At 33.6% G+C, this 141,472-nt stretch overlaps 17 protein-coding genes and 1 long non-coding RNA gene across 22 annotated transcripts; 6 read left to right on the top strand and 12 right to left on the bottom strand.

Annotated features, from left to right (window-relative positions):
- Positions 1-16,294: 16,294 nt before the first annotated feature.
- Positions 16,295-20,859, top strand: LOC141706644 (uncharacterized). The gene is made up of 7 exons (XM_074509426.1): positions 16,295-17,356; positions 18,527-18,643; positions 19,604-19,782; positions 19,862-19,955; positions 20,077-20,154; positions 20,263-20,364; positions 20,448-20,859. The coding sequence occupies exons 1-7, from the start codon at positions 16,883-16,885 to the stop codon at positions 20,568-20,570; spliced, it is 1,167 nt and encodes a 388-aa protein (XP_074365527.1). The 5' UTR covers positions 16,295-16,882; the 3' UTR covers positions 20,571-20,859.
- A 315-nt stretch (positions 20,860-21,174) lies between these two features.
- On the bottom strand, positions 21,175-30,502 carry LOC141706642 (protein ENHANCED DOWNY MILDEW 2-like). Its single transcript, XM_074509424.1, has 20 exons — positions 30,303-30,502; positions 30,161-30,192; positions 28,685-29,101; positions 28,496-28,592; positions 27,944-27,982; positions 27,713-27,846; positions 26,830-26,926; positions 26,587-26,685; positions 25,939-26,186; positions 25,622-25,705; positions 25,090-25,494; positions 24,849-24,993; positions 24,657-24,758; positions 24,319-24,411; positions 23,008-23,049; positions 22,678-22,788; positions 22,387-22,458; positions 22,163-22,281; positions 22,001-22,067; positions 21,175-21,920 (listed from the first exon to the last, which is right to left on the bottom strand). The coding sequence occupies exons 3-20, from the start codon at positions 29,089-29,091 to the stop codon at positions 21,429-21,431; spliced, it is 2,853 nt and encodes a 950-aa protein (XP_074365525.1). The 5' UTR covers positions 29,092-29,101; positions 30,161-30,192; positions 30,303-30,502; the 3' UTR covers positions 21,175-21,428.
- Positions 30,503-31,988: 1,486 nt separating this feature from the next.
- Positions 31,989-41,873, bottom strand: LOC141706643 (protein ENHANCED DOWNY MILDEW 2-like). The gene is made up of 20 exons (XM_074509425.1): positions 41,805-41,873; positions 41,664-41,693; positions 40,378-40,794; positions 40,189-40,285; positions 39,581-39,616; positions 39,344-39,483; positions 38,450-38,546; positions 38,210-38,308; positions 37,813-38,060; positions 37,538-37,621; positions 37,022-37,411; positions 36,781-36,928; positions 36,596-36,697; positions 36,377-36,469; positions 33,597-33,638; positions 33,280-33,390; positions 33,040-33,111; positions 32,817-32,935; positions 32,662-32,728; positions 31,989-32,579 (listed from the first exon to the last, which is right to left on the bottom strand). Exons 3-20 carry the CDS (start codon positions 40,782-40,784, stop codon positions 32,145-32,147), a joined length of 2,787 nt encoding a protein of 928 aa, XP_074365526.1. The 5' UTR covers positions 40,785-40,794; positions 41,664-41,693; positions 41,805-41,873; the 3' UTR covers positions 31,989-32,144.
- Positions 41,874-51,517: 9,644 nt separating this feature from the next.
- On the bottom strand, positions 51,518-58,079 carry LOC141706641 (uncharacterized). 2 transcript variants are annotated; one of them, XM_074509423.1, is made up of 13 exons: positions 58,032-58,079; positions 57,900-57,931; positions 56,431-56,845; positions 56,240-56,336; positions 55,896-55,934; positions 55,731-55,799; positions 55,038-55,130; positions 53,501-53,542; positions 53,213-53,323; positions 52,899-52,970; positions 52,679-52,797; positions 52,508-52,574; positions 51,518-52,427 (listed from the first exon to the last, which is right to left on the bottom strand). In XM_074509423.1, exons 3-13 carry the CDS (start codon positions 56,835-56,837, stop codon positions 51,714-51,716), a joined length of 1,830 nt encoding a protein of 609 aa, XP_074365524.1. In that variant the 5' UTR covers positions 56,838-56,845; positions 57,900-57,931; positions 58,032-58,079; the 3' UTR covers positions 51,518-51,713. The 2 variants fall into 2 exon arrangements, with proteins under 2 accessions (XP_074365524.1, XP_074365523.1); XM_074509422.1 differs by having other exon boundaries at positions 57,900-58,036.
- A 5,445-nt stretch (positions 58,080-63,524) lies between these two features.
- On the top strand, positions 63,525-67,897 carry LOC141706639 (BTB/POZ domain-containing protein At2g04740). The gene is made up of 5 exons (XM_074509421.1): positions 63,525-64,112; positions 65,471-66,227; positions 66,437-66,473; positions 66,567-66,700; positions 67,362-67,897. The coding sequence occupies exons 1-5, from the start codon at positions 63,671-63,673 to the stop codon at positions 67,696-67,698; spliced, it is 1,707 nt and encodes a 568-aa protein (XP_074365522.1). The 5' UTR covers positions 63,525-63,670; the 3' UTR covers positions 67,699-67,897.
- A 132-nt stretch (positions 67,898-68,029) lies between these two features.
- On the bottom strand, positions 68,030-72,456 carry LOC141706638 (fimbrin-5-like). The gene is made up of 15 exons (XM_074509420.1): positions 72,326-72,456; positions 71,943-72,094; positions 71,648-71,818; positions 71,288-71,532; positions 71,021-71,198; positions 70,860-70,898; positions 70,696-70,764; positions 70,462-70,578; positions 70,015-70,226; positions 69,719-69,889; positions 69,444-69,643; positions 69,149-69,306; positions 68,972-69,068; positions 68,803-68,894; positions 68,030-68,576 (listed from the first exon to the last, which is right to left on the bottom strand). Exons 2-15 carry the CDS (start codon positions 72,027-72,029, stop codon positions 68,358-68,360), a joined length of 2,055 nt encoding a protein of 684 aa, XP_074365521.1. The 5' UTR covers positions 72,030-72,094; positions 72,326-72,456; the 3' UTR covers positions 68,030-68,357.
- LOC141706640 (uncharacterized) lies at positions 70,386-72,551 on the top strand. 2 transcript variants are annotated; one of them, XR_012568869.1, is made up of 5 exons: positions 70,386-70,483; positions 71,032-71,175; positions 71,273-71,468; positions 71,584-72,006; positions 72,428-72,551. It is a non-coding gene; the product is annotated as an uncharacterized LOC141706640 (long non-coding RNA). The 2 variants fall into 2 exon arrangements; XR_012568868.1 differs by lacking the exon at positions 72,428-72,551 and having other exon boundaries at positions 71,584-72,310.
- A 1,073-nt stretch (positions 72,552-73,624) lies between these two features.
- On the bottom strand, positions 73,625-75,552 carry LOC141706637 (fasciclin-like arabinogalactan protein 7). The gene is made up of 2 exons (XM_074509419.1): positions 75,399-75,552; positions 73,625-74,583 (listed from the first exon to the last, which is right to left on the bottom strand). The coding sequence occupies exon 2, from the start codon at positions 74,562-74,564 to the stop codon at positions 73,767-73,769; it is 798 nt and encodes a 265-aa protein (XP_074365520.1). The 5' UTR covers positions 74,565-74,583; positions 75,399-75,552; the 3' UTR covers positions 73,625-73,766.
- Positions 75,553-77,749: 2,197 nt separating this feature from the next.
- Positions 77,750-80,174, bottom strand: LOC141705406 (rho GDP-dissociation inhibitor 1-like). The gene is made up of 5 exons (XM_074508383.1): positions 80,003-80,174; positions 79,281-79,347; positions 78,803-79,021; positions 78,598-78,722; positions 77,750-77,827 (listed from the first exon to the last, which is right to left on the bottom strand). The coding sequence occupies exons 1-5, from the start codon at positions 80,165-80,167 to the stop codon at positions 77,750-77,752; spliced, it is 654 nt and encodes a 217-aa protein (XP_074364484.1). The 5' UTR covers positions 80,168-80,174.
- Positions 80,175-94,515: 14,341 nt separating this feature from the next.
- Positions 94,516-95,316, top strand: LOC141707103 (putative nucleoredoxin 1). The gene is made up of 2 exons (XM_074510094.1): positions 94,516-94,804; positions 95,000-95,316. The coding sequence occupies exons 1-2, from the start codon at positions 94,516-94,518 to the stop codon at positions 95,314-95,316; spliced, it is 606 nt and encodes a 201-aa protein (XP_074366195.1).
- A 1,335-nt stretch (positions 95,317-96,651) lies between these two features.
- Positions 96,652-101,674, bottom strand: LOC141707079 (CO(2)-response secreted protease-like). Its single transcript, XM_074510060.1, has 6 exons — positions 101,485-101,674; positions 101,368-101,403; positions 98,604-98,987; positions 98,339-98,432; positions 98,065-98,260; positions 96,652-96,714 (listed from the first exon to the last, which is right to left on the bottom strand). Exons 1-6 carry the CDS (start codon positions 101,672-101,674, stop codon positions 96,652-96,654), a joined length of 963 nt encoding a protein of 320 aa, XP_074366161.1.
- A 7,857-nt stretch (positions 101,675-109,531) lies between these two features.
- LOC141706636 (uncharacterized) lies at positions 109,532-111,200 on the top strand. Of its 2 annotated transcripts, none has more exons than XM_074509418.1 (4): positions 109,532-109,877; positions 110,008-110,089; positions 110,416-110,517; positions 110,689-111,200. In XM_074509418.1, exons 1-4 carry the CDS (start codon positions 109,689-109,691, stop codon positions 110,757-110,759), a joined length of 444 nt encoding a protein of 147 aa, XP_074365519.1. In that variant the 5' UTR covers positions 109,532-109,688; the 3' UTR covers positions 110,760-111,200. The 2 variants fall into 2 exon arrangements, with proteins under 2 accessions (XP_074365519.1, XP_074365518.1); XM_074509417.1 differs by having other exon boundaries at positions 109,547-109,877; positions 110,359-110,517.
- Positions 111,201-112,340: 1,140 nt separating this feature from the next.
- LOC141705391 (uncharacterized) lies at positions 112,341-112,988 on the bottom strand. The gene has a single exon (XM_074508382.1). The coding sequence runs from the start codon at positions 112,684-112,686 to the stop codon at positions 112,369-112,371; it is 318 nt and encodes a 105-aa protein (XP_074364483.1). The 5' UTR covers positions 112,687-112,988; the 3' UTR covers positions 112,341-112,368.
- A 2,663-nt stretch (positions 112,989-115,651) lies between these two features.
- On the bottom strand, positions 115,652-117,685 carry LOC141705386 (putative pectinesterase 8). The gene is made up of 5 exons (XM_074508377.1): positions 117,250-117,685; positions 116,980-117,151; positions 116,585-116,791; positions 116,084-116,343; positions 115,652-115,954 (listed from the first exon to the last, which is right to left on the bottom strand). The coding sequence occupies exons 1-5, from the start codon at positions 117,651-117,653 to the stop codon at positions 115,798-115,800; spliced, it is 1,200 nt and encodes a 399-aa protein (XP_074364478.1). The 5' UTR covers positions 117,654-117,685; the 3' UTR covers positions 115,652-115,797.
- Positions 117,686-119,179: 1,494 nt separating this feature from the next.
- LOC141705375 (putative MO25-like protein At5g47540) lies at positions 119,180-122,963 on the top strand. The gene is made up of 11 exons (XM_074508369.1): positions 119,180-119,399; positions 120,041-120,202; positions 120,559-120,677; positions 121,033-121,107; positions 121,181-121,274; positions 121,421-121,480; positions 121,854-121,919; positions 122,087-122,185; positions 122,278-122,322; positions 122,437-122,539; positions 122,635-122,963. The coding sequence occupies exons 1-11, from the start codon at positions 119,277-119,279 to the stop codon at positions 122,739-122,741; spliced, it is 1,053 nt and encodes a 350-aa protein (XP_074364470.1). The 5' UTR covers positions 119,180-119,276; the 3' UTR covers positions 122,742-122,963.
- Positions 122,964-123,298: 335 nt separating this feature from the next.
- Positions 123,299-127,028, bottom strand: LOC141706635 (BTB/POZ domain-containing protein At5g48130-like). The gene is made up of 4 exons (XM_074509416.1): positions 126,102-127,028; positions 125,910-125,979; positions 124,637-125,764; positions 123,299-124,525 (listed from the first exon to the last, which is right to left on the bottom strand). The coding sequence occupies exons 1-4, from the start codon at positions 126,197-126,199 to the stop codon at positions 123,851-123,853; spliced, it is 1,971 nt and encodes a 656-aa protein (XP_074365517.1). The 5' UTR covers positions 126,200-127,028; the 3' UTR covers positions 123,299-123,850.
- A 131-nt stretch (positions 127,029-127,159) lies between these two features.
- LOC141706634 (putative serine/threonine-protein kinase WNK11) lies at positions 127,160-130,276 on the bottom strand. Of its 2 annotated transcripts, none has more exons than XM_074509415.1 (3): positions 130,118-130,269; positions 128,012-128,565; positions 127,160-127,748 (listed from the first exon to the last, which is right to left on the bottom strand). In XM_074509415.1, exons 2-3 carry the CDS (start codon positions 128,525-128,527, stop codon positions 127,359-127,361), a joined length of 906 nt encoding a protein of 301 aa, XP_074365516.1. In that variant the 5' UTR covers positions 128,528-128,565; positions 130,118-130,269; the 3' UTR covers positions 127,160-127,358. The 2 variants fall into 2 exon arrangements, with proteins under 2 accessions (XP_074365516.1, XP_074365515.1); XM_074509414.1 differs by having other exon boundaries at positions 127,162-127,748; positions 128,012-128,562; positions 130,118-130,276.
- A 5,186-nt stretch (positions 130,277-135,462) lies between these two features.
- On the bottom strand, positions 135,463-137,311 carry LOC141706633 (uncharacterized). The gene has a single exon (XM_074509413.1). The coding sequence runs from the start codon at positions 137,214-137,216 to the stop codon at positions 135,681-135,683; it is 1,536 nt and encodes a 511-aa protein (XP_074365514.1). The 5' UTR covers positions 137,217-137,311; the 3' UTR covers positions 135,463-135,680.
- Between the last annotated feature and the right edge of the window lie 4,161 nt (positions 137,312-141,472).

The following is a 141,472-nucleotide window of genomic DNA, read 5'->3' as shown; positions in this document are numbered from 1 at the left end:
AATTGTAGGAGGAGGGAGACAATGACATTAATATTCCCTGTAACAACTCTCGTCCTGCTCTCTCCTACGTTGGGATCAGAGACATGTTTTGTTTTTAAAATTATGTGTGTTGTATAAACAAAATATTGTAGATGCGTCCTAACCGGCTTTGACCGGCCGCTGCCTGTGGATTTATGTTTGTAATGTGACCTCGTTTAGGAATCATGTCGGGACTTGTTAACCACCCCCCACAACTCTTTCAACTTTGTCTACATTTCGGTTCTTTGATCCTTTCCGTTCTTTTTTGTAGTCTTGCCATGTTTCGTTTGTTATTCCGAGTTGGTTCCAAAAAATATAAATGTTTTTTGATATTTTATGTATATTTTAAGAAAAATAAAAAATAATTTTACAAATCATGTTTTTAATTTTCATTTTTTGTTAGAATAATATAAGATCCTGGAAATGGTCATTCTTTAACACCTTCAGATTTTAGAGTAACTGGTTTCGTGACATGGTATCAGAGTTCAGGTTGGCAGAGGACTCACGTTCGATCTCTGCCACCCCCAATATTTCTCACAATTTATGAGGGACACGAAATGCAAATTTAGTAAAAAAAGATTACTAATTTCTTGTAATAGATAATTATATTAACTTTCTTATTTGTCAAACTAGTTATTTGTCATGCTCTTACGCTGTGTTCCAGAGTTTGAAAATGGCGAGAAGCGAAGAGAAAAATAAAAGATAATTTTAAAATTTTCTTTTATAGACATTCTCCCAAGTTTTTTGGCGAGAGAAGAGAAATAATCGGGAGATAAAATTTCCTAATAATTTCCCCCAAAAACTATCTTCCCAAAAATGGGAAGATTTGGAAAGATCTCTCACATTATTTTCTTTTTCATTCTCTCATTTTTTACACAAACTAGGGAGCACATGACTGATTTATTTTCTTTTACTATTTTTCTTTCTCTTTTTTTTTTCTTCTCCTCTCATTTCTTTTGTTCTCTTATCTCCTAAAAAATCTCTGTAGCACAGCGTTACATGGCAAATCATATGAGTCGAAAAACTGGTAATTTAACATACTAACTATTGGTTTTTCTCTTACGGTGACACATCATTTTTTGAAAAAAAATAGGGAAAAAGTTGATGAATAGGATCACTTGATACAGGGGAAACTTTAACAAAAAATACTAAAAATACTAAATTTTGTAGGGTTTTCTACAATTTTACTATTTTCTGTTTTTTTTGCAAAAATACAAAATCAACCAAAATTAAGCAGACATGTCACTAGTTAAATCGAGTTTTTTTGATTATATTTGAGATTGTACGAGATTGCATAAAATTGCAAAAACTCGTCGAAGGTTGCATATAATTTAATCAAGTTGCAGAAAACCGTATTTTTATAAACAAAAATTTAAAAAATAGTATTTTGGCAATTTTTTTATTGAAAATGAGAGTATTTTTACAAAAATATTTTCGAACTTGGATATTTTACAAAAAAACTCAAACTTTAATTAATTTTCGTTACTCTATACTATACTCATTTTGGTTATCCCTTTCTATCACGACTGTCGGATCTTCTTCATCAAATAATCAGAGCCGTTAGATCTACATACTAAAAAAATACACTCCACAAGTTCTCAGGTTCGAATCATGTCAACAACAAACATTTATATTATTATTTATAAAAATACATATAAGTTCTCAGGTTCGAATCCCATTAATAACAAACATTTATATTATTTATAAAGATACATATAAGTTTTCATATTCGAATCTCACTCACCAACAATAAACATTTACATTGTTATATACGAATAAGATCTCATCCATAATATACTATTTGAACCTAACTTGAAAATATAACTATATAATCATTATATATTATTTAATTATTTATATTAAATTTTAATAAAATTATATAAAAAAATTAAAATATATAAATACTAACCAAGACCCGTGCATCGCACGGGCAGTAAACAATAATACTTCTCTTTACGTAATAATGTTGTTACACATCATTTTTGGGAACGAAGATTTTAATAGCGGATTTCGACTCTATCATATCAACGTTGTTATTCAATCTAACAATCGATTGCTTTTGATCAAATTTAGGGTTGATCAAGCTGGTTTTTTTTTATCGTAGATAATCCGCAGCCGCTACCTTTCAGATGCGTACTGGGTAAACCCTACGGGTTCACGCAATAGCCTGCAAACCACGTGAACCAAGTTAAACCGCATTTAAGCGACAGGTTCTGCCTCAGGAGCCATAATCATAAATTCTCCTCCCATGGGATTTGAACATGTGACCAAAAGAATAGTTTTCCTCTCTTTAACCAACTGAGTCAACCCTTGTTTCAGTCTTGTCTTGATAATAATGCTTTCTCATTGCATCATACTACACCAAAACATTTACCAACTGCAGAATCCCTGAATTACTCCAATCAAAAGATGCTCACGAACAACAAAGATTAACAATTCAAACACGTGTGATGAATTTAATTGCATTTAATTTGGTTCTAAGTCAACATTTACGGACCATTCGCAGCGCGACGCAGTTAAATAATTTAACGTGACAGTCATAAAGATTGTTTAATTAAATAAACCTGATCAAACACGCTTGCACGATTGTGAATGTTTCTCACCTGCCTAATTTTCTCTATTCTATGTAAATCATGTTGATCATGTCGTCGTTAACTAAGTCTATCTTCTTTTAAATGGAGTATTAGTCATGTAGTTTTTGGATTTTTTACATGATTATTATCTAATTAATTATCAAACTCATGCGCTAAAATTACAATGTAGCATGGCTTGACTGAAGCAAAAAATGTTATATATACATGCATAATCTCATCCCCTCGTTTGGGAGAAAAAACCTAAAAGAATTTTATACTCCATCCGTCCCTCCCAAATGTTTACATTTGGATTGGGCACGGAGTTGAACAAAAATAATAAAGTAGTGGAGGATAGTTAAAAAAATGAGTAAAGTGGTGTGATCGATTAATATTGTATGTATAAAGTGGGTATATTGGAGAGAAGCACTGGATGTAGTTATTTTAAAGATTATACAAAACTTTACTATTTTTGGAAATTTTTGAAATATAAACAATTGGAAGGGACATCCCAAAAAGGAAAGTGTAAACAAATGGGGGACAGAGGGAGTACAATTTAATATTCTCTTCTATAATTCAATAATACTGTCTAAATTTCAAAAAAAGAACTCAAAATTTATCTAAAATACGGTAAAAAAAATATCACATTAATACCTCCTAAAGTAATAACTTATTTAAGGGGAGGGTCACTGGCAATGGTTATTCAGGTAACCCTTATACAACAAACAAGTTTTTGTTCGTTGGATTAACCATCCGACGGATGTGATTAAAAAAAATACTTATATGTGTTAAATTAATATAAGATCCTGAAAAAATACAGAAGTAAATCCACAGTATTTTTCAGTGCCAATGTCATTCAATATAATAAAGAAGCAGTGTGCAGAGCTCTTCAAATAATGGAAGCAGATGACAAAACTAAGTACCTGGGACTTCCTAATGTTCTAGGTAGGAAGAAAACTGCAATTTTTGGCTATCTCAGAGATAGAGTCAATGCGTGCGTCCAGAAGTGGAATGAGAAGTGTGTCTCAAGACCAGCAAAAGAGATTCTAATCAGGTCGGTTGCTCAAACGTTGCCATCATATGCTATGAATGTCTTTCTTTTGCCGTTGGAATTGACTAGGGACATGGAGAGAATAATGGCAAAGTTTTTCTGGAATGGCTCAAAGAAATCTAAATCTAATATCACTTGGATGTCCTGGGATAGAATGTCAAGGCACAAACATGCGGGGGGTTTAGGTTTCAAATGTCTAAGGGATGTCAATCTTTCTATACTGGGGAAGCAATGTTGGCGGCTTATTACGAATCCTGAGAGCCTGGTGGCTCGAGTTTATAAAGCCAGGTACTATGCTACTACAAACTTTATGGATGCAAAACTAGGCAATAGCCCTAGCTTTATTTGGAGAAGCATTGCTGAAGCCAGAAGAGTTATATCCTCAGGGTCAAACTGGAGAATTGGTACAGGAAAGGAAATTTCTATTATGGGGCAACCATGGCTGAATGATAAAGAGAACCCATATATTTCTACCATTACACCATCCCTGTCAAATCAGAAGGTCTTCTCTTTGATGCGCACAGGCACTAAGGAATGGGATATGGATGTAATTAATGACATTTTTGTGGATAGAGATAAACAGTGCATTGTGAACACACGGATAGAGCAGGATCTGGATGAAGATGTATTATATTGGAGGTTGGAGAACTCTGGGCAGTACTCGGTTAAAAGCGCTTATAAGATCATTCAAGAACAGAAAGGGACCTGGAATGCTAGTTTTGAAGGTCTTTTCTGGAAGAAAATGTGGAAAATCAGGGCACCTCCAAAAGTCTTACATGTAATGTGGCGTGCTGTATCCAGTTGTCTGCCTACTAAAATAGTGTTGCAGACAAAGCACATTACAGTTAATAACATTTGCCCGGTCTGCAATGAGGAGAGTGAAACCATTTTTCATATTCTGGTTCACTGCAGAACAACTTCCTCCTGTTGGCAGATATACAACACTGAAATTAGCACAAATGTCACTATGGAGTTCTCAGATTGGTTGGAAAGCAACTTGTCGGCTAGGATGGATCAAACTAATGCAAGAATTTTTACCTTATGCTGGTCCATTTGGCGAGCCAGGAATGATCTAGTATGGAGAAATAAAAGGTGGAAACCTATGCAAATTGTAGCTAAGGCTTGGGAGTATCTTTCACAGTGGAATCAAACCCAGAGTAGGTTCTATGTGGCACCTCTGCAGCAGTTAATGAATGGGGATGGTGCTTTATTCTGGGTTAAGCCACAACACAATGAAGTGAAGATTACAGCTGACGCAGCAATTTTTGAGGACCATGGAGCTTCAGGTATAGGATTAATTGCGCGGGATCAGGGTGGTCATCTTCTACAGGCGAGAACAAGGTGCTTTGGGGAAGTTCTGAACCCAACCTTGGTGGAAGCGATAGCAGTTAAAGAAGCTCTAAGCTGGGCACAGGAGTGGTCGAACAACATAATCACTATTGAATCAGACTGTTTGTTGGTAGTTCAGTTGATTCGAAGTGCCACTCCAATGCGTTCTAGGCTTGGTCAGGTGGTAATGGAGTGTAGAGAGTTGATCGGACAGTTAAACAACGTTAAGTTGTATTTCATTAAACGGTCTGCGAATATGTCTGCACATGAATTAGCTCGTGTTGCTCATATGTATCCTGATCGTGTTTTCGATTGGAGTTCTGTTCCAATTGCCGTTAAGAATTGTATCTTGCATGATTTATTGGAGTAATAAAATTTGCATTTTGTCAAAAAAAAAATATAAGATCCTGAAAAAGGTCATTCTCTAACACCTTAAGGTTTTAGATGAGCTGGTTACCCCCAATATTCTCACAATTTATTGTGGACACTAAAGGTAATTAATGTCCCAAAGATTATTGTGGACACTAAAGGCAATTAATGCCCCAAAGATGTATATGATCCTAAGATTTTAGATGGACTGATTACTTAACATGGTATCAGAGTTCAGATATAATATAAGATCCTGGAAAGGGTCTTGCTCTAACAACTTGAGGTTTTAGAGTAACTGGTTCCTTAACAACTAACATTGTCGGCGGTAGGGAAAAATTAACTTTCACGGATCGCGGACAACGTATACGGTTGAGACCTAAAATAAATTTCTATTTACTTATTGAAAATGGACCTCCTTACATTAACATCAAGTACCAATCATATACAATTTTCGCGGTCGGTGACAAGGGGGCAAAACTATTTTTTTAATTACAGCCGTTATATAGTATCCAACGAGTTAAAAGTTGGTTGTTGTATAAGGGCTTTCCGGCAAATCGTTACCCGGGACCGTCCCATTTATTTAAATTGATAAAAATCTCATTACCAAATCCGGATTAGTGTTATTTTTCCAGAAAATTATAGTGTCAAATATTAGTCCCAGTTTTCGAATATAACTATACCTGAATATAATTTTAACTAATCAATATATTCAAAAATTTAAAATATTTACAAAAGTCCATTGTATAATCTTATATTATTCAACAATACCGTTAAGATTAAAAGAAAACTCGAAATTTATCCCGACATCACAAATATACATTTTATAGGTGTAAAAAATGCATCTAAGCGTGTGCATTATGTAAATTTCACGAATAATCCAAAGTACTTAGCAAATTAACATTCTAGTGTTTAACCCTACTTCATATTGCCTCGGACTCATTCGACTAATTTTTAATGGGCAGCATTGGATCCGGACCGTTAACGGTTGACAGATGTCTACCGGAAAGACAATCACCGTACATCTCCCGGCGCTGAGTATGTGTACATATACCAATGTCCAGTAAATAAATCAAGATATAAACCGCAAAAATCCCGCTGATAGATCAATTAATGTAGTATAATTTTTTTAAAGAAAATTTGGACTTTTATTGTTCCTCAGACTCGAGGATATGTATGTTTACTTCGTTGCTCAAACACACGCGTTAACAAGAAGGGCAAATTGTAAGAGTCTTTGTATTTTTTGCTAATTATAATACACGCACACGTCAGAGATCGAACTCCTGACCTCCCGCAAGGGTTATAAAAGCTCAACCACTGCATCAACACTTCGTTGTCTGTAAGACTCCTAGTTACTTCCTCTGTCCCAAAATATAAGTCATTTGACTTTTTAGGCGTACTTTAAGGTGAATAAAAAAGGTAATTTTATAAATTATTTTTCAAATTTTCTATTTCTGAATAAGAGTATACATATTAAACTTTAATTCAGGAATAGAAATTTTAGAAAAATATATGCGGAGTTATAACTTTTAAATACTTTAAAGTACGTGTAAAAATCAAAATGACTTGTATTTTAAGACGTAGAGAGTAATTTGTTTAAATAATTAAAGGGTGCATCGTAAATTTATATAAAAAATGAGCAATGCTAGAGCAAATAAGGGCCCTCATAATTTTGTTTTAGTACATTTTTTAACTCAAATAAAATTGTACTTGTATTTGAAATAAAACTTAATTTAATATCAAATTCAAGCTTGAATCCTATATGTTATTTAATATAAGTTTTAAAGTATTAAAAATAATCAAACCCCGACGGAAAGAATAAATTGTAAATCCGATAATTATAATGATTTACACTCTTTAGCAAAAAAAAACTACTCTATTTATCAAACAGTACTATTCGAAACAACTAAATTCAGTTAACAATTAACTAGTTAAAACAGTTAAATGAACTGTTATAGATACATGAATTGTTATAGATACTCCATCCGTTTCAACTTTTAAAAAAATTACGCATATTAAGAAATTGTAAAATTGTTAAAAAAGCTACTACCATATTAGTTATCATATTTATTGCATTGACTACATTAACTACACCATTGTGGTAGTGGGTTAGCGTTGGAAATAGACACTAGTGATACAATAATTGTGTGTGGTGTAAAATTCATCTTGAAAATATAAACTAAATTTGAAAGTGTAAGTGGACAATTATTTTGAAACAAATTTTTTCTTCAAAGTTGGACAGTTATTTTGAAACGGAGGGAGTAATAATTAAGGTTTAATGATCATGTGGGTCACTGAAGTCGGCTTGATGTATCAAGTTGGTCACTGAACTGAAAATGATATCAAGAGAGTCACTAAATTAATCGACATGTACACTCTGTTAATCTTTTTCAATATTTAACACCAGAAAATGTTGAAAAGAGATGTTAGTGTTACCTGTTAATTATGAGTCTAATTTTGAAAGTAACGAACTGAAGTTCAGTGACTAACTTGATATATTAAACTTTTCAGTGACCTACTAAATAATTCACCTTAACAGTTAATTACCACACCGGATAATATATTTTTCTGTATCTATCCTAATAAATCTCAGGGATGAGCGAGAATCAAACCTAGGAACGACAAGAGATAAACTGTTAATCACTTGAGTTATCTTATCACGCTTACTAGAAGAAAATATTAAAGCTACTACTACACTCAAAATGTACGTGGGATTTGGGAAGACAAAGAGAAGAGACCCAACGTGTGAAACAAAAGCGCCTGTTTATGGCCCCTAGTCCCCTTTAAACTACACTTAATTTAACACTACGCCCCTTTGAAAACAACATTAACGGGAAACGCTCGTATTCATCTTCTTGGGAACACCCTTTCTCCTCCCCCCATCTTCACTTCCCCCTCTATATAAATATTCATCTTCTTACTTAGTTTTTTTCATTAGCTTAAATATTCATCTCTCTAGCTAGCTAGCTTGGATATTAAAGCATGAAGCATGAGCATCAATATGAAGTTGGTGTAAGAGAAGAAGAAGCAGGGTTTCATCATCAACATCCTGCAGCTGCAGCAGATTGTAGTGATATTGGGTTGGGTTTTCCGAGACGTTCCGGCGAATGATTTCTGAGAAAACAACTTGTTTCCGGTGAAGAATTCATCGGTTAGGAGGATAGGCGTACATGGGAAAGCCAGGCATTGTTTTTATTAATTGTTCCTTCATATTATTTCTTCAATAATATATACTACAATATTTTTATTGCCTCTCTTTAAATTTTATGCCTTCTATATTCCGTGTGCCCTATTGGAAATATTTTTTACAGCTACAGGGAAGGCTCTTTAGTATACTCGTTAGTACAAGAACCTTTCATCAAAGTTAATTTTATATAGCTGTTGTTTGGTTTTCCGGTACTCTAATTTGAATGCTGAATCTGTGCTATTAATGAAAGTAACATATTTATCAGTTTACATATTCGTATTACCGTTTTTCTAATGTGTGCACAAGGATACACAATAAACACTAACTCCCGTGATTTTAGTAGATTTTGATTGGTCCTCTAATCATAACTCCCGTGATTTTAGTATATTTTGATTGATCCTCTAATCATAAATCTTGATGCAGGAAGTGTAGTGTAAATATGATTTCATAGATATGTTCATAACTTCATTTTGTTTATGTTAGTCACCAGATTGATGACTTAATTTGTAAAATAAAAAAATATATTTGTGCTAGCTAATTAATTTGTGGAAATGATCCCTCAGTCATTTTCATTTCTCAGAACCCTTAACAACCAACATAATTAAACTTATCTAGGATGTGATGGAATCATATTATTTGCATAATATACAATGCATATGAGAAAATTATTATGTTTATGTCATCTTAAGTTGTTTGATAGTGTTTGATTTCTTCTTATCTCCATAATCATGTCTGATTAATTGGCTATAGTTAATTAAGGATTTAGCTGATAATTATATACAAGTAGACCGTACACATTTTTTTCAATTGTTTTTCTTTTAAATTACCAAACATGGGCACCTGCATGTACTTGAAAAACAATAATCTAACAAGAAAAATATAAGCAGTAGGTAGAAAAACAAGCTGGCTATATTTTGACTTTTATATAAAATATAGGCAGTGGTTTTCACGAAATAAGATATAATTATATGATGAAAAAATAAATTCCGCGCTTATTATGTTCCGAAAAAAAATCGTAAATATGCGTGTTTATCTTGTGAATGCACAGTTTATGAAGTACATTTTAAAAAACATCTAATCTCGTGACCCTCTGAAATGAAGTTCAAATTTAATACAAGAAAATATTTTCAAATAATTTAATTAGAACTTAATTTGATATCTCCATTTCAAATTATTTACTCATTATTACTTTTTACACCTAATTTAGTTAATTTTTGTTTATAAAATTATCTAAAATAATTTATTAAAAGTTTGTTTAACTTATTTGAAAATAAATATACAAAATCAAAATGGACAGATAATTAAAACAAAAAGATAAATATTATTGAAATAAAACAAACAAATAATCGGAAAATATAACTTCTTTGACGTGCTCGAAGTCTCCGACATGGAACTCTGCAATCTGTATTAAAGGTATGAGTAGAACACGTGAGGATTTGACAAATTAGGTTTAATTGTTTTTGGGGTTGGAGAGTGAAGAAGACACTCTTTCAACCTTACACGCCTGGCATTGCGCCCTAGGTTTCAATTTTGTTGACTTTGTCAACTGTCTCCTTTTAATTTTTTCTTAATCTTTTGCGTTTTGGCAGAATAATGCATGGTCTTCGGATATGCAAAATCTCTGCAAACTACTGGGGTTATTAATAATATTAGGTTAAAGGGTATGTTTGGTATTATGTTGCTAACACTAACAACAATTTTTCGCTGAAAAACAGTTAAAAAAATATTTAATAAAATTCAATAACTGTTTTTCGGAAAAGTGTTTTTGACCTAAAAACTGCTGTTATAGAAAGCAGGTCCCCATATTTTTAGAAAAAGCTGTTTTTCAGCTTTTGCGGGAAACAGATGCTGATTTCACCATCAAACCTTACCAAAAACATTATTATTTTTGAATTTTTGTATCAAAATATATAAATATCAAAAAAATTACCAAACAGTCATCTAATTTTTACAAAAATACTTTTTTCAGCTGCACTTTTTCTAACAGCGCAATATTTTTTAAGAGCAATCTCAAACACTGCCTAAATCCGGTTGAATTGAAAATTTTAGTTTTAAACATTTATAAAATTCATAATTTTAGTTATAAATCAGTAAAAACTACTCCCTCCGCAAATTAATTTATAATTTGATTTATTATACGTATTTTAAGATGTATTGACAATATGATTACGATAATTATATAAAAATTAAAATCTTAAATTGTTATTCACAAAAAAATATTTGATCAATGAAGTTAATCGGTTCATCTTAAATTACGTGCAAAAGTCAAACTATGCGAGTAAACTGGGAGTATAATTTAATCTTTGACTGGCTTACAGATGCACGGATCTTGGTTAATATTTATATATTTTTAATTTTAATTTTATATAATTTTATTAAAATTCTATATAAATAATTAAATACTAAATAATGATTATATAATTATAATTTCAAGTTAGGTTCAAATAGTATAAATAGTATATGACTGAAAAGATCTTATTTATAAATAATAATTTAAATGTTTGTTGTGGTTGACTGAGATTCGAATCTGAAAACTTATATGTATCTTTATAAATAATATAAATATTTGTTGTTAAGGGGATTCGAACCTGAGAACTTATATATATTTTTATAAATAATAATATAAATGTTTGTTGTTGACGGGATTCGAACCTGGGAACTTGTGGAATGTATTTTTTTAGTATTTGTATCTAACGGCTCTGATTATTTGATAAAGAGGATCTGACGGTCGTGATGTAAAGGGGTAATCAAAATGAAGGGTCAACCAAATTACAAATTATACCTCATTCCGGTTATTATAATATAGTATAGATTAGCAGTTAAAGAGTAAAACTAATAATAATCCATTTTACGGGAAACAAAAGCAATTGTGATGCGCACCTCAACGGGAAATTTGTTAGAAAAATATAATATTTTTTAATTAAAAATAATAAAATATCTTGTGAGAGTTGTTTGATTTAATATTAAATTCACATTATTAAAAGAATATTATATTTTTGTGTTTATATATATATTGGTTCACAATCCTATTAGAATGAATGGGTGTATAGTTTTGATTTTGGGTTGATAAGAGTTGTATGAAAGAGTTGTTATTGGTGATTTCATTGGATTTTTGAAAGTGTCGTTTGGTAAAATATTGATATGTAATTTTTAATTTTTTTTATAAGTACTTTATGATCAGTTTGCTAATTTAATTATATTGAATTTTTATTTCCCAATAATTTTAGTACGGATTGCGATGCCTTTTTCTAATAATTTTGGTTTTGAACTTAGTACCCCGCCTAAAAAGTAACAGACGTATATGAACTGATTTTATGCGTCTGTTTACAATGTACTCCCTCCGTCCCTCCCAAATGTTTATATTTGGGTGGAGCGCGGAGTTTAAGAAAAATGATAAAGTAATGGAGAAAAATTAAAAAAATGAGTAAAGTAGTGAAACCGATTAATATTATATGTATAAAGTGGATATAATGGAGGAAAGTAGTGGATATAGTTAATTTAAAAATTATAAAAACTTTACTATTTTTGGAAAATTTTGAAATGTAAATAATTGGAAGGGACATCCCAAAAAGGAAAGTATAAACAAATGGGAGGGTCTGTTCTGATCAGATGTTTAAAACAATATGCGTTCTTCCTATAACATACATATATAATTCAGATATTATACAACTCCTTCATATGCATGTAGCAAACTCAGACACATATAAACTTTGTTACAAGACATATATGAAATTTTTTGTACTAGTTATCACTATATTTTAATAATGCTATAGAAAATTGACAAAATACTAATAATCAAATCTGAACCTAACGTTAGTGACTAAAAAAAATCCGAACCTAAAATCAGTGAGTAAAATAAAAAAAATTATAATTGAGGGATAAATTTCTAAATACACAATAAGTTCGGTGACGAAAAAATTCATTTTCCCTAAAACAAATATGCAATTCACCAATGGTTATTCAAACGGATAAAATTCGTCACTACAATTAAAGACGAGTGTTTGACTATCCACTTAAAAATAGATATTTAGCCCTTTTACATTTTACCCTCGACGTACATGTCAACAATCAAGAAGAAAAAAGGCTTAACGCTATAAATGAAAGTAAAAAAGGTTGATTTGGGCCCCGGCCCATCGTAAAACAAAATGATACTTTAAGAATTAATTGAGTTGTGGCCCATTTAGCCACCAAACAAACCAGAATGAAGCCCAGAGTGATCGTAGTTCAGATCCATAACAGTCCAGATGCGTGTCACCAAACTGGTTCGGGAAAAAACTCCAATTTTATTTTGACTTTCAAGTTTCAAATATTAATACTATTATTTATTATTTTTGTCAACTTCGTAAAATTTGCCATCACATTCATAAAATACTAATTAGTAAATTACCATGCCAAACCAAGAAATAGAAATGGTAAAATATGATAAATTGTGACAATTTTGTAAAAATAATAGCAGGAACTATAGACTAACTCGACTAGAATACGTATTGATGCGTATTGCATTAAAAACATAAAAAGGATACACATATATAGAACGCGTGTTCTTTAATAAAATTTTAAAACATGAATAAGCATTCTCCTAATACGTAGTTTGTGGATATTTTGGACGCGGGTCCCCAACCACCTAGTTTTGATTGCTTCTTCCTTACTGTATACTTGATTTTAAATTATTTAGCCGTTTTTCTGATTTATTTGTTTCGGGGATTTATGGATGATGAATGTGTTCGGCTAGAAATCTCATTCTCTTTTAACTATTAAGTGAGCAAGGGCTTCATGATTAATGTTTGTTATGTGATCGCATTTGAATTTCATTTTATTTATGTTGTGCTTTCAATATTTTTCGAAAGAGAAGAGGAGGAAAGATATACGAGGAAAAGAGAATAGAAATAGTAGAAGAAAATAAATTGGTATTGTGCTCCCGAGTTTGTGTAAAAATGGAGAGAAAGTGATAAAAAAAAGGTAGTGTGAGATAATTTTTCCAAATCTTCCCAGTTTTAGTAAAAGAGTTTTGGAAAAAAATCGTTTCTCTTTTTTTATCAGGAAACACGGGAACACGCCTCGAAAGAAAAATTTTAAAATTATATTTTCTCTTCCTTACTCTTCATTTTTAAACTCTAGAGTACAGTCTAACGCTCTAATTAACTATATAAAATTCATTATTTATGTGTCAAATGGCTCGGATTTTTAATTTTAAACGGAGTTTCAAAAATATTTAAACTTCACTAAGCAAGTAAAATTTTCAAATTCTATTAGCAAGAATTCGAATTCTCACAAACAGGCTATAGCTTTTGCACCAAAAAACAAATAAGCCATAGCCGGATAATTTTAATTTTTTTAATATCTGTTTTAGGGTGTGTTTGGTATTGCTGTTACAGACAACAACAACAACAACATGTTTTCGCTGAATAATAGTTAAAAATTTGTTTAGAAAAATTTAAAAACTATTTTCCAAAAAAATGATTTTGACCTAAAAACTGCTGTTTCAGAAAGTAATTCCCCCTATTCTTTTAGATTTCAAAATTTGCGGAAAGCAGATACTGATTTTATCATCAAAACTTATCAAAAATATTATTATTTTTAACTTTTTGCATCAAAATATATACATATCAAAAAAAATATCAAACAATCATCTAATTTTTACAACAACACTTTTTTCAGCACTATTTTTTCAAACAACACGGTAATTTTTAATAACAATTCTAAACAGAATCTTAGGGTCTGTTTGGCCACCACTAAATAAGTGGCTTATTGGCTTATAAGTCTGTAAGTACTTATCGATGAGTGTTTGTGGACCCAACTTATAAGTCTAAGCTGATAAGTTCAATATTAGTGACGACGTATTTTTTCTCAACTTATCTTGATTTTTCACTTTTTTTTTTAGTTTTAGTTTTGAAATTTATGTTTTTAAATGTTAAGTTAATTTAAAAGTCATGAATTAAAATAATCATAGTTAAAAATTATTTATTTTAGTTCATTTAAGTTAAACAAAATTATGACTTATAAGTAAAATTAATCAAACACTTAACTAACTTATAAGTATTATATATTTATCATTTTTAAGTCACTTATTAATATTAAGTTATAAAAGCCGGGTCAGGGTCACGAATATTGAAAAATAACAAAGTATGAATGGTATACCACTACTCCTACGAAAAATGGCCTCAAAACGCGTTTAATTTAAATTGATTATAATTTTGAGTCTCGAGATTGTATGTTATCACATCCACGATTCCATCCACCGATTTCTTTTCGATTACAATGATTTTGTCAATTTTATTTCTTGTTTTATAACAATAATTTTAAGAAGCGCGAATATCATCCAATTTTTAGAGAATCCCCGTATGTCTTCGATCAAATCATCGATTTGTTGCTCACATGTTTACCTAACTTGATTATAAATAAATCATTTTCTGTTTAAGAATTAGATTTATATATTTTATAATTGGTCAAAATTCATGAAAGCCACGGTTATCGTCGCAATCAACCCAATATGAGTGCGGTAAGTTTGAGTAGACATGACGGCTACAACCCGAGATGGATCGTGACACCCACAGCCCAAAATCAGCTACCTTGTAGATCCGCCGAGTTGATCTGATGACAGGGCTATTGCAACGCCAAAAACATTGTCCAACGTGTAAATAGACTCGTAAAATTTACTGTTTAGATGAGTTATACTTATCATCTAAGTTTACAACTTATTTACCAAGTCTCCGAACCTAATCTAACCATAAACTCAACATTTATATAAAGGGGTTTATCCTCGACTTAAAATTACGTTTTTGGCTTGATTTACCGCAATACAGATATATGTAAGCATCTTGTGAGAACCGTTAGTCTCGAACACAAACACAGTCCTTAAAGTTCAAAACTCAATGACCCTAACATTAAATACAAACAAAATACGCCCACAAGTGTTGACTCAGCTGTTTCGAATCCCACGGGAAGATAATTTATGATTATACCTTCTTAGCCAGAGCAAATCGGTTAAATGCACTTTATCTTGATTCACGTAGTTTGCAGGTTATTACGTGAACCTGTATGGTTTAATCAGTATGCACCTGAAGAATAATGATTGCGGGTTATCTACAGGAAAAAACAAAATACTAATTTTTATTTCACGAACTTTAAGTTCTCAAAAATCTTTTCAATTTTTTTTATTAAATAATGTGTCTAACACATGACAGTTTTGTTTACGGGTGCATACTTTTTAGCGGGAGATCCCGTAATAAATTTAGAAAAGTTGCTATATATTATTTGACACATTGAAGAAAAAATTAAAAAAATATAATATTTCTCAAATATGTTTTAACAAATGTTGGGATTAACGAGAATCGAAAATAAAATCTCGTGACCCAAACCTAAAACGAAATCAAATAAGCTCTTATTACGCATTTCATCTTTTATTTTAATATACATATAAAGGTAAAGAGTAATTAAATTTTCTTAAAAATATTTTGGGTAATAGATAATTTAATGATAAAAAATTATCATTAGTCAACTCTCTGTTTGCATTCAATCCCTTCTAAAAATTTGTTTAAATAATTAGTACTACTATCCATAATTTATCTTTTCTAAAATATATCTGAACATATTAGCCTCGGTGGCCCAAACCAAACCCACCAAAAATTTCATTATTAACGTTGTAAAATTTCAAATCTTGACGTGGTCCCATGTGTATAATGCATAATTAACGATCAAGATTTAGAAAGTAAAATTTTCAAGCAATCCATTTCAGACAAATCAACCTATATTTTCTGATCTCCATTTTATTCTCTCTGTTCTTTTTATTTTTATTTATTTATTTTTAATTAAATCTTAAATTTCTTAGATCAAAACTCAAAGTGAAGTACCCTCTTGCCTCCTATCTTCTTGTCCACTGTATCTGCAGAACCAGCATCAACATACATATATATTTTTAATTTTTTAATTTTTTTGCAGACTTGTGATTATTTTGGGTTTGATTTTCTTGTCTTTTCTTGTGTTGTCATCATATTGTAATTTGCAATATTTTAACTTCTTTTTTAAATTTACTTAAAGCCCACTTTTCTTAAGCACCCATTTGGAGAAAGATTCAATTTTTCACATAATTTTATCAAGATTTTAAAACCCATCTGGTCAAAATAAATACAAATTTCTTCAGCTAATTCAAGATTCTCACTTTCAAGAACAACCCTTGTTCTCAAATGTTATGTAATCTTCATATTTTTTATAAAGATTCAATCTTGATTTTTGATTCTTGATTCTTGAAACAACCCTTGTTCTTAAATGTTATGAAATAATCATATTTTGAAAAAAGATTGAATCTTGATTTTTGATTCTTGATTTTTGGTTATTGATTCTTGATTGTTGGTTGTTGATAAGATGTTGGGTACTCAAAGAAGAGACTTGAATTTTGATTCTCAAGCTCAAGTTTCGATTTTGAGGCCAAGCATTCATTCAAGAAGGGCTAATATAGTTGTGAAGTTTCAAGATCTTTATGGATTTACAGTTGAAGGCAATGTAGATGATGTTAATATATTGAATGAAGTTAGGGAGAAAGTGAGAGAACAAGGGAAAGTTTGGTGGGCATTAGAAGCTAGTAAAGGTGCAAATTGGTATTTGCAGAATTATGTGTCTTCTACAATTAAGTCTTCACTTAATTTCTCGAATTTAGTTAATGCGATTTCGCTTAAGAAGTTGATTAGGAAGGGGATTCCTCCGGTTTTAAGGCCAAAGGTGTGGTTTGCATTGTCTGGTGCAGCTAAGAAGAAATCGACTGTGCCTAATAGTTATTATAATGATTTGATTGTTGCGGTGGAAGGAAAAGTTACGCCTGCGACTAAGCAGATTGATCATGTGAGTCGTGTCTTGATTGTTGGCAAATTTCGGTAGATAATGATCTGTTTTGTTTTTTTAATGCTTTTGGTATTGCATTTTGTAGTGAATTGTGATTGCTTGTTTCTGATTTGGTAATTGAAGTAGGAATGTGTTCGTATTGACTGCTACTTTTAAAGGGAGAGATTTAGGCTTAAAAATACCTGCATTCGTAATTTTTTTAATGTAGATAAGTGAGGTATCAGATCATCATGTAGGCTTTGTGTGAAGCTTGTGATTTAATTTGGATGTCTAAAATATGAAGTGGTTAGAGCATCTGATGATCTGAATATCAATTGATAAGATAACAGGTGGAAATTATTAGGCTATGAGATTAGGATTGCGAATATATGAACTAATACGTATAGGTGTTTAAGGCTTCTAAGATGCATAGAATTTTGAGATGTTCAATATATTATTTGTCGTAGAACTTGTCTCTGTATGTCTGTAGTATCCTCTTTTTTTATTAGTAGGTATACCTACAGCGGTAGTAACTAGTAATGTTGAGGGAAAAAATTGACAACTGATAGTATACTAATCGTCATTTGTATATAGTTGTAATCTGAATTTGTGTGCATCTGATATGCAGTTTAGCACAGTAGGTTTGCGTCTTTACTTGTGTGGTATATATTCATAGGGGGCAGCATATATCATTGTGCAATCTTTGGGTATTGCCTTGGAGAAGAGGTGCAAAGGATGTGTTATTCATTTGCACAGCCATTCTTGCTAAAAGATACATGATAGTTATGTACTTGTGTACCACACCACCTTGCATTGTTAGGCACTGTTTTGGATATTACAGACTATTAAGCAGCAATTTTATATAAAACACTTTCGATGTAAGACCAAATGAATGGTGTCAAGTGAAATTCCCTTTATTGTAGCCGCTGCAATATTCCTCCATCCCTAAAATCATGAATTCATGCCTTAATATGCCAGCTATTTGATATTGCCATGGGCAGCTGAACATTCTGAGATATATGTAGCCAGACTAAAGTTTCATTGTTTTCATTGTTTTTGTCTGTACTTCATTGCAAGTTATTTTACGTTTCTGAAATTGTATTATTTTATTTTTGAGCAAGCAAGCTAGCAATTAAATTTTTAGTACTCATCATTCTAATACTCGGCATATATTTCATATGAGATATGCAGGACCTGCCACGAACATTTCCTGGTCACCCATGGCTGGACACTAAAGAGGGTCATGCAGCTCTTAGACGGGTTCTTGTTGGGTATTCTTTTCGTGATTCTGATGTTGGCTACTGTCAGGTACTTCTGCTTGTTAAATATCCAAAAGCATGCATGCATGCTACCTTTGTCTGAGTGATTTGCAACATATATTATGATTAAAAAATTTTTTCCTCTCTAACCTAGATAATCGACAAAGATTTGGATCACACAACTCAGATTCATATTTCTAATCTACTAAGACATTAACAACTCACTTCGAACTTATAAACATTTTCCAATATATGGATGTTTCCACTCACATCATTCCCATACAGGACATTGGTTCAAATGCAATGGAGAAAAGAACACTTAATAAGTTAATATTACTATTGCAACCAACTGTTGCCAATGAAGCAGGATAATTATGCCTGTGATCAGCGAAATATTGCTTCACTAAATACCTATTGATGTTTTCCCTGACTCTTGGAGTTAATTAATTTTAGATGTGGGCTCAGGGATCATACTTCTAGCAAACATAGATGAAACTGTTGTTGTGTATTATCCTATAAAATATATATAAAAATATACTCTATCAGAAACACTCCAACCAACTCTCATAGAAAACAGCCGTACTTTCTATTAAGTTTTATGACAGTAGATTTTAATTCGTGTCTATCAACTTTAGCTTTTGCATGGTTCATAGTTCCTGCATTTTGGTCCATCATAACTGACATTATTAAATTTCCATTCTTTAGGCAAGACTTCGGTTAATCCAACAACTCATTTCTTGTTGAGCGAAAGTCCATCATTACCTATCACTGACTTTAATTAAAATATGAACACAAATAAATATTCACATGTTATCCTACGCTGCCCACTGTATTGTTCTGAAATTTTTATTTCTCAACTCTTTAGAGCAACTCTTAGTTTCCTCATTTCTTATTGATAATTTGGTTCTGGCTTTTGACAATCAAGCTTAAGATAACAGATTGTTAGGTAAATGTTGTCAAGTTTTTGAGTTCAAAAACTTTTAACTGCATTATAATGATTTTGATGCAGGGGTTAAATTATGTTGGAGCATTATTGTTGCTTGTAATGAAAACTGAAGAAGATGCTTTCTGGATGCTAGCTGTCCTCCTGGAGAATGTACTAGTTAATGATTGTTACACGACAAACTTATCAGGATGCCATGTTGAACAAAGGGTGTTCAAAGATATACTGGTTAAAAAATGTCCAAGGTAATTCCTTCTCAGTTCTTTGACGATTCATCTTACATGTTGGATATTAGTGGATTTTAAATTTCGAAAAAGAATGCAGACTAGCTGCTCATCTGGAAGCTCTGGAATTTGATGTCTCCCTTGTTGCCACCGAGTGGTTTTTGTGTGTCTTTTCAAAGAGCTTGCCTTCAGAGGTTAGACTTCTTTATCACACCATGCACATTCCACCGGGTGCAGATACAACCATGCACACATGTAAATTGCTTTCAGTTTCATGACCGGTTTTATTAACTTCTGTCATGTGTACTTGTCTAGACAACTCTGCGGGTTTGGGATGTCCTCTTTTATGAGGGTGCAAAGGTTCTTTTCCATGTAGCTCTGGCTATCTTCAAGGTGAGGGTTTTTCTCCTTTAAGTCCACAAAAAGCTGTTATTCACCCCGTGCGTCATTCTTACGAATACTGAGCATCGGATTATGAATGTCACTGATCACCAATTGCAGATGAAAGAAGAGGAGCTGCTCGTGGCACAACATGTTGGAGACGTAATCAACATATTGCAGATAACCACCCATCATCTATTTGATCCTGATGAATTACTAACGGTGAATCCTCTCATTTGATCTTTACTGTCCTCGATGCCTGATCATTTTCCTTGTAGCACATCTGCTTACTATTTCAAATGCAGGTTGCATTCGATAAGATTGGCTCGTTAACAATCACCAACATATCAAAGCAACGCAAAAAGCAGGAACCCGCAGTTATGGCAGAGATTGATCAGAGGGTGAGACGTCTAAATTCGATTACTTAATCAGACCGTAAAAAAATCATGTAGTATCGAACGGCCGGTAATCATCTGAGGAATGTTGGTGCAACTTTATGTTTAGAAAATGTAGTTTCTTACAATGTAAATTTGAATTGTTACAACACTTGGAGTCTACTGCAAAGTGGACTAATCTGAATCAGTGCCTTTGAACTAAATTTTAGTTCATTTATAAGCAAGGCACTCGAATTTTCCTGTAATTTCTTGTCTACAGTCTTTAAATGATTATTAATATATACTCAAACTTGGCTTATTATTATTAAATCATTTATAATTACTTTTTCTCAGTAAGTATTAATATATAGTTTCAATTTGACTGGCAAAGCAATTAAAGTTAACCATTGTACACATAATCCACTGTACCTTAATATTTAATTTTTATATACAAGACAAATTAACATCTGATTGTAACATCTGATTGTAATTATGCTTTTAAAATATTAGTTAATAAATTTTTTTATATTATTAACTTATCAACAGTCCATGGACTCAGTACTCTGCATGGATTACGTATTATATGTTTTTTCTTAATCATCTTCTTATAACATGTTCATATAATACCAACGGGAAATTAATTAGTGAACACAAAATATGAGATTAACCAGGATAATTAACAAAAACTAGTTTAGTAAAATCATGCATACAAGTAGCTAACAGTAAAAACTGAATACACAATGCAACCAAAGGAAACATATATACAGCTGTTACTGTTAGTCTGTTACTGTTGATATGCTTAGTGGTTTGGGATCATAGATGAGCTGATTAGTATATGTACTAGAAAGGTTTTTCAAAAGGCATTAGTAGTTTCTCAGTCATTCCATAACATAGAGAGGACACACCGGAAGGTTAGAAACCAGGCCATTGTGGATGGAAGTAAGGCTGTGGTGGATATTGGCGAGACGGGGGAAGAGGTCCTTGGGGTACACCCCCGAGATCTTCGTGGTAGACACCCTGCATAGCATCCGGAACAACATAAGGATGCTGCATTCCCATTGCAGCAATATCAGAAACACCAGAGTGCTGCATTCCGGTCGTGTATTGACTCGGAAAAAAGCCATTTGAATTCCATTCATGTGAGTTTTTCTGGTCTGCGCTGGTACTCGGTATATAGGTAGGCGGATCGACTTCCATATCCTCATACATCCCGTCATGGTTTTCTCCTGTATCCATTTTTCCCATCTGCTCATTTGTGACTGTGCTATGGCCACATGTCTTGGCTATTGTTTTGTGCTTGGCAGTCCAATCCGGACGGCTCCAAAGATACAGCGGTGGTGCCACATTGTTATGCTGCTCTAATTGCTTCCCGCTCATATCAACTGATCCAGGTAGGTAAAATGCCTGAAAGGAGAAATGCACATTTGAAGATTATCTTAATGAATCTAATTATTAGTGATGGAATCATCATTTTGCTACCGTACCATCCCCGATAGTAAACATTGATCCTCCCAAATAATATCATATGGGAATTTCTTCTTTCTGTCAAGTCTGTAGTAGCAGCAAGATTAAAAAAAAATTAAGTGAGAAGCCATATAGATTGTTTACTTTTTTCCTATAAATATTTAGCCAGACAAGAAACAGACCTTTCAGTTTCTATGGGTACTATAAGAATTAGTAGCTTTGGTTTAAACGTGAGTGCCTTGTTAATGAATTTGTTTGCCAAGCATCCATTGACACCAAAAGGAGGATTCAGGCCCATAATCTATAAAGAGAGGACGGCAAAAAATATATCACAGGTCCCTTTCCAATAACATTTATATATTAAATTATTTAAAGTACTAGAGAGCAACTTATTAGCATCTCTGACCAGATTAGAACCAGCAGGGAGTTCTTCTGAAGTGACAGTCATCCAATCTTTCTGCTCAAAATTGAAGTCATTCTAAGGAAAAAGAAACATTAGAAGTAAAACTAGCTTGAGTCGGCAAAAATGGTTATGAATACCAAAAATTTGATATGAACTTCAACTTGAAAAAGAAAGGACAGAACAGTGCAGAATACAAAAGCAGAAACACTGTGTAGACAGCGTGCTACATTTGACACAACCAATTGATGTGCTTATTCCTAGCAAAGCTGCATGAGCCGAGTCAAAAAGACGTACCTTGGGTGTAAAAAGATCATAATTTTTGAAGGAGCAGCTCTTTCCCATTTCGTGGAGCCTTTCTCTCATCAAGCAACTAAAGTCATTTGCACCACAACAGAAATCTACTATCTGACCATGTGTTTTTGGTTATTAACAATATTCGACAGAACAAGAGCAATAAACTCAGTGACAACGATGTAATTTGCACAATACATCTAGTCTCAAGGATTCAATAAATTCTTATCATATTCCCACCACTTAAGTCAATTCAAAGGTATAATTATAGAGGCAACTTGAGACAAGCTATTCAAGCAATTTGCAGAATCAAAGAGATGTATGCAGTCTTACCGTGTCACCATCTTGCACGTACCATTTAAGCTTATCCACAATCTGCGCAGCAAAGCAAATGTGCTATGAGCTTTATGAACATATTGTAGAAACGATCGATTATGCTATAACTTGGGGTACCCCAATGGTTTCCCAGCCGCAGGGAGAAGATATGTGGGGGTTACATCACTTGTACAGATAATGAAACCTTAAAACCAAAACTAATGGACTAGGGTCAGTTAAAAGTTGGGCTAATTAAAAATAACCTAATATATATATATATATATGATAAAATTTTAAGCCTGCATATAGAACATATTGATGAATAGACTATTTCTCTTTGCAGTAAACATATATACACTTATAAATAACATATATGTTCATTCTTTATTTCTGTTCCTCAACACCAGGGGCAGATTTGCAGTTAGATACTGCTGTAACTATCCAGGCCAAGTCATAGATGCACAATAAATTGATAATCTTCAGAGCAAGTCCGATGCAATGCTATCTTTGGTGCCGTTTCTATAATTTGAAACCAAATGTCAAAAATTTCAACTCCAAAGGGGTTCTTTACTTGGATGCAAATATGTATATACGCATCCTTGCTTCTAAAATTGAAACCAAAGATGCATTTATAATCATCAAACAACTACAAATGAGATACATGAGAAAGTAACAAAATTTAGTTAAATTTGAAAATATTTGGTTTCAAAATGCATCTAGTAATATATTAATCATAACTTGTGAATGTTCCACAACCACTTCACATTGTTTAGTAATATACTAATATGATGAAAGAATCCACGATCATTTTTTTAAAAATAATATGATGTGGTTGTGTTGAATATACATAGATATGGTAATGGAGCACACGTTTTGCTTGTTAGGAAGCAATGTAGCAAGTTATTACCCCCCACACTGTCAGACCACAGAAGTTCGTTAACTGCAAGCTCCCTATACATCGGTATTAGAGTAAAATTTTGTGAAAAAACTGTCTTTTTTTAATATGCAACTGAGTATTGAGGGTTAAAGTCAGTTATACATGTTTAAAATCACAAAATGTGAAAGAATAAATTTTCCGAGACTGGAAAAAAAATATCATGGACAGTCCAACATTTCCATAATTTGATGCTTTGACTTTTGGTACAATCAGGTTTGAACATTCATAACTACATGTTTTATGTCAACCTTGCTGTCAAGTGTGGTTTGTACTGCACTAATGCTTTGACTAAATAAGTTTTTAAAGCCATCATCAAACCACAGTATACGCAGCACATGGTGTTCCGTCTATACAGTTAAATGGAAGTAAGAATTCAAATAACAGTTACTTACCAACTCAAGCTTGCTCACTTTAGTAAAGTGTCGACCAAAAGAGGTATAGCGTTTGCCATGAAGAAAAGGAGCGAGATAAACATTGAGTTGTTTCTGCACCATAAGAACAAAGCACTGAGTGTAGTCTTAAAAGTTAAAACAAAATCAAGTTTGTCCTTAATCAATTTACTGGAACTACAACTATCTGAAACTGTCAAAAAGTTCATATTTCTACCTTGTCAGCTGATAGGAACAAGTGATAAGACTTTTACGAGATAATGTGCCCGTAGACTAAAAAAACTAATAGCAAAGATGAATGACAAAATTTACTGCTATGCATCCGTAAGGGAGGAAAAAACCTTCCATCTGACAAGTTGTTTGAGGACCTGTGGCTCACACACAGCTTTCGCATCCTCCAACTTTCCCCCATCATTTAATATCCTCAATGCAGTATGAACGGCCTGTAAAAATAATCAAATGAAATAAAGACTAAAATTACAGTTAACTTCTGACTTTGGTTTAACCCAAAACTATCATACGATATAATGCACCTTTACATAGCCTTGCACCTTCCCTTCAGTAAAGGTCTTGTCCTCTGCGATCCTTACATTCGATGAATATAGTGATGATTTCTTGCCTTTCAAAGATTCTTCCAAATTGAAAGAAGATGTTGAATCCTCTATCAACTTTAACATCCTATATGACAAAGTATCAGATAGAAATTACATTAACAGATATACATAGACCCCATAGTATACATAGGAAATATATATGTCAAGATCATTAAATAACCGTAATTTAAGATCAAGATCAACTGCAGGCTTGCTACTGCTTCCTTTAACTTTCATAAACTTATCTGCACTCTGTTTCGGATAATCAGATGTCTTTCCTTTGCTAGAATTGGGCAAGTACATTGTTCTCTGTGGTGTTGATAACTTGTTTTTGTCGATGTTGGTATCCCTATATAATTTTTCCCCGGTAAATATAGCAGAGGTTGAATGACCACGATATGTCCCAGTGTGGTTAAATCTCTGCTTCAAAGGACTTCTCGGTGCAAAATTCCCCATATCCCTACTTTTTATCAGTTTCTCTTTGCTAGAAAGCAATCCCGAAGTCGTTTGCATTTTTCCTTCAACATTAGGAAAGACAATATGGTCTCTCTTAGGTGTCCCGATTTCAGAAAGGATTTCATGGTCCCTGTATAGTTCCAGCTCAAAAATCACAAAAGTTGTTATAAAAATACTACAGGATCACTTGAGAAACATCAAACACCATGCTCTTTAGATAAACAAGTGTACAGACATCATTTCCGTAATTAACTTACATGCAGTAAATTAGAATGCGTCCCGGTAAGAGACCATCCCAAGCCCTTTGAGCAATATTTCCATCACTTCTGAAGGTTATCTCGCTGAAAATTAGAAAGTAGTTAAAATAAAAAACCATGAACTTCCTGAATCCTTGAAATGAATCAGTTGACGACAACTATCTGGATGTTAATGGTTTGGGACCTGAGACTTGAGAGTCTGTCTGGTAGACTTACCATCAATCTTTAGATAGACAGCTGCTATGTATTCTTAATATGGTAGTAGTGCCTTGTATAGTGCCGAGGAATGATACTCAAAGAAAACAAAGGTAACATACCTGGGCAGGCATTTCCGATGGTATGCCTTTGGACAGCGTCTACACATTGCAAATTGCAACTCATGAATTGCTTTGTCTTCTCCTTTCATACATATATTACATTTATGGGCAGGACACACAAAAGATTCTCCTGAGTGGATTTTCAGCTGAAGTTCTTTAGCTTTCAACGTATCACAAGGCTGGAGGAGTTCGGCGACACAGTTTGGATGATAGAAATGACCACAATCTGCATTGGCACACTGGAAGACCTACAATGGCAAGGTTTTCAAGCAGGCACAAAATAATTATCAGCTTGGCACTTGAATTCAAGAGTAAGTCTCAGCAAAAAAACGTACAGAAGCTGATGCAAATAGAGAAAGTAATATGGTGAACATTAGAAGCTACGGTTTCTCCAGCCACTGTTAGTTGCATATAGTTCTCGAAGGGAAGCTGGGTAAAGCGCATTCAGTCTTGTAATGATAAAATTACTGACACTGTTCATTCTTAAAATATATGTATACTACTTCAAGCGATTGCTTAATCATTTTATTATATTTGTCGGGTCAGATTAGCTGTAACTTGTTCACAAGTGTACTTTTGTAGAAAATAAGGGTCTTAAAGGTGACAGAGTTAAAAAACTTTTAAAACTGAATAATTTGTAGATCATACCTCTGGAGCAGATGACTGATCAGAAGAGCCCAATTTGCCACAAACAAAACACTGATGTTGCTGATATTGACAATTGTTGCAAAAGAAAATCTGGATTGCCTGCATAGGAAAAAACACCAAATTGAAGCTAAAAACCTATTAGAATCTATATAATACAACACAGGAACACTATACAAACTTAAACATAATATTATTCCATTGATGAATAAACTCAAGAATAACAATATGAGATTTTGTTCACACTTCGACTTGAGCATCACTATAGCCAAGAGATTCACAACACGATTCAACTCCTGCATTTATGTTTGGATGGAAAGATCTTAAGCACTTATCTTCACAACTGCATCAAAAGAAAAAGTGATATATATTAATGAAAGAAGTTCATTTGCTTTGTTATTTACTGTTTCAGGTACAACTTGATCTGTGATCATAAATACTATACACGTCAGCATATATGTTAACTTCAGATAGGAGGAAAAAACGAAGCAAAATGTTTTACTTGTGAATAAAACTGCAAGATGTAGATCTGCACAACAATGGTAAAACAACCAAACTATACCCAACAGGATATAACTAAGATATTAAGCACCCAATTACTACTACACCAGAAAACAAAGGTGCAAATAGGATGATGCATACATGGATACACATCATGATGCAACTGCGATCTTAAGCTTAACTAGTGAAATGTTTTAGATTAAAAAATATGGAGGAAGAGAAAGGTGGGTAACTAATTTGAAACTTTTTCAAGTTTTAACAACAAAAAAGATAGGCATGCCTGGGGAGACATATCCTTGGCAAACTAAATTTAGATTGGATACCTTGACAATATAATTGGAGATTATCGACAGCAGCGGCATATTTTCGTACACAGAGGACAATATGTGCTTTTAGGATACAGAGAATTGTTCGAGAGATATCTATAATTCATTTTGTGCATTTTTTTTTTCTGAAGTAGGGTATTTTATCTAAATGACTTCAATTTATGGTACCTTCTTCTAGCATCAAGATGGCTAGAGGGAATTAGTAGATAATCCTTCAGAGGACATAATTGCAACCCTCTTTGTCCAATATCACAGTCTATTCACATTTTGAAAACAGATAAACAAATAAATTATGTGCGCACCAGAGTATATCACCGCCGTTATCACAAAGGACACAAACAGAATCAAATGTTGCATTGTCATCATCGTCATCAGTGTCATCATAATCCTCCTGACTGTCAGCTTCAAACTTTAATTTCTTTGTTGCACAGTTCACCTGTACCCAAAAGCATAATGTCACTGAAAAACTATGACATTGAATAAAATTCATTATAAAAGCAAAAATATTCCTAGTTAGTATCAGTAGAATTCACCTCACAAGTACCAGTCCCCAAAAGCAGTGTTGGTAGAAGCTGTTTAAGAAAGCACAAGATAAAACAGAAAAGGTGTAATAGAGTTTAACAGAGTTGAATCTTCAATACCTATAAAACTATTAGACGTGGTTTTAGCAAAAATATAAATGTACGATATTAAAGATGATTGACATATCTTATCTATTATGTTAATGATCAGCTTCAAAAACTATGTACATATGTCACTACATATTGCACAAAAGAGCTCCTCCATAATCATATCACTGTGCCTTAATCTTATTTATGGAGGTCAGTGTACATCAATTTCGACAGCAGTTGATTCTTTGCATATTCTAGCTGCTTGTTGGTAATTTACTAATCCCAAAAATGAAAATTTGAATGTCTACAGCTTTAAGGTAAATGCTTGACCAACAAAAATTGAGAAAGATATTTGAGTGGCTTAATTCAATTATGTAATGAAAACAGCCCAGAATATATTTTTTTCACAAGTAAAATAAACCTGTATACTACAAATTTTATGGTAAAGAAAAATAATTTAGCAGGAGTGCGAACCTCAGATTTTGCTAAATCTTTATCTCTTTCAGCAGCTTCTTGTATCAGAGGTAGATGACTCAGGAGATGACTCTTTGAGGGTGCATCCTCAAAGGCGCTGCACCAAAAAAAATTAAACATAGCCCATAAGTTTCTGCCCTAAGATCTAATAAGTAATACACAAGTTAAAAAACAAGAGAAGCAGACAACCTAAAAGCTTTGCGCAATTGGGTCCATAGGGCAGATCCATCTGCTTTGAGATTCCATTTTAGAAAATGGAGGCAATGAACAGTTACCAAAGTAGACATAATTTCATCTTCAAAGCTTCTCCTAGGCTTTCGGAGCTGCATCCACAACTTATTCTGGGAAAGAACATAAATCACTGGCAATGCATAAGAAATTTCTGGCCTCCACGCTATTATCTTCTTATACATTTTTTGCCCAGTCACTGCAGTACCACATAAGAATATCTGTGCCTCGGAGTTGCCCGGGGTCTCATCCTCACTCCAGAGAAGTGGCAATACAGAAAATGAGACAGGTTGATTATCGCCATCAACAGTATAGTAATTTATCACACAATCAGGGATCATCTCACCCTCTTCTTCATAGGCTTTCATTTTGTGGTCACTGTAAATGTAATTAATAAAACATCGAAAACATTAGTAAGAAAAAATGATTACAAAACAAAAACTGTAATGACTACCTATCACTATGTGCTAAATCATTTACATGATCCATTCAGCAAAAACAGTCTTGAGTCTTTATCAGAGCTTCAAGTAGTACAATTGTGAAAATTTTAAACAGTTAGTCTCGTGCAAATTCATTGCATTATAATTTACAAAGAGGTGAGAACTGTATACTATAATGCACTAACAGAAAACATATGCAATTATATTTAAAAATCTCCGACTTCGCAAGCAGAGTTTATAAACCTATGTGCTAAACCATTTACATCAACCATTCAGCAAACACAGTCTTGTTCAGAGCTTTACGTAGTACAATTGTGAAATTTAAACATATTCTCGCACGGGTTCATTGCAAATGAATTTACAAAGAGGCGAGTACTGTATACTATACTACACTAAGTCACTAACCGAGAAGATATGCAATTGTATTTCTAAAATCTCCGACTTCACAAGCAGAGTTTATAACCTTAATTCATAACAAAAACGCCTCGCAGTGAACCGAGAAAGTACTCTATACAATACTACACTGACAGAAAACATACACAATAACATTTTAAAATCTCCGACGTCATAAGCAGAGAGTTTATAAACCTAATTCATAACAAATACGCAAACAAGGCCTCACGGTGAGCAGAGGAAGTACTGTAACCAGTGCTTCGAAACACGTAAATACACTATAAAATCAAACAGTACAAGTGCAGAAAGAGATGACTTGCATTGACCATAAGTCAACAATAAAGTCAATCATAACATGGCAACGGTAGCTAATACAGAGCATATAACAATAGTGCTATAGTAACAGAGAACAAATCATAGTATTACTAGAAACATTTTAATAAATAATTCACTATTTGCACCTAGGTCTTGAGAAGCGTAAAAGGAGAGAGAGAGAGAGAGAGAGAGAGAGAGAGAGAGAGAGAGAGAGAGAGGACAGAGAGAGAGAGGAGAGAGAGAGAGAGAGAGAGAGAGAGAGAGAGAGAGAGAGAGAGAGAGAGATTACCTGAAGAAATGGTGATCAGTATGGAGAGTACACTGCAACAAAATAAAACAAAGAGGCAAAAAAACAAGATCATATGAGCATAAAAACAAGAGAAATGGAGTAAAATAAAATTAACTGAAATAAACAAGTAATTAGGATTTACATAAACCCTAGGGAGAGAAGAGAGATGAAGAGAGGGAGAGCACAATAATTGAGTGAAGAACTGTCAAATATGGATATTAGTAGTAAGTTGAATTGACACACAAAGGTGATGTGCACTGAACTGCACGTCCTATTTATAGACCCTTGATTTGTAGCTTCACCACTTCATTTGTAAAACACAATTATGTTAAGAACCAAAACCGGATGATCAGTTGTCAACGTACTATTAAATTTTCACTCATAAATGAATGAAGCTCGTTGTGATTTGAGCTGAGCAGAGTTCGTTCAGAGATTTCGACTCATTTATTTACTCGAGCTGGCTTGGCTTGACTCGTGAAATTAAACGAACCGAGTTCGGATAGAGATTTAGCCTCGATTAAGGATAAAATTAAACGAGACGGCTCACCCGACTCGTTAAAACCAATTCGTTTAGCTAAACGAGCCGACTCGACTCGGTTAATCTCGGCTCAAATGACTCGGTTAAAACCAATTCGTTTAGCTAAACGACTCGACTCAAAACTCTGCTCGCTCGGCCTGAATTATAGCCCTAGAGCTCTCGTGTATTAATATGAATCTTACGCAATGTTCTAAAATCTCCGATTTTTAAAAAAATCCTCGATTAATCCCCGATTAATCCTTAAAAAATATTTGGCCGATCTATTTTCTGGAATCCGATAAATATTTATAAATTATTTTTAAATTATATATTTCATAATAAATAAGATAAATATATTAAATATTATTAAAATATTTAAATATATCCGATTTTTATTCCGATTAATCCCTCCAATTAATTCCCGATTTGCCGATTAATCCCCGATCGGTACCTAAACCGATTAGTACCGATTACCGATTTTTACAATCATGATCTTACATATTAAATATGACACATATCATTTTGAAAACGTTTTTGCAAAACTTTTTCAATATATAGCATTGCTCACTAATGTTTGATTTAGTATAAATAAAAAATTATCGAATGTTTGTTTGGTTTCTAATTTCAAGCACGTCCTCGAGTGTACAGACTACCAAGTAGTGACGCTTTTTTCGGGTAATTTTGTAAAATTTATAAAAACCTCCCTCGAAAGGTATGTTTAGTGTCTGTTGCAATATAATGTTATTTTTTAAGGTTACATTGTTTACAAAAATTATTTCAATCTTGTACAAGGCCTATTAAGTTAACATCTACATACTTAAAAAAACATTTATTAGAAAAGATTCAAATCCAAAACTGAAACTCCTGAGGATTAAAAGTAATCATTTAAAGCAAAATAAAGAAAATATAAATGCTGTCACCAACTCAGTTTATAAACTCGGTTCATCTGTTAGGTATAATGTGCATGTGACACTCTAATATCCCTAACATATAAAATTTTGATCACTCCAACGAAAGCTCCTGTTAGGTATATTTTTCGATCACGAGAAAAGGACACGCTACATTTATTAAATGTACTTCCATTATCTAAATCAATACACATTATCTAAATCAATACAGTTCATACTTAAAATATGGTCTAAAACTTAACCTAATGTTATCTTATGTTCTTTTTTAACCACGATACTTGGCAAACTCTCGCTAACAGCCTAACATCATGCATACCATACCTCTAGCATGGCATGCATACATAGTACTAGTAAAATCATGCATACCATACCTAGTATCAGTAAAAACTGAATACATCATGCATCCAAGAGAAACATTAAACATATATATAGCTGTTAGTCTGTTACTGTTAGCACGCGCATCATAAATAAGCTGACTAGGTTATCAACTAGAAAGTTCTTCAAAAGGCATTAGTAGTTTCTCATTCATTCCATCACATAAAGAGGACACACAGGAGGGTTAGAAACCAGGCCATTCAGGATTGAAGTAAGGCTCTCTTGGATATTCAGGGTAGACACCCTGCATAGCTTCCCAAACAACATAGGGATCCGGCGTTCCCATTGCAGCAGTATCAGAAACATCAGAAGAGTGCAGCGTTCCCGTTGTGTAGTGACTTGGATAAAAGCCCTTCGAATTCCATTCAAGTAAGTTTTTCTGGTCTGCGCCGTTGCTCGGTGAATAGATGGGATTATCATGGTTTTCTCCTGTATCCTTTTTTCCCATCTGTATTGGGTCATATGCGACTGTGCCGTGGCCACGTGTCTCGGCTATTGTTTTGTGCTTGGCAGTCCAATCCGGACGACTCCAAAGATACAGTGGTGTTGCCAAATTGTTATGCTGCTCCAATTGCTTACCGTTCACATCAACTGATTCAGGAAACGGAAAGTAACATGCCTGAAAGGAAAACTAAACATTAGAAGATTATGATATAAAATCTAATCATCCGATGACTAAAAACATCATTTTGCTTCCAGACCTTTCCCGATAGTAAACATTGATCCTCCCAAATAATATCATATGGGGATTTCTTCTTTCTATCAAGTCTGTAGTAGCAGTAAGAGAGAAAAAAAAGTGAGAAGCCATAAACTTCTACTTCTATCCTATGAACATTTAGCCAGAAAAGAAACAGACCTTTCAATTTCTATGGGAACTATAAGAATTAGTAGCTTTGGTTTAAACATGAGTGCCTTGTCAATGAATTTGTTCGCCAAACATCCATTGACACCAAAAGGAGGACTCAGACCCATAATCTACAAAGAGAGGACCGCAACAAAAATATCATAAGTCCCTTCTCAATAACACTCATATATTAAATTATTTAAGTACTAGAGGGCAACTTATTAGCATCTCTGACCAGATTAGAACCAGCAGGTAGTTCTTCTGAAGTGACAGTCATCCAATCTTTATGCTCAAAATTGAAGTCATTCTAAGGAAAAAGAAACATTAGCAGTAAACTAGCTTGAGTAGTCCTTGACAAAGGCGGTTATGAATACCAAAAATTTGAAATGAACTTGAACTTCAGAAAGGGCGGTAACCAAGTACATGGTGTGCTTAATTCTAGCAAAACTGCAAGAGCTGAGTCAGAAAGAAGCACCTTGGGTTTTATTAGATCATAATTTTTGAAGGAGCAGATCTTCCCCATTTCGTGGAGCCTTTCTCTCATCAAGCAACTAAAGACATTTGCACCGCAACAGAAATCTACTATCTGAAGATGTGTTTTTGGTTATAAATAATATTTGATGGAACAAGAGCAATAAACTCAGTGACAACTTTGTAATTTGCACAAGACAGTCTCAAGGATTCCCATTATATCCTACCACTTCAGTCAATTCAAAGATGTAATTACAGAGGTAACTAGAGACAAGTCCTTTCCGGCAATTTGCAGAATTCAAGAGATGTATGCAGTCTTACCATGTCACCATCTTGCACGTACCATTTAAGCTTATCCACTATCTGCGCCACAAAAATAATGTGCCATGAGCTACATAGACAGGTTGTAGAAACGATCATCGCAGAACAATCACCACCCCAAGGGTTAACAAGACCCAGTTTATATTCAACAATGTTCTGATAATCAAGTCTAACATAATATGTGGGGGATATCATCACTCATATAGATAGTAAATCCCTAAAACTAAACCTACTGGACTAAGCTTTGTTAACAGTTGGGAATATTATAAATAACCTATCATATATTTAATAAAATTTTAGCCTGCTTATAAAACATATTGATTAATAGACTATTTATCTCTACGTTTAAGATAATCAGATACTTGTGTAACAATCCGGGCCAAGTCATGGATGCACAACATATTGATAATCTTCACAAAGTAACAATCAACCAAGCAGCAGTCGGTTATAAATACACATAAGAATTAATCATTGCTGATGAATATTCCACAGTGCGTTGAAGCAGGAACTGACACAAATATACTACATGGATCAATCCCTGATCCACAACCACTTCAGATTGTCTAGTAATATACTAATATCATGTTAAATCAGATGAAATCCTTGATGAAACAACCCAAACTCATTCTTTTTAAAGCTATGATCATACTTGGGCAAAAAAAACCTCCGCTCATACAGAAAGGTGCCCCCCCGGAAGTAAGGTCAAGGGAGAGTGAGATGCATGCATTCTAGTTGCCAGTAAATGTCTGCCTAATCATCAGATTTTGCATCCAAGAAAAAAAAAATCAAGTACTAGAAGGTGATTCGAGCTAGCCCAGCCGAACATTATGAACAATTATTTGCAAAACTGATGGTGTTCAACATAGTACGTATCGAAGTTGAACACTAGGTACACTGAATTCAATTAATTATAGAGAAAAAAAATGTCCAAGTTACAATTTTCTCAAGTTCACTGTCCTGTTACTAGTGGGACCGGCCTTGAATTCCTACATAAGTTAAGAATCTTAATTTAAGTTATTATCTTATTTATGATAATTAAAGTGAGTATTATAAGTGAGTATTATTTTAGTAAAATTGTTAATTGTAGAAGGACTTCAAAGATGATAGTAATCTTAAATAGAACTCAAAGAAGACTAGGATTGGAATAAAAAATAATTGTAAGGTTTTTAGATATTCAATTCAAGAGTGTGAAGTGAGGGAATAACTCCATTCTTGTAGTTAGTGGATTAGTGGTTTTACCTTTCAGAGGGAATTTCACATTAAATAGTTGTGTCCTTAATTTTTGTGTTTGTAATTCTGTTTAATCAACGTCAATAAATTGTAGATGTGATCCTAAGAGTTACAGGTACCGATTATCTTGCACCTGTTCTCTACAATCTACCTAATACAGTACTCCCCCGTCCTTTTTTAGTTGTCAGATTTCCTTTTATATCGACCAAATTGACCAATTTTTGACCAAAGATTAAACATTACTCTTATATTAATTAAAAAACTGAAAATCATATATTAAAGTAGATTAAATGTACTTTTCAATGATATATTTTTTATGATTTTTTCACTTATAAAATATTATTTATAAACTTCGGTCAAACTTTGGTCAATTTGACTGCACAAAAGTTAGATGTGACAACTAAAAAGGGGACAGAGCGAGTAATATTAATCATCAAGGCGATAAGTGTCAGTTGATCAAGATCATCCACACATTTAACATTTTTTTGTTCTTAAGGGTGGAAAATTGCAAACTAATCAGTCTTAAACAATGTTATATAATAATATAAATTTACAATATAGTCTTTAAACAATCGTCAATGCCAACCATATGATGTGCTTGTGTTAGAATACATAGAAATACAGTAATCAACCTATTTCATGGTAATTGAGGACTCATAATGCTTGGTAAAAAGATATCTATCTACACCTGGCAAAATGAGTCGGGATTCGAAAAACCTTCGAAGAACCGAACCGAAATTCATGGAACTCATATCCGATCCGAGATCCGAATTATATGATCCGATAATTATCCGAAAACCAAATCAAACCTATCCGAAAATTATCCGAACCGAAAATGATCCAAAATACTAGATCTGATTATAAATTGGCACATAAATTGGAACCGAACAAAATCAAATTATATATTACCCGAACCGAATATGATCCGAAACTTTTAACCCTCACAAATTGAAAAAATGAATAAGTTATGATCCGAAAATATCTGAACCGAATTTTATCCGATTTTTATCCGAATTTCATCCGCTTTTAATCCGAAATAGGCCCAAACCAAATCACATCATTTCCGATCCGAATGGTCTCCAGTTATATCATAATCCATCCGAAAATGAAACCGATCCGAAATTAATCCAATCTGAAACCGATCCGGTTATCCGATTTTCCAGGTCTATATGTATCACATAAGTAAAATTTTGTGAAAAATCTCGGAATTTTTTTAATATGCAACGAAAATTTTAGGCTATGCTCGGTCGTTTCATGCATGTTTGAAATCATGAAATGTGAAGGAGTAAATTTTCTGTGATTGGAAAAAAATTAATGGACGGGCCCAGAAACATTTTCGTAATATGATGCTTTTACTTTTTGTACAATCCTGTTTGAACATGGATGACTACATATTTTTTATATAATCCTTGCCACCGAGTATGGCTTTTACTGCACTAACGCTTTTACTAAATAAGTTTAAAGTCATCATCGGTCCACAACAAGGGCAGCGCGAACTGTACCGCCTAGTCAGTTAAATCAAACTAAAATATCAAATAACAGTTACTTACCAACTCAAGCTTGCTCACTTCAGTAAAGTGCCGACCAAAAGATGTAAACCGTTTGTCATGGAGAAAAGGGGCGAGATAGATGTTGAGTTGTTTCTGCACCATAAAAACAAAGCATCAAGTGCAGTCTTAGAAGTTACAAAATCCAGTTTGTCTTTAATGATTAATCAATTAACTAGAACTACAACTATACTGCTATAGATCCATAAGGGGGGGGGGGACCTTCCATCTGACAAGTTGTTTGAAAACGTGCGGCTCACACACAGCTTTTGCATCCTCCAACTTTCCCCCGTCATTTAGTATCTTCAATGCAGTTTGAACGGCCTGTGAAAATAATTAAATGAAGACAAAAGTACAATTGACTTCTGACTTTATATAGCCCAAAACTATCATAATATAAAATGCACCTTTACATAGCCTTTCACCTTCCCTTCAGTAAAATTCTTGTCCTCTGCGATCCTTACAATCGATGAATATAGTGATGATGACTTCTTGTCTTTCAAAGATTCTTCCATGTGGAAAGAAGATGTTGAATCCTCTATCAACTTTAACATCCTATATGACAAAGTATTAGATAGCAATTATATAAACAGACATACATAGACGTATAATATACAAAAGAAATACATATCAAGATCATTAAATAACCGTAATTTGAGCTCAAGATCAACTGCTGTCTGGCTACTGCTTCCTTTAACTTTCATAAACTTATCTGCACTTTGTTTCGGATAACCAGATATCTTGGATAAGCACGTTGTTCTCTGTGGTGTGGATAACTTGCTTTTGTCTGTGTTGGTATCCCTAAATATTTTTCCCCCAGTAAATGTAGCATTGGTTGAATGACCAAGATATATCCCAGTATGGTTAAATCTCTGCTTCAAAGGACTTCTCCGTGTAAAATTCCCCATATCCCTACTTTTTATCAGTTTCTCTTTGCTCGAAAGCAATCCCGAAGTCGTTTGCATTTTTCCTTCAACATTAGGGAAGATAATATGGTCTCTTTTAGGTGTCCCAATATCAGACAGGATTTCATGGTCCCTGCAAAGTTCCGGGTCGAAAATCAGAGACGTTTTTTACAAAATGGTGCAGGAACGCTTAAGAAACAGTAAACACCATGCCCTTCAGATAAACAGGTCTACAGACATCATTTCTGTATCTACTTACATGCAGTAAATTAGAATGCGGCCCGGTAAGAGACCATCCCAAGCCCTCTGATCAATATTTCCATCACTTCTGAAGGTAATTTCACTGAAAATTAGAGAGAAGTTAAAATAAAAACCATGAACTTCATTTATCCTTGAAATGAATAATTTGACGACGACACTATCTCGATGGTAATGGTTTGGGACTGAGACTTGAGAGTCTGTCTGGTAGACTTACCATCAAGCTTTAGATCTAGTGCCGAGGAATGATATTCAAAGCAAACAAAAGGAACATACCCGGGCAAGCATTTGCGATGGTATGCCTTTGGACAGCGTCTACACATTGCAAATTGCAACTCGTGAACTGCTTTGTCTTCTCCTTTCATACATATATTACATTTATGGGCAGGACACAAAAAAGATTCTCCTGAGTGGATTTTAAGCTGAAGTTCTTTAGTTTTCAACGTATCACAAGGCTGGAGGAGTTCGGCGACACAGTTTGGATGATAGAAATGACCACAATCCGCATTGGCACACTGGAAGACCTACAATGGAATTGAACATTTTAGACTTGCAAGAAGCAGCTCGGCACTTGAATTCAAAAGTATGTCTCAGTACAGAAGAGTATTCAAGATGGGTCTTTAAGATGAACAGAGTTTAAAACCTTGAACACCTAATTGTTTGTAAATTATACCTCTGGAGCAGAAGACTGATCAGAAGAGCCCAATTTGAAACAAACAAAACACTGATGTTGCTGATATTGACAATTGTTGCAAATGAAAGTCTGAATGTCCTGCGTAGAAAAAAACAAGGAACTGAAGTTACAAACTATTAGAATCTATATAATGTAACATATAAACACTATACAAAGTTAAACATAATATGTGTCCATTGGTAAATAAGCAAAAATAATATGATGAGAATTTGTTCACACTTCGAGTTGAGCATAATTATAGCCAAGAGATTCACAAAACGAATCATCTTCTGCAGTTATGTTTGGATGGAAGGATCGTAAGCACTTATCTTCACAACTGCATCATAAGAAAAAATGAGATATGAGAATGAAAGTAGATCTTCTGGTTTGTTATTTACTATATCAGCTACAACTTGATCTGGGACATGCCCAATTGCGATCATATTACACACATCTACATATATGTTAACTTCAGAAAGGAGAAATTAAATAACGCAATAGGAAAATGCACAACAATGGCGGAACAACCAAAATATACCTAACAGGATATAACTAAGAGTTTAAGCACCCTATTACCTCTCTACCAGAATACAAGAATGCAAATTGGTTGATGCATATATACATGGATACACATCATGATGCAACTGGGATCTTAAGTTGAACTAGTGAGATGTTTTAGATTAAAAAAAATGAGTGGAGGAAGAGAAAGATGTGTAGTTAATTTGAAACAATCTCAAGTTTTAACGACAAAAAGACAGGCATGCCTGGGGAGACATCCTTGCAATGCCAAACTAAATTTAGATCAGAAACTTTGACAATTTAAATGGAGATTATCGACAGCAGCAGTGACCGGCTTTCATACAGAGAGGACAATACATGGTTTTCATGGTACACGAAATGTTTTAAGAGACAACTATGATTGTATTTGTGCATTTCCTTCTTTCTGCAAATAGTGAATTTTATTTACAATTAGTTTCAATTTCTAGTACTTTCTTCTAACATCAAGATGGCAAGACGGAATTAGTAGAAACGAAATACAGAGGCCAATAATTACAAGCCTCGTATCCCTCTCTCTCCAATATCGCAGTCCATTCAGATTTTGGAAACAGATAAACAAGTAAATTATGTGCACACCAGATTAAATCACCACCGTCATCACAAAGGACACAAACAGAATCAAATCTAAATGCTTCATCATCCTCATCATCATCAGTGTCTTCATAATCCTCCTGACTGTCAGCTTCAAATTTCATTTTCTTTGTTGAATGATTAGCCTGTACCCAAAAGGCAAAAGCATAAAATGCCACTGAAATTGACTTCAACATTAAATAAAATTGATTAACATTCCTAGTCAGTATCACTGGAATTCACCTCACAAAGAGTCTCCAAAAGCAGTGTAGGTAGAAGCTGTTTAAGAACGCACAACACAGAACAGAAAAAAATGTAATTTAGCTGAATAAAATCGAATCTTCAATACATATAAAGTATAATAGACTTGGTTATAGCAGTAAAAAAATAGTGACACTTAGATATTAAAGAAGATTAAGCATATCTTGTCTATTATGTTGATGATCAGCTTCAAAAACTCTCTATACATTGCACTATGTCACTACATAACACACAAAAAAGCTCCTCCATAATCTTATCACTGTGCCTTCATCTTATATAAGAAGGTCAGTTTAATCTTTTCGCGTCATTTCTGCACCACATGATTTTTTACATATTCTTCCACTTGGGGGTAACTTTTTAATCCCAAAAATGAAAATTTGCATGTCCCCAACTTTAAGGTATATGGTTGACCAACATTAATTGAGGAGAATATTTTAAGTGACATAATTCTATTATCTATATATAAACTAAAAAAAAAACCAGTATACCTTTTCTCCACATGTAAAATAAATATGTATACTACAATTTTATGGTAAAGAAAAAAATATAGCAGAATTGATATAATAAAACATTTTTCGGTTAATACAAACCTCGGATTTTGCTAAATCTTCATCTCTTTTTGCAGCTTCTTGTATCAGAGGTAGATGACTCAGGAGATGACTCTTCGAGGGTGCAACCTCAAAGGTGCTGCACCAAAAAAATTAAGCATAGCCCATATGTTTATGCCATGACATCTAATAAGTAATACATAAATCAGAAAAACAAGAGAAACAGACAACCTAAAAGCTTTGTGCAATTGGGTCCATAGAGCAGATCCATCTGCTTTGAGATTCCATTTTAGAAAATGGAGGCAATGAACAGTTACCAAAGTAGACATAATATCCTCTTTAAAGCTTCTCCTAGGCTTTCGGAGCTGCATCCACAACTTTTTCTTGGAAAGAACATAAATAACTGGCAATGCATAAGAAATCTCTGGCCTCCATGCTATTATCTTCTTACACATTTTTTGCCCGGTCACTGCAGTACCACGTAAGAATATCTGCGTATCCCAATTGCCTGGGGTCTCATCTTTGCTCCAGAGAAGTGGCAATACAGAAAATGAGACTGGTTGATTATTGCCATCAACAGTACAGTAATTTATCACGCAATGAGGGATCATCTGACCCTCTGCTTCATAAGTTCTCATCTTGTGGTCACTGTAAATGAATTAATGAACATGAATGTATTAATGACACATCGAAAAACTTCAGTAAATGCAAATGATACCAAAACAAAAACCGTAATTAACTACCTGTCACTTAAATAATTGCCAAAATACTACATGCTAAACCATTTACATCATCCATTCAGCAAAAAAGTCTTGTTTAAAGCTTTACGTGGCCCGATTGCGAAATTTAAACATTTAGACATTGCATTTCAATTTACAAAGAGGTGAGTATTGTATACTACACTTCACTACACTAACAGAGAACACATGCAATTGTATTTTAAAATCTCCGACTTGACAAGCAGAATCATAATAAAACGCAAATGAGGCCACGGTGAACAGAGAAAATACTTTAACCGGTGATTCCAAAAACCAAACATGTATATATACTATACAATCAAACAACACAAGTGTGGAAAGAGAATACTCAAACTGACCATAGGTCAACAAAAAAAGTCAATTACATCATAACATGGTAAAGATAACTAATGCAGAGCATATAACAATAGTGATATAAAACAGAGAACAAGTTATAGATTACTAGAAGCATTTTAATAAATAATTTACTGTTTGCACCTAGGTTTTTAGAGGCATAATATGAGAGAGAGGGATTATATGTAGAATAGGAGAAAGAAGAGAGATGGAGAGACTAACAGAAGAATATGAGAGAGAAGGATAGAAGGAGAGAGAGGGGGAGAGAGAGAGAGAGATAGGGGAGAGAGACTGCCGAGAGAGAGGAGAGGGAGAGAGAGAGAGAGAGAGGAGAGACTGCCGAGAGAGAGAGAAGGAGAGAGAGAGAGAGTACCTGAGGAATAAAAGAGAGGGAGGGGAAGAAGAGAGGGGGGGGAGAGAGAGTACCTGAAGAAATGTGATCAGTAAGAGAGTACACTGCAACAAAATAAAACAAAGAGGGAAATAAGCGAGATCAGATGAACATAAAAACACAGGGAGAGAAATGGAGAGAAATAAAGGTGAAATAAACAAGTAATTGAGATTTACATTAACCCTAGGGGAGAAAAGAGATAAATAGAGGGGGAGAGATGAACAATAATTGAGTGAAGTCTTGCCGAGAACAGCCACGTAATCAAGTGAAGCCCTTGCCTGGAACTGACACGTAAGGATGGTAGTTGCAAGTGGAAGTGAAGGGCTTTGTGCAGAAAATCTTAAAATAATTAATTTATAAATTAAAATTAATAAATGGCTTAAAAGTGATAAGTAGATAATATTTATTAGTTAGTTAAGTGTTAGTTTAGAAAATCTTAAAATAAGTAACTTACGAATTAAAATTAATAAGTGAATTATAAATGGAAAGTAGAAAAATACTTATAAGTTAAATAAGTGTTTGGATAATTTTACTTATAAGTCATAATTTTTTTCTTCTTAAATGAACTAAAATAAATAATTATTTAATATAATTATCTTAATTCTTCAATTTTAAGTTTGGTTAACATTTAAAAATATATATTTAAAAACTGAGATTAAAAAATAAGCGAAAAATCAAAAAAAGTTGAGAAAACGTCATTACTAACATTCAACTTATCAGCTTATAAGTTATAAATTCAATTTAAATAGTTGGGTCGATAAACAATCGTTGATAAGCTGTTACGGGCTTATTAGCCATAAATAGCTTATAAGTCCGTTGCCAAACAGAATCTAAGTATTTGGTTAATTTTACTTATAAGTAATAATTCTTTTAACTTAAATTAACTAAGATAAATAATTTTTAAATATAATTATCTTAATTCATGACTTTTAAATTAATTTAACATTTAAAAATATATATTTCAAAACTAAAATTAATAAAAATGTGAAAAATCAAAATAAGTTGAGAAAAAGTACGTCGTTACTAACATTCAACTCATCAGCTTATAAATTGTAAATTCGACTTATAAGTTTGGTCGACAAACACTCATCGATAAGTACTTACGGGCTTATAAGCCAATAAGCCACTTATTTAGTGGTGGCCAAACAGACCCTATAAGTGATGTCATTTCTATAATTTGAAATCAAATGTCAAAAATTTCAACTCCAAAGAAGTTCTATACTTGGATGTAAATATGTATATATGTATTCTTGCTTCTAATTTTGAAACCAAGAATGCATTTATACATCTAACCACATCATCATACTATTACAAATGAGATGTATGTTGTTGTACTTTAAATGAAACTTAGGGCAAAATGACAAAATTTAGGCAAATAAGAAAATATTTGATTTCAAAATGCATCTAGTATTGGAGTTGAAGTTTTGTTTTAACAACAAAAAACACTTTTTATGCCAAATTATAGCAATAACTATAGCTATTTTGCATTTTTTTATTGGACTTGCTATAACATCGTGTATTATGACTTTTTAGTAAATACTCCCTCTCTCCCAAAATATTTTTCCCATTTTGACTTTTTGTATTGTTCATGATAAACAATTGACTACTAATTTATATATAATTTATAAGATCAAACATAGTCATGAGTGATTTTGTTGGATTGGTATTTATGAGTACTCTAATACAATAATTTTTTTATAATTAATACTAATTCGAAATTAAAAATATTAACAATCAAAAGTGTGCATTAACAAACGTGTCTAATACAAAGAGAAAATATTTTTAGGGACGGAAGGAGTATGCTATCATATGATGGGGGCAATCCATGGAGGTCCCTCTTATACCATTATTTAAAAAAATATAAATACATGATTTATTTAATTTTTCATCATATATAGTTACAAATTTTAATTATCTAATTAAAAAAGAAGTTGCATAATAATTTTATTTAAAAAATTATTAAAATTTGATGAAATAGTTTAAAGTGGTTCTGTAGTAAAATCACAATAAATTCACACTTATCCAAAATTATTCCACAATATAATCAAATTTAAAATCAATTATTTTTTTCAAATTTCAGTTGTTAAACATTTTATTATATTTAAATAAAATTATTATTATACATTAACAACAAATTTGATGAAATTCTATAATGGAATTAAGCGTTCTATACAGTTCCTATATAAGAGGGTTCTCTCTTTAAGAAAGACCATCATATGATATCACAGCTCGATTTAGGGAGGGTCTCGGTTTTGACTCTTCTGACCTCCATTTATTTAATTTAATTATTTGTATTGATATTAGGTAACCGAATTCAAGTCAACAAATTATATAAAATCCCAATGTGCCTATTTTAGCAAAGAAATTAAACTAAAATAATCCCTTTTGGGGAATTGGGATGCGTAAATGCGTAAAAATTCTAGCCCAGAAATTTGATTTGATCCGATGCGGTTAAAAACTGTTCAAACTTTATCTTGTGAAAGTGGGACCTTGAATACTTTAAATCAAAGTTAATCCCGACATTGTAAAAGTCCGGGTTAATCCCGATTTTTGAAAAATCTGGGCTTTAATTCAGTTTGATTTAAATAAAAGTTATATTAAAGTTGGATTTGAACGTGGTAAAATCCTATTTTTGAGTATTTACATATATGCGTAAAATCATAAAAATTACTTCAAACGCACATATATATATATGTATATATATATTATAAGCTCCTCTATTGAGATATAAACTAGCATAAAAAAACCGTGAGAGACACAAATTTGTTTATATACTTATATGATTTTTTGCACGAACTTGTACATATACCTAAGTAATTTTGTAACTAAAATTGTTGTGAAAAATACTATTTCAAATTTATCTTATGTTTTATAAATAATTTTTGAGATTATTTTTTATTTTAATAATATAACATTTAGTCCCACAACCGAATGCACCATGAACTCAACAACCTACTACATATCAGTTTAAGAGAGTTAATAATTTTGTATACATTAGTTATAAACTTGTCTCTATAAATGACCTCAACACTCTAATTCTTGGAGCCCACAAACACACTTACGGAATTCGGGTTGACGTCTTCGTGGAGCCCCCATCACACTTACGGAATCCGTGTAGTGCTTCTGCATCTTCGGCCGAGGGAGAACTCTGAAACCATTTAAAATATCGAAGTCAGGATTGAATGAAAACCGGATCCAACAACCCACCATAGTTCAATCTATAAGAGCTGGTAAATTGGTATAAATTAGTTGTAAACTTGTTCCTGTAAAGAACTTGAATAATCTCATGGACAAGAACATAAACACAAGTATATGTAAACTTGTGTGATTTAATGAAATAACAACATAGTTCTAAAATATAAGATTGATCATGTATGTAATATTATACCATTAACACATATAAATTAGTATAATGTAAAGATCAACTATAGGATTGTCTTACTTTTTTCCTTTTTACCTACAAAATCTATAATTGCATTAGTAATGTAATTATATAATAAAATAAAAATATTATTTTTAAATATACTTTATTATATGATAATTATGTATGTGCAATTAAATTAATAAAATAATTATATATAATTATATTAAATTAATTTCACTTAATGTACAATTAGTTGTTTCAATTAATCTTCAATTATCTTGTTAATTCTTCAACAATATTTACAACGATTAACTTTGATTCCCATTTGTTACAACAACATGTACAATCTAGATTTCAGTTTTAAAATTTTAAGTTAATTATTGTAAATGTTCAGCAATGAAGTGTATGATTAATTAATTTATAAATGGATAATCATATATCAGGACGTTTATGGGTCGATTTAAAAGTGTTTTTGGAATAAACCCAATTAAATTGATTAAATTTTTTCTAGAATAACCCATAAAATAAACTTGTAACCCAACACTTTCGGTTTGAATTGGGTTGGTTTAACTTGAATGAGTTTTAAAAAATTATTTAAAAAATTATAATCCGTATTAAAGTAAAATACTAATCATACGAGCTTAAGGCTAATTTTAATTTTTTAATAACAATATAATCTTAATAATGTAAAAAAATTATGAATTATATACATACACGTACAATGTAATTATAAATTTACTTATAAAATAATATATATATTTTTAGTGTAAATTTATATATAATATAAATAAATATTTAGATTATTGAAATCGGGTTGAGTTACCGGCTAAAACATAAAACTAAATAAAATGAAGTTATATATTAAAATACTATAAACTAATATTTTATTTACTCAGAAGTCATAATAAAATTTTGAATAAGAGAGAAATCTATGATTTAGCTAATAAGATTTTTTTAAAATAAACTACAAACTTCAAACTCATTTAGAGGGATAAAAATGAAACTTCATAACTATTTTTATGTACTTTTTTTCCTTTATTGATTTCTAATATGTAGTAATAGAGTCGTAATAATAGAAATAATTGAGAAATAGTTATATATGAAACAAAAAAATGGAGTTATATAAATATTATAAATCAATATTATATTTTACTAAAAATTTAAAACTTCAAAAGAAATTTGAATAAATGATATTTTTATCTAATAAATTTTTTTAAGTAAAACTTATATATGAAGGAAAAAATATAGCCATATATAATAATATTTCAATATTATTTTAATCATAAATTAAAATTAAAAAAAATGAATAAGATGTGTGATTTATCTAATGAAATTTATAAAATGAACTGAAGACTCAACATAATATAATGGCAATTGCATAAAATTTGTGGGGGCAGGGGTTCTATTCTAAATAGGAACAAAAATTCTTTTATTTTAGCATCATTTCTAAATAAGTGACATTTTTTAAATTTTTTCACTTGAAGGGCTAAAATTGAAATTTCACAGATATTAAATGTATTTTTGCACTTATGCCTTGTTTTAATATATAGAAAGAGATTTATATAATTTGAATTTATCATATATAATAAGATATATAAATAAATATTCAATTAATTCCTCATTATTACAATAAACAAACAAACCATTTTCAATATTTTCAGCGAGTAGAAAATATATCATATAAAATACATATTTAAATTTTATAGATAATAATAACAACTGGCATTTATCAAATTTGAAATAAGTCCAGTTGTTCCTGTTCATAAAAAGGGCTTGTTAAAATATATTATAATTTTTTTAAAAAAAACTCAAAAACATAACCACACTCAATCACCAAACCCACTACTCCCTCCGTCCTGTGGAGTTCTATACATGTCTCCCTGTGTCCCATTGAATTCTATACGTAACTTTTCGGCACGCTTTTCAATGCTCATTTAAAACATAATTTCACAATATATTTTTTTTAAAAAAAAATTCTGAAAAAAAAGTTTCATGTTTAAACTTTTATTCAAAATTTTTTTTTTTGAAAAAAACATTACTGAGCTATATTTTATAGAGGTCTCGAAATACGTGCACCTTATTGGTGTTAGTGAGAAGTATCGGGAAAGAAATTTTGAAGTCCCAAAAACTCAAATTGAAAGACCATAGGGGTTATGGATGAATGCTCAGCCTAGACGCAAGAATTATACCATAGGGTCCAAATGGTTACGTCAAAAAAGAAGTACTTTTCCGGCAAGTTCTCCGGTCAATTAAGGATGGCAAAATTAAGATCCGAAAATCGAAATTTTGAATTTACCGAATCCGATTTTTTGGATTTGGATATGGATTTAATTTTTAAACCGAAATTTTTTGGATTTGGATTTGGATATTAGGTATACTGATCTGAAACCCGATTTGAAATCCGAAATTCTACCGGAATCCGATCCGAACCCGAAATCCGAAAAAAACCCGAATTAATATTTATATATATTCATATATTAATTATATATATAATATTAGAATTTTACATATTATACATTATAATATTATTTGATATAATATACATTATACAAATTATTAAATAATTTTTTGAACATATATTTTTATATTTATTTTAAAAATTAACTAATTATAAAGTTCAATGAAATATAATTATTGAATCATTTAAAGGGGTGATAAGTTTTATAAGGTTAACAAAACATCTTTTAGTGATATATCTAAAAAATTATGTATCAATTTAATTGATTTTTTAAATATTAGCTATATATATAATAACACAATTAATGATGTGGTGGATTGGTTGAAAATGACACGTTAAAACTCTTTCTCTGCAAATCGTGTGTTCGATCCCAAACACTTGCAAATATCAATAATTACAAATTTTTAGATTTCGGGTTTCGGGTTCGGATATGAATATCCAATTAAAAAAATGGGTTTCGAGTATACCCGAATATGATCCGAAATCTGATTGATCGGGTCCGAGTATTCATTTTCAGGTGTTTTTCGGGTTCGGCTATGGATAAAATTTTCGGGTTTTGATATGAATTCTGTCATCCCTACAGTCCATGATACATACAAAGTTGATAAGGAAGTTGTTACAAAATTCAATGAAGGCGGCGAAATTAACTCCTTAAAATCAGGGATGCCCAAGGATAGAAACAAAGTAGTACCACAAATTATCTTGGACGATAATCAAGACGCAGAATAGAGGAACCTAACAATCTTGAACTCACGGAGCATTCAGGAAAAGTAGATGAACATATGCTCGAAACTTGTCAATGGCTGGTTACGTTAAGCTGGAACTATTTAGGGGTGGGGCTTCCCTCGAATATTCAGTTCCTTACAAATGTCGTTCGACGTGAAAATCATGATTTTTATCGTCTTGTATGAAATAATAGAGAAAACGAATAAACGGGAGTGGATTAGAAATAAACTTGAATTCGAGGGCTTAGTTGTTGTTGATCCTCAAGGAAGAAGTGGCGGAATAGCTTTACTATGAAGGAAAAATAACAATGCTCGACTTATGGGATACTCCAGGAACCACATTGATGCAGAGATTACAGTTTCCGGTATGCAGCCTTGGCATTTAACAGGCTTGTATGGTGAACCAGATAGTATACAGCTGATTCCGGCTAGTATTTCTGCTACTCAAAATGAAGAACTGTTACGGCCAATATCAGATGCTCTTTTTCATATGCATCATGATAAGCCCCTGAGTCCAGATGGAATGACCCCGGGATTCTACCAGGAGCATTGGAAAATTGTTGATCCTGATGTGATTCACACGGTTAAAGAATTTGTTGATAAGGGCACCAATCCGGAGGGCCTGAATGAAACTATGGTGGTTTTAGTTCCTAATAAAAAATGCCCTCCTAAGATGACAAAGCTTCAGCATGTATCACTTTGCAATATTTTAGTCAAACTAATTACCAAAATGACGGTGAACAAAATGAAAAGGGTTGTTGGAATCGATTATCTCAAAAAATCAAAGTGCGTTTATCCCTGATCGGCTTATTTTAGAAGATATCATGATCTCACACGATTATATGCATTACTTAAAGAAGAAAAAAAAGGTATAAATGATTTTATAGCCCTGAAGCTTGACATGAGCAAAACCTTTGATAGAATTAAGTGGAAGTATTTAAAGGCTATTATTCATCAGATTGATTTTAATGAAAGATGGGTTCATTTAATTCTTCAGCATGTCAATACTGTTTCATATTGAATTATGCAACGTAAGCTGAAAATAGGCCCAATCATCCCTAATCGAGGCCTTAGACAAGGCGACCCATTGTCTCCGTTTATCTTCATTATTTGTGCTGAGGGAATTTCAGCATTAATTCAATATTATGAGGCTCAAAAATGAATATTATGAGGCTCAAAAATGGATTCATGGCATCAAGATTTGCAGGAGAGCTCCAAGAATAACTCATATGCTATTTGCAGACGACAGTTTCCTTATTTCCATGCAAACGAAGAGGAGGTATTGAGAATTCTGGATCTTATGCAGAAATTTGAATGTGCCTCGGGTCAAAAAATAACCTTCATAAGTCCTGTGTATTTTTTAGTGCCGATGTCATTCACTCCAATAGAACCCAACTGTATCAAACCTTGCAAATAATGGAGGCAAACTCTCATACTACTTACATGGGGTTGCCTAACTCTCATGCTACTTACATGGGGCTGCCTAACCTGATGAGTCATAGTAAATCAACTACTTTGGGTTGTTTGAATGAGAAAGTCAAGCAAAAGGTTTTGAACGGGGATGACAGGTGGATCAATCAGGCTGGAAGAGGTGCCGATAAAGACGGTTGTCCAAGCCTTACCAACATTCTTCATGAGTGTGTTCTGAGTAGAGTTGTAAATGAACCGATCTTGGACGAATTTGGACGAACTTTTAACGAACTCGAACGAAATCTTAACGAACCGAACACTGTTCGATAAGCTTACCGGACAAAATTTCTAACAATGATTCATAGTAAATTAGCTACCTTGGATTTCTTGAATGAGAAAGTCAAGCAAAAGGTGTTGAACTGGGATGGCAAGTGGATCAATCAGGCTGGAAGACAAGTGTTGGCAAAGACGGTTGTCCAAGCCTTACCAGCATTTTTCATGAGTGTGTTCTTAATTCCTATTATGATTATAATCTTATTCACGTGGTTTCATTTTAATACAGTTAAGCCAGTTTGGTTTCAGTGAGATTTTTATTTTTTCTATGTTATTTTTAACGAATTATAGATTGTTGGAATAATATTAGAATTACGATATTTCTATTTTTCGTAATTTTTTTATGTTTTATTAAAATAATAAAATGAAATCCTTTTTCTGTCTTTTCGGACAACAAAAACATAATAACGTTGAGTTTATTGTATTAATAAGATTTGAAAATTACACATAATTTTAAAAGAAAATTTGCAATAATATTACAATTTTATTTATTATATTTTTTAACTAATTTCTACAATCATTATTTAATATTAATATATTGATCTCTTCGTATGGGTTATTAACCGGAATGAGGTATATTTTGGTATACTTTTTTTTGGTTAATTTGGTTATCCCCGTTATGATCGTTGAATAACCCCACAAACAACAAATATTCATATTATTATTTATATGCTATCGAAGTTTGAGGTTCGAATCCTATCAACAACAAATATTATTATTATTATTTATAAACATACTTAATGGTCTAAATTTCATCAGTTATATACTATTTAATATAAACTAAAAAATATTATTATTATTTTAAATAATATAAAAATACTAATCAAGATCGTGCCGGTTGTAAAGCTAGTACAATAATTACATAAAACTAGGTTTCCTGATAAGCAAAAAGAGATATAAACATACAGACTATACAGATAGACGTTCGAAAAATCCAAAGCCTGAAATCCGATCCGATTCGGAAAAAAGCGGGGCCGGCCCAGCCCACAGGCCTTAAATGGACCTCCTTTTTTCTCAAAAATCCGCTCCGACCCGGAGTCCGAAAAGCCCGGATAAAAGTTCGGTTCGGCCCAGATCAAAGTCCGGGCTTTTTGAAAACCCCGATAAAATATCAATTTTTCTATATAAAATTTAAAAATATACAATACTTTTTATGATTTTTAAAATATTATATTATAATATTAGAAGCAATTAAGATATATATTATTATTTATATATTATATTAAAAAAAATATTTATTTTGATGTCTAAACTACTTGATATATCAAGATATTATTTTCCCCGATATTTAAACTATTCATAATTCAAATTATAAAATATTAAAATATTTTTTTAATATATATATATATATATATATATATATATATATATATATATATAACGGTTCGGCCTGATTCACCCCACCCGACCCGATTTTTAAAACAAGCCCGGACCGATCAGTTTTCCAAAAAAAAGGCTCCGACCAAATGGGCTTTTTGTGCATCTCCACTAAACACAAACCTAAAATAAATTGGAAGCCATGGCTAAATGAGACAAGACACAGTAAACCCCTGTAGGCTGTAACAGGCAGGAGCATAAGTTAAGCAAAAAAGAGCGAGATGAAACTCATGAAAGTCTCACACAGTATGACAGTAAACTCCTGTCATATTTACGCGTATATACAGTTAGTCTGTCACTCTGGCACGCTTAGTAGTTTACGGATCATACATAAGCTGATCAGCATATCAGCTAGAAAGGTTCTTCAAAAAGCATTGTTTCTCATTCATTCATCGCATAGAAAGGACACACCGGAAGGTTAGAAACCAGACCATTCTGGATAGAAGTAAGGCTCTGTTGGATATCCGCAAAAAAAGGGACAATCTCCCTGGACTTGGCCCTCCACAGAACTAGCAGAAGAGGAACGCTTAGGGAGATCATCGTGGTAGACACCCTGCATGGCATCCGAAACAAGATAGGACGGCTGCATTCCCTTTGCAGCAGTATCGGAAACAGCAGAGGATTGCTGCATTCCAGTCGTGGAGCGACTTGGATAAATGCCCTGCGAATAGGATGGCTGCATTCCCATTGCAGCAGTATCGGAAACACCAGAGGAGTGCTGCATTCCAGTCGTGGAGCGACTTGGATAAATGCCCTGCGAATAGGACGGCTGCATTCCCATTGCAGCAGTATTGGAAACACCAGAGGAGTGCTGCATTCCAGTCGTGGAGCGACTTGGATAAATGCTCTTCCAATTTCGTTCATGTGAGTTTTTTGGGTCTGCGCTGCTTGGGAAATAGATGGGCTGATCGAGTTCCATATCCTCGTACATCCCATCATGGTTTTGTCTTGTATCCATCTTTCCCATCTGTATTTGGTCATATGCGACTGTGCCGTGGCGACACGTCTCAGCTATTGTTTTGCGCTTGGCAGTCCAATCCGGACGACTCCAAAGATAGAATGGCGGTTCCAAATTGTTATGCTGCTCCAGTTTCCTACTGTTTACATCAACTGACACAGGAAGGTGAAATGCCTGAAAGGAGAAAAATAATTGGACATTATTATATTAAATCTAATCCTCCGATAACTGGAATCATCGTTTTGCTTCCAGACCTTTTCCGGTAGTAACCATTGTTCCTCCCAAATAATATCATAGGGGGAATTCTTCTTTCTGTCAAGTCTGTAATAGCAGCAAGAGGAAAACAATAAGCGAAACGCAATAAGCGAAAAGCCATAAACTTTTTACTTTTATTGTTTGAACATTTGGCCAGGCATGAAACAGACCTTTCAGTTTCTATGGGAACCATAAGAATAAGCAGCTTTGGTTTAAACGTGAGTGCCTTGTCAATGAATTTGTTTGCCAAGCATCCATCGACACCAAAAGGAGGATTCAGGACCACAATCTGAGAGGGCCGCAAAAAAAATAATCATAAATCCCTTTTCAACAACATTCATATTTTAAATAACTGAAAGTAATAGAGAGCAACTTATTAGTATATCTGACCAGATTAGAACCAGCAGGTAGTTCTTCTACAGTGACAGTCATCCAATTTTTCAGCTCAAAATTGAAGTCATTCTAAAGAAAAAGAAATATTAGCAGTAACTTAGCTCGAGTCCTTGACAACAATGGTTATGAATACCCAAGAATTTTGAAATGAACTTGAACTTGTGAAAGAAAGAAGGATGTAACAGTGCGGAAAACCAAAGCAAAAACGGATGCAATTGCAGACCGCGTGACTGCTTTTAAAAGGGTGGCAACCAGGTACATGGTGTGCCTAATCCTAGCAAAGCTGCATGAGCTTAGTCAAAAAGGCGCACCTTGGGTGTTAATAGATCATAATTTTTGAAGGAGCAGATCTTTCCCATTTCGTGGAGCCTCTCTCTCATCAAGCAACTAAAGTCATTTGCACCGCAACAAAAATCTACAACCTGACCATGTGTTTTTGGTTACAAATGATATTTGATGGAACAACAGCAATAGCAGAAGACAGTCTCAAGAATTTCATAAATTCCCATCCTGCGACTTTAGTCAATTCAAAGATATAATTACAGAGGTAACTTGAGATCAGGCAATTTGCAGAACTGAAGAGATGTATGCAGTCTTACCGTGTCACCATCTTGCACGTACCATTTAAGCCTATCCACTATCTGCGCCACAAAGGAAATGTGCTATGAGCTACATGGACAGATTGTAAAAACGATCATTTCTGGGACCCAATTTCATTATTTAATATATTACAGACTAGGAAGCAAGGACACGGGTGCGGGATACGGGAATTCGACAAATATAATAATATGGGGATACGGGTACGGGGTGACACGGGAAAAATAAAGAAAAAATTCATATTTCATGTTAAACATAATAAAACCTACTAACAAAATCAAAAATTATATTAAAAATGAGTTAAATGTATCATTTATTAATCTAAAACACCAAAATACAAGTAAAATCTTTAAGTTTATGCAAAAATGAATACGATAATCAATACTTTTGTAGTAACTAATATAGATTGATAATTTTGTAAATGTAGTTTGCTAAAATAGATTTTGACTACAATTTCTCAAAATAAAATTTCGAATTAATATCATGGAAGAATCCGTGTGTCCAATACGGGGATACGTGTGTCTGAGAGTATCTGACACGGGGACTCGGCACTCGGCATGAAACCCAAGTGTCCCTGCTTCTTATATTACAGATAATCAAGTCTAATATAACATGTGGGGGGATAACATCACTTATATAGACAGTGAAGCTCTAAAACTATCGAAGTTCAGTTAGCACTTGGGCTTACAATAAATAATCTAATATATATTTAACAAATTTTAAGCCCACATATAAATAGACTATTAGTCGCTTCAGTTAACAGAGTCAGATACTTGTGGAACAATCCAGGCCATATCATAGATGCATAATATATTGATAATCTTCACAAAGTAACAATAAACCAAACAGCAGTCAATTATAAATACACATAAGAATTAATCATCAGATTAATTCTGACGTCTGCCTAATCATCAGATTTTGCATACTAGAACAAATAACCCATCCTATCCTAACATTTTGAAAAGAAATTTTTAATGCAACATTAATGCTGTTTAAGGTATCGAACACTAGGAACACTGAACTCATTTATTATAGAGAAAAAATGCGTCCCCTTTACTATTTTCTTATGTTCACTGGCATGTTCCTATCAGGATCCACCTCAAATTCCTAAGTTAAAAATCTTAATTGAAGTTATTATCTTATTTATGATAATTGTCGTGAGTATATGGTAGTAATCTTAAATAGAATTCAAAGAAGATTAGGATTAGGATTGGAACATTTCTGGTTTCTACAAATATATAAATAAAGACGATTGTAAGCTTTTTAGATATTAAATTCAAGAGCGTGAAGTGAGGGAATAACCCCATTCTTGTATTCAGTGAATTAGTGGTTTTACCCTTCCACAGGGTTTTTTACATTATATTGTTGGGTCCTCCATTTTCGTGTTTTTTATTGTGTTAAATCAACGTCAATCTACTGCTTTTACTAAATAAGTTTTTGAAGTCATCATCTATCCACAACATGCGCGGCGCATGGCGCACAATGTACCGCCTAGCCAGTTAAATGGAAGTAAGAAATCGGATAACAATTACTACTTACCACCTCAAGCTTGCTCACTTCAGTAAAGTGCCGACCATAAGATTTATAGCGTTTGCCATCGAGAGAAGGGGCGTGATCAATGTTGAGTTGTTTCTGCATCATAAGAACAAATCACTGAGTGCATTGCAGTCGTATAAGTTACAAAATTCAGTCTGTCTATAGTCAATTTACTGGAACCACAACTATCTGAAACTCTCAAAAAATCATGTCTCTCCCTTGTCAACTGATAGGAACAAGTGATTAAGACTTTCACGAGACAATGTGCCAGTGGACTAAAAAATTAAAAATTTACAGCTATGAATCCTAGGGGGGACCTTCAACTGACCTATGTTACTCGTACTCGGCTAGAAGCGTCCGACATGGATACGTGTCCAAGTATCGGACTCGGATACATTTTAAAAAATATACATGTTTTTTTGCCTAAATTAAGTGTCCAGGTCCGAGTGTCCAGGTCCCGAGTGTGGAGTGTCCGAAACGGGTACTCGAAGGTAAAATGAAGAGTCCGAGTAACATAGAATCTGACAAGTTGTTTGAGGGCCTGCGGCTCACACAAAGCTTTAGCATTTCCCCCATCATTTAATATCTTCAATGCAGTTTGAATGGCCCATGAAAAGTATTAAACGAACTAAAGACTAAAAGTACAGGTAAACTTTGATTATGAAAATTATTAAACGAATCAAATGTTTTATCAACATCATTAGTGTCTTCATAATCATCCTGACTGTCAGCTTCAAATTTAATTTTCTTTGCTGCACGATCGGCCTGTACCCAAAAGCATAAAATGTCACTGAAAATGACTTCGACATTACACACAATTGATTTAAAAAAACATTCCTAGTTAGTATCACTGGAATTCACCTGACAAGTAAGAGTCTCCAAAAGCAGTGCAAGTAGAAGCTGTTTGAGAAAGTACAAGACAGAACAAAAAACGTGTAATTTAGCTGAATATAATTAAATCTTCAATACATATATTGTAAATTAGACTTGGTTATAGCAGAAACATGATACTTAGATATTAAAGATGGCTGAGTATAATTATGTTGATGATCAGCTTCAAAAACTCTGTACAGTATCTAAACTAAAAACAGACCAGTATGCCTTTTCTCCACAAGTAAAATGAACCTGAATACTACAATGTTATGGTAAAAAAACAAAATTTAGCAGGATTAATATGTAGAAGGCACAGTTCAGTTAATACGAACCTCGGATTCTGCCAAATCTTTATCTCTCTTTGCAGCTTCTTGTATTAGATGTCGATGACTCTGGAGATGACTCTTCGAGGGTGCAACCTCAAAGGTGCTGCACCAAAAAAATTAAACATAGCCCATATGTTTATGCCCTGAGATCTAACAAGTAAAACACAATGGTCAGAAAAACAAGAGAAGCAGACAACCTAAAAGCTTCGTGCAATCGGATCCACAGAGCAGATCCATCTGCTTTGAGATGCCTTTTCAGAAAATGGAGGCAATGAACAGTTACCAAAGTAGACATAATATCCTCTTCAAAGCTTTTCCTAGGCCTTTCGAGCTGCATCCACAACTTATTCTCGGTAAGGACATAAATTTCTGGCAATGCATAAGAAATCTCTGGCCTCCATGCTATTATATTCGTACACATTTTCTGCCCAGTCATTGCAGTACCACATAAGAATATCTGTTTATTCGAATTGCCCGGGGTCTCGTCCTCGTTCCAGAGAAGTGGCAATACAGAAAACGGGACATACTGATTACTGCCATCAACAGTATAGTAATCCATCACGCAATCAGGGATTGTCTCGCCCTCTCCTTCATAAGTTTCCATCTTAGTCACTGCGAATGTAATAATAGTAGAACATCGAAAAACTTCAGTAAATGCAAATGATTCCAAAACAGAAACCATAATAACTACATGTCGCTTTAATAATTGCCATACTATGTGCTAAACCATTTACATTATCCATTCAGCGAAAACAGTCTTGTTCAAAGCTTTGCGTAGTACAATTGTGGAAATTAAACATTTTTAGTCTCCCGTGAGTTAATTGCCATACCATCAGATTTTAATGGATTTTAAATAATCCCAATTGAATACCATCAGAATTTTAAACATAATTTAAAATCCTGATTGAATACCACCAGATTCTGTAGGATAATTTAAAATCCTAGTTGAATACCATAAAATTCTGATACATTTTTTAAAATCCCAGTTGAATACACCAAGATTTCACGAATGAAAAAAAAATCTTTAAAATCCGAGTTCAATACACCCCCTTAAATTACTATACTACCAGAGAACAAATGAAATTGTTTTTAAAATCTCCAGACTTCGCGAGCAAAGTTTATAAACCTAATTCATAAATCATAATAAAAACGCAAATGAGGCCTCGCGGTGAACGGACAAAGTACTGTAACTGGCGATTTCAAACATGTATATACACTGTTAAATCAACCAGCACATGTGTAGAAAGAGAACAGTAACATCAACAAAAAATGTCAATAACATCAACTAATACAGAGCATATATAGCAGTGATATAATATCATAGAACAATTTATAGTAAGCTAGAAACATTTTAATAAATAATTGACTATTTGTAGCTAGATTTTCAGAAGTATAATAGGAGAGAGAGAGAAAGGAAAGAGAGGGAGGAAGAGAGAGAGAGAGAGAGAGAGAGAGAGAGAGAAATTTATAGAATACCAGAAACATTTAATAAATAATTGACTATTTGTAGCTAGATTTCAGAAGTATAAAAGGGGAGAGAGAGAGAGAGAGAGAGAGAGAGAGAGGGAGAGAGAGAGAGAGAGGGAGGGAGAGGAGAGGGAGAGGGAGGAAGAGAGAGAGAGGGAGAGAGAGAGAGACAAAGAGAGAGATAGATAGAGAGAGAGACCTGAAAGAAATGGTGATCAGTAGTAGAGTAAACTGCAACAAAATAAAACAGAGAGGGGGAATGAACAGGATCAGATTTGAATTTAAACACAGGACAGAAATAAACGAGTAATTAAGATTTACATAAACAAACCCTAATGGGAGGGAAGAAAGATGAAGAGAGAGAGGGAAGAAAAAAACAGTAGTTGAGTGAAGCCTTGCCTGAAACTGCCAAATATGAACACTAGTAGTAGTGAAGTACAGTAGTAAGTACAGAGTGAAATTGACACATAGGTGGGCTGTGAGAAACACGTGTCTTTCATATGAAAGTTTAATGTCACACTAATCCATGTTTCCAGCCAGCCACGTGTTTTCTACGTTATCCTAATTACTATTTTTTTTTGCTAATTCTTATTACTAACTTTTATTTACATGCGATATGACAAATTATTTATGACACGGGAGAATTCATACGCATTCCTTAGATTTTAATACTCCCTCTGTCCCTAAAATCATTTTCCATTTGTATTACACAAGTTTGTCAATACACATTTTTTATTGTTAATATCTTTAATTTCGTACTAATATTAAATATAAAAATTTCATTATATTAAAATATTTATAAATACGAATCCAACAAGATCACTCATAAATATATTTGTTTTTATAGATTAGATATAAATTAGTAGTCAATCACTTACTGTGAACAATATAAAAAGTTAAAATGGTAAACGTATTAAAGGACACGGAATAATAGGATATGATTATATCGAGATGAACTTATATGCTCCGTTAGAGTTTACTCCCTCCGTCCCAAAATGAACTTCCTATATTGACTTTCGGTACTGTTCACAGTAAGCGATTGACTACTAATTTACGTCTAATCTATAATATCAAACATAGTCATGAGTGATCTCGTTGGATTCGTATTTATCAGTACTTTAATACAGTGAAATTTTTATATTTAATACTAATACAAATTTAAAGATATTAACGATTAAAAGTGTGCATTGGCAAACGTGTCCAACACAAAAAGGAAACGTTTTTAGGGACGGAGGGAGTAGTAACATGGAGATTTTATTCATACTCATCTTTTCAAGTATCTTTAAAATCTGAGAAGTATTAATATCCGGACATGACTCTCTTCCTCTTGTTGATATGGTCCAAATCGATACACCGTATAAGAGCTCATTATATGTTTGAATCCAATTCTTTTATCTCGATAATATTAATAATTTTTGTATCTATTTAAAGTTCAAATCAATTTTCAAACATAATTATATATAAAAGTAATTCTAAATCTCCTAAAAAAATTCAAAATATTTTCAAGAAAAAATGTCATTTTTTGAATGATTATTTTCTCGTAAATATAATAAACTTCGCATGTTTTAATTAAAATTTCACTAATACAAAGTAAATTACTTGTCATTTTAGAAATTAATTTAAAATTGTTCTAAATATAATAAATAAAAAATATGACTCTCTATCTCTTATTAGGTCAAAAAGAAATCATAAACAACCTTCTACGATAGAGATCAACCGGATGCCTTTTTTATCAATTTAATCTTATGTTATAAATAATATTTATTATTCGAGTGAGACTTGTTTTCATTACCCAATTTTTATTGGGTAGTTTGTTACATCTGCTCGTGATGGTTTTGTATATCTTCGTATATTTTGAGTTGTTTTTAGTTGAAAATGTGTTATATGATATATCGGGGGATCTAAAGTACGCATGAGGTTAAATTGAACGGCGGTTTAAATCATAAGAGCTCATTTTTTACATCAAAAATTTATATATAATATGAGGGTATTTGTGTACCGTCGATCTCAGTTAGTAGAACTGAAATATTTGAACATTAAATTACATCCGAATTTAATTATGTGAAGGTCAATTTTGATGTTACGGTTTTCAGAAAGATATCGGAAATTGGTGTATGTTGGATTGTTTGGGAGATCATCAAATATTTTTTAATTTCAAGAATATTTGTATTCAATATGCTAATCGATCAGAAAATAAAGATGATAATTATTTAGCGTTGTTTATTTATTTTTCAACCTAATTGCATCGTTGATTGGGGACTTGTCCCGACTGATTTCCTTTCAAATAAAAAAAATGCTTTAAATTTGTGAAAACAATGTAAGTTAATCCCATTTGCTTGGATGGTCGGAGATATTGTGAATGTTTAAACATGGTATTATATTTTCAACAAAATTTAAATGGGTTATATATTTTTAATTTTAATTTTTATTAAATTGTAATTAGATATATACATTATTTTTACTTGTATTGAATTAAATATTAACTAATTTTATTTAGCAAAAAAAAAAATTAACTAATTTTATTTTATTATTTAATATATATACATATACATATAGAAGTATTAACCCAAACGAAGAGATCTTCGCTGTCGTCGTCCAGTTTTATAAACCCGAACCCCTTCTGCCCATTGAACCGAATCACAACGCCGCTCGATCTGCCGCCATTCTCCTTCGCCATTGATTTGTTCTGTGTGTATTATATGTGTCAATTTAGAATTTTTTTACTTTTTATAGACATTTGACCAATTGCACGATATGGTAGATGGGTTGTGAGCTGTTTTAGTTTTTTTTGGACATGTGAGTGGTAAATTCAAATCATTTAGTTTGAAGCGGGAGCTTTTGGGGGGAAGATTGAGTTCGCGGCATCAAAATGACTGCAATATGATAAATAGAAGGGACTTACGACAACTACTTTTAGCCGATGATTTTTTATGGAATAGGTAAGTCCCATGTGAAGAAAAACATGGGCGGAGTTATTGTCTCGCTTACTTTTACTTACTTTTATATATCATTGTTTATCATTTTTTACTTAGGACACACATATTTTTCCACACACAAGTCGGGGGTCTTTTGAGAAAACAGTATTTTCATTCTTTGGAATGAGGGTAAGGCTGCGTGCGTTATTCCCTCCCCAAACACTGCCATAAGCGGTATTATTGGGTACGATGATGATGATGATGATATAGAAGTATTAAAATGTTTTTTAATATTAAAATTACAGTAAAAATAAGATGTATTTTAATATTAAAATATTCCAAATAGATTATTATGATTATATTTTTTATTTATTAAAAATATAGTTTTATATCATAAGTTATATAATTATTCATATTAAAATGATTACAGTATTTATATTTTAATAAATATAGACATGTGTGAAAGATTATCGCATAGTATTTATAACCTGTTTTTGGAAATCTGGGCTTTGTCGTTTTTGTTAGGGAAATTTCTCGATGGTACCCTCGTACAATTGACATTTTCAAATAGTACACAAAATATTTTTGACTTTCAGATGATACTATTATACTATTATGTCATTATATATAATACCCATGTTATTAACCTCCGTTGATCAAACATTATATTTTGGATATCATTTAGAAAAAACCACTTATAGGATGATACTATTATTAATTTCTCTTAAATGTTATTATGATTTTTTTTAATCCTATTATTCTAAAAATTTAAACATACAAATTCGACTAAATATCAGTTGTTAAAGTCGGGGTTAGGTTAAAATGAGGGAAAACTGTTCGAATAAATTTGAGGACAATCAAATTAAGTTTATTTGGATATGATATTTTCCTTTATTCCAATATAATATTTTCCCTTATACATTAACCAAATCATAGTTCAGTTCGATTATCGAATAACTAAATATGCATTCCTAGTACATATTTGTGATTTTTAATCTTTATTCGTTAATCACTAATCATCTATCACATTAGTGACCCAATCCCGAGTTGCTGGGGAATTCGAATACATCTTTAGTTTATAGTTTCTACTTTAAATTGGTTTATAATAGATCGACACCCTTTATATATACACACACGCACACATTATATAATAATAAAAGCATATTAAAATAATATTTTCAGAATAATAGGATTCAATAAAGAAAATCTGAAACATATTTAAGAGAAATTATCAATGATGTCCATCTAAAATTGATTTTTTCGACTAATATCAAAACTATAACATTTGATTAACAGAAGTTAACAATAGAGATACAACATAAAATGACTAATTCAATACATTTTATACTATTTTAAATATATATATATATATTGTTCAATAATTTGAAGGAATTAACTAGTTCAACTAATATTTATAAAACTTTATCAAATTGAAAAATATTTAATTTTAGGAGAATAGTATACAATATTATCAAATTATTATATGAAGAAATATTAGAGTTGTAATGAAAGAAACTAAAAAATAGTTTAAATAACAATATAATTACAATTTTTCCTTCAAATTCTTGAAAAAAATCATGAACATCAATAATAAGTCTTACAATATATAATTTATTTTTATGTTACATGATTGATACTCGGTCGCGTAAAAAATATATATGGATTGTTTGTAAGTGATAATGTGAATACCATATATGAATTATTTTAATTTATTTATTACATAATTTTAATTTTTGAATAATTATAAATACATGTTATTTAACTAATCAATTGTCTCACTAGATATTAATAATGATTATACATGTACATAAATCAGATTTAACATATAAATAATTGAAACCATCGTAATTTCCTAAGAAATGTAACATACGATAATTCACATGTCAACATAGACACATATAACTTAATCTTATTTTGTTAAGAGTAGTGTAAAAAAACTAACATTTTTCCAAAAATACATACGTTAAATTTCAAAAACTAACATTTTTCATTAAAATCTACTTTTATATTAACAGTAGTGTAAATTTTATATTATGATTGCAAGTAATTCTGAATTCAGTTATTCATTTTTTATCTTTTTAAATTGAGTAAGTTAATTGTAAGTTAGTAGAGTACTCAGTAATAATATAGACCAGTTATATAGTTTATTTAAATAAAACTCAAATTTGTTGGTCAACTCTGTATTCAACATATATGTTAGTTTTTAATTTTTTCTTTGTAAACATACTAACGACATTCTACATATTAAGTTTATTTGTTTTATTTCAAACGTACACTGACTACCCTGTTTATATTTATTCATTAAATAAAGTTATACAACACAAACACAAATATATATATATATATATATATATATATTTTTCTTAAGGAGCTATATTGGAAACGTTGTGTAATTTAGTAATGTTTTGTATAAAAATGATACACAGATAAATACGTTAGACATTATACAACATTTACAAATATGAATATAACTAAAAACATTATAATTGCATGCATAAAAAAACTTTAGAAAATAACTCGTGCCTAGGCACGAGTTATTATGCTAGTTGGTTTATAATGGATTGACACCCTTTATATATACACACACGCACACATTATATAATGATAAAAGTATATTAAAATGATAATTTCAGAATAATAGGATTCAATAAAAAAAATCTGAAACATATTTAAGAGAAATTATCAATGATGTCCGTCTAAAATTGACTTTTTCGACTAATATCAAAACTATAACATTTGATTAACAGAAGTTAACAATAGAGATGCGACATAAAATGACATAACAATAGAATTATACCGTCCGAAATCGAAAACTATTTTATGTATTATTCAAAAATGATAATTTTAAGAGGGTATCATTGGAAATTTCCCTTTTTGTTATTTTGTACACTCTTGAAAATTAGTTAACCTAAATTAATCCACATTTTCACTTCCTCATTCCTCAGCTCCCCTCACTCAAACCAAACCAAACAAACCCCATTCCCCCAACCTCAAAAACAACCTTAACCTAGTGTCTTAATTCTCACTAATCTCCCCCTAACCTTAATTCCCCACCATGTCCGATCTCGACAACATCGACCTAACCCCCGCCGACTTCTCCTCCTGTCTCCCCCTAAAAAAGGTCCCAAACGGCGACGTTTTCGAAGCCTCCCGCGCCGGTGACGTCACCCGCCTCAACCATCTCCTCCAGAAGGGCATAAACGTAAATTCACGCGATAAATGGGACTCATGTGCTTTATACTACGCCTGTTTGGCTGGGCATCTAGAAGCTGCTAGAATGTTACTTGAACATGGCGCTATTTGTAGTGAACAAACTTTTGATGGTGATAGGTGTCATTATGCTGCGTTGAATTTGAAAGTTAGGAAGCTTTTGAAGGCTTTCGAGGCGCGGCCGCCGCCTTTGGGGCCGTTGCAAGGGGCGCTTAGGGAGGTTTTTGTAGGGTGTGTGAAGAATAAGGAGTGGTTGGAGATTATTGGTGGGGAGGCTGGTTTTGCAGGTTTGAGGAATTACGTTTTTTATGAAATTTGGCGTGTGTGGCGGGTTCGGGTTTTTTTGATTAATTTTAGTGGAATGTTGTGATATGTGGCGGTTTTGATATATTTTGATTAATTTGTTTTAATGAGTTTGGTGTGTGTGGTGGTTTGGAGTTGTTTGGATGAATTTTAGTGAAATGTTGTGGTATGTGGCAGTTTTGATATATTTGGATGAATTTTGTTAAATGTTTTGCTATGTGGCGTTTTCGAGTTGTTTGGATGTATTTTAAGGGAATGTTGTGATGTGTGGCAATTATGAGTTATTTTGATTAATTTTAGTGAAATGTTATATTATGTGGCAGTTTCGAGTTGTTTGGATGAATTTTAATGGAATGTTGTGATTTGTGGCAATTATGACTTGATTTGATTAACAATAGTGAAATGTTATATTATGTGGCGTTTTCGAGTTGTTTGGATGAATTTTAATGAAATATTGTGCTATGTGGCAATTATGAGCTGATTTGATCAATTTTAGTGAAATGTTGTCCTATGTGGCGTTTTCGGGTTGTTTCGATGAATTTTGTTAATTTGTTATCCTATGCGGAGTTTTTGGATTAGTGTGGATGAGTTATAGTACAATGTTTCCTATGTGGTGGTTTGGACTTTGATCAATTTTAGTGAAATGTTGTTCTATGTGGCAATTTGACTATTTGGATGAATAGTTGCTGAAATGTTTTCCTACATGACAATCTTTACTTATTTGAAATGTTTTCCTATGTGGCAGTTTTCATGATTTTTCTTAATTGTGACGAATAATTTTAAGCAAGAATTAGGAGTATATAAATAATTTAAGAAGGTACTTTCTAGATTGACTTTGAAAAGGGATGATTAAAGAATGAAATGAAGCTGGTGCAATTATAAAGTTGAAGAGTAAAATTTCTATGCATTTCAATTTTTTTAACACCAAATAGATATGTAAGTTCTAGGTGCTGATTAGAATACATTATACTCTAATGTTAGAGGGCTCTGTGTTTATGCTATTCTCCATGTATACTTTTAAATAGTTTCCTGCTATACTTCATTTTTGCCGATTTTTTAGTCAAATCTCTATAATAAACTAGGCCTAGGGAGTCCAAAAAAATCCATTTTTAATGGAGTCTAATTAGATATGCATAACTGCATACCTATTACCCTGTTGCTTGGTTCTTTCACAAATGCGTAAGAAATTTCAGATTTGTTGATCTAGATGTCCAGTGGAGTCATCTACTCTTGTTGGCTTTTGGTTCATATATTTGTTCCATGTCTAGAGTCGTGTCAAATGCCAATACATGTCTGAAAATTCTTATGCATATGTGACGTTAATTGGGGTTACTTTTGGTAGGTAACTCTTTCGATGGAGGACCAAGTTCTACCCATTTTAAACCAGATGTTGTATTTTATGTGCAAGGTAGATCTATTGAAGCTCATAGAGTCATTTTGAGTGCTCGGTCACCCTTCTTTAAGAAAAAATTTGAGACCGACTGGAAAGATCGGACGGAAATTAGATTGTCGAGGGAGAAGTTATCTTACTCTGCTCTGTACTGTCTCATCCATTTCTTTTATTCCGATAGACTTGAAATTGCCGTTGATGAAATGGAAGATCTTGTGAGAATTTGCAAAGTTTGCAGGTGCGACTCATTAAAACGCGTGCTTGAAAAGGATCTGGCACATCAAAAGTATGCAGAGTACAAAGCACTGGGAGATGTAGAAAATTCCCAGAAGCGATTCATCATGCAGGGCCTTTCCCTTCCTGAGGAAGACCGACTTCCCGCTGCATTGCAACGAATACTTCAAATTTCCCTTGCCAATTCAACTGAAGAACAAAGTGTGAATTCTATTGATAAATTTTCACCTCAAGTGACCACAGTGCAGATGAGCAGCTTCGAGGATGATCTTGCAGATATATGTATTAAAGTTGACAAAAAACTGTTCCGTTGCCATCAAGTGGTCTTGGCATCTCGCTCAGAATACTTCAAAGCAAGATTATCGCGTATGGAGGATTTTCTCGAAGGAAAAGGTAGTTTACATGATTTTACCCTTCCATGCCTCGAGGAACATGATCTGAGCACCGATGCGTTTGAGAAGATGATCGAATATATGTAAGTTGTTGAAGTAGGTTGTGATTTGTGCAGACTAATTAGTTGATAACACGTTATAAGTTCTTTTAGTTGTAAAGCACTTGTAGAGAAACTTAAAATTTTGGTTTGCACACTGTGTTAATACTAATGCTGGATGCGAGTTGCTTGTGTAGACTACTTTTGAACTAAAATAAAGCAGTGTGATATAATTCCTCTTTTTCCTGGTTCAGGTACACTGACACTTTGAAGGATATAGACCCAGATCAGGTCTGTTATTCGTACAAGTGCTCAATGTATAATTGTAATTAACTAAAAATGGTATAATTGACTGGCATTTACCCTCACTCCTTACTGGGGCAGGCCGAGGAAATGTTTGATGCTGCTTCAAGATACTTGTTATTTCCGCTGAAGCGTGCTGTAGCTGATGTTTTGCTTCCGCACCTGGAAATGGCTCCTCCAACAGAGTTATGTCATTGGCTGATGTTGGCTGACATGTATGATGTGCTAAATCTCTGTCACTTGGAATTTTTTTTTGCTGGATTCTTCATTTTGGTGCTTTCTTCTTTTTACTGTCTTTATTAGATGTCTAATGATCTCTGAACTAAGTAAAAATTTGAGTCTATGCATATGCTTCTCATGATATTTCTAGCAGCACAGTTCCATAAATGTCAGTTTTTCTTTTGCGAAGTAAATAAATGTCAGTTTTCGGCCTATTATTGGAATACCTGAACTGTCAGAATTTGCATATCGAGGATTCTGGCAGGTTATCTTAGCGTGAACCCGTAAAGGTAGACTACAGGAAGCTGAATAGCTCCATGAATCATGGTGTAATCTATAGGGGATGACTTGGAGGAACATGTAGTTACTGTAAATCCTGTCATACAATCCTGAGAATCGTATCTGGATATCTAGAAAGTAACAAACTAGAAAACTCATTATACTGAAAAGATGCACTCTTTTTGTTCTTTATGTTGTATGAGGTTTGGTAAACTTTCATAAACATAATTTTTAGTGATCAATGCGTGTGGGGAAACGTTTGCATAGGTATTAAGGGGTCCGGACTCCGGATTGATTTTAGCGCTTTTCTAGAAGATTTCTCTTGTTTTCTTCCTTGTTGATCTTTATATGTACTTTTTGTGTTGGTTGTCTTTGTAGGTATGGTGTTTTGAAGATTCGGGAGTATTGTTTAGATGTAATGGCATATAATTTTGAGACATTTGCCGATTCACAAGAATTCCGGGCAATGCTTCTAACTCTCCCACCACCATCAGGAGATTCCTCACTTCGAACCACTGTTCCAAGTGCTCCAGGAGCTGAAGTCACTATGGACGGAGGTAATATTCTTGATGATTTGAGAGAAAAGTGGCTTGAAGCTGAAGCCGCTGAGCTTGACAAAAGAGATGAGAGTGCATTAATTTTTGACAAGCGGCTGGAGATGCTAATGATCGTCGCAGAAAGAGAAAAGTCCCTTAATCACAATGGTGATAATTAGAAAGCACATCTGTATATGTACTCAAATCAGTTTTAAAACCAAATGAACAATTCTTTTTCCCTTCAGCAAGTACCTTGCTGTTGTATTTTTACAAATATTGAGTCAATAATAGTTTATGATAAGGGCTGCACAAAATGTCCCTTTTTTTCTGTAACATATAATGCTTATAATAGGAATAATATTTTTTCTTTTCTGCCTATTTGTTTACCTGTTTTTTGAATTTACAATTCTGATGATGTTGATTTTATGAAATCTAAAATATTTGCATTGACAGAAGTAGTCTCATGTAACCTTGGGGAAGAAATGAAACAATCTTCGAATGTGCAAGCAGTCCTCAGAATTAGTATGCGCGAAAGCTGGTCCAGACACCGGATTAACAAAAAAAACAATCTGTTGCAAAAGATTTCTTGTATTGAAAAGACTAATTACAAAGAAAGCTTCACACCAGCTTCCACTACTCTTTGTTCCTGGCACCACACTCCTCTACTTCTCTTTGTACTTGGGTATTCACAAATAGCTTCGAAAAATAACTGATGCATCGGATCACGAAGGACCGGAAAAAGTATTTATACGTTTGTATACATAGTTTAAATAAACACCAAAATGTAAAGAAGCACTTGTAATTTCATTCTTTTTTCAGTTCTGCTTTACTCGATATTTCAGGAGGCTTCTTCAGCATCGGTTGGTGGCTCTTCTGAAGCAACTTCAGCGTCAATTGGCCCTTCTGATGTAATGGATGCAATGTCAGATGCTATATCTTCTGCATCAGCTTGAGACGCGTCTGAATTTCTAGCACTAGAAGGGAGTTTATGCCCACCCTTATGGATACTCCAGTACATTATGCTTGCTGTTAGGGTGAGTATCATCTTCGAGTTCACCTGTCATTGAAACGCAAGAAAACCTGAAGTTAAGTTTCCAGTGACCTTGTTCAAAGTAATTGCTCATTAAGATAATTTAAGGCTCTCCATCATACGAAATTCTCAGTTGTAACTTGGATTTCCAGACAGGCGACAGTAGCAGTAGCACACATGCTATGCATGTATGCATCATTTATAAAGAGAAACTGGAATCAGGTATTCAGGTTTATTATGATCCAAATCTTACCTCCATAATATCCTCTGGCAATAAAAAGATCGAGCATCCCAGCTTCCGTGCCACACTAATGATATATGTAGCATTTGACTTCTTATCCTCATCTGCATTGCAGGAAGAATTTTACTTATTGCTGCAACTGGAAGTCTGGAAATCTAACCAGAGTTTTAAAGTTACATACCATTTTCACCACTAGTCACAAGATCCCAGTTGACAACCCTTGGCTCCACTGCACTAAGAAGTTCGAGGAAGAAAACCCCATTCGACAGAGTTTTATCCTAAGAAATTCCTCACAAGATATATTAATCAGGTTTATCTGCTTGATAATAAAGTTTCAAAGATTAACATATATCCTCACCTTGAAGCTCTCCATCCGAGTAGTCTTCCCTGAACTTTGAACTTTCTCGTTTGCCCAATTTAATATATCGCTATCTGTTATCTCCTTTCCTTGGGATTGAGACCTCAAGTTTCTGAGCAGTTGAAGCATGCTAAACCTCATCAGTTGCCACAGAAAAGCTGGGGGAACAGAGAAATGAGTTAATATTCTGTGAAGTTGATATATTCTTATAGTAACTGAATGTTTCTGCATCGCGTGTTAGGGAAGTATGTCAGGTCTTATTGAAAGATACTATGCACAATCGAAGCAGACTAACCTACTATGAGCTTCTTGTTTCCTTGTACAAAATCATTTCCATCGACATTCACCAAGGAGAAATTTAGTTCCTTTCCAATTCTAATGGCTGTGTTGCAATTCTCGACTTTCTTTAAAGTTATTTTGATGGGAGGTTTGTTTGCTTTCTTCCAGTTAACCGATCCAGGGAATATATTGTCAAGAACTTCCAGCATGACCCATCTGTATGCAAGGAAACTTATATGTTAACATTTGCATCAGGCATTAGAACTGAAAATGGAAGAGAGGAAAGTTTACCCAGGTCTTATGTCCTCAAATAAGTTATTGACATATGTTTCTATTCCCAGACTGTTAATCCACATACGGAAGCACCTCTCTTCTCTGGAAGTTTCAGCATCATCCGTCATCATTTCTGCATAAGTATCGTAAGTTTGTTGAGTCTCCTCTGGTGGTGCACGTAGACCATTCCTGTAGAGAATAAAACAGACAAAGGATTTTGCGTAAGATGAAGATTATAACAAGTAAGAAACCTATATATAATACGGTATATGCTAGTAGTATCAACTTCATGATAAATTATCAAAGTAACTTACCTATGCTGAAAAATTTCTGCAACAAATGCAATATTTAGATTTGTTGACCCTTCTACAATATCTTTTGGAGTGACGTATCTTTTGCAGTCCATTTTCTCGGCTTGCTGCAGGATCAAGTTTGCTCTTTCAGTAGGATCTTCTGTCTCCAGTGCAGTGTTGTTTTCAAGTTCTGGAGCAAGAGCATTAAGCAAGTGAGCATAGGCTGCTCCATCCTGCAAACGATAAAACCTCCCATGTCAGTAAGAGCACAGGGAACACTTCAAAACACAGGCAAGTCCATTCTAGCAACTAATAAATTTACTAGAAGATTTCATCTCGTTGATTATTATAAATTGTTACACAAAAGTGATGATTGTTTTCTTTCGTGGTAAAGGTAACAAGGTCACATGTTGGGCGGATTAACAGTCATCTCCAGTCTGACGGGTGCTGGACAAATTTATTCCTCACCTTTAAATCCGAAGAAAAATTGGTAACCTCCTTTTCATAACCTGATTTCTTCAATTGAAAGTTCATCCATTTTAAGAGAACCTTTTCCGGAGATAAGCTCATGAGCTCCTCCACATCCTGAATATGAAAAATAATATAAGTATTGCATGTATATCACGATGCAGGAAAGCGATTACTCTCAAATATGTTCTATGATCAACAGAAGATTTATATGTGTGTGTGTGTTCTTCAAACCTTCTCTTCTTCCACCAGCTCCAATAGCTGAGGAGTTTTCTTGAGATCTAGACTAGATAGAAGTTGTATCTGACATAAATGATGCAAGAAAGCACAAAATCAATCGAAAATCATGGTAGTCCATTGCATTTCACTTTTGAAGTTCCAAAAGTTTTAAAACATACCTTAATTATCTGGGACATCAAACCAAGTAGGAGATGGGGCTGTAGAAAATGAAATAAACAAATATAAGCAAATATCGCAGAGACTTGATCCCTATTATGAATAAGTGAATTTTATGTCAAAATGATGAAAGTTGTTTCTGTTCATGATGATAGAAAATTACTTTCTGTTCAGCTTCTGCCAGGTCCTGTGTGCCAATGTTCACTACGGTACAGCCAATGGCCTTGGCGGAGTTGAGGCACAACGTATGATTCTCATTCTTCTCCCACGGATTAAGCACAGCCTTAGTGTTTATAGCACGCTCGTCTATTGTACCAGGTACAGCCAGATTGATAAGCTTACTGTGGGACATTGTTGTCAAATCAAGTAAAAATCTTATGTCCTGAAATAAACTGATAAAAACATTGTAAAATAGGTGCATTGGAAGTACCAGAGAAGAACTCCGTTCTTAACAAGATCAAACAAGGCATTGGTATTTGGATCGATAGGAAGATACTTCTTCAGATACGGATCTTCTCCTAGGTATCTATTGATGTGGGAAACATAAGATTCCTTCTCTGATTGGCTAATGGTGTGTCGAAGAGTGGTTGTGGGAGCCTTGAGGAACGAAGGTGCATTCTTAAGCTTTGATCCACCTGCTTTCGTTTGAGCACGAGCATTTATGTTTAGATATGCCTGCCAGCATAAAAAGAAGATTTAACACTTGCTACTGCATTTTTGCCTCAGACATAATACATCACTGATCAAACAAAGGAAGAATGGTTTTTTGCTATAAACTTTGAAAACTGACCCTCAGGAAGGCTTCAAAATCAACTTCGTGATTCATGTTTGAGTTTGACTCACTCAAGATCGCTTTAATGTCCTTTTCTTTGAAAAGAGTAGCAAAATTCTTCAACTGCAACATCACCGGTGGCAGATCTCTTAACCTGATACGGCCTGATGAATTCCTCGATGAAAGAAACTGCAGAAAATGCCACCCATTTCAGAATTAGATAAAGTACATGTCCATTTGATCACATAATAACCTGTACAAAGCACGCTAATCTGTTTTTTTTAATGGCATCAGGAACCTTCTCACAACATACTTTGGATTTGAGGTTGCGAAGATCGACAGGAGTGAATTGGCTCTCAAGCCATGAATCAGAGACGGTAACTGCTTTAGAGCCTGACATCTTGTAAAACTATGTCTGTGTATCGATTACCGCCCGTGTTGAATCACCACTATGAACAAGAAAACCTAACAGAACACATGATACAGAGCCAAGCATCAGAACTCGATAATAAAAAAAACGAAATCAGATAGATCCTGCATTAAAATTGTTCATCATGCATGCATGCTACAGAATGCCCAGAACTGGCTATTTTCCTTAAAATCTCTCAGCATTTTCGAATCACCCTCGAAACATGTAATGAATTTAAGATAAACAGATGGATATACGCGAAAAAAAGGAGTTATTGCAGCACAAACCTCTTTAAATTGAATGTTAGGAACTAGTTAGATTATATGTGTACTTTCTTCCTCATGCATTGTTGGTTCGCCTGAAAAATTACTGTTAATTTCAGCTTTCAGGCATAATTTGCAATGTGGAAGATGAGAAAAATGGAAAGAGAATGAGAATGAGAGAAAAGCGTTGTACCATAAGGACCCGCAAATTCCTCACAGTGCCTAAACAAAAGATTATGTACACATGTAATCAGGGCTGATCCAAGAATTATATTCCATGGGATACCGAAAAAATTAATAATAAAAAAGGTAAATTTTGTTTTTGGGGGGACACGTCCCTGTGGCCCTTGCTAGATCCTATATATTGGTAAAATTGCAATGCGGTATGCTTTGTTCAATAAAAAATGTTATGAAAGTAGTGTTCCACGTGTAGATAAAAACCGAACCAAACTGAACATATTCCCCTCTTGTAGTGAAACATTGAAGGCGAACCATGAGAATTTAAATCGCGCTAATTAAAATAGATAAAAGGCGCTAATCGCCCTTCAAATGAACTGTGATCTTGACACTAGTGCTGTCCACCTGGCTGAGCAATCTCCGAACTTGATCATCCTTTTGTTAAGTAACCGGTCACATTAAAACCTTAAGGTGATAGAGTAAATCCCGAACATGATCTTATACTCTTTAACACCCCCTCAATCGTACGATATTTTTCGCTACGATTGACAATGACAAATGCAACCAATACCAATATCAACAAATAATATTTAAATTAAATAAATGGGGGTGGGAGGACCCTAAACCGAGCTTTGATACCATGTTAAGTAACCAGGTACACTAAAACCTTAAGGTGATAGAGGAAGACCCGAACATGATCTTATACTCTTTAACACCTTTTACCACGTCAAGGGGTTTTCCAGGAGATCCCAGAGGCTTGCTTGGCAGATCCTACATCAGAGGCAGAGGTAGCTGGAGAAGCTGTGGCTGGTAGCTTATCCAAAAGGCAGGGTCAACATACAAACAAGATTTTGTTGTCCAGCTAACTTTTGCTTACTGAGGGGATCAGAGAATAGATCAATGTATTTAAATTTGTTTATCATATACTATGAAACTTCAGTTCAGGCCATTTCTTTGTTTATGTTGGCTGAGTGACAAGATTTACAATAACAAGAAACACACATTATCAACTGGAAAGGAGAATAACATGCCTTGTTACTCAGAAAGGAGACATGCAGTATCTCCTTGTGCAATTATGCTTGTTCTCAATTTAAACACAATAGGGATGTCGAAAGAAAAAAAAACCATAACTGTGCTCTGTGCAACTTAAAAAATACAGAAATTTATAACATAATGAATCTCATACATGGTAAAGTACATCATATAATTCAAAAAATGGCGTGAAACAAAGAAAAAGAATCAAATGGAATCCTCTTCATATAATTTAAGGCACTGAACAGATTCTCCCTTACAAGAATAAGGCCATTCCACCGGAGATAGCCAAGACCAAGCAACTCCAAGCACTCGAGCTTGTAATCCTGTAAGAAGATGATGGACTTGAAGTTGATTGTGATGATGCATGTCCACCATCTGCATCTGGAGCATCAGCAGGAGATTTGGTGTCTACTTCAGGAGCTGGTGCTGGAGCAGGCATTGGAGGTATATCTGTACCGAAAATTGCTTCAGGAAGAAGCACCTTATCAACCTGATAAACTGCAACAGGATCAGTTGAATGCACACTACTACTGACTTTTGTGTTTGTCCATCCTGAACCAATGAGAACACTTCCAGAGTTATCAGTGAAGTTCAAAGTGTATGCACCACCAGCAAATGTCATAATAGGGCTCGCTTGGCTGAGGTTCTTGAAATCTGCTAGAGAGTAGTAATGTGGCAAGGCATGAAAAAGGCAGAGTGACTTGAGTTGTGCTGCAGTGAGGTTGGATAGAGAAGGAGTTTTAAGTGATGAAAACGCCTTGTCTTTGGGTACAAACAAAGTAAGTCCTTCCTCGGTATCATTGGCTTGGTTTTGAAGGGTCTCAATAACTTTAGTTGACACAAGGTAATCGAGGAAAGTGTGGAATGGACCAGCAACAGACAGTAACTCGGTGAGGTTTACGTGTTCTGGTGCAGGTGCTGGTGCTGGTGCAGGAGTTGGGACTATAGACAGTGGGGGTGCTGGAGGAGATTTAGCCTTTTGTGCATATGCTGATGTTGAACACAAAAGCACTAGTGTGCTACAGACAACGAGCATCATGGTCTTCTCCATTAGAGAAATCTTCAAATTCCTGAAATTTAAAGAGGCTAATCATAGTTAGATCCGAGCAGTTTAACATCACCAACATATTGGATTACACTGTGATCTGTCACATATATAAAGACAACCTAATTCGAGGAAACCAATAATGAAATCCAGATCAGACAGTCTGTTTAGCTAGACCACAGCCTTGTAGCACACTTTTTTAGCTTGGTAACCCAATCACAATGCAAGTAGAGAACTACAGAATTCTCTAAAAACAGCACCCTTGCATATCCGCAGGTGGTGAGTATCCGATTTCAACAATAAACAACCAGTGTATTTTTCAATTTTTTCGATTAGAACAATTTTTACAAATTTATTCGAGAAGTGAATATTTGAGTCCAACAACTCAAGAAATGGACTGCAGTGGCTAACTTAATACTCTAAGCAACTGAAGTTTTCCCTAGACTGTCTTAAAAAACAGATCAAGATTCCATTTTTATAAGCTCTAAATCACTACAAAACATTAGCCTGAATGTTAATCACCACACAAACAACAATAGCTAAACAATGTAGTAAATGAACAATGAAGTTCACTCAAGATTATCTTGTACAAATCAGATCAAGATTCAATTTTTATGAGCTCTAAGTAACTAAACCAGCCTTATATCACTACAAATCAACACAAAAACACTAAATGTAAACAATGTAGCAAATTCAAGCATAAAAAGAACAGATCTAGATCAAACAATATAAAAACACAAAAGAAACAATGACAACAAATCAAGAATAGATACAACTTAATGTATGCAACACTATAGCCATACAAAGAAACATAGCAAGAGTGATGATGAGAAAACTGACCTGTAAAGAAGAACTCAGAGAGAAAAAGTGTGAATGATATCAAGAATGAGAGAGATTAGAATGCAAGAAGTGCTTATATAGAAGAAAAATAAATGGGGTTTTATTGTTTTATTGTTTTATTACATTCAAGACTTAGAAGTAAAACTAGTGAAAGTACCAAGCTGACACTAAGTTAAACAACAGAAAACACAGTTAACAGCAACAAAGGACAAAAATTTAAAACAGAAATATGGAAGATTATTAAAGGGAAAATGTATTGGAAGGTGGGCTTTCTATATCATTAGCCTAACTATTATGTTCTGTTTTTATTTATTTAAAGGTGTGTATCATCATCTGAGTCCAACCTTACACTCTACCCTACCATTCCCTGCTTCACCAAAATCATTTTTTTAACTTTATTGATCAAAAGGATGAAATTGGGTGGAAATTTATCCGATTTTTACATTTTTCGTCTCATAATTTTTGTCACCGCTTATTTTTCACGTACATAGCATTTTTAATTGGTTCATTGTCACCGTTTCATTTTGCACGCACATAGCATTTTTACTTGATTCGTTTAAGTTACAAATGTCAGGATGAACGGAAATGAAAAATACTATTTTATTATCGACATAAATTTGTGTTTCTTTTATGTAGAAATACAAATTTAATTGTAATCTCTCAAATTTTATGTTAAGAGCTCAAGTATTCGAATCTCGTTATAAAAGTTTGTATTTATTCTTTCGAGCGTCCCCTGTTATTAATGAGGACATGACCATTAGTCCATTACAATGTAAATCATGAAGCAAAGTTTGGTGATCATGTAAACAGCTGGATATGGATGCACAAACAGCGAATGTCTATATTTCATGTAATTGAGAGTGCCAATTATGTTGTCACATTTGCTTTGGAGAAAATTATTAGACTTGTTTGTTTAAGCAAAAACATTAGAACCTTGTTTTCTAATATTCTTTGGTAATAGATACATCATCAAGCATTTGGGATTTGTCACAACTTTATTTCGCTAGTAGAAAGCAAAATTTTTGCAAGAAGAAAAGCTCGTGTTCATACAACACGCACACATGTTTTTACTGAATTTCGAACCAACGACCTTTTATCCGAATTAAAGAAAAGGATACGATAATTTCATATAGTACCAATTAGTGTAGCAGCTTCTTAAGATCTTAAAAGTAAAATAAGCATCTGCAAGGGGGACACGAGCTCAACCATTATACCAACATTTCGTTGACATGTCTCATTGTTGCTGCTATGCTGTCAGCTACTACAAGACGAGCATCCAGAAATATGCCCCCAACACCGACACTCTTCTTACCCTTTACTTTTTCCCCTTGCACATTTCTTTAAAATATTTTAAAAGTGTAAAGTGCTCAGATATTGACAAATATTCTCGAACACGTATTTAGGGAACTTACATGAGTACTTAATGTAATTTAATGACATATTTGTAATTGTTCGATCAAGTTCTGCAATTACGAAAATACACATATTGTCGTTAAAATTCTTTGTATTTCAGTTAAGTTAGGTGAGTGTGTAAAATTAACTGCGTTTTCGAGGCACTAAAAATTTTACAAGCTTTAACTCGAATGTCGGCATTATTAACAACTTTGACTAGTAATTTAGTGAGGGTTTGTCTAGTGTAGCACTGAAACTTATAAGTTGGGAGTGCTTTGATTGATGTAGTTGTGCAGAGAAATTCATCGTTATTAAGAAGTGTTGGTTAATCAAAATTATATATATAAAATTTATATAATTAGAAAGTATGTTTAATCTATTTTAATATGTAATTTTCAATTTTTCAGAATAATAAAAAAATAAATTTTTATTTACGGTCAAAGTTGAGTAAATTTGACCATCAAAAGTTAAACAAGACAGATAAATTGGGACGGATGGAGTATAAATTTGGAGGGTTTTGATTGGTGTAGTGTTGTGAATGCAGAGAATCCATCATTATTAAGAAGTGTTGGTCAATCAAAATAAGTCAAAATTATAAAAATTTGTGCTTATTGTGAGGACATAGAAAAACCGATTTAGTAAAACTTGTCTACTCAAAGATAAGATACAACACCCTAACAGTTAAATGCACTAGCTTACTAATAATTCTGATCTTTGATAGTTCTACAACCCCAACAACTGTGATTAATAGTGCAGCTTGACAATGAAAAGTGGGAAAATCTGTAAATAAAACAGAATCTACAAGACAGTGCAACTCCACCAACTAAATCATGCTCACCAGCTATAAAAACAAATGGTAACTCGATTCTGAAAAATGACAGAATTTGACAACCAAGCTCTTCACTTATTGCAGGATAGTCTAATTTTGGAAAACTTCGATTTTTATACTTGAATTGTGCTTATGATTTGGCCCAATCCTTCCGAATGTCAAACGTATACTGGATCTCCAGGTAGCGCTTGTTATCGTCGTCAACAAACTGAAAAAAATATGAGATGAACAACGTTTCAGGACATCAGTTAACTTTATGAATCCTGAACTAGAAGGAATATGATCTGAAGATATTTATTTTCATATGATTAGATTTGAACAAGTGGAAAATCAGCGTTGAGCGACGCTGGCCCAAAGTTTTGATAGGAAAGACTTTTTTAATATGCTAAGCGATCTGATAATATCATCATTCAACAAATATGTATAGGCTCGCGCTCATGTGAGAACACGTGAGAACAATTGTTCTGCAGATTTATAAAAGTGCAAAGTAATTGTTCTCACGCTGAAACTGTTTTCTACTGAGCGTGAACCTATACATAGATTGCTGGATGCTCTCAGAGAACAGAGGCGGCGACATTTTTAATTTTAACCTCATTTCCATGTCATATCTATCAGTTAACCTATGCTAAATTTTTTAGGCATCCTAATTCCTAATGTTTTTATAGTAATTTCTCAGTTGAACCTCAGTCATGGTCAGTGATCACTTGGCATGTCCCTTGTTATGGATGATTATCGGAATTTTAACACAGATTCATCAATGGCGAGTTTTCAACAGTTTAAACAAAATAAAAAAGAATAGTCTACAGCTATGTACTCAGATTATTACATCTATGATTCATTCTATTCCAGTTGCTTTAATGAATATCTGAGGTATATATGCATTGAGCTTATTGGCAGTAATAACGATTATCTGAGGCATAAATGCATTGAGCTTGTTAGCAGTATGGCATTGTTTGTGTAATCATATGTCACGCGTACCTTTGATTTTGCAGAATATTGGCCTCTAGCAAAGTAACCAGAAGGAGTGGTTTCTTCAGGCACATCAAATGTGTAGGGCTCTGACTGAGGACTAAAAGTTCCAAACATCAATTTTTCGCTGTCAACTGAAATATATAGATTGTTAGATAAAGCATATATCTTCACAATTTTGGTTTAATTGGCGGAAATAACTTAACTATCTCACCTTTGATACCAGTTTTCCAGACATTGTTTGTGTACCTAAGGCCAACGACAACGTTATTACTGACTTGGAATGAGAATCTCAAGCTATAAGGACTGCCTTCTTTCAACGTAAACCACAGGCCTTTTGGTTTTCCATCTTCTGGGATAGGGAGAACAATGTCAGGTCTTCCAGGAGAGAGGATAGAAAGGCTGATGATCTTTACTTCTGGATCTGCAGATTCTGCAACAAATGAAGTGATGAACAATGTTACAATGATGGAATCATCTTATCTTGTAAGTCTAATCAAACTATCCGGGGTTAAGTAACTAGTCACGCTAAAACCTTAAGGTGGTAGAGGAAGGTCCGAACATGATCTTACATCTAGGACCTGGTACAGGTTGGCTTATACAAACTGTTTTGATCATATTATTCAAGCAAATAACCCCAAGAATCAAAATCCAATTTTGAAAACAGTAATTACTAGACAATGAATACAAACCTCCAACATTGTTAATATTCAAAGCACCAAGAAGCTGTTCCTTCCACCTCCTCAAACTTTCGTCATCCTAGCAAAAAATCACGCAATATCATCACCAAACATAATAACTTAACAACATCACGAAGATAAAGGGTCATGCTTCAGCTCCGCGACAAATTATTCTATCCTACAAACGATCATCTAAACACCCGTCATACTGTTACAATCACATAATATCGTCACAATACTACAAATCACCTATCACAATATTGCAATTAAGTCATCCTAGCAAAAAATCACGCAATATCATCAACAAACATAATTACTTAGCACATCATGAAGATTAAGGGTCATGCTTCAGCTCCGCGACAAATTATTCTATATTCTATACTACAAACGATCTACTAAACACCCGTCACACTACTACAATCACATAATATCGTCACAATACTACAAATCACCTATCACAATATTACAATTAAGTCATCCTAGCAAAAAAACATGCAATATCATCAACAAACTTAATTACTTAGCACATCATGAAGATTAAGGGTCATGCTTCAGCTCCGCGACAAATTATTCTGTATTCTATACTACAAACGATCTACTAAACACCCGTTACACTACTACAATCACATATTATCATCACAATACTACAAATCACCGATCACAGTACAACAATTAAGCTAATAAAATCGATATGCACGTAAACTGAAAACACGCGATAAAAATATGTTACAGACCTTGTCCTTTTCGAGCTGTTCCTTGAGAGTGTACTGAGGGCCTAGTTGAAAACCAGCATCATCATCTTCATCCTGATCAATGCCAGATAAAGAAGCTTGATCACTTGCACTTCTTTTCTCTTCCTTCTCTTCACTGTTCGAACTGGTCCCAGCAGCTAAAGACATCGAATGATCAAAAAACTAATGTCAAGCCGAAAATTATTAAAATTTTCGAGATTTCGCACTAAAAAAGATAATAACAGTGCAGAGTACAGAATGCAGGTAGACCCTAGATAAGTGAAGATAAAATCTTGAGATTCTGGATATTTATAGGAATGCAATAAAAAAATTCGAATGTGAGATGATTTTGATTTTTCTAAAAATGGAAATAACGTGTTATTTCGCGTGGAAAAGTCTCTGTCGAAATCCGGATATATGAGTTGATGAATAATGACATTGATTAGTGTAGGCATGACAATGTGAATCATATAATTAATAATTTATTTTTCTTTAAAAAAAAATTAATTCGTAATTTATTTTGAGTGTTAACAATTATCATCAAAGAAAAGAAAGCATTAGAATAAACATGAAATTATAAATATCATATAAGAGTTTGTCTCCATATTTTTTAGTAAGAAGCAAGTCTTGCGGCAAATTTGAAAATTTCTCCTTTTGTCTTCCCAAATAACGAGTTTACTAAGCCACATTTTATATCAACCTTCTAAAATAATGTCCCGTTTTTTTATTTCTTATATGATCTTGTTCATTCTAAAATTAGGAATAATAAATTAATAAGTTTAAAAACCGTTCTCTCGTTAAACGTGTTTACTTCAACGAGTCGCTATGTTATTATTCATAAAAAATCATAAAATTATATTATTTATTTACTAAGCCGCGCTTCGCAACGGTCTTCTAAAATAATGCTTCGTTTTTTTTATTTTTTATCTGATCTTGGTCATTATGAAGTTATGAATATTAAATAAATATAATAAATCAAGAAGTTTAAAAAATCGTTCTCTCGTTAAACATATTTACTTCAATGTGACGCTCTCTCATTATTCATAAATCTAAAATCATAAAATTATATTATTTGTTAGTCAATAATGAATTAAATATTTTTTCTATTTAATAATATAAAAATTTGAGAAAATTACCAAAATAGATTGAAATGATAAGCGCCACCTCACCTACTCGTCTTCTCTTTACATAAGTAAAATATAATATAATAATATAATAATATTACAAAATATTGAGAAAACATATTTATAGATACTTATTTTAATTATAATATTTCATTGGTTAAGAATTAAAAGAAAAGTTTTAGAAAAATATAATATAGTAGGTAGGTTATTTTAGGAGAAAGTGGAAAAATGTTATAACGTAATGTGTAATGTAGAAGAATAACAAAATAGTAGATTTAAAGAGAAATGAGAAGTTTTAGGAGAATACTGTGTTGATAAGTTGATTTCGAAAATTTTTGATGAAAGATGTTGTAAATGTCTTAGTAGAATATTAACTATTAAGAATGATGATAAATATTTATAGATACTTATTTTTGTAATATTTTATAGGTTAAAAATTAAAATTTTAGGAAAATATAATATGATAAATTATATAATACAGCAAGTTGATTTTAGGAAAAAGAGAAAAAATGGTAATAAAAAGGAAATTTAGCAAATATTCTTTCAAGCATATTCATTAGTAGAAAACATGTCGCATATTCGTTGGAAACTGTTGTGCTCAAATCTTATGGATGAGGAACCAACTCCAGATGATGGTATGTTGATGTTAAAGATTCCAATATTCAGTGACAACACTAGTGCCATAGCAATCTCCAACAACCCAGTTCAGCACTCGAGAACAAAACACATTGATATCATGTACTCCCTCAGTCCCTTCCAATTGTTTACATTTCTGAGCAAGTGTCCGGCACGTATTTTAAGATGCATAAAAAGTATAGTTATGTAACTTATTTTAACAATTTTCTTTTTCTGAATAAAAGTTCAATGTTTTAATTTTTAGTCAGAAAAACAAAATTGTAAAAAAAAATTACAAAACTATACTTTATATGCACATTAAAATGCGTGTCGAACACTATCTAAAAAATGTAAACAATTGAAAGGGACAGATGGAGTATCATTTTATCAGAGAGCATGTCATAAATGACACTGTGAAATTATATTTTGTACCCATATATGATCAAATTATAAACATTTTCACAAAACCATTGGATGAAAATACTTTCTCTAAGCTGTTTAATGAACTTGGGATGTTTAATCTTTCTAATTGAGTAAATTAGAAGTTAGTAACTGCATTTTAATTTGAATAAATTTACTTGTTAATTAATGTCAATATTTGTAAGACACGTGAATTTATATGCCATTATTTATTTCTCGTAATTTAAATATTTGTGTGATTGTATCTAATTAATATATATTTAAGCACATTTATATTATCAAAATATGTGAAAATAATTTAATCATTATTGATTAAATTATGAGTAAAATATTGCAGTATAATTTTGATACAGAAAATTGTGATATTATCAATTTAATGATAATTATTATAATTTATAATCAAAGTTGTGATTTATTAATTTTAGTGGACTTTAAATATTTTAATATTTAAAGGGGTTCATTAAAATTAAAATGAATTTAGCAGCATTATTTTATCTCAACAAAATATAATATTATCAATTTAAATGATAATTATTGTATGCTGATGAATAAAACTATGATATTATGATTTTAGTGAATTTTAAGTCATTCTATATTTAAAAGATTCACTGAAATTTATAATAAGCAGCACAAGTTCTCCTTGTAATTTTCTTAAAAAAGTTTTCTAAGCGCTCTGTAGTTGCGTTTAGTGGGCAAATTCTTAGAAAAATTTCTAAGTAGTACTCACTTGCGCTTATAGGAGACGCTGTTGTCGCAACTGAAAATCACATGATTTTGTTTAAGTCACGAGGACTACACTGTCGCAAGTGAGCCTACTTAATTAATTTTCTAAGTACAAGGCTCGCTCTATGCGCAACTTAGGTATCCCTTTCATAGTTTCATGTATTCGCAAGTGGCCCTCCCCTATACTCGCAACTTAGTTGTTAAACTAAGCCAAGTTGAATTCCGCTGTGATCACAATTTAAATTTTATTTTCTAAGTGTTGACCACATTAGTCACAACTTAGGGAGTTGATCATTTTTTTCCAATCTGCTATATATATATATAATTCCTACAATTTTTTTCTTCATATACACACACATACATTTCAGAGTCGCAAGAAAGATTGAGATCCAATTTTTTAATCGATCAAATCCATAATAAAACTCTGCCAAAATTAATAACTTTTATAGATTATTGATGCCCTGAACACGTGCTACATTTTGATAGTATTTTCCATTGGTTTGCTCAAGGATTAAACAGATCGAGATTTGGTAGTTTCTTGGCACTAAGGCACCGTATGGTTTTGTGATTAATTGAAATTATTGGTTTTTAATACGAACAAGACAACTCTGGGGTTTATATTATTATTTGTTCTATAAAAGTTTATGTGTGTTTTTAATTCCAGTTTATAATTAAGTGCACAATTTAATTTGTTTTAAGATCATAATTTTATTCTCATTTTTAATTAAATGACGGATAACATTATGATTTCAAAAATAAATTGTGTTTCGATTACAAAACGCGATCCAGAAAAAATGGGTATTTTTGAAAAATGGATCCATTTTCTGAATGAACACTCGATTGTGCGCTATGCATTAACTACTGACGTCAATTTGAATGTTGAGTTTCTTAGATATGTTCACACAACAGCTAAGACACGTCAGATGATAACCAGCTTGGTTTCTCATTCTTAATCATTTTGTTGAGTTACCAAAGAAAGGAACTGTTGAGCTTCTTCAAAGCCATCAAATGCACAATGGAAAATGACAACTATCCTAATTATTTCAACAAGTGTCATTTACCAAAGGAATGACATATGTTCTTCAATATACTGTCTTATTATCTGGCTCCAAAGACCAATGGATTTCATGGACTGACCAAGTTCAACCAAGTCACTGGGGTAGCTGTTGCTAAAAATCTCCGAATAAACTTTGGACGTCTATTCATGGAAGAGATCTTAGAGAACTAGGCTCAACAACAAGATCACATCTTGTATCCCAGGTCCATAGATAGGGGTGATCGCGGTGCGGGCGGTGCGATTTTTTCCTCAAACCACAAATCAACCCGCACATGCGATTTGTTAAAAAATTCAAACCGCACATGCACGGCGTAACCTCACAAACCGCGTAAACCGCATAAACCAAACCACGAAAATGCGGTGCAGTATTGTGCGATTTGTGCGGTTTACATATTCAAAAAAACTAATAATTACATGTAAATATAATAAAAATTTATCAATATGGTTTCCAAAAATAATATGACTTTGATTAAAAATAGAAATATATTGATAATTTGAAATATGTAAGCTAACATTTATAACAAAATATTATAGTAAGTAAGAAAGAAATAAATCTACTATATAAAAAAAATAATATAAATATGTAATATATATACACATATAAATATATATGCATATATAATTGCGATCCAGTGGGGTGGTGCGGGCGATTTTTGCGGTTTAATGATCACCCCTATTCCGAACTAGATGCAAAACTGACAGAAGAACATAAGGCCTTAGTTCGCAGTGATCACTTGAAAGAACCTCATATGCTCTCATCAAAGATGGTTGTCAAAGTTGATTAAACAGAGATCCAATCCCAATAAAAACCCCATCTCACTGACATATCACATCAGAGATTTACGGTTTAAAGTTAAATTAATATGAAATTTTGAAATAAATATGTATACTAAGACGGGTTAAGAAAATTAGTTAATACAAAGAGAATGCCAAAATAATTAGGCTACAATTAGAAAAAAGAAAATATAGTGGGATCATGTAGATATTATGAAACAACCGAATAAAATTTTATAATAATTAGGTCCCCTTAATTAAGTTATAAAATTAATATAGCCGTAAATTAATTTTAAACAAATATGAGTATAAAGATTAATTATAATAGTAATTTAAAATAGATTAGTCCATTAATGGACTAATCTATAATTATAGATGCTGAAGGCAGAATTCATCCATCTCTACTATCTACTGATGATTTATCAGTACCACCACGAATGTCTGCAACGAAGCTGCATCTTTTGATTCACAAGGTATAAATACTGTTTTTACTTTATCAGCATTTATTCTAAATATTGATTTGGTATTATCAACATTTATTTTTCATGTTATAAATCTTGTTGGTATGATTATTTCTAGACCTTATTTAAGGACTAGCTCTAGTTGTATGACCACATATTAGCCTTCTTTAGCCACCTCTTATTTCTGTAGGACAAATTATCTGAGCTTTGTTGTGAGTTGTGTGAAAAGATTTAGAGAAAAACAGAATTAAAGAGAGGCAGGATCCTTCCTGGCAAAAGAAGAGGTAGATGAGAGATATGATTTATTAATCCTTATGAGGAAACTCTGACTATTAAAAGTCATGAGATGTGTGGTGTGAGGAGTGGTGAGACTACTTTAAAATAATAGAGAGATTAAGTGCTATTTGTTATATGTTTGCAGATGCACAGAGTACTAAAGAAACAGATGATGAACAACAAATAATAATTTTATTTTTTTATATAATATTAACGGTAGGGATTGAACGACTATTTTTTGTTATAAGGTGACATATTTTAATAACAAAATTATTCGAAAATTTACATACTAACTTATTTTTACATAATATTTATGTTCATAAAGCTTTTCTATTGTGACCTTTAATACTTTTTTCGTATAATAAAATACAAGTAATAAAAATTGAGTAAAAATTAACAAAGCCCAAACCCAATTTTACGTATTGGAGTATGTCAAACACACACGTGAACTTCTGACCCAAAAAACACACACACTTACTCTTACCAAAAAAATCAGAACTTGAAGAAAGCCATGGATGATGACGATGTCAAGAGGTTTGAAGCTAAGAAGTTGTTCAAAGCGGAAGAAGAGTGATGATTGTGATGATGGTCTTTTATTATCACCACTGAGAGAGAAAAACAAGAAAACAATCTCTCCAGCGAGATTTTTCAGGCTAGGGAGATTGTTTTTAAAGGCAAAGAAGAGGGCAAGTAAGAAGAAGAGCAAAGCAGCAGCAGCAGCAGCTGGTGTGCAAGAGATTAAAAAAGGAGATGTAGTTGACATATCTACCCTTCTCTTCACTAAACGCAGGAATTATCTCCTCAAAGGAGACAATCAATGGGTACCCTTGTTTTGTCCTTATTATGTCTTAACCTAGTACACACACTCATCATATTTCTTTGCTTATCAGTTCTATGCTTAGATTATTACATATGAAGATTTGTTGTACATTTGGTGGTTATTGAAAAGACTTAAGCTTCACTTAAACTTTGCCAAATAACGTAGTTTAACAAATTATTCCGCAAGATATTGCCTCCAACATGTTTTCTGCTAGCTGATCATGTGCACTGTATATATTATTTTTTAGGTCCAGGCTAAGAAGCTGGATGTAAAGGTTATCGTCTTATATTTTATGAACCTTGTTTCTGGGCGTGATGATTGGATGCAAGAGACAACATGCTTGGTGGACATATACAATGAGATGTAGCCTAAAGGCTGTTTGGAGGTTATTTTTGTTGCAGCTCCTGATGTGACTATTTGTTCCGAGCAAGAAGTATCTTCCACTCCTGAGGAAAAACATTTTGACGAAAGATATTCTATAATGCCTTGGCTATGCATCCCATTCTCATATATCAAATCCAGGAAATATCTGTTAGAAAATAGAAAGTTTGAGGCATGTTTTAGACATGTTCTTAATGTAATTTCCTAAATCTAATTGTTGGAGGTTGTTCTTTATAATGAGGACTTAAACTTTCATGTTTGGATCTAAGTCATTTTCTTAGTGCAATACATAAAGAAATTGAGTTGAAGTTAGTAGCTTGAAAAATGTTGTGTGGGTTTGTCCCACATTGATTAAGTAAGCGAGGAACTTTACTTAATGTTTAATTATAATATTTACCGACTTATTATATTATTTTAATATGAATATTGAATCTGAATATCAGGATTTCGAGTAATGCACTGAACTGATTATCCACCGGGGTACAAAGTGTGCATTATCCACCGGGGTACAAAATGCACTGAATTGATTATCCACCGGGGTACAAAATGCACTAAACTGATTATCCGTCGGGGTACAAATTGTACATTATCCGTCGGGGTACAAAGTGTACATTATCCGTCGGGGTACAAAGTGTACATTATCCGTCGGGGTACAAAATGTGCATTATCCACCGGGGTACAAAGTGTGCATTATCCACCGAGGTACAAAGTGTACATTATCCGTCGGGGTACTAAGTGAGCATTATCCATCGGTGTACAATGTATGGATTATCCATCGGTGTACTAAGCATTATCCACCGAAGATGGGCTGTTTCTGATTCTGAAAGTATTCATTAAATGCATTTAAGTCAGAATATTTATTTAATTAATATAAATATTCAGTTATGTTTTGGGATGTAATATTTATACTGAACAAAACATTTTGTAATATTTCTAAAACCCTAGCTATCATCTTCCTCTTTTTCTCTCCTCCAAAATTATACAGATTAGCATAGGTTTTGGCGACTGAGGTCTGATCGCTGTTTGTACATCGAGTTGCTGTGAACCGGTGTCCTGTTGCTGTTTTATCCTGGGAGGGTTATTGGAGTCTCTGAACACAGTAAGTGAGGGCAATAAACTCTTCAAGAACAACCTCTTCCTCTCGAGGGATTGATGACTCAGCTGTGATTGAAAGCTTCATTACGCTAAGTTTTCTTTCTCTTCTTATTTTTCTTTTACAGTTGCTGATTATATATTATTTACGACCTTCGTGTTTTGTTTTCGTTATTGGTGCTATTGCCTTGTTCTTGTTATTGGTTGTATAACTGCCTCATTGTGTTAGTATAGTAGTAATTTACTATTGTTGCTTTCCCAACAATCTTGAAGAGTTTAATTTGTTATATAGCTATTTAACGAGATGGTTAACGAAACTGATACTCCTGTTGGTGAGACTCCTGTTGTTGTTGGTTCTGGTTCTGGAGTTACTGCATCCACCATAGATTGGACCACGTACAAATTTCCACAACCTATTGATTTATCAGGCATGCCTGATAAATTTAGTGGGGGGGGGCTTCTTTTTCTCGTTGGCAGAAAAAGATGAAGCTCTGGTTAACTGTTAAGGGTCTATGGCCGGTGGTACAGTATGATTCTCATGTTGTGGATCAAGAAAAGCCTGAAACTATGACTGTTTATGCGCTATGGGCTGAGAAGGATGGGGTGGCTAGGGCTGCCATTCTGGCTGCTTTAGCGAACACTCTGTTTGATGTTTATTCATCAGATGCTTATAGTGCTAAGCAGTTATGGGAGAAGCTGGACCAAACCCATAATACTGATTCTCAAGGTCTTGAGAAGTATTATGTGGCGAGGTTTCTTGATTACAAGCTGGTGGATACCAAATCCATGACTGAGCAAGTACATGAGTTTGAGATGTTGGTGCATGCTTTGGGTGAGTCTGGAATGGACTTACCTGAGAAGTTTAAGGTGATGGCTGTGATTGAAAAACTCCCTAAGTCTTGGGAGGAGTTTGCTCTCTCCCTGAAAAGACAGAAAGGAGAGATCACATGGACAAACCTTATGCTGGACATTTCTGTGCAGGAACAACACAAGTCCAAACAAGGACATGTGATGCCTGTTGAACATGAGAGTAGTTCGAAGGTGAACGTAGTGACTGTTGGGCAGAAAAGGAAATCTGTCAGTAAGAAGGATAACACTAAACCGAAAAATGACAAGAAGGCTAAGAAACCAAAGGCAAACAAACCTTGTTGGTCTTGTGGACAGACTGGTCATTGGAGTAAAGACTGTCCTGTGAAGAAAACAAAGAAAGCTGGAGTGGTAGCTCAAGCAAACACTGTGCTTGGACTTGCAACCACTAGTGGGCCTGTGGCTAACATGGTTGTTGGTGAGGTTGTTGCCTCTGACGCCAACGACGAGTATGTTAACTACAACCCTGAACCACTTTCCACTTATCTGTCTAATGAATGGTTGATTGATACTGGAGCTAATGTGCATATTTGTGCTGATATTACTCTGTTTGTATCTTATCAACAGACTCATGGAGTGACAGTGACAATGGGGAATGCTAGTGCTGCTAAAGTGTTTGGAATAGGAAACGTGGACCTGAAGTTTGCTTCTGGGCGGATTCTATCTCTCACTAGAGTGCATCATGTTCCCTCTATTCGTAGAAACATTATTAGTGGAAGCATTTTAGTTAAAATTGGCTTTGAACTTTCTCTCAAATGTAATAAAGTAGTTATTACACATACTGGTACTTTTTATGGCAAGGGTTACTTTTCTGATGGTTTATTTTTAATAAATGTGGAGCCTGTTTTGGGCAGTTTTATTAATGATAGTGTTGCACCTTCTGTTAATTGTGTAGAATCATCTGATTTGTGGCACTTACGACTTGGTCATTTAAATTTTGGTGCTCTAAAGAATATGATGAATATAGAGTTAATTCTAAAGCATGCCATTGATAAGAAAACTAAATGTCAAGTATGCGTGACTGCTAAATTAACAAGGAAACCATTTCATAATGTTGTTAGGGATTCTTACTTGTTAGATTTAGTACACACAGACATATGTGAATTTGGTGGTGTGTTGACTAAGGATCATTATAGATATTTCATTACCTTTATAGATGATTGTAGTAGATATTGTTATGTTTATTTGCTTAAACATAAAGATGAAGCACTAGATAAATTCATTATGTTTAAAAATGAAGCTGAAACACAAACTGGCAAAGTACTTAAAAGGTTGAGGTCAGATAGAGGTGGTGAGTATACGAGTACCTCATTTAATGAATTTTGCGCAAGCAATGGTATAGTTCATGAGGTGACTCCTCCATACAAACCTGAGTCTAATGGGGTGGCAGAGCAAAAGAACAGAACTTTTAAAGATATGATTAACAGTATGCTGATTAATTCGGGGTTGTCTAAGTACATGTGGGGAGAGGCTCTGAATACGGCTTGCCATATTCTGAACAGAGTCCCTCTGAAACACATGGATAAGACTCCTTATGAATTATAGAGAAAGCGTAAAACTAGTTTGATTTATCTTCGTGTGTGGGGGTGCCTTTCCAATGTGCTTGTCCCTGAACACAAGAGAAAGAAACTAGGACCGAAAACTGTTGATTGTGTCTTTCTGGGCTATCTTGAAACTAAAATTGCTATGAGATTTTTGGTTTTAAAATCTGAGATAGATGGTATTGTGGCGAATACAATAGTTGAGTTTCGTGATGCAACATTTTTTGAGGATGTGTTCCCTATGAAGACTGGTATATCACAAGGTACTTTTGATGATGATCCCACTCGCACATCGAGTTCCATTCCCGATCATGTGAAAAGGATGACGAATGTGGGGGCAGATCCTGGTAGTAGCTCTACTCCTAACGAAGTAGAGGAACCTAGAAGGAGTAAGCGTGCAAGGCTAGTCAAGGACTTTGGAAGTGATTACATCACTTACAATGTCGAGGACGAACCTTTAACTTTCCGTCAGGCCATGGATTCTTCGGAGTCAAGGCACTAGAAAGGCGCTGTGAAGAGTGAGATGAACTCCATTGTTTCTAACAGAACATGGGAGTTAGTCGATCTCCCTCCTGGGTGTTCTACTATAGGATGTAAGTGGATTTTTAAGAGGAAGTTAAACCCTGATGGTTCAATAGATAAGTACAAGGCTAGGCTAGTTGCTAAGGGCTTTAGGCAAAGAGAAGGAATTGACTATTTTGATACATACTCTCCTGTTGCTAGAATGATAACAATCAGATTGCTTATTGCATTGGCTTCCGTACATGGTCTTATCATCCATCAGATGGATGTAAAGACAACTTTTCTTCATGGTGACCTTGAAGAAGATATTTATATGGATCAGCCTGAGGGATTTGTTGCTTCTGGTAACGAGAGGAAAGTATGTAAGTTAGTCAAATCCATTTATGGCCTAAAAAGCTCCTATAGACTGGCACAAGAAGTTTGATGAAACTATTTTAAGCTTTGAGTTTTTAGTTAATGAAAGTGACAAGTGCGTCTACTATAAGGTTAGAGGAAATGAATGTGTGATTGTGTGCCTATATGTGGATGATATTTTGTTGTTTGGAACCAATATTGAGATTATTAACGAGACAAAGAGTTTCTTAAAAAGGCATTTTGAGATGAAGGATATGGGTGAAACTAGTGTGATTCTTGGGATCAAGTTGACTCGGTCAATCGATGGAATAACCTTGTCACAGTCTCATTATATAGAGAAATCTATACTTGAGAAGTATGGTTATTCAAATTGTAGAATCGCTAGTACTCCATTCGATCCTAAAGTTGGCCTTATCAAGAATAATTCAGGTATTCCTGTGTCTCAGTTAAGGTATTCTCAGATTATTGGGAGTTTGCAATATCTTGCTAATATGATTAGACCATATATTTCTTATTCTGTGTCTAAGTTAGCTAGATATACAAGCTGTCCGAAAAAGACTCATTGGGAGGCACTAGATAGAGTTCTTAGATATCTCAAGGGAACAATTTCTCTTGGCTTGCATTACCGGAGATTTCTGGGGGTACTCGAGGGGTACAGTGATGCAAGTTGGATAGCTAAGAAATCTGGTTCCAATGGAGTGACTGGATATGTGTTTACCCTTGCGGGTGGAGCAGTGTCCTGGAAGTCTTCTAGACAGACTTTGATTACTCGGTCTACTTTTGAGGCCGAGTTGTGTGCACTTGATGCCATATGGACGGAGGCTGAATGGTTACATGGACTCATAAGTATGTTACCTGTAGTAAGCAAGCCGCTTCCTACCATTTCTGTTCATTATGATAGCCGTACAACTATCGACAAAGTCAGAAGTGTTAAGTATAATGCTAAAACAAAGAGACACATCCAAGTTAGACTTAAGTCTATAAGGGGTCTTGTGTCTGATAGGATTATTGCTATAGAGTTCATAGGAACTCAGGATAATATAGCTGATCCTTTGACTAAGGGGCTTGAGCATGTTGTGGTCCTTAAGTCGAGGTTGGGGATGGGACTGATGACCCATCATGGTTCATCTACAGCGGGAACCCAAAACACCCGAGAGGAGATCCCTCGAAGTGTATTCAATGTGGTAATAACAAGTTGTAAGGATGAATCAGTAGTACCTTTACATATATAGATTGATACTTACGTATCTGAGTCTATCCCCTGGAAACCTCAAAAGGTACTGAAACTACAAGTATAGCAAGAGTTTTATAACTCTGAATGGGGTCAAGTCGTAAGACGAGATGTTAGTAGTACATCTTTGGAGATGCCCAGCTAAGCGAATGTTATTGTGAGGTCGCAATTAGAGGAAATGGTTATTTCTCGAGGCATTCGACGAACAGGATCGAGACACGACCATAACGGCTCAAAGCCGTAGATCTGACCATAGCCTTTGACTTGTCGTCGTCTATGGAGTGTGGTTACACTTCACGAATAAAGATTCAAGGTGAAATATATTCCATCTATATCCGGTAGCCATCGAAGTAGAGGACTTAGGAGGGTTCAAACCCCGGAGGGTATCGACTCTGAAAAGCAAGTCATGATAAAATCTGATATGCATTTCTATATGGATTTGTGGGGGATTGTTAGAAAATGGAAAGTTTGAGGCATGTTTTAGACATGTTCTTAATATAATTTCCTAAATCTAATTGTTGGAGGTTGTTATTTGTAATGAGGACTTAAACTTTCATGTTTGGATCCAAGTCATTTTCTTAGTGTAATCTATAAAGAAATTGAGTTGAAGTTAGTAGCTTGAAAAGGGTTGTGTGGGTTTGTCCCACATTGATTAAGTAAACGAGGAAGTTTACTTAATGTTTAATTATAATATTTACTGACTTATTATATTATTTTAATATGAATATTGAATCTGAATATCAGGATTTGGAGTAATGTACTGAACTGATTATCCACCGGGGTACAAAGTGTGCATTATCCACCGGGGTACAAAATGCACTGAATTGATTATCCACCGAGGTACAAAATGCACTGTACATTATCCGTCGGGGTACAAAGTGTACATTATCCGTCGGGGTACAAAGTGTACATTATCCGTCGGGGTACGAAGTGTGCATTATCCACCGGGGTACAAAGTGTACATTATCCATCGGGGTACTAAGTGAGCATTATCCATCGGTGTACAATGTATGGATTATCCATCGGTGTACTAAACATTATCCACCGGGGATGGGCTGTTTCTGATTCTGAAAGTATTCATTAAATGCATTTAAGTCAGAATATTTATTTAATTAATATAACATATTCAGTTATGTTTTGGGATGTAATATTTATACTGAACAAAACATTTTGGAATATAGAGGTTGAAATATACACACGTAAAACCCTAACTATCATCTTCCTCTTTTTCTCTCCTCCAAAATTATACAGATCAACATAGGTTTTGGCGACTGAGGTCTGATCGTTGTTTGTACATCGAGTTGCTGTGAACCGGTGTGTTGTTGTTGTTTTATCCTGGGAGGGTTATTGCAGTCTCCGAATACAGTAAGTGAGGGCAATAAACTCCTCAAGAACAACCTCTTCCTCTCGAGGGATTGGTGACTCAGTTGTGATTTAAAGCTTCATTACACTAAGCTTTCTTTCTCTTCTTATTTTTCTTTTACAGTTGCTGATTATATATTATTTACGACCTTCGTGTTTTGTTTTCGTTATTGGTGCTATTGCCTTGTTCTTGTTATTGGTTATATAACTGCCTCATTGTGTTAGTATAGTAGTAATTTACTTTTGTTGCTTTCCCAATAATATCTGGAAAAATGATTCGGTGGTGGCTTAGGTTTTAGGGATCGTTATCCTGTCTCTTTTGTCATTGATCCCGCTGGGGTGGTTTTGCAATGTCAAGCTGACCATTATTTTGAAGAGTATGGAGCACATGGATATCCTTTCAGCGATGAGAAGGTAAAAAATCTTAATTCTGAAGATAATGCAGCCAGACAGCATTCGGCAATCACCTCTTGGCATCTCCTGAACGTGATTATGTCATTTCCAATAGCGGGACTAGGTATACTAATTATAGCATTGTTTAGTGATAATAACAATAATTATAGCTGATTCATAATCTAAATTCTGCAGTAATAAACCGATACGTCTTTCAATTTCTACATTTAATAGAATTTTCATTATCAACTTAATGTGCTGAGGCTATCTACTTTTAATAGGTACTTATTACTGATCTTGAAGAAAAAGTGGTAGCTCTATATTTTTTTGAGGAGCCTCCTGTTGGAGAGTCTCCTGATGACCTCACGCCAAAAATTGAAGCGGTCTACCGATAGTTGGCTAAGAAAGGGGAAAATTTTGAGATTGTTCTCATTTACGCTCATGACACAGTATATACTTATGACTGTTCAACTGAAGTATCGTTCAATAAAACATTCAGCACAATGCCTTGGTTGGCACTCCCATTTAAAGACCCAAATTATAAGAAGTTGCAGATGATTTTTGATCATCCAGAGCAGTTAAAAGAGCTGGGACCCGAACCTACACTAGTTATTATTGGACCTCATGGGAATTTCATTGAAGAGTTTGGCACGAACATATTGTTGAATTTTGGTATTGCAGCATATCCATTCACACACGAATCAGCTGCCAAGTTGGAGGCTGAGAAAGCAAAAACGCTGAAGCTGGAGATGTTCTGGAGGGATCCAAACACGTTGTTCAGACAAAAAGATGGTCTAAATTTGAGTTTTTAATTTTGGCAGTGGTGCAAGATGTAAACTTCTATTATCTATTAAAGTGTTACCTACAGTTCTCGTTTACCCCCGCCTCTTCCTCGTAATCTAATACTTATTTGCTTAGTGGCTTTTGGATTCCCTTCTAACAAACTTGTCTATGCCACTTTATAGGTCCGATACTCCCAACTTTCAGGGAAGAGAACTATACTTCTTTTTGGGGATGGTTGGTTCAATAATTATGTGGATTTCTTTAGGATGCTAAAATCGAGGTATCTCCAGATGAAGAATACGACTAATGAGTTTGAAGTGATCCACATCTCCTATAAAGTGTCGGGATCATCATATAAGCAACATGTTGCAGCCACACGAAGTTTGACGTACCCTCCATTTGCTCTGGACTCGCCATGGTTGACGCATCCTGCATTTGCTTATGAATCAGATGAACGCAAGTTGTTACTTAATGTTTTTCATTTTGGCCGTGGACTTCTTGCATTTAATGTTACCAAATAATCATCTTCCCTTCCCTTTCTTGTGTCCTTTGTTCTTCTTGTGTGTGACTACTTCAACCTCGTCCCTCTCCGGATCAGATGACTCTTCCATGACCTCATCTTCCCTTTTCTTCATTCGTCGAATCCAACATTTCATTGTCATTTTTTATTGGTCCAAACCTAGACTCAAGATCTTCAAAAATTGTGCCTCAAATGTTTACCGTAGATTATGTGGGGAGTTGATTAGGATTTATAGATTTGTGTTGACTAAATTTCAAAAGTTTTGTGGTTTCAGATGATTGGTAAAATAAGGTCCAAGCAAAAAAAGTGCTATATAGTTATATGAAAATATGGACTAACATAAAAAGCTTGATATCATAAGTATACAGAGACTAACTCTCCTGGAACATACATAAACTAATACATCTATGTGCATCTTAAAAATAAAAAGTTGTTCATGAGCCAAGAGTCACTACACCATATATGGGCTATTGCAACACCAAGAAAGTGTAGTATAAGACCCCAAATATGTTATAATAGAAGCTTTTGCATCGTTTTTGCTAAAATTCAGCGTTGCATTTGCTGCCGTTGCAATAGACCCATGTAGCAACATTTTTTGGAGTTATCGCAACATTTTCAAAGTATTACAATAATCATTTTGTTGCAACACTTGTCTCTATTTTAGTAACACATTTATGATGTTGCAATAGACCTCTGAAACATTTTTTTGTAACATTTATTGAGGTAAAAGTGTTGCAAGAAAAATTTATTGCAACACTTAGCTGCAACATTTTTTTTCTATTGTAATGCTTTTTAATTTTTAGCAACATTTATCTGCAACACATAGTTTCCTATTATAATATTTTCACATTATATTAGAAACACATATGTGCTAACACTTTTTATTAGTCCATATTTTACTATCACGTTTTATTTTTCATATAATATCACAAAATTATACCAAAAAAGCATCCACATTCCAAATTTTGGTTAGTATCGAATCCAACAAAACAAATGTTAATACATCCCAAAAAAAAGTCGGCTTATATCACTACATCATCTTACATCTAGTACTTGAGTCTAAAGTCCAAACATATAATGGCAAATAATCAATAACTTTCACTATTGGCTACAACTCCCGTGTAAAATTTTAATATAGCTTGAATTACATTTCAACATAGGAACTTGTATACCGTTTCCATTCACTTGGCTTTTGTTTCCTTTTCCCACAAGAATATGTACATGTTTATAGTGAAATTTTGAATCCTATATGTGCAAGACGCTCAACTGGTCTTACAAGTATTTTCCATGGGAGCCTTCCATATTGTTCCCAAGCTTTGTGCAGGCTTGCAAGTTCTCATGGGACAACTATGGAGAGTGCACCACTAGATTTTAGAGCAACATTTCCACCATACAAATTCTACAGGAAGGAAACAAAATCGCAAAACTTAAGTCCATTTTATATAAATTTGAAATACCAAGACTCAATTTAAATTCCCAAAGTTACATCCTCTGTAAAGTAGTGTCAAGAAAAGCCTTTCTTTTAAGGTAACATTTACAATATATAAAATTGGGGTAATGTTGCCTTTAGTGATCTTTCCTGCTTATACGGGAATCTTGTGTGCTTTGATTGTATGTACCGTATATAGTTACCCGATCATAATTAACTTGAAGCTACTTTATTATTATAAAGCAAAACCACAGCTTCTGACTGGTGAGAAGTATTCTTCTGATCTCACCAGTCCCTGCACCAATCTCATACAGTTTTGCATCTCTAAGGAGACGCCCGGTGTCATACTCGTTTATATATCCGTTACCACCTAAACATTGAACTTATCAGTAGGATACCTCAACTCTAAAAAATATTAGTAGCATACCTGTAATGCAACCTGAGTTGCTCTCTCAACTACTATAAGTATTACACTAGCACAATCCTACTAACCATGCCATCCACGACTACTTCAGCATTCTTTAGATATCCAACAACCAGTACTAATAACATATAATACCAAATCTCTAAGTTGCATCAACATAAATCAAATTATTGGTTTTAGTTAACAGACCAGACAAAAAAAATTATAAACAATCATCTAGTTCATCTAGCATGAAAATAGTTCGAGATATAAGACATTTGTAGGACTAAGAGATTGTCTACAATCCCCTAAAATTCAAACATTAAGTCTGCTAGTACATACTGATATCTGAATATGCAAAAATCCTAGTCACTAAGCTGATTTTGCTTTTATTAAGATGGTCGTGATTTTGAGTTTTATAAAATGATATTAATAGGTAAAAATGAGTTTCTCAACAGAACTAAAACATGAATATCAATTGTTGCTATATAATTTTATAATCACATAAATTATAACTGAGATTTTTTCCACATTAATGTACATAATATAATTAGTGAGGTTGAACCATTAACAATGTACATATTAATCCATTATTAGTTGTCATTACTTTAAATAAAGCCATAACAAAAAAATTTCAAGGATACATTTATCCATAATTTTATGTGTGAGATGTACTTTCCTTAAAAATGTTATGCGTTAGAGCTGACGGGCCTCTGGATGAGAAACTTGGGATTGCAGGTGCTGGTGTATAATGAACAGATGTTTCTGATTTTAATATTGTTGCAATTGGATTCCTGTACAACTTATTTTGATTAATAAGTTGCTATAAAATAGAAACTGCATATGTAATCAACATTATTTTTCTTCCTATTTAACTGTATAAAAGAGAGAATCGCATTTCCGTCCCTGAAACTTACTGTAGTAAGCGGACAAGCCAGATCGGGATAGTCAGTTTTTGGTTCCAGATATAAGTCATCATCTAACAATACCACTCCAAGTCCACCTAAGTCCATAATATTCATTGCCTTTCCAGATCCTTCTTCGTCCTCGTTGAAGCATAAAATAATTTTCCCTTTAACCTTGCTTGCATCTAATGAACCTGATTGACAGTTTCTGAAGACATCCCAGGTATTTAGTAAGGAAAAACTGAGTGTGCATGCATTGATGTCCCAAAGAGTATATTTGTTTTACCTTGATGCACTATCCTCAGATCCATTAACTTTGGCCAAGACACCATCAATCAGCGGATATGTTGGAGACTTACTTAAACCAGAAAACTGAATGCCTACACCCCGAAGAATAAGATTATATAATACATGATTTGATTTTCTCATCAAGTAAATCAATTGCCAACATCATTATCATGTAATTATACATGCTTATACTCCATTATAGAATATAAGTACTGTAACTCTTACAAAGTAGAATCATTCTACCTTGATAACTCGATTGTTACCCAACACAACATTGGCGATGAATGGCTGGTCAATGTTAGAAGCCCCCACTGTTGTCAGCCAAGGTGTAAAATTTACGACACTCGAACTTGTAGGCCCATAATTACCAGCAGAACAAACAACCATGATTCCGTGTTCAATAGCATGAAATCCACCAATGGCCACCGGGTCAGTCCATATATCAGTATATCCTTCACCAATGGATAGAGACATTATGTCCACCCCATCATATATTGCTGCATCCATTGCTGGTAGCATCGCTGCTTCAGAGCAGCCTAAAGAGTCGCACACTTTGTATATGGCGATCCTTGAATTTGGTGAACCGCCCATGGCAGTTCCAGCAGCTAAGCCGTAATAGGAAACTCCAGAAACAGCTGCTCCAACTGCTATTAATGCGGTTGAAGGGTTTCGAGCACATAAACGCAACGGAAACAGTAATTAAAACTTGAAAAACTAAAATTTTTCGAAACCCACCGCAAGATCCATGCGAAAAATAGATATTTAATTCGTAGATCAGATTGTTTACCTTAAGAAGCTTTATAAATTGGTTGACTAATAGAGATCCAAAACTTGTTCAATCACCACGCATCCCGCTCTCGTGATCTACGCTCTATCGATATCCACACGAATGCTTGAACTCAAGGATTTGATGTGTACTAGCACAAACTCGTTTCTTCTTGCTCTCTCCATCTTCTCCCTTGGTGGCTAGGGTTTTATTAAAAGTCTTATTTTCAAAATCAGCCACACAAGAGATATTATATAGAGAGTATAATAAGAATTATAACTCTGAACTAATTAGGAGTTATTATTAATTCAAAATTCCTATTTGTATAATAATTAAGTCACACTTAATTATTTAACAAATGAATTTCATAATTAATATTAGTAAATTCAAATATCAATATTTATCTAATTAATTAAGTCATACTTAATTAATATTATAAATAATTCGAATTACTTTAATATAATTTAAATCCAATTTAAATTAAATAATCCTTCAAGCATTCTTAGTGTGTGACCCTATAGGTTATTATTACGTTGGCAACGAATTTTAAATCTAATTTAAAATCGTAAACAATGAGCGGCATCTAGTAATACATCATTGCTACCCAAGTAATAATAATTGAATCGGTGACCGATTAAATTTTTCGTGAATAATGTACAATGTAATATAATCCCTTTAACCAAATATTATAGATTAAACTAGAGGCATGTAATGTGTCATCCTCATCATAGTTTAATCTCAGTTTCCTTGATCAATGAGTAGACTATCATATCAAATCAACATTTGAGCATGACCACGCATTTCATAGTCTAGCTCACACAAGAGGCCAATAATATCACTCCTAAAATAGGAGGGTTAAATCCCATCTAAATCATTAATATTTCTCATACGATTCATAATATACCCAATGTTCACTTTTATCATTACCCAGTCAAGGATAACTTTTAATGTAATCAATGTATATTAATTCTTGTATAGAAATATAATGACTTCAGGTCTAAGGACCATTACATCATTATCACTATGAGAATTACTTATGACACAACAGACATGTAGAATCTCACATCGGGTCTGTTCAGCACCATGTACATATACATCTGTCTGTATTTTTGACTTTAGTATCACTATACCTATGATCAATAAGATGTGATCATCAGTCAACAAACACACCGATCTTAATGCATTATTATTGTCCCTTAATAATAATACTCGACTAGGGACCTTTAAGAATATTGATACTATTCTCATAATCTCATTTCTAAGTCACGTACTTAGAAATATAGAATTGCATATCATATTCCAAAGACATTTATTAATCTAACATTTATATCGCAGTAAATTAAGAATTAATAAATTATAAAGTGAATAATCAATAGAACATAAACATTAATAATCCAAATGTCTTTAACTAAAACTTCATAGTGTTGTCTTTAAGACACAAACACTAACAACGGTGTGGGTGCCATGTCCAAAATAGTCTCTAGCTGTCTGGTTGTGCTTGTAAAAGTTCCTTGCCCCAATTATTTTCCTAACATTAATATTCAGTAAAGATTTATTCAAGTCAGACACATATATTTCTCCACAAAAAGTGAAACAAAAAGAAGAATTATTAATATCTTATCGAATACTGTTCAACTTCTAATATAGTCTACAATTTGGTTTAAAACAAAGAAAATAGGACGATTGAAAATATAAAGTCTACAATTAATTGTGATGAATTAGTACATACACATACTTAAAACCATAAACAAACACAAGCATACACATTTTCTATCTTCGAATTTAAGTTGATAAGTGGTCTATTTAAGCCAACATCATAAAACAGAACCAGTAAAAATGCAGAATATTAGCAGGATGTGACAACTAGTATGATCCTGATATGATTAGATAATAACAATGATCCTCTAATATAAACTTTTATGTTATATGGTGAAGACATAAACTAGCTCGAACCAAAAATATATTAAATTCTCTAATTGTGTTAATAATCAAAACTGTAACTCTAGTAAAATTTGTTACACATCTTTTTATTATGTAAATTTTAGATCTTTGTTTTCTCAAAACGAAGGAGTATATATCGTGAAACGAAGGAGTATATATCGTGTTTCACAGCTATAGGGGGTTTAAAAAGAAACCAAAGGTACAGATGGAGAGAGAGAGAGAGGGGGTCAGGGGAGTTACCTGTTACAACTTAAAGCAAGGAAATCCTCTGTTGCTTCACAAGTTCCCTTCCACCTCTTTGGAACTGGACCCATATATACCTTGATCATTAAAGCTCTTGGATTCAGGCCAAACACCTGATAACCAAACAAATTTCTAAAAATTAATAATCTAAAAATTCTGAAAATCGTAAAAACACAACAAACAAATGAATGCACCTGAATCTACGACCCCAATTACAAGATCCGCTCCTTTATCAGTGAAATTCGTGAATGTAGAAGTAGCAAACAGCTCCTGATTCTCGAGAAAAGACCACGACCTGGTGGTGTGGAGTTTCAATATTATGTCTTGAAACACGGATACTACGCCTGGTACTTGAGCTACCAGGTCAGCTTCAGTTTCAGTCATGTGAACAGCAAATCCTGAGAATCCATATCAAAATTTTGTATTGTCTCTGACCAAAACCATATCTTAATTCCACTAATTGAAAAATTCTACTAATCTAACCTAACACATGAGCTTTAATCAAACAAAAATTAAGAATACATAATCCAATATATAATCAAAAACTTTCACTTGTATACATATATACACATAATAATCATAAATAATAAAAAATAGACAGGTAATCTACCTCTAATCGAAACTTGAATTAAATATTTACCCTAATCTTCGCTCAAATCAGTTCTGGGTTTTGGGGTTTTACTCTAATCGACTTTAGCTAATCGACTTTATGGATCAAGGAAATATATAAAGGATAAGTGACATAGATGATTGATTCAGATGGGTGAGAGATGGTTGAGACAGATGAGCGAGAGAGATGGGGGAGAAAGAGACGATCGAGGTAAAGATGAGCGGCTGAGAGAGATGTGCGAGACAGAGATGTGTGGTTTTCTGAAATAAAATTTATTTTGAGTAAAAAAATATTTGGTGCCAATTGTTATCCCGCTCATTGAAAAATTTCAACTCCCGCCTAAAAATTTCAGTCAATTGGATTAAAATGTAGCATGTATTGTAACACTTTTCTAAAAATATTGCAATTGTTTCAAATTGTGAAAATAAACTTTTTGTTTGCAACACTTTCATATCTTTTGTAGCACTTTTTAAAAGTGTTTCAATATACTAGCAACTTTTGTGGCTATAGTAACACTTTATGCAACACAAATGCATATTGGGCTTGCAATAGGTCATATATGGTGTAGTGAGTGTACCAGATCAAGAATGCAAGCAAATGGTCTCCCACCCTAAGAACAAGTCCAACAGTCCCTTAATAAATTCCTTATAAATATTATAAAATATTAACTCTTAGTGATTTAAGACATGATTTTGAATTTAAACTTAAACAATGATCTTTATCTTCATTCCTTATTATTATAATAATAATAAATTTGATTAAGGTATGAAAGGAAGAGAGAGTAAAGAACTAAAAAGAAGAACACATGAAATAGTTGGGTGTGTAGAGGACAGGAAAAGAAAGTTACTTTGATTAAGAACACATAAAATAGTTAGATTATATCTATTTCAATTAACAAAAATGTAATTTTATTCATTTCTAGATGGTTATATAATTAAGTCGCCAAATCAAAGATTTAAAATAATCTCAACATACCTGGACAAGTGGCACAATCTTATAAGTTTTCTTAAATATATTGAACGCACACCGCACACATATTGTACATGTTCCGCACAAATACTAAACTATATTGTACGCACACTGCACACATATTGTACATGCTCCGCACAAATACTATACATAGTCTGTACTTGCTCGGATTTCTCTTTACCTCTGTGTATGTTGTTTTCATTTGAAGGTTGTACACCGTAAGCACTGTAAATACCGTCGTCAATTTGCTGCTACATAATGGAATTTGAACGTCCATCAATTCCCACTTCTTTAAGCCACATCTTCGGAGGTAACACACACAAGGATGATAGATATATGGATACTTAGATAGTTAGATAATTATACTCTGATAAATTAACTGTAAGCGCCGGTAACACTCAGCTCCGTCAGCTCAGAATGGAATTCGAACGATGTCCGTCAGCTCCGTCTTCGTTCAGCCACATTATCGGAGGTAATATACTCACACACATAGAGAGAGATCATTACTTCTTATGCATTAATGTTTTTGTATGTTTGTTCAGAGATTAATTCGCCACAGAGGGCTCGAGTGGCCAAACGACTGCATGAGAGTACTGTTGCTTGCGGTTATCGTTGCAGCCTCTGTGACATGTAAGAAGTGTTAACTCGTATTTGTCATTTTTGTTAAATATAGTGACAACATTACAATGACATCATGATCATGATGTCATAGCAACTTGGTTCCCAACACTGTAGCATTCTTAGGCTCCAAGTTTAGTTTTCCCATTTATAGTTTTCATTTTCCTGGTAATTGAATGTTTCATAGCAATACAAGAGTTGTTTGTTATTCTCTTACATTGTTGTTCAGTTTCACTATCTTCATCAAGCTCATATTGCTTATACAGTATTTATAACTCGTATATGTTATCATATACACATACAAGCAGAGCATACCCACACAAATTCTACAATTTCCATGAACTTACCTGTTTAATCTTTTTGTTGTTCCAGGTGGCTACCTGATCAAAAGGAGCCAGATTAAGGCTGAGAAGACGGAAGCACCGGGAGAGGTAAATCACCAGCTCCCGCTGATAATTGATAACCACATATTAATAATAATATAACCTGTTATTATGTATCTGCAGGGGTTCTGATGCATCGCTAAACCCGCTGCACCCACAAGCATATTGACTGATAATGTCAACTATGCTTGTGAGGTGGTCGACTGCAGTAGCATTCGCCTAGGCGGCGAGTGCTTTTATCCCGAGTCGGTTAATTATTATGCTTCCTTTGCAATGAATCTGTTTTATCAGATGCAGGAAAAAAAAATGGTACCTGTAATTTCAAAAACACGGGCATCATAACTGTCGTCACTATCGTCTGCTTTTATTATAAATACAGATATATGGATACTAAGATAGTTAGATAATTATACTCTGATAAATCAACTGTAAGCGCCGGTAACACACACTGTTAACTATATTAGGGCTAATACTGTAAGCTCAGCTAAGACCAGTACCTTTACAATTCAACATCAGATTGTAAATAGGAAAGAGCCTACTAGTAATATAGAAAGTGTGATATCACGATGTGTGGTCTAGCTGGCATTCTGTTAGAGCTTGTATATAAAACCAGATAGAGTCATGTATCTTAGTAAGTGAGAGATAACAATTCTACATTCTTCATTTTTCTTATATATCTTCTTCCTCAAGATAATATTTCTTCTGTTATCATAGATTTGACATACACTTCAGCTCCATGGAATTCGAACAACGTCCGTCAGCTCCGTCTTCTTCGTTCAGCCGCATTATCGGAGGTAACATACACACACACATATCACATGGGAGTACTGTTGCTTGCTGTATATTAATGTTTTTGCATGTTTGTGTATTAATGTTGGCACTAGAATTACAGAATGTCAGCGATGTAACAGTTATTAGTTATTACATGACACCCGCGATCAACCTTGAGATTTTAGAACGGACGGGATCACTTACTTGTTCTCAACCTTAGATTTTTCACTTTCCTCCCAAGCCTTGATAAAGGACAATCTTTTTTCTTTTTCCACTTCGGCAAGAGCAACATCTGAAGTAAAATTATACATCGGATGTTCAGTGACAATGTCTTTATTTTTAGATATATAACTGGGAGTATCTGGGAGTACTGTTGATTTTGGGTCATATTAATGTTTTTGCATGTTTGTTCAGAGGTTAATTCACCGCAGAGGGCTCGAGTGGCCAAACGCTGCATGGGAGTACTGGTGCTTGCGGTCATCGTTGCAGCCTCTGTGACATGTAAGAATTGTTAACTCGTATTTGTCATTTCTGTTAAATATATATATAGAGTAAATTGCAAGTTGAGTACTTGAAGTTTCACTTTAATGCATTTGTGTATCCATGGTTTGATATCTTGAAAATTGCATGCTGAAGTTAAAGAAAACTAATAAAATGCATACTTACGTTAGTTAGAGTAAACACCCCGTTTTAGTGTTGGTCTATCTGATCACATGAATTACAAATAAAAAATATAATAATTGCAAGAAAATTAATTTATTTAAAATATCTCTACTCTAATATAATGTGCGAAAAATTAACATTATACCATTATATCCAATTATTCATTACAAATTACAAAATATAATATTATATATATATATTTTATCCAACAAATTCTAAGAGATTAAAATAAAATAAACTAAAGTATCAAGTAATTTTACTCACAAGTCGAACCGTTAAACTCCATTATAAACATGGACCCCTACATTACTCCTTTGTTGATAAAGTATAATATTAAAATAACGTGATGCGGGAGATTTTGAGATATTTTACGAGATCATGATACGTGATATTTGAGATCCATTTTGAGAACTTTTAAGCATTTGTCCTCCAATTTAATTATCGAAATCTCTTGGCACTTCACACCGTCACCTTCAATGTTTTCCATAATGTAAATATCTTATTTAACTACTGTTATGAACATGTTACAAACCAACAACAATTTTTGTTATTTTTAATCTGTAAAATTATTTTTCTCAAATTATTTTTTTAAATATAAAAGTACTTCTCTATGTGCGTAATATATTATATTTAGCTTTAAGTTTAATTTATTAACATAGTTCGTCCCTTACATGGGACATTAATCAAGCAATATACAAATTAATGATATATACTCCCTCGATTCATCTCAATTCTTAATATTCTTAATACTCCCTCGCTCTCTTTATAAGTGGTCTTATTTGACTTTTTTTTTAATTATCACATTTAACTTTAATGCAATTAAATTGATTAAAATTTACTGAAATTTATTGATATTTTAAAATTTGAATAAAATAAAAAAATTCATTATTGAAAAATACATTTAATTTATTTTAATATATAACTTTCAGTTTTTACAAAGAATATAAGAGTAATGTTTAATTTTGGTCAAAAATTAATTAATTTAACTTTTATAAAAAGAAATGTGACAACTAAAAAAGTATGTAGTAATTAAAAAGTATATAGAATTAAATGGACCACTGCTAGTTTCTTTCTCCTTTGTAATTTATTGTTATTATAAAAAAAATTGGGTCATGCCCGCAAGTGTTGACTCTGTTGATTAAAGAGCTGATAAGTGATAACGTCACATATTCGAATCGCACATTTATGATTATGCCTAATCAGCCAGAATCTGTCGTCAGGAATCTGTCGTCACGTGGTTTTTAAAGCTAGCTCATGCGAGCTTTAAATTAGATGGCCTTGAATTTTAATTATAATATATCGATATATGTTAATTTTGTACGTAACGATTTTGTATCTATTCTTCATACCGCTTGATATTATGTGGTGCTTATGTAAATGGGGGAGACAGTGAATTTACCAATTAAACCTCGGCCCAGTTGACAGTGTTAACTTGAATTAACAGAAGTATGCGTTTTGCTCATTATACGTAACTTCAACATGCAATTTGCTAGATATTAAAATACGGGTACACAAAGTGCACAAAATTCAAACTATAAATACTTGCTTTTAACTCGTTAAATATAATGACAACATTACAATGACATCATGATCGTGATGTCATAGCAACTTGATTCTCAATATTGACACGGTAACATTCTTAGGCTTCAAAGTTTAGTTATTCTGTTTATAACTTTCATTTTCCTTGTAATAAATAAGTTAAATATTTCGTAGCAATACAAGAGTTGTTTGTTTTTCAAGTTTCAGTTTCAATATCGTCATCAAGCTCACATTACTTATACAGTATTTATAACTCGTCTATATCGTCTATATTATCATATACACATACAAGCAGCCATGTCTATACAAATTCTACAATTTTCATGAACTTACATGTTTAATCTTTTTGTCGTTTCAGGTGGCTACCTTATCAAAAGGAGCCAGATTAAGGCTGAGAAGATGGAAGCACCGGGAGAGGTAAATCACTAGCTCCAACTGATAATTGATAACTACATATTAATAATAATAAAATAACCTGTTATTATGTATTTGCAGGGGTTTTGGTGCGTTGCTAAACCCGCTGCACCCACGAGCATATTAACTGATAATGTCAATTATGCTTGTGAGGTGGTCGACCGTAGTAGCATTCGCCCAGGCGGCGAGTGCTATTATCCTGAGTCGGTCAATCATTATGCTTCCTTTGCCATGAATCTGTTTTATCAGATGCAGGGGAAGAAAAATGGTACCTGTGATTTCAAAAACACGGGTATCATAACTGTTGTCGATCCAAGTAAGTATTCAAAAATTTTGAATTTTTTGAAATTTTACTAGAAAGTTTACTTTATGTTTGTTTCATGTCTACTAATTGTTATTGTTGTATGTGTAGGTTATGGTTCTTGCATTTATCAGCAGAACCCTTGACCGAGAGCTACAGTGTGTAATTATATTGTAATTTAGACTACATGTTATTACTCTGACATGTAACATATACTATTTGAACTTTTGTATCAAACTACAGTGGTTGTCATGAATAAAAAATTATTTGACACGTGCACTATTCTGATTGATCATTAACTGAACTAATATTTGATGACAAACTATATATAAAACTGTATTATCAAACAGCTACATTGTAAATCGACTCCTTGTCTTGAAATGAAACCGGTGGAACTTTATATAGAGCCCAAATGCTACTTTTAACTACGGTGTCTAAACTACCCTTACATTTTATTCCTCAATACTTCTCCTCAAGCTAATGAGCGAGAACAAAGTGAAACTCTTAGCTTGGAGACATAAACTGTACTAGCTAGAGGACTACTACTCACAAAGCTCATGGCTTTGTTTCACATTAGAGGACTACTACTTATAAAGCTCAAAATATCAGCCAAATTAACGCTACGCTAGCCGAACTATAAATGTTCACGGAGCTTAAAATAAGAATGAGCACTCAGTCACTTCATTGGAGTGTCCTCTCAGCTTCAATGATCCATGAAAGGACACAATTTCCAAGCACAATTTCGAGTAAACAAAGCTCCATACTCGATGATTTGTAGATATTAAGTTCCATGACTTAACAACTTTGAGCCTGAAAGGTTCCTAAATCAACATCATTGGCTTCATTAAAGTTTTGTAACAATTAACAAGCCACTTGGTTAAAACTTGGCTTCATGCTAACAGCCTCATTATCAACATCATTGGCTTCATTCAAGTATCGATAAACCCCTAATTTGAGCAACGAACTTTGAACTTGACAACATCCTTGTTCTTCTTAATCTTCACTGAACGAGCTTCCTTCCTTGGTCTCGTGTATTTGCTTCGGCATTTTGTTTGGTGGCTGTGAGGTTCTTTTCTTATTTCCAGTTATCATATTCTATCTTACTGAAAAAAAGGGTTTTATGAGTTTTAGAATTGGTTTGATTCCAAGAGTTGGTACCTCACTTGGTAGAATTATTGGCAGTACTCTTTATCATGGTCTTATGATAATGAAGCTGTGGCGATATTTGCATTCGATGAGATTGTATGTTGCCTACAATAGTTACTCTAAAACCTCGAGGTTTTAGAGAATGACCCTTTCCAGGATCTTATATTATTCTAACAGTATATAGTATGTACATATTGGGGATGTTGCTAGCTATGCAGATTCGGTTTGTCGGATTTCAGAACGTGCTAGCAGGGGAACATATGCCTCGCCTGGGGAAGAGTGCACTCTGAGGCTCCTGAGGATTTCGATACTTCTTTAGTGTTTCTTGTACCCGGTGTCAAGAAGTTTTCAAGAAGAAAACTTTAGAAAGGGAGTCACTATTTTGAGTCTCTTAGTGATGTCTTGCAAAAAGTTGCAGCAGAACATGGGGATCTTGAACTTGAATCTGAAGTTGAAAATATTATTGAATGTAAGGAAGAAGGTGTGTCGGACCCTGACGTGGTACCAAACAGTACCGAATGATACAGTAGATGAAAAATAACAAGACTGGTCTGGAGTTCAGAAAGATATGAACACTGAAACTATTGTGGAAATTGCTAGTGTATGCTGTAATTCCATCAAAATCCGAGAGTTCACTTATGAAATGTGCAGAGTGAACAAGTACTCGAACTAATTTTACAGTTGAGCTTGCATAGCCTTAAGTGAGACATATATACTAATTATCATACATGATGGTATAAATTGTGTGTTTTAGTGTGATGCTTATGCTCATTTATTTTAGTTAGTTTTTTTTAATTGTACCTCAATGTTTCACAGTAGATTATGGTCAAGAGTTTGGATAATTTATATATTTTGTGGTTTGAGATGATTGGTATATCAGGTCCACACAAACAAAAGTGTGAATCAAGTTACATGGAGCATTGTTAAGGAAAAGCAATGCATACATGATTCATAGATAGATGAAGTAGTACACAGAGATAGGAGATGATGGCGTTGTCGTCGATGATGTGCGGAAAAGCAACGGTGAAAAGAGGAGAAGAGATTTATGTAGCAGGAATAGCAATGAGAGGCAGCAAAGGCCCAGCTCAGTTTGCTCTGTCCACTGCTTACTCACTCAACTTTTGGCCTCTTTATCATTTTATGGTCATCATCAAGCCACCCACCTCACCACCGGTCTCTCTCTCTCTCTCTCTCTCTCCCCCCCCTCTCTCTCCCTCTCTTTCCCTCTCTCCCTCCCTCTCCCTCTCCCTCTCCCCCTCTCTCTCTCTCCCTCTCTCAATGTTTGCTCATTTATATATGGCAGCTGCTGGTCTTTGATTTTCAGCCTAAAGATCCTGAAAATCTATATGTTGCACTTGCTGCTCTTTCTGGTAACTATGTACCAGGTAATTTTTTCTTCACTACCCTTCAAATTTTGTATTTTATAAATGAACTTTGAATTTAGAACGAGAACTGAGAATTGGAATTCAAACCACAATTATCAGAACACACAACTGAAGGATGCAATAGAGAGACAAAAATCAAATGCTTCATTAAAATAGGCCAATGAAAATTATGAGAAATTATGTTTTTCTTAGTTCTGTATTCTTAGACTGGTTCTGGGCAGTGTGGCAAGGCTACTCCTGCTAATGTCACGTTTCATTTCACCGTTTAGGAGTGGTTCACAAAAGGACGTTATCAAAGCTGCTGAAAACTAAATGCTGGTATGTAGGATCTTCGAAAATGGATGCTGTTAAGGGAGCTGATAAGTTCAATAAAACTTGGCAGACTGATTTGAGGATTGGCCATCATGACTGTCGAGATTATACAAACGGTAGTTTACATGTTACATTCCCAATTTGAAATTCTTTCCTACATACTTGTGCTAAGAGTGCCAATATTATGCTGGTCAATTTTATTGTTTGTACAGAATAGAACCAGTTGTACTTTTCATCTGCTTCTGCCTCTTTCTTGGCTTCTTACTTTGTTTCTTTCAACATGAAAGGATTGGTGGAGTATCTCACTGGTGAAGAAAATGTGTTGGACCGTCTGGGGAAAAGTGGTTGGAGCCAGTAGAACATCTCCTGTGTAATACATCTTTTGTTACAGATTTGAACTTTTTTATAATTTGATTAAGCGGTGTTTGGAAAAGGATGCTTAATCAGGGATGCAAGTTTGCACTATAATCCACATTTTCTGGAATATTTGTGTTGCTGTACACGAGGCCAGAAGAAATCGTGTAGAAAGTTTATCTACGCTCAACACGTACAAGGGGCCTGATCTTTGTTCAATGTTAGGCCCCTGATCTCCCCACAGAAGATTTTGAGCTAGGACGAACTTAAGAGAATGCTAGGACAGACACTCCCTCCCCTCAAGAGAAGATCGCGGTTTATTAAGAACTAACAGCTACTTGAGCTTGTTCAAATTGGCCTCACTCAGTACTGTGTTATCAGTATCAGCTTTTGTTATCTCTTGAGCGTTTATATTTATATTGAAAAGTTAGAACAGTTGACTCTTTGGCTCACGTTCCGCTTTATGTAGACAGAATCCAGTAACATGATCATACCTTTGTATCCTCTTTGTTTAGAATATGAACACTCTTCACAATCAGAGGAGTTCTTGAAGTCAATTTGCACCAATTTATCGCGAACTTATAGTCCATTTTTGAAATTTATAACAGATAGCTGATATGTTGGTTTGTAGAAGTATTGGCTGAAATGTGAAGGCGTGTGCATGCTCAACACCCGCCGTCAAGGCTATTTATAAAAAGGGATCCAGAAAGAATAGAAGAAATCTGAGGGTAAAACGGAAGAAAGAAGAGAGAAATATGACAAAAAAAATCAAAAAAATTGAACTTAATCAGTAACGCGTAACATAGTCACTTAAGTACATACATAGTGCCCCCACAGAGATCGGGCTCTCGATCCTCCACTGCCACCAAGCATTGCTGGATGGTGGTACTCTGGTTATGAAGCACATGTTTGGCTCATGTATGGCTAAAGAAACAAGAGAAAGCACTCAAAACAGATAAGAACTTTTCAACCTCTGGCCTGCAAGTTGGCCATGTAAGTAAGAACTAGCTCTGTACTTGCAGCTTCTCAAGAATTTTGATATGCTCCTTTTCATCTCAAACTTTTAACTTACTCGAAATCCACTTTCGAGCTTGTCTCTTTCTTTTAATTTGCTGATCATATCTGCAGGCAAAGTAAGCACAAACACACACACACACACATGCACTCTCCCTGATTGATCATTAACTGAACTAATATGTTTATCAGATTTTACATATTAATTCTGAGACTTTTGGTTCACTGCATTTGATATCTACTTTTTATTGCATGCAAGTACCTGTTCTAATGCAGGATACTATACCTCTTTAAAGTAATAGGGCCGGGACCAAGAAAAAATATTACTTTAGCGAGTTTATTACTTTACCAGGAGTAAAAATACACTGTGTTCATTATGCTGGGATCGGAAAAAAATATTATTTTAGCGAGTTTATTACTTTATCGATTATTACTTCATCGAGGTTTAACTGTATTATAGGATCGGTTTCTTTGTATTGACATCCGTACTTTGTATAAAAATGATGAAAAGCACAATCACATGACACAAAACTAGATATCCAGAGCAAAATTTCGACAATTCTATTTCTTTTCCTCCACGAGTTCGAAATTTGAAACATTTACATTAGGATGGCATAACGCATGCTGTCATTAACCATGAGATGATTCATCTCAGATATCCGTCCGAACTCCCCAGACATCCAAACTCCATCAGCACTACTAATACGAGGATGCGATAGGCAAGACAGCAGTGCCAGAGGAGCTCGAACAATACTGCATATGACAGTAAATCCATTCCAGCCATGTCGCGGTCTGTGTGCTAAAATAGGTAATGCAGCACCATTTCCATTGTCACCAAGCATGTTCTCGTCTGCTACTCGCGAACTCTTCCTCATATTCTGCAGGTTTTCCCTCACTGCAACCAGTATTCGCCTCATCTTCCCTGACGTAAATCCGGAAAATGCAAGGATTGTTTGAAATTTAGTGAAGGAGCCAAGGCTTATTTAGTTTGCAGGGGTGATGAAAGTTTGTGGTCTTGGTGCTTGTACTTATCACAGAGTTTTATTGGGTGTTTATATGGACATTTCACTTGTTCTGTTTCCTAGTAGGGTCTTTAAAAGCAACTTGCCGACAACGACAGAGGTGCCTAATCCTACCAAAAAAGCTACATAGAATTTGTTAGATTGAGTTTATTAATTCACCATATGTAGTAAAATACAAGGTCAACATTCATGTATTATTTGCCTGTTTCAATATCAAATGTTATGCTGTTAGTGGGAAGGTTTCAAATTGCGGATCATTCTTGTATTCATAAAAATGCCAATTTTATGTCGTTATATTAACTAAGCACATATGTTTGAAGGAGTATACTTTTTGTTAAACGAGTACTTTCACCATATGATAGTGTACTATTTGAAGGAGTATACTTTTTGTTAAACGAGTGCTTTCACCATATAATACTGTACTATTTGCGTATTGCAATATCAAATGTTGTTAGTGGGGGAGGTTGCAAATTGCGGATCATTTCTGTGTTCATAAACATACCAATTTTATGTCGTTCTATTAACTAAGCACATATGTTTGAATGAATATACTTTTTGTTAAACGAGTCGTTTCACCATATGTAACGTACTATTGGTGTATTGCAATATCAAATGTCATCAGAGGGGAGGGCGCAAATTTCAGATTTTAGATCGTTTTCGTGTTCATAAACATGTCAATTATGCTTTGTTCTAATAACTAAGCCACGCTCGAAGGAATATAACTTTTTGTTAATGAATCGTTTCAGGCCATTCAATATTAATCTGTGTCCTGTACAATCGTGTCGTGTCATTTTCGGGTTTAGTGCATGTTAAATTGTTGAATTCAAGTTATCAGATAATATCGCCACGGTGTTGGGTTCTTGATTTGATTTTGATTGGCGGCTAGCTAGATGTGTAGGCATATATAGGATAACTTGATTTTAATATTGTGTGGATACACTTTAATTCCGAATCAGGATCCTGTGATATATGTGTTTTAAACAGGTCCATAAGTATGACAAATGTATACATGGGTAACATTCATCAAGAAGTCTTTGTAATGAAACCAAGAATCTAAATAATGAGTATACTACACTATATTACCAAAGTACCAAATTTTTAACAACTCGGGTTCGATTGATAAAGGGCGAGATTCTTATAATTTTATTCCTGCAGGTAGGATTTGAATGGATTTGAATTTATAAGTGACTTTCAAAGGTGACATTTTTATAGGGAAATGTTATTTCCCGAGCTCTTTTTTGTTTTCAGAGCAAAAAAATTGTGAAAAGACCAAATTACCCTTATATTCATATTTTCAGGATTTTGATTGTAAATGCAGGGAGGGCAGTTTTGTCTTTTTACACTAATATTGCTCTGAAAATAAAAAATAGCTCTGAAAATAACATTTTCCTTTTTATAAGATATGAAAAAACTAAGTACAGTTAATCTTCGATTAACGAATATTGTTGGGACCGAAATATTTTATTCATTAATCGCGATTATTCATCTATCGAGATCAAAAATACATTGTCTATATTATTCTTGGGACCGATAAAAATATTAATTTGGTGAGAATATTCGTTTATCGAATATTAATTTATCGAGATTCTACTGATCAGGGAAAAAAAATTCTCCATAGTGCAATTGTTTGTTTTGGTGTATGCAAATGCCCTAGTACTTTATCTAAAGATATTGTGATGAAGAGCACTAGCAAAACAGGGAAGCACTCTGTTTACATACAAATCAAAGCCTGTATTTTCAAAACATGCATATTTAGTGGGTTACTATTCATCTTTACCATGTCATGAAGATAAGTCTTCATCTTAACATTATGCGGTGAACAGGTCAATTCGATTCACGAAAATAAATGAATACGCTCGGAACCGATAAATCTTATCAATTTCATGAGATTATTCATTTATTGAAGTAAAAGTTACAGGGTCTTGATTATGCTAGTGTCTCAATTACGCTGGATCAGAGAAAATCATCCATTTGACGAGATTATACATTTATCGAGGTTCTACTGTGTTACTTAAAAAGGTTAAGATTAGTCAAATTACTATGAAGATATTCTATGTGTCAATGGGAAGATAACTCAAGAAAATCTAGCTAGAACTTATATGTGGAGAGCAAAAGTCAAAATGAATGTAATGATGTTAAAAGTTGAAATAAAAGAGATGAGCATTGACTGCACTTTCTAATGCAGAGATCTCTGGATAGCTACCAGTTGTAAACGTGTTTTCAAAAGGAAAATATATGGTGGAATTATATATGCACTGTAATCATGTCTTTAGCTGGGAATCATGATAGCAGTAGCTTCCTTGATTATGGTCATAATTTGAACACCATGAAAGATTAAGTATTACTAGTTTATTTGTATTCCAACTAATATTCCACTATTCTTGAATTTGGAAGTTTCACGAAAAGGTACTCACATTTTCAATAAGGTTGATTATAATGATTGGATCCGTAAAATATTATGTAAAATTTGTTAAACTTGTAAGATATTTTGTCTCGATGATGGTATTGGCTATATTGGTTGTTATAATTTAAAAATAGTATGTTTTTAATATTTTAGATTGTTATAAATAGAATATATCACATTAATATGATAATAAATGATGTGTAATCTTCCTAATGGATCGACAAATATAGTCATTCATAGGAGGTTTACTATAATTATAGACAAGGGGTGAACGTGGTTGGAGTGTGATTTTTTGAAAAGATTTACTATATTTTTTATTTTTGATATGTCAACTCAGGTTTTAACCAAGAACTTTTCATGGTTGGAGATGCTATTATGTGCTTTCGAGTAAGGTTTGCAGGTTTGCAGGTTTGCTGCGATAGTCAAGTGTTTGTTACTGCTATAGACATTTTATTTTAATTTGGATTGAGGTGTCGGAATAAGATTCTAATAAGATCTTATATTATTCAACAGTACCTATTAGTTCGATACGTTTTGTACATACCAGATAAAGGTCCCGACATGATTTTATATTATTCCACGAGGAATTATAAATCAGCAGGCTACAAGGAAAAGGGTTGAAGCCACTGATCAGCATCAATGAAAGATGCATTAAGAAAAGGAGAAGCTTGGGTCTCGTTAAGCCTCTGGGCATAAGAGGCTCTAAGTGTCATGTTAGCTCCTCCTCCTGTGCACATATACTCTCCGTAAAATATGTTCCTGCAGGCATCACATTTATGTTATGATAACTCACGGAACACCTTAAACTACGTGCAAAAGTACAAAGACTCGATATTAGAACGAACGGAGTATAAATTTATGACAGAGTTGTTTGAATTAGAATGTTACTGGTCTCTGGTAGGATCATTGAAGTCATTCCAACCCTCAGGAGCTATGATATCAGACATTGTAGAGTACGCAAACACGACTTTCGAGAAGGGGCGCCATGCTCGACCAAGCCATATTCTGCCGTTTCCACCTAAGCTGCAGTTGACGAATGCGAAACCACTGTTTTCGTCTGCTGAAGCTCGCCCTTGTGCTGTCACTGCTCCATTTATCACCTTTTGTCCGGGTAGCACCGGGTTAGCCATTGATGTTAACTGGCAACTCTGTATTTTGTTCACATGCATTCGCGTTAAAGATAGAGACCCTCTTCTAACGTCTTCAAAGTAATAGGGTCGGGACCAAGAAAAAATTTTACTTTAACGAGTTTTATTATTTTACCGGGAGTAAAAATAAACTGTGTCCATTATGTTGGGACCGGAGAAAAATATTATTTTAGCGAGGTTATTACTTTATCGATTATTACTTAATCGAGGTTTAACCGTAGATAATAATGGTCCTACTTACCTCATAAAATGACTTTGCATTGCCAAAGATGAAATCTATGGAGCCTTGAATATAACAATCCTTGAAGTAATGGCGACCTCGATCATCATGAAGAGTGTCCTGAGCTCCAAAGAATCCACATCCCCAGAAAGCAGCTTGATCTCCTGATATTCTGATGGCTACCGCTTGTGCTCCAACATCACCTGGCCGGGGAATTGGCGCTACATTCTATATTTTACCGTCGTATGTTATCAGATTGAAAAACAATTAGTATAATGGTAGGGTATCGAGCTCTGATACCATGTTAAGTAACCAGTCTATCTAAAACCTTAAGGTTGTAGAGGAAGGCTCGAATATGATCTTATACTTTTTAACATGTAACACTAATAGTATAGATCTTTCTTTAGTTATCTTACCATAAAGCTTATGTTTTTAGCAATGAAATTGGCTCCAAATACTTGAACAGAGCCGCTGTAAAATGTGCCGTTTGAGGAATTGGCTGTGTCATTCCATACGATTGCTGTCGACGTAAATCCTTGTCCTTGGAATGTGATGTTTGGTTTTGTTTTCGGTACTACAATTTTCTCACTAAACGAGTGAATGATCTACGTAAATAACGATATTATGTAATGTAACTTATGAGTTGTGCTACAAATGTACGAGATCGAGATTAGAGGGCAACTTACAAATAAATACCAGAGTTTATCCACAGTATGTTTCTTTTCTGGCTAAAATTTTCAACAGCATTAACTGCAGCCTGTACTGTAGTGAAATTACAGCAGCCTCTACTATCAACGCAGAAAGTAGAGGTCGTATTAGTATCTGGAGGCGGAAAATTTGATGGGAAATCATCACACGGAGATTTCTTTTCTTTAGTATCATCGTGTCGCCAGTGGTGATGTCTGCAGCTTACAGGTATAAAGCTGCTATAAGGACTTAGATTCGACAGAATGAACGATTGCAGGGAGGCGAGATCAGTATTACAGAAACGTTCGAGTGTCAATATGGGACTGAAAGTTATAAGATGATTGGATGCAATAGCTGCCAATAAGGCAACTACCAAAGCTGAGAAAAAGCTTATAGGTTTCATTTTTCTTTCTTGATCAGATTGCAGATATTCAGAGAAAGGTTTAAGATTTTCGAAAGTGGAATATCCAATAGATTTATACAGAGAAGTGTTAAAAAAAATATAAAAAGCACTTGAAGTATAAGGCAGGTTCAAGGCCTTGGCTTGCAAATCACCCTGTTCTAGCCTGTTTACTCCATGTATAACAAGTACTTGTTATAAGCTTAACAGAGATGACATGATCCTGTTTAATCATCAGTTGTACACTAACCATGGAGGTCCAATTTTCTAATTTACCTACCGATACTCGATTACGTGGGGGAATCGGTAGTATAAGACAATGATCAAAATCGAAAACAGAACTGCAGCATTTACATGCAGCTTTTGTTGAAGAGTATAAGATCCTGTTCGGACCTTCCTCTACCACCTTAAGGTTTTAGACGGACCGGTTCCTTAACATGGTATCAGGGCTAAGGGCTAGGTTTAAGGAGAGACTCGAATTTAATTTAAAATATTTGTTGTTGGTATTGATATTGGTTATTATTGTCAATCGTAGTGAAAAGTATCGTACGATTGAGGGGGAGTGTTGAAGAGTATAAGCTCCTGTTCGGGCCTTCCTTTATCACTTTAAGGTTTTAGACGGATCGGTTACTTAACAGCTTTAATTTTCAATATTTTGCAATGCATAATAACTTTACCTGTTAAGTACATTTTGTGACTTGCAAGTTAGCAACCAGTACCTACCTTTGCTTTCAAGGGAGCTATAAAAATAGTCTGATGACCCTCAATTCATCCTGCAATTTTTCCCCTTCTTGAAAGCGAGAAATGATTTTCAGTCACAGTCAACTAGTGTTAAGCTCCTAGAAGTACACTTAAGCTGTAGGATATTCAAGGAAGAACACCATGTTAACTGTTTCTAAACAATGTTTAGAGATACTTCTTGGTCAGAGATTACAATATCATGATACCTTTTCTCTCAAGCCTTAAGATTTTAGACGGAACAATGTTCCTCAAGCAGTTACCATGAAAACTTATGAATCATATTCGGTCACAGGTAATGTTAAAAAGTTAATTAGCAAAAAATAAATGTTTAAAAAGTTAAAATGTCGGTAACACAATAGTTTCGCCCACTATTTCCAATTTATTCTTTTTCTTCTTATTTTTTTATTTATTTTTACCTCGGTACAATATTTACCTACATAAATATTTACTTGTTAATTTTATGCTTAAAAATTTATAAATTTTTTTTTATAAATATTTCAAAAGTAAATATCACCAATTGAAATTTTATAAACAACTTAGTTTGTTTCATATTTCTATTAAATTTTATCCGATTAACATTAATTTATCTCGCACAACATACATAATTTATTCGATTAATACATAGAAAATTACCAAACAGATTATCATAGATAAGATTATCATTATATCTCATCTAAAACTCCACCTGATTGACAAAAGATTATCATAGAAAATTAGAAAACACATCCACCGTTGGTAGGGTTATATATAAGCTTCCTCGTATTTGTTTTCTTGCCTTAAACCCCAAAATAAACAAATAAAATAAGACAGCAGATTAGGGAGGAGAGAGGTAGGATTGAAGAAAACAGAACGGAGCAGGCGGGTTGTTATTGTGGCACTTTGACGATGAAAGGCTTATTTAAATCATCGTCAAAGATCCGCGCTCCGTCGGAGCTTGTTTCTTATCTTCGTGATCTCCTTGTTGTCACCGATCAATCCGCCACCACTCCCACTCGCAATACCAAAAAGGTGCATTACACGGCATAATAAGTTTGTATATGATATATGAGCTCCCATGCATGTTTGTTTTTTATTATTCTAGGTTTTTAGGTTTTTTACGTGATCATAAGGAGTTAATATTTTTTTAAAATTATTAGCTGGGAATGAATATAGAAAATTCTACTATTTTATAAAGATATAACAGGTTTTTGTGTAATTTTTTTTTCTAATGTGTTTAGAAGGTTAATGGGGGACATAACCAATATATATGCATGATCACAAATTTTGTATGTTTTACGTTTTATTTGATTTATTGGTATATCACCGGTAATTTAACTAGATTGAAAAATGTTAATTTCATAAAATGTTGATTTCATACCTGATCAAAAGATTGCAATAAACTTAATTGAACGGATTAAAAAAATATTTAATAAGTTTTAAGACTTTATTGCTACAATAGATGCAACTATAATATATCTTTGCGGTGTGAGCTAGGGAGAAAGTTTTTGATGCAAATTAGAAATTTGTATTTGTTTAGCTTTCATTTTTTAATAGTTTATGGACCATTATGCATTATTTATATGTTACTTCATTTGTAGAAACAGATAGGACATTTTGAATTCTGAAGTTATCAAGTTTGTATAAATCATATTCATCTTTATCATTTACAGATGTGTGAAGTAAAAAAAGTTATATTGGAGATGAGAACTATACTTTATGGTAGTGATCAGTCAGAGCCAACAACGGAGGCTTGTGCAAAATTGACGGAAGAGTTTTTCAAAGGAGATACAATGCACCTTCTAATTATTGGTCTTCCCAAACTGGATGCTGGGGTTAGTAATCTGATCATATATGTTGTAGTTTGAAATTGTATAGTTGTGTTGTGGGCAGGGGCGGATCCAGGATTTAAACTCCGGGGGACACAGATCATATTTTGTGAATACACCTTTATATTTTTCAGTTTTTGGGGGGCACTTTCATATATTTTCAAAAAATTTAATGGTAACAAAACGTAAAGTTTTATTTTAGGGGGGACAGCGTCTCCTCGTGCCCCTTACTAGATCCTCCCCTGGTTGGGGGTAATTCTCTCTTTCTCGGACAACTTATCTTTCAAAAGTTTGTTGGAATTTTCACATGCATTGCTGGTCTGCATAATCATGTTAATCTTAATGAATGTCATATTTTGCAGGATCGTCAAGAAGCGACCTATGTGCTTGCGAACTTGCAGAGGCAAAGGGTCAACTCAAGAGTGGTGGCTTCTGATTATTTGGAGAAAAATTTAGGTCTTATTGATATTCTGGTTCCAGGGTATGTTACTTGTTAATTTTGAAGCATTCAGAATCTTCAGTATATTGCAATCCATTCAGTTTACTCATTTTAGATAAGATAACATCTTTAAGTGAATAGAGAAGGGTGAGAACCATAAAGATTAGATGTATCTATATGCACATTTAGGTGAAATTCATAGCCTTCATTAGAATTTCAAGTTGATACGAATGTAGGTTTATATCGGGATAATAGGATATGAAATTATATTTATTTAGTTATTTTTGTAGACAAATGTTTTGAAGTACGGAATGTATTAAAAATACTCTGATTGGTTCTGGAATATTTATACTATTTTCTAAAAATATCTGAAGTTAATCTTCACATGAATATTAAGCTATGAAGATGATGAAATTGCATTATGCTATGGGGCAATTCTGAGAGACTCAACTCGCCATCAGGTTGTAACGAGGTATGTGTATAGATGTCATTGTATTTTTTGAAAAATATTTAAAATTTGAACTTACATCAATACTTTCTCACAGGTATGTGTTAGAATCAGAGCACTTCAAGAAATTCTTTGGTTATGTGCAAAATCCGAATTTTGAAATAGCATCAGATGCAACAGCAACTTTTAAAGTAAGCATCTTCAACTCTTCTTCCTACTTATTTATGATTCATATATTAATATGTATATATATACTTAATTGTTGATTGAGTCCTTAAAAATATTATTCAGAGCTTGCTCTGATTTGCATGCTAATGGTTATTTACGTATATTCTAGGAGCTGTTGACAAGGCACAAATCAACTGTTGCAGAATTTCTTTCAAAAAACTATGAATGGGTAAGTGATCATTTGGCCAAACTGTTTTCGCAGTTAATATTTATAGTTGGTACATGACTGGTGCAGTTTAATTTGTATACTTGTATCCTGTATGAGAATTGGAGAACCTTTAGTTAGTCAAGGGTTATGAGCTCTTTAATGATCGAAAATTTTGATATATTTCTCTTTATGACAGAACTAATCACAAATTACAATGAAGTAAACCATGAACTAGCCAGAAATCAAAACAACCAGAGTTATCCTTACTAGTGGCAGTTAATACCCATAGAAACATAAGTAGAACTTTAAAAATTTAAGTTATACTCATATAAGAATTGTATTCAAGAAATTTGGGTACTTTACAATAGCTAATCTGGCAGTTCTCTTAACACAGTTTTTCCGGGAGTACAACTCATTGTTGGAGTCTTCTAACTACATCACTAGAAGAAATGCAGTCAAGGTACTCGCATTTCATTATAATCATACGCCTAATGTCATAATAAATGTTACTAATGCACTATCTTCTTTTCATTTTAGTATCCCCTTTCTATATAATCTGACCCTCGATTTTTCTTTTGGTTCAACATTCTTTTGATAAATATTATCTGATAATTTCATACTTTTCAGTTTTTAGGATTGATGTTATTAGATCGTTCAAATACTTCAGTGATGGTACAGTATGTTAGTTCAATAGACAACATGAGGATCCTCATGAACCTTCTCAGGGTATTTATAGTTTGTTTATTCATCTAGCTTTGATTCGTAATGCAATATATATTTCATTTTCTAATCTTAAACTTTCTCATTTGTATTTTAAGGATTCAAACAAGACGATCAAATTAGAAGCATTTCATGTGTTCAAGGTTATTTTCTGAAAATCTGGACTGAATTTCTTTTTATAAACACATTTAGGGTCTTTGGCTCTTCGTTCTTTGATTTTAAATCTTATAGATACTCTTGCATGTTTATGTTACTAGCTTTTTGCTGCTAATCAAAACAAGCCTCCTGAGATTGTGAATGTACTTGTAACAAACAGAAGCAAACTTCTGCGATTCTTTAATGACTTTCATTTTGATAAAGGTAACAAACTTCTCGCTCTATCTCATTATATCACAATTTCTTCACTCCTCTGTAAAGTAATCATGCAATTCTTACGTGAGCACATTTTGCTTCAGAGGAAGAGGACTTTAAGTCTGACAAAGCTCAGGTTGTTAGAGAAATCGAGACTCTAGAACCTACCTCTCCATCTTCATCTCCTCGTAGATGTGAGATCCTCTGCTAGTGGAAATAGATGCAACACTTATCTGATTAGTATTGTATATATATACTTTTTCTTCATTCCCTTTTTGGTAATTCTTGTTTTCATTGGAAAAAATTTCCAACCTTTTGGTTATTCACTTACCTTTTGTTGAGATTGAATAACTGAAAGTCCAGTTGTACTTCAGTGTTGATCTTTAAAGATTACAAACATTTATAGCAGTCTAACAGTGTTTCTTTTGTAACATATTTACCGTTTGAAACTTTTTTTATGCGTAATGCTAGATGCACATAAATGATCACAGAAACATGAATACCGGAAGTGTTATCACATACACAACAGTACAACACCGGTTTCTGATCGCCATCCTTCAATGCAACCAGGACCTCATAGCTTTCCAGTCTCGGAAATGTCTGCACAATATTCACCTCATATGCCAGTTACTTGGACAGAGCTAAGTTAATTATTTGATGCTCAAGGAAAAATTCTATATTATAAAGATACCACTTATGAAGATGTGTAATTTTTATTCAAAATATTAAAATTGTAGCAAGATTCTGTTGCAGGTAGAACACCCCTTCATTTTCTTTAATTCAAAACTGATGGTTAAGATTAAAATGACAAAATTTGAAAGCAGAGTTTCTGAAGAAGATCAACAAGCAATGGCCAAAGTAATTCAAATTGGTGATGTTGAGCCAAATCTTGTGACCGTCCCTCATTGCAAGAACACCATCAATGTTCAACACCTCAAGGCAAGTGATCATGAAATTTTAGACTAAAATTGCAGACAACTGATATGTCTTTACTGATTGATATTAATATGTTATGCTGATGTTTTCTTCTTATAATTAAAAAGAGCTCAATTCAAGTACATGGAGAGCTTGGAACTTGGAAACCTTTCAAAATTCAAACCAAATAGCTAATTTGTTGCTCTTACATTTGTCAGTCTTAATCATATATTAACATGTTAACGACGTTTTATAGCTACAGTTCCCACTTCTGCAGAGCTGAATTACAGTAAATCCTATCATTTGTTGTAGGTTTTTCATCTACTACTGATGCAAGTAAAAGTTCATACTTCTCAACTTTGCGGATTCTTATACTGAAATAATTACATGATTGACATGTTACATTTATCTTGACCATAGGCTTGGGGCGCGGGGCTTTTTCTTCAATTTTTTGCTTCCTAGCAAATGTAAGCTTTTGAATACCTTAAGTAAACTATTGGCGTACTTTCTTTGAGATGTAAAATTCAGAGAGCCTATGCAACCTGTCATGTGTCCAGTTGGATTTCTCTTCTTGCTCAACGTTCTTGCTCCAAGACAATGTGGTTTTAAGCTCTGTACATTTTCTGAAATCGGCTTGTTTATTCTCTTTGAGAAGTTCTGCACTTCAATTTTCTCTTTTAATGTTAGAATTTCTTCTTCAATATTCTGAATTCTGCAAGTTGTTATGTTGTAGTCATTCATTGAGGCCTCAGAGCTTTCAATAGCTAAATCTCTCTGCAGAAAAAAACTTAGGGTTCTACCGCATGTTTCCTCTCCATTGACATATGGACTTGCACTTAAAATTTGGCTTCTTGACAAGCTTTCTGAGAATTTGGTAGAAACCGTGTACCTGAAGGAGTCTGAGCAGTCTTGGAGCGCTTGGTGAGTGCTTCGTTGCTGAACATAAAGTGCCTGGACAATCAACCGCAGTGGCATCAACTCGTTTTGAACTACTTCAACACAAATATCTTGTGACATTTTCTGGCATTTAAGGTCTTTGCATATCGTTTCTCTTTCTTCTTCAGACAACTGAAGGTGCGCCTGAATAAATCCAACAGAAACTTGTAATTATGAAAATTCCATTACAGTATTGCTCTAATAATTATCAGAACTCTAGATGAAATCAAGGAAAAGTTTTCAAGGATGGTTTACCTGAAGGAAGGTATTCAGTGCCCTGTAAAGATAGTCATGGTTATGCCTTCTAGACATCGGTACAATCTCAATAAGATCCGTGAATCTTTTGGTGCTCATTACTGGATCAGTAGCTACATGAGCAAGATACATGTCCCATAATTCTGCAACAATAGACTTACTTGGCAATGGGGTATCGTTCGAGCCTATAACTGACACATACGAAGAGAATATGCTCTCCATAGTAGCCAATTCAAAGCTGGAAGAGAATGAACCTGTCTCAATTGTTGGGAGAAGAAAATCCTCAACAAAAGCTGTATTTAACAGAGACACTATTAAATCTTTTAACTTTGCAACAATAGTATCACTTGTGAGGCCAAGTTCCAGACACTTTGAAAGCAAAGAAAAGTAAAACCCAACAGGTATGATCTTGCTAGCATTTTCGCCAATAGGCAGCAAATTAACAACACCTTGTAATATATCCAAACTTTGGCTGTTTGTATCATTAGAACTCTTAAAGAAGTTGCATGTCTTCACAGACAGAACCCACTTATTCGCGTAAAAAAGAATGATGGGAGCAACATACTTCTCTCTCATACCTTGTCTTCTTAAAGAGTTGATAATCCTTTCAAAAAACCTAAGTGGCAAAGCAATAAGATCTTTAATCCAGAAGTCCACGATCTCCTCCACTATTTGAAGGCTCCAAGCTTGACTAGCCAATGCCTCCAGTGTGACTACTGGCTGGTCCCTCCTCCTTTCTGGATCAAGAATCTCCATGCAGGCCATAAATGCAAGAGACTCTATGCAACGGCTCACAATTCGTAGCTCTTCCGCCCAAGGAAGCAATGTCTCACACTTTCGAAGAACAATCAAAGTGTCATTCCAGTTCTGCAATGCAACTTGGTTCAGATAAATATCAAACCTGTCACACAGGTTTCTGGAGTTATGCTCTTCTCTTAATTCAAGAAATTCTGCTGCACATCTAAGTGCAGCAACATTAAACGGATTGACTAACGTGGAAGCTCCGTAGATGAAAAGGGCAATCATCTCAAAAGTTTCTGGTCCTCCTGGGAAATCTTTTGGTAGCTCAACCTCATTTGAATCTCTCAATTTTCTGTTCAAGTACCTGCTCTTGGAAAACAGTGGATACTGCACAAAAACATGTAGTTAATGACAATAACACAGTTTTTTATACAAGTGAACAATAGAAGAAGTCACAAACATCAAATGTGATATACTTATACAATTGTGTTTAGTGGCCAAGTTCTTGATTCAGAGTGAATATTCATCTTACCTTGTGAAGGTTAAAAGTTCTATCAGCAACATGAACACGAATAGATATAGGTAAACCACTCTCCTGGCTCCTGTCAATTAAAACAGTTGAACATAATCTTTCTTAGTTTTTGCTCAACAAATATCACAATCTGCATTTGAAACATTTAAATAAGTAGTAGAAAGGATGTTTTTAACAATCGAATCAACATACCAAGAAAGAATCTTGATCTTCAGAAGTGCAGAAACCTTTGGAGACGAAAAAGGACTTGAATGCAGTGAATAACTGCGTTTAGAACTACCAGAATCCATTGCAAGATATAGCTCATGAAATGTAAGAACAACAACAACAACAACAACAACAACAACAACAACAACAACAAATCTTCTGTATATGGTACGAAAGACGGAGCTTGGACTCTTTTCTTATCAAGAAAACCAGCTAAGTAAATTTCATCACACTTTTATAAAGACTAGGACAAGGGGGCAGTCTTATTATATATGTACAAGCTCTGGTCAAAGTGCTAAGCGCACGAGTGAAGCATAATATCCTAGTTTTAAGCCTCGAAAAACGCTTCTCGAAACAGTGCACCCCAGCAGACCTTACCGACCTCAACTCTCTCAATATACTAGAAGTGGTAGAACTTGGTGGTATGGGGAAGGAGAAAAGGTGAAAGTGAAAGAGTTGAATAACATGGAGTTGCAAATGCAGATAAAGAAAAGGTGAGTGAGATGATGAAGTGCGGGTGAAGTCTTGTTTGGTTTGTGTAATAAGCATACACCCACAACGGCACGGCTTGTGAGCAAATGGATGGGAGGTAACTGGACTGTTTTGTTTGCTTAGACTAGGCAATCCCCAATCCCAAGGATTTTATGCCTAGTTTATATGTTTTTTATAAGTATATATGCTTGCATGACACATTGTTTTGACTATATTATATGTTGGGAGAACATGCGTGGTATGCACATGTGTGTGTGTGAACATTTCTGTAAATTTCATGGTATTAGAATCACTAGCTCTCCAGCCAGGATATCGAGGGTTCGAAACTTGTCGATCAGGATATTGAGGGTTCGAAACTTGTCGATCAGGATATTGAGGGTTCGAAACTTGTCGATGGCTGTTTAACTAGCAAAAAAGAAAGGCAGTGTGTGAGTGTGATCAACTAGCTAAAAGAGAAGATTAGAATCACTCAAAAAACAAACAATAGAGGATCAGAGTTTTAATATTCATGCTTAAAGAAACTACAAGTACCATGAACTACAAGTCTACAATAACACAGCAGTACATAATGCCAGAAAATACTTCGTAAACTGTATATTTTAATTGCTAAGTGACAACAAACACATAGTAAAACATGAATTTCTATACATATAAAATAGAAATATTACTAGAAGAAAACCTTGAAACATGAATGCATAAGAGAAATTAGTGGATGCCTGTCATCAACAATACATTCCAAGTGAAACACAATCAAATAATATTAGTGTCACTTTCAGGATTCTCTGTCTCTGCAAGGAAAGGATCCTTCAGAAGTTCAGAGGCCGAGGGTCTTGCTCGGGGCTGGCCAATGCATCTTTCGATAAATGCCTTCACGTCTGGATCACTTACTTTGTCAATGGACTGAGGCTTCACTCCACCTGTGACCTTCTTGTATATTTTGGCGACGCTATCACACTCACTGTATGGTATTTCCATTGTAGCCATTTCAAGCAAGCACATACCAAATGAGTATATGTCTACCAGCTCCGTGTAGTCCTCTTCATACAGCTCTGGCGCCATATACTCAGGTGTCCCTAGCAGTGAATGAGCAACATGACTCTTCCCAACAACTGTAGCTAATCCAAGATCGCCAATCTTGACCTGTGATTATAATACAACATTTTAGAAAAAGAATATTCTATAATTGATGAACAAAAATCAGAACACAATGGTACGAGAAATATAAGAAGCCGGCTGATACCAACTAGAAATCAACGACGACTACAGTCTACAGGAATACAGGAAAAGAGGATGGAAAAGAAATTATTACATGCATTCTCACAACATGGTGGATGGAATGAGCTAAGACAAAACCATATTTGCTATTTAAAGTAAACATTATATACAGGAAGAAGAGTAGATACCTTCCCAATATTCCCGTTGATGAATATGTTGCTGCAATTCAGGTCCCTATGAATAATACACGGGTCATGGTTATGCAGATAGTCCAAACCTGCCAGTATCTGTCTTGACCACTTTTTCAAGGCCTTCACTGACACATGACGATGCTTTTTCCTGTAATCCCTCAGATTACCTGATGCGCATGCCTCAGTGATGAAATTCAATGTATTGTGTTCAATGTCTTTCCAGAAACTATAGAGAACAATAATGTTCTCATTCTTCAGTGATTGTAGCAACTCAATTTCGGAGAAAAGCCTACTGATGACGGACGGGTCCGCGCTGAACTTTCTCAAACGCACCTGATTCCATGCAACATCTCGACCTTCCTCTTGATCGAATCCCCTGTAAACCTTTTTAACAGCACCTACACCTAGTAACTCACTGTATCTACCAAAACGTCCAGATGGATCAACCTCAACAAATGGTTCTCTATCCTGATCAGATGAGTCAGGACTTACGGATGGCATCTTCAACGTCATGTATATATGTACAGAATTTGGTATCAAACTAGAATCTGCTAGAAACAAAACAAGCACAAGTAAATATGTGTGTAACATCTCATGATGCAAGATGCCACCAGAGTGAAATCTCAACTTAACCCGTACAGAAGTACGAACAGAGATTCTATCAAACATACGCACATACAGATATAGATATATGTTTGTATGTACAGTAAATATTACACTTCCTTGAGATACCTTATGCTAACTATACGGGAGATGTATGGTCTCTCAAGGTCTCAACGACCCTGGTAACTCTTTTAATTCAATATTTATCAGTTATCAGTCATAATTACTCATCGAATAAAAGACGATAAAGAACCTGTAGACAAAAACGTTTTGCAAGTAAAGTAATTACCCTGTTGAACAATTCTCAAAACTTATAATCTATAACAATAACATATCCAAATCAAGATGAAGTTGTTCAATTTGCAGTTCTGCTATACAATGTATTCCGCAATGACCGAAAAAGCAATGCTCTAAACTAAACCTCGTAGCAAAATCAATCTTCACATCATAACCTATCATTATTGTAACTTGCCCATAATATTTATACAAATAAGGATCATTCCAACGTCAGATACTTGCAAAAGATTTAATCTTTTCAAATAACATCATATATGAAAAGCAATAGAGCCACTAGCCCACTACTTTATCAAATATCTTTATAAAATTAAGCACCAATATTTATACTAATCACATAATTAGTACAGAACTAGCATAATTTCAACACACAAACCCCCATATCAGCATAATCACAAAATTAGTACAAAACTAGCATACTTTTAACCAACAAAAACCCATATCAGCATCTAAAAATTAATCATTACTATCTAAACTAATCACATAATTAGTACAAAATTAGCACAATCTCAACCAACAAAACCCCATATCAGCATCTAAAAATTAATCAGTAATATCTAAACTAATCACATAATTAGTACAAAATTAGCACAATCTCAACCAACAAAACCCCATATCAGCATCTAAAAATTAATCATTAATATCTAAACTAATCACATAATTAGTACAAAATTAGCACAATCTGAACCAACAAAAACCCATATCAGCATGTAAAAAATAAGCATTAATATATAAACTAATCACATAATTAGTACAAAATCAGCACAATCTCAACCAACAAAAACCCACATCAGCATCTGAAAATTGAGCATTAATACTCAAACCAATCACATAATTAGTACAGAATTAGCATAATTTCAACATAATTAATAAAAAATAGCATATATTCAACAAAATTACTAAAAAATTACCATAATATCAAGCAACAAAAACCCATATCAGCATGTAAAACCTAAGCATTATTATTCAATGTAATCACATAATTAGTACAAAATTAGCATAATTCCAAATAATTAGTAACAAAATAGCATAAATTCAACAAAAATAGTAAAAAAAATAGCATAATTTAAACCAACAAAAACCCATATCAGCAAGTAAAAATCAAACATGCAAACACATATAATCATGATTTAAACATCAAACAAAGAGCTATTATAAGAAAAAAGATTGAAAAATGCCTCAAGAAAAGTGGAAAAAGAAACTTACTTTGATATCTGTGTGTATATATGTATGTATATGTGGGGAGACGGTTAAAGAATGAAGATACTAGTGCTGAACATGGAATACTTGCTGTGTGTATAGGTTGTATGTATAGGTTTGATGCGAAGTGAGAAAAGGAAATTTTAAGGTGTGTTTGGACTTTGGAGGACTAACTCTATTTATACACGCTTTGGTCCACGAGTTTTTATTCACCATCCAAACACTTTTGACTTTTTACTAGTATTTTTTTAGGCCCCGTTTGGCATGCGGTTTTTTTTGCTGAAAAATCGTGACAAAGGTATTTGGTAAATTTTAAAAGAAAAGTTGCTCTCATAAAAAATGTTTTTGGTCAGCTGCTGTTAGCAAAATTATGTAATTTTCAGTTTTTGCGGGGAGTAGCTATCCGTTTCATCATCAAACCTTCTTAAAAATATTATTTTTATATATTATATCTCAAAATATGTATAAATTAAAAAAAATACCAAACAGTCATCTAATTTTTTCGACAGCACTTTTTGTCAAACACAGCAGTTTTTAACCGCACTCCCAAACGGAGTCTTAATCTTTTTTTCTCAAGATCTTTTTTAATCTCTTATACTAATAAAAAAAATTATATTGTTACCAAAATAATTTAGATCTTGTGTTTAGTAATTTTTGGTTCGACTTTTTCTAGTCAAATATATAACATTCAAATAAGTATCTGTTGAATCAAAAGTTGTAGCGATAAAAGATATATATTTTTAATAATTAGGCTTATATATCGTACAAAAAAGTGACAAAATAATTATCACTTTGACTTCTCACTGATTACAAAGTATACGATGTATTTTTTAAATTTTAATATTATTAAAAAATGTAATATGTAAATTATAGTTAAAGTCCGGTCATTTAACCTTGAATAATCAAATAAATAAACAATTATGGGAATTAACTGTTGTATTAATTTGGATTATTATGAGCTAAGTTTTTTCTTAAAACATACATGGGTTTATAATTTTATAAATTAGTATATATATATTTTAATAAAATATTGAAATGAGCGAGAATCGAACTCTGCGATGAAGAAGATCAATTTATTTAAGGAATGATTAGTTTGATTTGAATTTGGTAAATTAGTAAAGGAGATATAGGATAGGAGAGAATCATGAAATTAGTTGACCACGCATTGTAATATTTAGATAGGAAAAAATGAAGAATTAAAACATGTGAAATTTGATGAAGACTGTGTGGATAATGACTGGGTTTATAGTTCATACATGAAATTTCTTGAATGTAAAAATTTACAAATAAAGCAAGCAGGAACGGAGCCAGAAGTCGAGGTTTGGGGTGGCGAATTTTTTTCTAGAATAATTAATATATATTTTTAATTTATTATATATTAAATAAATTAATAAATATTATTTTTAATAATTTTAATATACAATATATACTTTAATTTTTGTATCTAAATTCATAACTATTGTAAATATCATTAATATTAATACTAAATTCAAAAAATTATATATTTTTGAGGGGGCAAAAATTGAAAATAATTTTTTTTATTACTAAATATATAAATATGTAATTTTTTTTATAAATTGTAATACTAATTTAATGATTATACCGGACTTTGGGGTGGCGCCCGCCGGCCGCCACTGGCCTCAGTCTCTGAAAGCAAGGTTGACAGAACAATCAAGAAAATGCACCAGATATTTTTTTTTAATAATATGACTTATAACTTATAAATGAGTATTTATTCTCCATAATTTTCGGGTGAGCCAGAATCAGGACCTTGGATGACAGATGATAAACTCCCTACAACTGGAGTTATCCAATCGTGCTCAATGCACTGGATGTTAATCTTGCCTTTTTTGTTTGATTTTTGTCCAATAGTAATGTACAATTTGCTAACTATCTCTGATTGAATTAAAAGTAAGCTTAGTCAATGGTCCTAATTAAAACGTGGATATTTTGAAAACTAATCCACTCTCTTACTCCCGGCCAATTGTTATCGTTTCTGAAAGAGTGTTCGGCACGTATTTTAAGATGAATATAAAGTATAGTTTTATAATTTTTTTAAAAAAATTTCGTTTTCTGAATAAAAGTAGAATGTTTAAACTTTTATTTAGAAAAAGAATTTTTTTTAAAAAAGTTATACAAAAATATACTTTAGATTTATTTTAATATACGTGTCGGACACTCTCTTAAAAACAATAAGAATTGGGAGAGATGGAGATAGTATGATTCTAATTAGATAAGAGCCCAACATCTATCGGTTCAAGTTTTTTACGGTAAATATAAAGTTTTTTTTTGCGTGTTATTAAAAACTAAAATTAGCAAATGTGATAAGATGCTTTAAGATTGAATAAATGGATGTTGTATATTCAATGTCCTCAAATGCCAATGAATATATCGGAATGCTCAAAATTTAGTATTTTTGGATTAATATAATCGTATAAGAAATCATCAAAAAAATTAATTGGTGACAACCTTTTGTTTTGAGAACATATTTTGACAAAAAATAAAATCTCTAACATTAATCTCGTATACTCGAAAGTAATCACGAATTTTATAAATATTTTTGTAAATACATGACCAATTTAATTTTTGAAATCCAATTAATCCATGTGAATTCTTGTTGGATAGCTCAAGTGGTAAAAGGCTTATCCTCTGTCGTCCCTGGGTTCGATCCTGGCTCACCCCGAGAATTGTTGAGAACAGATACTCATTTGTAAGGCTATAAGCCAAAATTAGTCAAAATAAATTATTAAATATAATTAAAAATTTCAGTTAAATTTAAATAATTACGAAATATGTAATTTGATAAATATGTCCATTTTTTCCTTCGATTGATCTTCCATTTAATCCCCGATTTAACAATTAATTCACTATTAGGGTAAATAATTGACATGCTTTATTTATAATTATGCCTCCTGAGTCAGAGTCTGTCTCTTAAATGCGGTTTATCTTGGTTTGGTTTGCAGGCGAAATACGGTTTATCTTTAGTTCACGTGGTTTGCAGACTACTATGTCGCTTAAATGTGGTTTATCTTGGTTCACGTGGGTCATGGGTTTACCCGTGCGCACCCGAGGGTAGCGACTGCTGGTTGCCTACGATAAAATAAAAAATAAAAAACTTGTAGAAACATCTAGCTCTAGTACATGCAACACGAGCCCCATCCCCCCTGGGTTTTGATTTCATGAACCACCCGTGCATACTTTGATAGAGCATTGAATCTGCTCAACCTTTTTGTGCCAAAAGGCTACGGAGCCAATTTGGATCATACCTTTCTAAGTTCAAAGCAGATTGGCAAATCTCAAATAGACTATAGCATGCACTTCCTGACAGAGACTACCAAATACCAAATTCAAGAAACTTCACATGTAACATGAGTTGTGTAGTTCATACCTGTGCCCGGAACAGGTGGTATCTCCGAGATATTTCTGAGCTATAATGATACAAACAATAATAATGAGCTCCCAACTACAAACTCAGTTTTGAAGCAAAAGTGCTGCAGATTCATCACAAGTTAATCAAAAGAAAAACGTTGCTTGTCATTAAATTCATGATTTTGGAATCTAGACCATATGAATTCTAGCATAAAGAAGCATGGTTCACATGTTAAAGTCAATATCAGTTCTTAGATAGTTACTCAATCCTAGCAGATACAAGCTCTACTCAGTTCTTAATCGTCCCATGTGCTGCACTAATTTACTGTCTACAGATATAATGATAATTGATAACCATAAGAAAGTATATCTGCCGGAGTGTAACACATGCTAATGAAGAAACAGGGAAGATATTAAACACAAACCAACCAATTCAAGCAAGAAGCTGGAATCAGGAAGAAACAGATCACAAGAAACTTCATTATTGGCATTAAAATAAAGCGACTTGGAGCTTATAATATTGCTAAATACAAAAAATATAAAATTAGATGTTGTCATCGATGAAGAATTTGATGTCACATATTTTCAACTCATGGGCAGAAGGGCAGAACTTATACTTGCTAGCTGCCATCAAAAACCATATTCAATTATTAAGAAAAAGAGGTATTTCTGCATCTTATGGACTACAATTAACAACAATTTAGTAACCATCAGACAATGCATACACTGACTGACTGAAGAATATTACATATAACACAACTCAGCGGTCAGGGGAAAGGAAATTCAATGCTATAAGGCTATGTTTGATAGAAGTATATAAGAATGTAACAGAACAGATGCCACTTTGCTGTTGTGCATGTTAATTTTAGTATTTCTGCGTGACCGGTACAATAAAAGATGAGAAAGGCAATTTTAAAAGTCAAATCATGGTGATGTATATACAGACCACAGACATAAAACATAAAGGATAAAAAGGATATCATGCAATTGCCATTGGCACTGTTGATCATTTAACAGCCCTGCGAAGTAAGTTTGCAAAAAATGTCTATATGATAGATGGTAAAGGTGGCTTGTTTAAATCTTATGCGGAGATAGTAGATAGGTGGTAACCTGCATTTATCTTAACCCTTAAACATATCTCTAAAAAGTAATGAAACAATTATCTAAAGCAGCAATCCCAATTAATAAGAGCTGAATACTCTAAAATACATAAGTTTTCCAGAGATGTAACATCTAAATGGCATCACAAAATGGCTTATGCAACAAGCGATAAAAAGACAATTCCCCCCAAACATTTAGGAGAGCTAAAACAAAAATGCTGTGAAATGTATTCTTCAAGAAAAAAGCAGAATTTTGCTAAAATTAATTGGAAAACAGATCCAAAATCAATCATGATATAAAATTGAGGTTCTAAGCAAGTCAGAAGATATTCTCTAAAGAGAATACATCTTTGACATATAACCCTCTCGAATGAAGTTATATTAACAGCTAGAACCACTAAGGTATAAACTGATTTCCTATTGAGGTTATAAGCAAGTCAGAAGATATTCTCTAAAGAGAATACATCTTTAACATATAACCCTCTCGAATGATGTTATATTAACAGCTAGAACCACCAAGGTATAAACTAATTTCCTATGGGGGATAAGAACAGAAACTCGCAGGATAGTTCATCACCATGACACCCTGCGATTCCCCAAGTAAGCAATTGGTAGGTGACGTGACACGACAGCCGTATTGGCATACTTAAAATTAGAGCTAAAACTTGAACAAAACAAAAAAAAATTGGTGGTGAAGAGCTTCTGTTTTCTTGCTCTGTTTCTAATCATCGAGTCTAAACTGAATCTATATGTCTATTGACAAACTGACAGTCATTTCTTATATTTGATATTACTAAAGTAATCACAACAAACTTCAAACGTTGTTTTAATTTATGTCTTACCATTAAAGAAACCGCAAGAAAAACTACTTCACACCAAAGGTCCAAACATATAATATGTAGATACAATCATAAAAGAACTAAATGAACAAAGAACAGCAACCAAGTACGGATATTATATCGGCAACACTTCACTGTGCCAGTACATTTAAAGCAGAAACGATTATTAGGTATGGTTACGCATGTTATTGGTTAATGTATTAAGCACTGGCCAATCTTCAATCCTCAGACCATACCATCATATTCATTAAGAAATACAAATTACCAAGGGGGATTAGATCCCTCTCTTACAGAAGGTGACCTTGATATTGTGCTGTCATTTCTTCCAAGCCTTGACATACTCCTTCCAGCTTTAGGGGTACCAGCCCCGGGACTTGCACCACGATAGCTAGCACGCAAAGATTCATCAACAGAGTGCGAGGACTTAGCAATTGCATTTCTGAAGAACTTCTGAGCAGCAGGAGACAAAGTTCGGGCCCTTGGGCTAGCACTTCCTCCTCTAAGTGGTGAATGCAGTGGTGGTTTCTGAGTCATCCTAGACCTCTCCCTAATTTTACGAGCAGCATCTCTAGACAAAGAATGAGCTTTCAAATCTCTTGTAGGTGGCAATGGAATCTTAAACTGGGGCCCATCACCACTACCACCTATATCAAACGGGGTATCTTCAGGGTCCAATCTCAGAGGAGTTCCATCAATTTCTCCCCACGTAATAATCGGTGACTCATCCACTCCCGGAGCAGGCGACGGAGTCTTCACATAACTATACCCATTATCCGCCTTCTTATTCGATTCAACATAAAACGGATTAGGCGTCTTCCTCAAATCATCCAAATCATACTTCTTCAACTTATCACCACTCCTATCCGACAACGAAAACGGATGCGGCGTCCCCCCAGCAACCGGCGCATAAAGCACAGCCAAATCATCCTCATCCTTCTTAACCGAATCACTCATCTTCCCATGAAACCTCGTATTCGCCCTACTAATCTCCTTCGTCAACGCACTCAACCTCTCATTCTTCTCCTCCTCTGTCAACGCCAACTCTCCCTTATCCGCCGGATGATACATCAACAAATTCTTCGCCGTATACTTCCACCCTTCCAAACTACTCACCGGCTGATCCGACGTACCATACCCATCCGTAATCCTATCCCTCTTAACATCCTCCAAACTCTTCTCCCCCTCCTCCTTCTCCCCCTCCAACAAAAACGCATACTGCTCCCTCTTCTTCTTATTCACTTTCTCAATTAACCTCGAAAAACTCTCGTTATCCTCACTCGTATACCTCCTAAAAAATCCATCCAAACTCAAATTCTCATCAACTTCCCCATCATCACGAAAATTATCATTATCATTAACAACATTATTAACATCATTATCGACAACATTTTTATCGATTTTATCGAGATTACTATCGAGATCAACGGTAACGCTATTACGAAAAAAAGTCGAACCAGGAGTCTTAATCTTATCCAAAGAACTAACCTTTCCAGCTCTCCGTTCAATAATCTTCAACTGCGCATCTCTAATCTGAACCGGATCGCCGGTCCGAACCGCCTGAAGCCAATCTAACCGGTCACGAAGCTTCGGAATATCAGGAAAGAAGTCTCGCTCTATAATCTTCTCAATCGCCGCCACGTACGAGTCTTCATCGAGCACAGCTTGTCGTTTTCTAGGGTTTGATGATGAGGATGACGCAGAGGATGACGTGTTGGTGTAATTGGGAGTTGAATTAGGGTTTTGAGATGGCGATGGTGATGAGAGATTGCGTGGAGAGTGGCCTGGTGAGAGAAGCATGATTGAATTGAATTGAATTGAATTGGATTGTATTAGGGTTAGGGTTTGTAAAATTGGGAATTTTGAAAAGGGAAATGATTTTGGGGGTGGTGTGGGTTATATATAAACAACGCGTGCCGAGTCCTAATCGATGTCGGTTTACGATTTGAATTAAGAAAGACCGAGTGCCACGCCTACCGATCATTGTTCTAAAAATTCCCGAAATCATTGATTTTTAAAAAATATTTGATGATTTAATTTTTGTTTTTTTGGAAAATATTTAAATTTAAAATATTTTTACAAAATACAATTTTCTTTTAAAAAAATTGTAAAAATATTTTTTTTTTCAATTATTTTACAAAAATACGATTTTTTACGATTTAATATAATTAAATGCAATCTCGACGAGTTTCTGCGATTTCATGTAATTTTAATACAATGAAAAAACTAGATACAAGTACAACTAGTTGTATATCTAGTTGATTTTTGATTACAGTAAATTTTTCAAATATTTTCAGAAAATAGTAAAATCGCAAATACAATTAAAAAAAAGTTAGTATTTTAGTAATTTAACATTTAGTTTTTTAATTTGAGGAATATGTATGAATTATTTTGAATTATATATATTATAATAAACAAATTTATGTATTTATTATTATTAAAAATATTAAATAAAAATATTTGTTATTTGTTTCTGATGAATTCCTAAATTTGATGATTAATTTCTAATCAGTACCGTAATCAATTATTTCCTAACTAATAAGTTTTATTTGTATTCTTAAAAAATATAATATTTTTATAATCACATGCTTTTAGCTATTTTAATTTTATACATTATTTAACTAAACATCACACCCCTTTAATGTCCATACATTAGATGTGATTATCGGAATACTATCACACCCCTTTAATGTCCTTCGATGATACATTAGATGTGATTATAGGAATATTTCCGGTATAATTTGTTTCATAAAAATAAATGACTAATTTGTGTTTGTGCTAACTTAATTTGAGTATGCATTATTTAGTTATTTTGATAAACAATAATATAAGATATTAGAGTAAACTTAATTAGTTAAAATGATTTCTGTGGTAATTAGTTAAAATGATTTCTGTGCTAAGTTAAAATGTTTGTCCCTTAATAGATTTTTCAGTTAAAGTTATTAAAATAGTTTTTTTTATTTGGATTAAATTAGTATGTGATTAATTAATGAATTATAAGTTTAAAATAAAATATATTTATATATGCAAAATCAAAAAATCAAAAAAATTTGCCCATTATAACATAAATCAACATCGTAATTACCGTATGCTGAGAATCACAAACTAAACAATACTAAATATAGAATTAAGGCTGCAAATCATGATTATCTTACATGATCATCGTAATTATCATGATTAACAATCATTTTACCATACATCCGTAACCATTCACATGCAATAAAACATTTTACAAAAACATACTTAAATGGATGTATAAATACCCACAAACGATGATAGTTTTAATAATAAAATAATCAACTTATGACATATGGTGGTTTCCATCGTAAATTATTACTTCGAAATATTTATTTCATCATAAGTTAGGTGTGCATTAATTTTCATCGTAAGTTTGTTTTCTAAATAGCCTGATTCGTTATAATGAAGTTAGAACCTTCAATATGCGATCTGAAAGAAAATTAAAAAACAAATTAATTAGATTTGGGTAACTTAAACTGTTAATATCATTATGGGTTTTCTTCTATATTTATAATATATATACTATTTAAAAAATTACATTTACTTGAAATAACTGTTAGGCTAGTCATATTTAATTGTATATTTTAAAAAGAAATTAAATTGTTGAAATAATACGTGTGCAAATAATCTTTAATATCTTAAAAATGTTACTCTAACGTTAGAATAAATTTAGAATTTTTTTGTGTTAGAATAGATTTGTCGTGATACATTGAAATACTATTATAATGAGTTACTAATGCATATGACTTGCCGCTATTTGTAAATGTCATGTTCATGTAATTTTCAAAAATTAATTTAAAAAATGCATTGTATAATGGGTCATGGGAGGAAACTATTACTTGAGTCTGTATAATTAGTTGTTTGAGATTGCAATTGCTCGAAGATAGAAAATGTAGTAAATATTCTTATTGAGTAAGCCTGCGTTGAGAAACTTAACAATAAAAACAATAGATAGCTTTGCTATTACTCTTGCTACAAAATACCATTCACATCTTCTGAACTTTAACCTATATAACTTATAGAGACTGAAATGAATTTTATCCCTATTTTTTTTGTTCACCGCGGCACGAAATCATGAAGTCGTCAAAAAAATTTTTGTTCTTTTTACGTTATGAGCTTAATATCGATAAATCCGCGAGTCTAGAAATTCATTTCTGACAAGTAAATCAAACAAATGAATTGTACAAGTTAGATTTTAAGCTCCGATATGAAGGGAAACAGTGGAGAATCACTTGTGCTTGCTTTTTTTTGTAGCTTGAATTTGCCTTGCCATGTAGCATTATAATCTCCATGTTCTTGCTTGTTGTGTATTTTCTCCATGTTATTACTATTTCAACAAAACCTTTCTTTAAATCTGTGTGCATCTTACAAATCCTCTGCTTACCTAAAAACTTAACCTTGGAAGGCTAGTGGAGAAAATAGTTGTAACACCTCACTTAAACAAGTAGAGGCTACACAAGCTAAACCTTATTTATTAATGGAAGTAAAACCAAGCTAAACATAATTTATTAAACTAACAAATATTTAAAAGATCCAAAATAAAGTTCTCTAACAAGATTCAAAATAATATGGAAATAAAACATGACCTTAACTTTATTTTTCAACTAGATAAATAAGCTAAAATCTGGGCAGCACTCATCACACCCCCGCTTTACCCCTGACTACCTGTGGAAAGAATTAAATACGAGTGAGCCAAATGCCCAGTACGAATATATCATTAAATGGTAAAACAAAAGAATATATTTGATTTAATAATTAGCCAAGAAGATGAGTAATATGACAATAATTATTTAGAATAAGGAACAAACTAATTCAATCAAAATCAAAGAAATGGTTGAGAACAAGTAAGGTGGGTACTAATAAGGGCATCTTATAAAACCTCTGCTCGCTAGTAAACACCAAGCAAAGCACAGTGCAAACAGTTCCTTCTCCGGTTATCCACAAGAAGGATAAAATGAAATGTATAAAACATTTCCCAAACAAACAAAATGATCATGATCTTAATCATACCTCATACCCCAGAGACATGCTCGTATACTCACAACACTGATACGAATTAGTGCCGAGAGCACCAAAGACTGCAAAAACTCCATGTGTCTCGTTTGTGATTTACCCACACCGATAAGTTTAAGAGCCCATAACAAATGGTTACAAAATATTGCCAATGGTATTGAAAATAAAAGCTGTATGTGACAAATCAAATATACTGGTAGGCAACATGGATCAAAAGTGGTTAAGCAACAATAGGGACCAAAGATGGCTAAGCAAAAATTAACAAGTGTACATATACAAGATGTACAACTTAACAAAATAAAATATGATAAGATAAATATGATAGGACAATAAGTACAAAGGAAGAAAATATATTTTAAATGGAGAGAGAATGGAGGATACTCGTACCTGGAATGAGTCTAAAATATTAAATCACTACTTAGCTCCAAATCAACCTCCAAACCAATCTATAATATCAACACAAATATAACTTATAAACGCCACACTCTAAAACCCACTAAAAAGTAAGCTAACAAAATTATAATATTTTATACAGTTACCACAACTAATACAGATTATCACCATCTCATGCTAGAGTAGTATAAACATATAACTAACAAATAATCTGAATAATATACAAGCCGGTTCACAAAATATAAAAGATATTTTATTAATTTATAAAAGTAATGTAGAAAACTTTAAATATATGACTTTATAAAAGTAGACAAACTTAAATTATACATTAATTTAACACATTAAATTGTAACAACAATTTAAGAAAATGATAAAAATAAATATAGCATGCTCTCTGTCTATCAACACATACCGACAATATTTATCAAATCCACCTCTCACACATTAGTACTACAACAGTACTTACAAAATTTAAATTATTAATTAATAACATATTGGTAAAAAAAAGTAACAAATATGTTATGAGGAAAATATAATAAGATTAACAAATGTAAACAATTTATAATTTTAGATAAACAAACAACCAATTGTTAATTACTTAACTTATTTAACAAAATATTTTGACTACATAT

This window comes from Apium graveolens, chromosome 2, assembly GCF_009905375.1.
Source record: "Apium graveolens cultivar Ventura chromosome 2, ASM990537v1, whole genome shotgun sequence".
NCBI classification, from domain to species: domain Eukaryota; kingdom Viridiplantae; phylum Streptophyta; class Magnoliopsida; order Apiales; family Apiaceae; genus Apium; species Apium graveolens.
This window is presented reverse-complemented; position numbering and strand designations above follow the sequence as displayed.

What these genes read in the sequence shown, in the direction of transcription:
- LOC141706644 (XM_074509426.1), top strand. Translation starts at nt 16,883, where the DNA reads ATGTTGGGTACTCAAAGAAGAGACTTGAATTTTGATTCTCAAGCTCAA. An exon ending in CGACTAAGCAGATTGATCAT is followed by an intron (nt 17,357 to 18,526) that starts GTGAGTCGTGTC and finishes TGAGATATGCAG; the next exon opens with GACCTGCCACGAACATTTCC. An exon ending in CTGATGTTGGCTACTGTCAG is followed by an intron (nt 18,644 to 19,603) that starts GTACTTCTGCTT and finishes ATTTTGATGCAG; the next exon opens with GGGTTAAATTATGTTGGAGC.
- LOC141706642 (XM_074509424.1), bottom strand. Translation starts at nt 29,091, where the DNA reads ATGAAAGCCTATGAAGAAGAGGGTGAGATGATCCCTGATTGTGTGATA. An exon ending in AAGATTTAGCAAAATCTGAG is followed by an intron (nt 27,983 to 28,495) that starts GTTCGCACTCCT and finishes TTTCTTAAACAG; the next exon opens with CTTCTACCAACACTGCTTTT. An exon ending in TGGGGACTGGTACTTGTGAG is followed by an intron (nt 27,847 to 27,943) that starts GTGAATTCTACT and finishes TTTTGGGTACAG; the next exon opens with GTGAACTGTGCAACAAAGAA.
- LOC141706643 (XM_074509425.1), bottom strand. Translation starts at nt 40,784, where the DNA reads ATGAGAACTTATGAAGCAGAGGGTCAGATGATCCCTCATTGCGTGATA. An exon ending in TACCTGCTGGTTCTAATCTG is followed by an intron (nt 32,936 to 33,039) that starts GTCAGAGATGCT and finishes CTCTCTTTGTAG; the next exon opens with ATTATGGGTCTGAGTCCTCC. An exon ending in GTTCCCATAGAAATTGAAAG is followed by an intron (nt 32,729 to 32,816) that starts GTCTGTTTCTTT and finishes CTGCTACTACAG; the next exon opens with ACTTGATAGAAAGAAGAAAT.
- LOC141706641 (XM_074509423.1), bottom strand. Translation starts at nt 56,837, where the DNA reads ATGGAAACTTATGAAGGAGAGGGCGAGACAATCCCTGATTGCGTGATG. An exon ending in TGGAGACTCTTACTTGTCAG is followed by an intron (nt 55,800 to 55,895) that starts GTGAATTCCAGT and finishes TTTTGGGTACAG; the next exon opens with GCCGATCGTGCAGCAAAGAA. An exon ending in TACCTGCTGGTTCTAATCTG is followed by an intron (nt 52,798 to 52,898) that starts GTCAGATATACT and finishes CGGCCCTCTCAG; the next exon opens with ATTGTGGTCCTGAATCCTCC.
- LOC141706639 (XM_074509421.1), top strand. Translation starts at nt 63,671, where the DNA reads ATGTCCGATCTCGACAACATCGACCTAACCCCCGCCGACTTCTCCTCC. An exon ending in AGGATATAGACCCAGATCAG is followed by an intron (nt 66,474 to 66,566) that starts GTCTGTTATTCG and finishes TTACTGGGGCAG; the next exon opens with GCCGAGGAAATGTTTGATGC. An exon ending in TGGCTGATGTTGGCTGACAT is followed by an intron (nt 66,701 to 67,361) that starts GTATGATGTGCT and finishes TTGTCTTTGTAG; the next exon opens with GTATGGTGTTTTGAAGATTC.
- LOC141706638 (XM_074509420.1), bottom strand. Translation starts at nt 72,029, where the DNA reads ATGTCAGGCTCTAAAGCAGTTACCGTCTCTGATTCATGGCTTGAGAGC. An exon ending in TTCGCAACCTCAAATCCAAA is followed by an intron (nt 71,819 to 71,942) that starts GTATGTTGTGAG and finishes CATTTTCTGCAG; the next exon opens with TTTCTTTCATCGAGGAATTC. An exon ending in AGCTGGTGGAAGAAGAGAAG is followed by an intron (nt 70,579 to 70,695) that starts GTTTGAAGAACA and finishes TTTCATATTCAG; the next exon opens with GATGTGGAGGAGCTCATGAG.
- LOC141706637 (XM_074509419.1), bottom strand. Translation starts at nt 74,564, where the DNA reads ATGGAGAAGACCATGATGCTCGTTGTCTGTAGCACACTAGTGCTTTTG.
- LOC141705406 (XM_074508383.1), bottom strand. Translation starts at nt 80,167, where the DNA reads ATGTCTTTAGCTGCTGGGACCAGTTCGAACAGTGAAGAGAAGGAAGAG. An exon ending in AACAGCTCGAAAAGGACAAG is followed by an intron (nt 79,348 to 80,002) that starts GTCTGTAACATA and finishes ATTTTTTGCTAG; the next exon opens with GATGACGAAAGTTTGAGGAG. An exon ending in CTGGAAAACTGGTATCAAAG is followed by an intron (nt 78,723 to 78,802) that starts GTGAGATAGTTA and finishes TATATATTTCAG; the next exon opens with TTGACAGCGAAAAATTGATG.
- LOC141707103 (XM_074510094.1), top strand. Translation starts at nt 94,516, where the DNA reads ATGCCTTGGTTGGCACTCCCATTTAAAGACCCAAATTATAAGAAGTTG. An exon ending in GTTGTTCAGACAAAAAGATG is followed by an intron (nt 94,805 to 94,999) that starts GTCTAAATTTGA and finishes CCCAACTTTCAG; the next exon opens with GGAAGAGAACTATACTTCTT.
- LOC141707079 (XM_074510060.1), bottom strand. Translation starts at nt 101,674, where the DNA reads ATGACTGAAACTGAAGCTGACCTGGTAGCTCAAGTACCAGGCGTAGTA. An exon ending in AATTGGGGTCGTAGATTCAG is followed by an intron (nt 101,404 to 101,484) that starts GTGCATTCATTT and finishes TTTGGTTATCAG; the next exon opens with GTGTTTGGCCTGAATCCAAG. An exon ending in CATCGCCAATGTTGTGTTGG is followed by an intron (nt 98,433 to 98,603) that starts GTAACAATCGAG and finishes TTCGGGGTGTAG; the next exon opens with GCATTCAGTTTTCTGGTTTA.
- LOC141706636 (XM_074509417.1), top strand. Translation starts at nt 109,689, where the DNA reads ATGATGGCGTTGTCGTCGATGATGTGCGGAAAAGCAACGGTGAAAAGA. An exon ending in AGCCACCCACCTCACCACCG is followed by an intron (nt 109,878 to 110,007) that starts GTCTCTCTCTCT and finishes TATATATGGCAG; the next exon opens with CTGCTGGTCTTTGATTTTCA. An exon ending in TTCTGGTAACTATGTACCAG is followed by an intron (nt 110,090 to 110,358) that starts GTAATTTTTTCT and finishes TTCACCGTTTAG; the next exon opens with GAGTGGTTCACAAAAGGACG.
- LOC141705391 (XM_074508382.1), bottom strand. Translation starts at nt 112,686, where the DNA reads ATGAGGCGAATACTGGTTGCAGTGAGGGAAAACCTGCAGAATATGAGG.
- LOC141705386 (XM_074508377.1), bottom strand. Translation starts at nt 117,653, where the DNA reads ATGAAACCTATAAGCTTTTTCTCAGCTTTGGTAGTTGCCTTATTGGCA. An exon ending in CTAAAAACATAAGCTTTATG is followed by an intron (nt 116,792 to 116,979) that starts GTAAGATAACTA and finishes GGTAAAATATAG; the next exon opens with AATGTAGCGCCAATTCCCCG. An exon ending in ATGCAAAGTCATTTTATGAG is followed by an intron (nt 116,344 to 116,584) that starts GTAAGTAGGACC and finishes AACAAAATACAG; the next exon opens with AGTTGCCAGTTAACATCAAT.
- LOC141705375 (XM_074508369.1), top strand. Translation starts at nt 119,277, where the DNA reads ATGAAAGGCTTATTTAAATCATCGTCAAAGATCCGCGCTCCGTCGGAG. An exon ending in TTCCCAAACTGGATGCTGGG is followed by an intron (nt 120,203 to 120,558) that starts GTTAGTAATCTG and finishes CATATTTTGCAG; the next exon opens with GATCGTCAAGAAGCGACCTA. An exon ending in CGCCATCAGGTTGTAACGAG is followed by an intron (nt 121,108 to 121,180) that starts GTATGTGTATAG and finishes ACTTTCTCACAG; the next exon opens with GTATGTGTTAGAATCAGAGC.
- LOC141706635 (XM_074509416.1), bottom strand. Translation starts at nt 126,199, where the DNA reads ATGGATTCTGGTAGTTCTAAACGCAGTTATTCACTGCATTCAAGTCCT. An exon ending in AAGATCAAGATTCTTTCTTG is followed by an intron (nt 125,980 to 126,101) that starts GTATGTTGATTC and finishes TTTAATTGACAG; the next exon opens with GAGCCAGGAGAGTGGTTTAC. An exon ending in CACTGAATACCTTCCTTCAG is followed by an intron (nt 124,526 to 124,636) that starts GTAAACCATCCT and finishes GGATTTATTCAG; the next exon opens with GCGCACCTTCAGTTGTCTGA.
- LOC141706634 (XM_074509414.1), bottom strand. Translation starts at nt 128,527, where the DNA reads ATGACGTTGAAGATGCCATCCGTAAGTCCTGACTCATCTGATCAGGAT. An exon ending in TCAACGGGAATATTGGGAAG is followed by an intron (nt 127,749 to 128,011) that starts GTATCTACTCTT and finishes TTATAATCACAG; the next exon opens with GTCAAGATTGGCGATCTTGG.
- LOC141706633 (XM_074509413.1), bottom strand. Translation starts at nt 137,216, where the DNA reads ATGCTTCTCTCACCAGGCCACTCTCCACGCAATCTCTCATCACCATCG.